The 122,240-nt window shown below is 48.8% G+C and overlaps 2 protein-coding genes and 1 pseudogene across 8 annotated transcripts; 1 reads left to right on the forward strand and 2 right to left on the reverse strand.

The window, feature by feature from the left end:
* Positions 1 to 10,783: 10,783 nt before the first annotated feature.
* LOC307099071 (mitotic spindle assembly checkpoint protein MAD2A-like) lies at positions 10,784 to 11,449 on the reverse strand (annotated as a pseudogene). Its single transcript has one exon. The product of its transcript is annotated as a mitotic spindle assembly checkpoint protein MAD2A-like (transcript).
* A 22,460-nt stretch (positions 11,450 to 33,909) lies between these two features.
* P4HA2 (prolyl 4-hydroxylase subunit alpha 2) lies at positions 33,910 to 67,616 on the reverse strand. 3 transcript variants are annotated; one of them, XM_079771571.1, is made up of 16 exons: positions 67,494 to 67,616; positions 66,856 to 66,989; positions 58,445 to 58,544; positions 57,704 to 57,800; positions 56,702 to 56,853; positions 53,953 to 54,090; positions 49,779 to 50,018; positions 48,164 to 48,357; positions 47,219 to 47,395; positions 43,694 to 43,764; positions 43,374 to 43,473; positions 39,716 to 39,769; positions 39,059 to 39,124; positions 37,003 to 37,071; positions 36,498 to 36,594; positions 33,910 to 34,373 (listed from the first exon to the last, which is right to left on the reverse strand). In XM_079771571.1, the coding sequence occupies exons 3-16, from the start codon at positions 58,524 to 58,526 to the stop codon at positions 34,303 to 34,305; spliced, it is 1,608 nt and encodes a 535-aa protein (XP_079627697.1). In that variant the 5' UTR covers positions 58,527 to 58,544; positions 66,856 to 66,989; positions 67,494 to 67,616; the 3' UTR covers positions 33,910 to 34,302. The 3 variants fall into 3 exon arrangements, with proteins under 3 accessions (XP_079627697.1, XP_079627696.1, XP_079627698.1); XM_079771570.1 differs by having other exon boundaries at positions 58,445 to 58,568; positions 67,494 to 67,615; XM_079771572.1 differs by lacking the exon at positions 39,059 to 39,124 and adding an exon at positions 39,174 to 39,233 and having other exon boundaries at positions 58,445 to 58,568; positions 67,494 to 67,615.
* A 28,150-nt stretch (positions 67,617 to 95,766) lies between these two features.
* Positions 95,767 to 110,254, forward strand: PDLIM4 (PDZ and LIM domain 4). Of its 4 annotated transcripts, none has more exons than XM_079770991.1 (7): positions 95,769 to 95,953; positions 100,491 to 100,642; positions 104,566 to 104,647; positions 108,886 to 109,067; positions 109,279 to 109,445; positions 109,688 to 109,805; positions 109,933 to 110,254. In XM_079770991.1, exons 1-7 carry the CDS (start codon positions 95,861 to 95,863, stop codon positions 110,135 to 110,137), a joined length of 999 nt encoding a protein of 332 aa, XP_079627117.1. In that variant the 5' UTR covers positions 95,769 to 95,860; the 3' UTR covers positions 110,138 to 110,254. The 4 variants fall into 4 exon arrangements, with proteins under 4 accessions (XP_079627120.1, XP_079627117.1, XP_079627119.1 ...); XM_079770993.1 differs by lacking the exon at positions 95,769 to 95,953 and adding an exon at positions 95,979 to 97,184; XM_079770992.1 differs by lacking the exon at positions 95,769 to 95,953 and adding an exon at positions 100,134 to 100,405.
* Positions 110,255 to 122,240: the final 11,986 nt, after the last annotated feature.

A 122,240-nucleotide genomic window follows, 5' to 3' on the forward strand; every position in this document is an offset into this window, starting at 1 on the left:
AGTCAGAAACAAGACAACAATAACTGTTAATTGTGCTATTATTCAATACTGTAATGAAGTCCCAATAGCTATGGGGATTAAAAAAAGATAAAGTTGTAATTTGTAAATCGATGATGATGATGATGATTGTTATTATTGCTTGCTTTATGAGATGCTTTACCTATCTTAACTCATTCAAGTAAAGTACATGGCAGAGCCAGAATTTATACCCAAGTGGTCTGACTTCAGAATCTGTGTTCTTAATTAGTCACAGGACTATATTACCTCTTGATGATATGAGACTCTCTACACAAAAAAACAAGAGATGAATAATGTAACCAGAAACAAGTCAACAAACAAAATCAGCAGCTTTCCCAAATACCACAAAAGTCATTTCTCCTCCAGTTAGTCAATAAATTATATCCCAATTCAATAAAAATTCCTATAGAACTTCTCATGAATCCTCAGAAATTAATTCTAAAATTCATATGGAAGAATATTAAAGATTTTTTTGAAAAAGTTATGGTGGAAGATTTTCCCTATGTAATATCAAAATCCTAATATATAAAAACCCAGGGGGAAGAACAGAACTGCTTGAGACTAAGATCCTAGCCTTGCCAGCACCCAGTCTGGTCTCAGTAGCGAACCAGGACCCTACAGCCACTTGGGTAAAAGACCTGCGACCACAGCTGCAGAGCCAGAGACACCAAGACTCCAGGCACCCCAGCCGCAGATTTCTGTGAGTCACAAAGCCAATCCCCCTCCCCGCCTGCCCTGCAGCAGTGGCATAGGAACTGCCAGACCCAGGCCGCACAATCAGGCTTTCTGCCCACACACAGCAGCAGCAGCTCTACCTGAATTTGAGCCTTGGTGTGCGGACACAGGAAGTTTGTTTCCCGCGACCAGGCTCCACACCCAGGCAGGGAGGCTGTGCTAAATTTGAGCCTAGTTGCGTGACCTTGGGGAGATTGTTTTCCGTGACCAGATCCCGTGCCCACGCAGGGAGACAGCGCTGAAGTTGAGCCTGGGGACGCGAACCCGGGGAGTTTGTTTCCCATGACCAGACCCTGCACCTAAGCAGGGAGACTGCGCTGAATCTGAACCTGAACATGTGAACTCGGGGAGCTTGTTTCCCACGACCAGACTCCGTGCCCACACAGGGGGCAGCACTGAATTCGAGCCTGGATACATGGACATGGGGAGTTTGTTTCCTGCAGTGCACACTGTGTGACCAGACCACACACCCACACTGGGCGGCAGTGCCACCTGACTTTGATTCAGGGCAAGCACACACAGAAGGCTGTTTTCCGCAGAGCAGGAGTGGACCTCCTGCCGACACAGTGCGACTGTGCAACCCGGTCTCCCAAGCAGATCGGGGAACCTGAATCTCTACGCAAGAGGCAGCAATGAGCACCAGTGACTAGACTCTGTTTCTCATTGCATGCGCCTGGGATCCCTGATTCCCAGTACATTCACACTAAGAGCCAGCGACTTCAATTCTTGGTGCATGCACAAACAGGGACCCTGATTCTGGGCGCGAGGCTGCACCAAGCAACAGAGACTCTGATACTCAATTCTCGGCGCGGACACAGGGAGCCTTTGACTCCTGACACGCACTAGGGGACTTTGATTTTTGGCACATGCCAGCAGGTTCTCTGTTTCAGCGTGGCACAGGCAGGGTTCCTGATTCTAGGTGCGCACACAAGGCCACACTAAGTGCCTGTGACTCTGACCCGGGGCAAGCATGGCTCCCACCAACCCACAGCAGCTGCACATCTTGGTGTCAGAGTTCTTCAGTGACACTTTGGGGGTACAAAACTCCCACTGCACACAGCCCAGGCCCCTGCAACTCGACATTTGAAGCTTCTGGTGATAGTCAGAATGGGGAGACAATGAAACAATCCCCAGAGGAAAGAAAAGGAGGAACTGCCAAGAAAGGAAATTAGTGAAACGGAAGCATGCAACATGACAGAAAAAGAATTCAGAGGGGGAATCAGGTGGAGGGGAGCTATGGGGGGGGGGGGGGGGAGAGGAACACCTGTAATAATCTGAACAATAAAGATTTATTATAAAATAAAATAAAAATAAATAAATAAATCCTAATGCCAAAAAAAAAAAAATTCAGAGTAATGGTCATACAGTTCATACTCCAGATGGACGAGAAAATTAACAACCTATGCAAAAATCAGAAAGAAATGAAAAATGATATAGCTACAATCAAAAACACTATGGAAGGCTTCAACAGTAGACTAGAAGAAGCAGAGGACTGAATTAGTGAGTTAGAAGATAAAGTACAGAAACAAGCCCAATCTGAACAGCAACTGGAGAAAAAAATTAAAAAGCAGGAGGAGAGCCTAAGGGAGCTTTGGGACAATGCAAAACAAAGTAACATACGTATAATAGGGCTGCCAGAAGGACAAGAAGAGCAGCAAGGATTAGAAAATTTATTTGAAGAAATAATGACAGAAAACTTCCCTGATATGGGGAAGAAAAAAGTTACACAAGTACAGAGAGTCCCAAGCAAGATGAATCCCAAAAGACCCACACCAAGACACGTCATAATTACAATGGCAAATATTAACGACAAAGAGTTACCTACAAAGGATCCCCCATCAGATTATCAAATGATTTCTCAACAGAAGCACATCAAGCTAGAAGGGAATGTAAGGAGATATACAAAGTGATGCAAAGCAAGGTACTGAATCCAAGAATACTCTATCCAGCAAGACTATCAATCAAAATTGATGGGGAAATCAGGAGCTTTGCAGACAAAAAAAGGATAAGGGAGTTTATCACTACCAAACCAGCAATGCAAGAAATGCTAAAGGGAATGCTGTAAAAAGAAGAAATAAAAAGGTAAGAAGGAACACAGGCTCAAAAAATAGAAATGGCTACAAACAAGTACCTTTCAATAATAAATGTAAATGTAAATGGACTAAATGCTCCAATCAAGACACCGAGTGGCTGAATGGATAAAAAAAAACAATATGACTCATATATATGCTGTCTACAAGAGACCCACCTCAGAACAAGGGACTCACACAGACTGAAAGTGAAGGGATGAAAAAATATCTTTCAGGCAAATGGAAATGAAAAAATAGCTGGGGTAGCAATACTTATATCTGATAAAATAGACCTCAAAGTGAAGGCCATAACAAGAGATAAGGAAGGCCACTTCATAATACTAAAGGGATCGATACAAGAGGATATAACCCTGGTAAACATATATGCACCCAATGCAGGAGCACCCAAATACATAAAAAACTCCTGGAAGATATCAAGGGAGAGATCGACAACAATACAATCATAGTAGGAGACTTTAATACACCACTGACATCACTGGATAAATCCTCTAGACAAAAAATCAGCAAAGACACAGCAATCCTAAATGACTCACTAGATCAGATAGACTTAATTGACATATTCAGAACATTTCACCCCAAAGTCGAAATACATTCTTCTCAAGTGCACATGGTACATTTTCAAAAATAGGCCACATATTGGGTTACAAGCAAAGTCTCCCCAAATTCAAGAAGACTGAAATCATTCCAAGCATATTCTCAGACCACAATGGCATAATATTAGAAATAAACTACAATAAAAACAATCCAAAACACTCAAACACTTGGAAGCTGAATAGCATGCTATTAAATATTGATTGGGTTACCAATGAGATAAAGCAATAAATTAAAAACATCCTGGAAACTAATGACAATAAAAACACAACAATCCAAAATCTATGGGACACAATGAAAGCAGTCCTAAGAGGGAAGTTTATAGCTCTACAGGCCTACCTCAAAAAACAAGTAAAAATAGTAGTAAATCATCTAACTCTACAACTCAAAGAATTAGAAAGAGAGCAACAAGAAAAGCCCAGAGTGAGCAGAAGGAAGGAGATAATAAAGATCAAAACAGAAATAAATGACTTAGAGACAAAAAAAATGATACAAAAGATCAATGAAACTAAGAGATGGTTCTTTGAAAGGATAAACAAGATTGATGAACCTCTAGCCAGGCTCACCAAGAAGCAAAGAGAGAGGACCCAAATAAACAAAATCAGAAATGATAGAGGCAAAATAACAACAGATCCCACAGAAATACAAAGGATTGTTAAAATAATACTATGAACAACTCTATTCCAACAAACTAGACAACCTGGAGGAAATGGACATATTCCTAGAAAAATATAACCTTCCAAAACTCAATCAGGAAGATTCTAAAAATCTCAATAGGCCAATAACTATGGAAGAAATTGAAGCAGTCATCAAAAAGCTTCCAACAAACAAAAGCCCAGGGCCAGACAGCTTCACAGGGGAGTTATACCAAACATTCAAGAAAAAACTAAAACCTATCCTCCTCAGACTATTCCAAAAAATTCAAAATGAAGGAACACTTTCAAGCTCATTCTATGAAGCCAGCATCACCCTAATACCAAAACCAGATAAAGACAACACAATGAAAGAGAATTATAGGCCAATATCCCTCATGAACATAGATGCCAAAATCCTCAACAAAATTCTAGCAAATCGGATCCAACAGTACATCAGAAAGATCATACACCATGACCAAGCAGGATTTATCCCGGGGATGCAAGGATGGTGCAATATCCGCAAATCAATAAACGTTATAAATAACATAAACAAATTAATGGATAAAAATCACATAGTCATATCAATTGATGCAGAAAAAGCATTTGACAAAATCCAACACCCTTTCTTGATAAAAACTCTCAGCAAGGTGGGAATAGAAGGATCATACCTCAACATAATAAAAGCCATATATGACAAACCCACAGCCAGCATCACACTCAATGGACAAAAACTAAAACCATTTCCCCTAAGAACAGGAACAAGACAGGGATGCCCACTCTCACCACTCCTGTTCGACATAGTACTGGAAGTACTAGCCATTGCTATCAGACAAGAAGAAGAAATAAAAGGCATCCAAATTGGAAAAGAAGTAAAACTGTCCTTATTTGCAGATGACATGATACTGTATATAGAAAACCCTAAAGACTCCATCAAAAAACTATTAGACTTAATAAATGAATTCAGCAATGTAGTAGGATACAAAATTAATGCCAAGAAATCTATGGCATTTCTATATACCAATAGTGAACTTACAGAAAGAGAGACTAAAAAAGCAATTCCAATTTACCATAACACCAAAAAAATTAAGATACCTAGGAATAAACTTAACTAAGGAGGTAAATGACCTATATGCAAAAAAACTACAGGACACTGAAAAAAGAGATAGAGGAAGACATAAACAGATGGAAGAACATACTGTGTTCATGGATTGATAGAATCAACATCATTAAAATGTCCATACTACCCAAAGCAATGTATAGATTCAATGCACTCCCCATTAAAATACCAACGGCATATTTCATAGACCTAGAACAAACTCTGCAAAAATTCATCTAGAATTAAAAAATGACCCTGAGTAGCTGCAGCAATCCTGAAAAAAGAAGAACAAAGTAGGTGGGATCTCAACACCAGATATCAAGCTCTATTACAAAGCCACTGTTCTCAAAACTGCCTGGCACAAGAACAGACATATAGATCAATGGAATAGAATACAAAACCCAGAAATTAACCCAAATCACTATGCCCAATTAGTATTTGACAAAAAAGGCATAAACATACAATGGAGTCAAGACAGTCTCTTCAATAAATGGTGTTGGGAAAATTGGACAGATACATGCAAAAAAATGAAACCAGACCACCAACTTACACCATACACAAAAATAAACTCAAAATGGTTAAAGGACTTAAACATAAGAGGGAAACCATAAAAATACCAGAGGAATCCACAGGCAGCAAAATCTCAGACATATGGTGAAGGAATTTCTTCACTGATACTGCTCATTGGGCAATGGAAATTAAAGAGAAAATAAACAAATGGGACTACATCAAAATAAAAAGCTTTTGCACAACAAAGGAAACCATCAACAAAACAAGAAAGCCCACTACATGGGAGAACATATTTGCCAATGTTATCACCGATAAGGGTTTAATCTTCAACATTTACAAGGAACTCATACAACTTAACAAAAGGAAGATAAACAACCCAATCAAAAAATGGGCAATGGACCTAAATAGAAACTTTTTGAAAGAAGACAGAAGGAAGGCCAAGAAACATATGAAAACATGCTCAAAGTCACTAATTATCTGAGAGATGCAAATCAAAACGACAATGCGGTACCATCTCACACCTGTCAGAATAGCTATCATCAACAAATCAACAAACAACAAGTGTTAGTGAGGATGCAGAGAAAAAGGAACCCTCATGCACTGCTGGTGGGAATGCAGACTGGTGCAGCCACTGTGGAGAACAGTATGGAGTTTCCCCAAAAACCTAAAAATGGAACTCCCATTTGACCCAGTGATCCCACTTCTAGGAATATATCCCAAGAAGCTGGAAACACCCATCAGAAAGGATATATGCACCCCTATGTTCATAGCAGCACAATTTACCATAGCTAAGATTTGGAAACAGCCTAAGTGCCCATCAGCAGATGAGTGGATTAAAAAACTGTGGTACATCTAAACAGTGGAATACTATGCTGTGGTAAAAAAGAAGGAATTCCTACCATTTGCAACAGCATGGATAGAACTGGAGAGCATTATGCTAAGTGAAATAAGTCAGTCAGAGAAAGATAAATATCACATGATCTCACTCATTTATGGGAAATAATGAACAACATAAACTGATGAACAAAAACAGATCCAGAGACAGGGAAGCATCGATCAGACTGTCAAACCTCAGAGGGAAGTTAGGGGAGGGTGGGGGGAAGGGGGAGAGATCAACCAAAGGACTTGTATGCATGGACACAGACAACAGGGGGGTGAGGGCATGAGTCGGGAGGGAGAGGTTGGGAAGGTAATGGGGGGATGAGGACACATATGTAATACCTTAACCAATAAAAAATTAAAATTCAAAAAAAATTTAAAAACAAACAAACAACAAAAAAACACACACCCAGGGTCCATAAGGACCGAAGGCTCGACCGACTGGAAGTCAGTCCTACAGTCAGTGCTGGGTTGCTGTGATGATGCAGCACTGACTGCCGCCACTGCGGGTGCAGCGACCCAGCACTAACTGCCAAGGGGGCTGCGGATCAGGCCAGAGAGAGGCCTGGACAGAGAAGCAGAATCTGATCCATAGCCTTTGTGGCAGCTGTTGATCAGCCTTTGACTCTCTCTTTCTCTCCGGGCCTCTGCTGGGGCTGCTGATCAGCCCAGCCTCTCTGATCAGGCCCAGAGATAGGCCCAGAGATGCTGACTTGCATAGAAACTGGCCAATCAGAACTAAATCTGGGTGAACTGTGAGGAGCCAATGGCTGCCTAGGAGGTGGAGCTTTTGACACTGACTGGCATAGAAACCAACCAATCAGAACCTAATCAGGGTGAACTGTGAAGGCAGAACCTAAGATGGGGGCTGAGGAGGGATTTTAAGGCAACAGCTGTTTAGTGTAAGGTGTAAGAAAGCGGTTCAATTTTTTTAATGACCAGTTTGGCAGTATAGTGCATATGGCTGGCTATCAGTCCAAATATAGGGATTATATATTTTTGTCTGCCAAGATCATCTCCTCCTGCTGAAAAAGGCTCCCCCCCGCCCGCTCCCATTTAAGCAATCCTATCCTATATAATCTATCTATACTAATAAAAAGATAATATGCTAATTAGACCGGGTCGACCAGCCATCTTCCGGATGTCCGATTTCCTTCCAGACAAAGCCATGGTGGTGGGGGCCGAGGCGGAGAGGGCAGTTGGGGGCAAGATCAGGCTGACAGGGGAGGGCCATTGGGGGTGAGATCAGGCCTGCAGGGGAGAGCAGTTGGGGGCGAGATCAGGCCGGCAGGGGAGGGAAGTTAGGAGCGATCAGGCAGACAGAGGCAGTTAGAGGCCATCAGGCAGGCAGACAGGTGAGCGGTTAGGAGCCAGCAATCCCAGATTGCGAGAGGGATGTCCAACTGCCGGTTTAGGCCCAGTCCCTGTGGATTGGGCCTAAACCGGCAGTCAGAGATCCCCCAAGGGGTCCCTGATTGGAGAGGGTGAAGGCTGGGCTGAGGAAACCCCCCCCCCCGTGCACTAATTTCGTGCACTGGGTCACTAGTATGTTATAAAACAGACCCTGGCCAGAGTGGCTCAATTGGTTGAGCATCATCCATGCACCAAAAGGTCACTGGTTTGATTCCAGGTTGAGGCACATACCCAAGTTGCAGGTTCAATTCCCAGTTAGGATGTGTATAGGAGGCAGCCTTTTGATGTTTCTCTCTCACATAGATGTTTCAATCTTTCTCTTCCTTCCCCTCTCTTTAAAAATCAATAAAAACTTGTTTTAAATGTTATAAAACAGCAGGAATTAAAACAGTATGGTACTAGTACATAAATAAACAATAAATCAATAAGCCAGACAAAGAATCCTAAAACAGACTTGTATACTTATGAGATTTATGGAGTGAAATAAAGGGACAGGTGAAAATGCTGACTTGGACTCTCTTGAAGTTTTCTTTTATTTTATTTACTCCTGAGGTAGTTAATAATTAGGATACAAAGGATATTTGTGAGATGAGGACATGTGGGGATTGTGGCTTCCTATTTCTTGCTTTTTCACAAAGGCAACCCCCAAGTTCAATGGACTTGGCAGTCTGCATAGAGTGAGATGTCCACCAGGTCAGAAGAGCCCAGAGAGCACTCACTGCCTTTTACAGTCTCACCCATGTCAGCACCAGAAATAGCTTACACGACCAATAAAACAATAATTCTGCTCTCAGTAAGCTGTATCACACATGCCTAATATGTATATTCTAGGTGTTGAAATTTCATGTTGCCAGTATTTTGGGAAACCTATCCTTACCTAGCTGTAGATTCTTGGAATTTTCTGTTCATGTTTATTCTGGGTCTTTTAGTGAGTAGGATGAGCCGACCACAAGTGGTGTTTCATATCAGTATGAAACAGATGAATCTTTTAGCAAACATTATTGAGACAACTGTCATTAAATTGGTTAGAAATACTTTTTCGTTTTTTTTTTGTTTTGTTTCGTGTGGGGGTTTGTTGTTGTTGTTGTTAAATGTCACTCAAGGATATTTTTTTCATTGATTTTTAAAGAGAGTGAAGGGAGGGAGGAAAGGGAGGAGAGAGAGAGAGAGAAAGGAACATCAATGTGATAGAGACACATCTATCGGTTGTCTCCTGCATGCCCCCCAACCTGCCAGCGATGTAACCTGCAACTCAGGCACACACCCTTGACCGGGAATCGAACCTATAACCCTTCTGTTCATGGGCTAATGCTCTAAACACTGAGAAACACTGGCTACTTTTACTTTAAGTAAAATAAAACTCAACTCAACAATACAAAAACGTACTGGCTTATATACAAGAAATGTAGGTTGGATTTTATAACATGATCGATCCCCAGATCAGTGATGTCAACAAAAACCTGATTTCTGTTGCTCTCTCTTCTTTGCCTTCCACTGTACTAGTTCATCCTAAGACTAGGTTCCTTTGTGGGAGTGAGATGATTTGTCAGTGGCAACTGGAACAACAGTTAAAAAAAAACACCAAAAAACCAAAACACCACAAAACACCAAAAAACTCTTTCTCAGAAGCTCCCAATAAGCATTACTTCATGCATCATTGGCCCTAAACCTTAAGGGTCATTTACCCATCTGAACCATTCAAGCCTTGTAGCCAGAGGATTGGATGTATTGATTGTCTTAAGCCAAGCAGGATCCACTTTAAGAGGTGAGGGTAAGAGCAATCCCATACAAACCACACAACTGGAAAATTCAGAATACTGTTAGCAAGAGAAGAGCAAAAAACAAGAACTGGGGAGGTAATCAACAAAGCTTCCACACAGTTAACACTTAAGAGGAAAAATAGAGCTAATCCCTCCTTATACCATTCACAAAAATAAATTCAGATATATTAAAGTCCTAAATATAAAGAGTAAATATAGTAGAAAATATAGAGTAATATGTTTCTGAACTTGGGGGAGACTGGAAGTCTTTTTATTTTTATTTTTTTCCACATTAACACAAAAGTTTATTTTTAGGAGTTCTACATCACTGGAATTTAAACAGTAGACATAGTAATAGCTTTGTAAATGCAAATTATATACATTAAAATAAAATAATTAGAGGGATTTCTTTTTATTATGGAAACTATACAAATGAAATAAATGGCAAAAGGACCATAGAAATATTTTGTGATTGTGGATATCAATTACTTTAGGACCTAAACAAAGGTTCTGAATATTCAGACTTCTTTTGCTGTGTTTCATATTTACCTATATTTTGAGTCAAGCTACTTGACTAGAAGGTCTGATTTAGGCCCTAGCCGGTTTGGCTCAGTGGATACATCGTCGGCCTGCGGACTGAAGGGTCCCAGGTTCGATTCTGGCTAAGGGCATATGCCTGGGTTTATGCCTGGGTTGCGGGCTTGATCCCCAGTAGGGGCGTGCAAAAAGCAGCTGATCAATGATTCTCATCACTGATATTTCTATCTCTCTATCCCTCTCCCTTCCTCTCTAAAATCAATAAAAATATATTTTAAAAAAATTTATGAAAAAAGAAAAAAGGTCTGATTTAGGAAGCTTTATAGCAAAAAATTTTCCATCTACAGATACCACCTTTAAAGGAATTGACGTTACAGTGCTGATGTAATCTGCTGCTTCCCTTTTGAACAGTGTGTAAAAAATTATGTCAACCCTATGGAAAGTTAAACAGGTACCAAAAAACGGAACAATTATGTACAATTCAGTAAAGTATGATGTTAAGTTTTCCGCATCTAAAAATTAATCATGGAATAAAACATGAACTATAGTTGACTTGGTTTCAGGAAACACGTTTGAGAGTTTCATTATTGTTCTGGTCTCATATCCAGTCATGGACAGGCATTTGTAGGCCACCATGCTGTTTACTTTGTGGATTGTAGTAGAGAAGGAATGCAGACGGACTTGCTCACAATTGTTAATGAACTGTGGTTCTGACTCTTCCCACTTTTCAGGTACAACCAAATCTTTGTCTATATAGATCAGCAGATCAAGTGAACAAGAAACTTCCAACAGGGGCAGAAATTTCACGGTTGCTGTGATCTCTTTGATCACTGAGCGAATTTCATCTTGGATAGTTTTTTGAGACGTTTCTCTGAGTGTACGCTCATCTTTGGCAGTCTTGTCACACTCAGTATCAAATTGTCATCTCTCAAGGACCTCATTACTTTCAATACTGGAGATGACTACCACCAGTTTCTGAACTAAACACTTGTATAACCAGTCTTTTAGTTGTTCCACCATATTATTTAGCTATTTCATGAGCTCAGGATCAGTAATTACAAGCAAGGTAAGAACATATTTCTGCACTCGAGTAAAGATTTCAGACCAATAAATGCCACAGTGATATAAAATGCTGTTGATGCCAACTGAGAAAATGCTCTGCTCCCAGGAGAGTTGCCTTGCCATGGCCAGGCTACGTGCCCACCGCCACGCGACAGCAACTCCCCACCACCATCTGGAAGTCTTTTTAAATAAGATACAAAAATTAAGTCATTTTAAAAATTGATCATTTAAAAAAATGATCATTTCATTCCATCAAAATAAAATTATTTGGTACAATAAAAGGTATTATAAAAGACACTGGGAGAAAACATTTATAACAAGCCAACAATTAATATCCAGAGCATAAAGATTATAAAAAAATTAACAAGTAAACCTTAACAACTTAAAGAAAAGGACATGAATAGGTAATGAACAAAAGAAAAAATAAAAATGCCCAATAGCTATATAAAAAGATATTTAGCATCACTAAGGAACTTGAGAAATGCAACTGTCAGAAATTCTGTATATAACATTTGATAATATCAAGACAGTGGTTTCAACAGGCTATTAGTGGATGTGTAATAATGTCAGTGGCTGTTAGTGGGTCCAACTTCTCTCTACAGTTCAAGATGACAGATTCAAATGTAAATGCATATACTTATGAGTCTGTAATTTCTTATACCTACCTAAGAAAGATCCTTGATCCTATGGTTAATGAAGTATATGCAATAATATTCATTGCAGCCTATTTGCAATAATGAAATTTGGGAGATGACATGTTCATCAACCGGAGATGAATAAATAAACTGAGGTGTATTCATGCTAGAGAATATTGTGTAGCAATTTCAAAATGCACATGGTTCTTTTGAACCAATATGGAGAGATCTGTTTATAACTGCAGAGTGATTAGTATATCTTTATGAAAAAGAAAAACTGAAAAGCACAAAATAATCCTACCTATTTTCTATAGATAGGTTCAATAAGAAAAAGCTCTGGAAAGATACATACCTAGTTGAGAACTGTGACTACTCGTGGGAACTAGGAGAGAGGATTGGGATCAGGCAAGGCAGTCAAAGGGCACTTTACTTAGCTTTATGATTTACGATATTAAGACTAAATAAGTTTCTTTTCTCTTTTTTCTTTCTTTCTTTCTTTCTTTTTTTTTTTTTACAGGAAGAGCATATTCTTGTAAGATGCTACGAGAATGTAAGATGTTACAAGAAGAGAATGTATTCATGCATCATTTGGGCAATTAAAAAAATAAATTATACACCCTGGCTGAAGTGAATAGAGCGTTGGCCCACACACAAAGGGTCGCGGGTTCAATTCCAGGTCAAGGGCATGTACCTGGGTTGTAGGTTCGAATCCCAGCTGCTATAGTTCACTCTCTCTGAAAATGAATGGAAAATATATCCTCGGGTGAGGATTAACAAAAAATAAAAAATTTAATGAAATCATTAGGAGTTGGCTAAGCAAAGGCTAAAGTTTGGAGCCTGCTCCTTCTGCAGGGGATCCTCTGGACCACAGATGACTTGACTCCACATGTCTCTGCTCACCTGCCATGTCTCTGCCTAGGTCTTGCTGCCATTCTCATGGACCTCTCTGGCCCCTGATGGTAGGTGCATGGGCCATTTCTCCTAAAGCATAGCTGAATGACTACAAGTAGGAGACAGAGGGCAGGCAGAAGGTACTGGATAGTCAAGGGGTCAGATGAGCACCCCATTGGAGATCCAGAAGCCAATGCACCTAGTGGCCAGTAAAAGAAAAAAAAGGGGGGGTCAGATGATAAGGGCTCCTCTGTGAAAGAAGTTGAAAGACAGAAAGGAAGGAAGACCATACATGAAAGGTCCAGTCCTGGAAGGCATGTACCTGCATTCAGATAGTTTGTGTGCTTCTCTCATGCTCTTACTTTGCTTCTCAGCATCACCTCTAACCCCTAGGCTCTTTGCCCTGACTTTGAGAGATTGTCCTCCACAACAAAACTTGAGACTGGGACAGCAGCTAGAAGAGGCACAGGGTGAGGGTCAGAAAAAGGAGTGAGTAGAAGTCAAAACAAAATAGAAGCTGGAAAAGAACTATGGGTAGAGGGAGAGGTCTACATCAGAGCAGTGGTTCTATCCACACCCATGGGTATTAGAGGCAGATGAAACTATTATCTACTTCTTTCTCCAACATGGAGCAAAATGTCTTTTACCCCCAAGTAAAATTAGGAGTAATAATCCTAATTCCCACTTCAGTTAACCAAGTAAGAGATGAAAGAGCCTGCCCACCAGATTTCCACTGGAGGGGCACAAAAGGAGCTCAAGGTAGAGAGGAGGGCCCTCCCAAGGCATGTCCAAAGGCGTAGGCCGAGATGGTTAGAGGTACCACATCTGCAGGAAGTGAAATCCTGGGGGTGGGGTGAAAAAACCCTCTGATTTTCATAGATCTACTCCTAGGTTACCCAAAAAGTTCAGACCAAAGTATCATCCTCAACTCCCTCCACCCACTCTATAATGACTTCAGAATTTTGGGAACTGAAGTGCTCCATCCCAGAAAAAAGGACTTCCTTTGAGGTTAAGGTGTGAAATGACAAAGACTATATATAGTATCTAAGAAGGCCTTCTCAACTCTGAGACTTCCTGCCTCTACCTCCAGAGACTGAGGAGGTGAGCATTTCATCAGGCTCTTAAAAGGGATAAGAAAAGCTTCTGTTGTATCCTTTCAGAGCTAAGTGATCTGCCATTAAATGAAAGACATTCAGAAATGGGTTTATATTCTTATTTATGACAGGCCCAAAAGGGCCACAATTTGAAAGAAGGGGACTTCTTTACATAATAATGTGTTGTGTTGTACATGTTTGTCTAATCTAATACTTACCAGATGGACACAACTTAAATAAGAAAGAGGTATATCTACTTTACAAATGGCAATGAAGAACTTAAACTTGCACTGGAATACCTACATACATACACCTGGATAGTCCTGCTGGAATTTGGCAGTATTATTCTACACTTGATCTTAGCCAAAAGGCCAAGAAGCGATGGCAGTATTATTCTATACAAATATTTTCAGTACAATTTTCTGTGATGATGAGAATGTTATATATCTGCACTGTCCAATATAGAAGCCACTAGCCATGTGTGGTTATTGAGTACTTGAAATATTAAGACAATTACAGTTTTTTCATTTTAACTCATATTTAAGTCATATTTAATTAAATAGCTATGTATGGTTACTGGCTATTGCATTGGCCAGCTTAGTTCTAGGTTGAATCTCTCCTATTTGTTTGGATCAAAGTTTGCCAAAGAGTAGAAAAATATGCATAATGGAAAGGTTGGTAGCAGAAAACATTACCAAACACATGAAAAAGAAAGTCCTCATGACAGATAAAGCTAGGAGCAAGCATCATGGCATAAAACACCTTTGATATCTCAAATCTTCTCAAGCATCTGCTGCACACACAAAAACTTTGTACAAGTGATGTTTTCAGAAAAGTCCAAGCAAAGGAGGTGTATTAGTAAAATGGAGTGATACGCCAGAAAACACGGTAGTCCAATATATCTAATACGCCAGAAAATACGGTATTCAAGAACAGGTATTGCAAACTCATAATAGTGGAACAGTGTAATGCTGATGATATCCGGGTGAAACCTTCATCTCCATTCCTATTAATGAGAAGCCCCACTTTGGCAAGTGGGCAAAAGAAGCACCAGGTTGGACACAGTGTTGGGATTGGACTTCCCTGCCTTCCACAGATAGGAGAAGGTGAGCACTTCATAAATGAAATCATAGGGTTATTTTTTAATGATATTCCAAAATGAAGACATTCATAAATATTTCTGGGCTGAATAACAGCTTACAAAATAACTAAGACAACCAGGAAGAAAGGTAATTTAAGAAAAAACTGGCAAAACCATTATCATAATGAATACATTTAACATACTTCTTTCCATCTTTAACAGATCAAACAAATAAGACTATAGAGAACTTGACTATTATCAATAATTAATAAACTTGGTTTAATAGAGATATGAAACACTATGTCCTATAAATACCGAATATACATTCTGGTCAAAAAGTCATAAAAACAACCTCAACAAAATTGAGTGGAAATTTAATTGTCCATGTTCTTTGACCATAATACTATAATCTATACTAATAAAAGGGTAATATGCTAATTAGACCGGGAGACCTTCCAGACGTCTTTCCAGACAAAGCCACAAAATTCGTGTGGGGGGGGGGTTGTCCCTCAACCTGGCCTGCACCCTCTCCAATCTGGGACCCCTTGAAGGATGTCCAACTACCGGTTTAGGCCCAATCTCTGTCGGACATCCCTCTCGCAATCTGGGACCACTGGCTCCTAACCGTTCACCTGCCTGCCTGCCTGATCACCCTTAACCATTCTGACTGCCGGCCTGATCACCCCTAATTGCTCCCCCTGCCAGCCTGATCATCCCAAACTGCCCCCCCTACTGGCCTGCTCACCCCCAACTGCCCCCCCCCAGCTGGCCTGCTCACTCCCAACTGCCCCTCGAGCCGGCCTGCTGGCCCCATAAAGATCAAGAGGTTAAATAAAAATTTCAATTACCTTAAAATTTTTAAGAAAGTCACTACCTAAATAATTCTAGGTCAAAGAGGAAATCAAAACTGTAAATAAATAAAAGGAAACATCAATTGTCATGCTGCATATTAAACACATATGGATGGATTACAACAAAATTTCTTAAAACACAAAGAAAAACTAATTCCAGGATGTAGAAATCTGGGAAGAGTATTAATCGTATTTTGCAACAACAATAATAATTGCCAGACAAACTACAAAATTGTATCTTTTCCTCCCATCAGAGATCTGAGGGCAGGCAATCAAAAAGTATGAAATCTAAGGAAAGACAGGTGTCACCTCAGGTAACTGGGGAGGCTGAGCCACTGGGCCCTATAGGACACCTAGCACACACCACCACTCTATCAACTCAGGGAAGCAGCCAAAATGCGGAGACAAAGAAACAGGTCACAAATGAAAGAAATGGAGGAAAGCAAACTATACGATATAGAGTTCAAAACCACGGTTATAAGGTTTTTCAAGAATTTTCTAGAAACCACTGATAAATATAGTGAGACCCTCGAGGATATGAAAAAGGACCAACTAGAAATTAAGCATACACTGACTGAAATAAAGAATAATATACAGAGATCCAACAGCAGACTAGAGGATCGCAAGAATCAAGTCAAAGATTTGAAATACAAAGAAGCAAAAAACACCCAACTGGAAAAGCAAAAAGAAAAAAGAATCCAAAAACATGAAGATAGTGTAAGGAGCCTCTGGGACAACTTCAAGCGTACCAACATCCGAATTATGAGGGTGCCAGAAGAAGAGAGAGAGCAAGATATTGAAAACCTATTTGAAGAAATAATGACAGAAAACTTCCCCCACCTGGTGAAAGAAATAGACTTACAAGTCCAAGAAGCACAGAGAACCCCAAACAAAAGGAATCCAAAGAGGATCACACCAAGACACATTATAATTAAAATGCCAAGAGCAAAAGACAAAGAGAGAATATTAAAAGCAGCAAGAGAAAAACAGTTAGTTACCTACAAGGGAGTATCCATATGATTGACAGCTGATTTCTCAACAGAAACTATGCAGGCCAGATGGGAGTGGCAAGAAATATTCAAAGTGATGAATAGCATAACCTACAACCAAGATTACTCTACCCAGCAAAGCTATCATTCAGAATTGAAGGTTAGATAAAGAGCTTCACAGATAAGAAAAAGCTGAAGGAGTTCATCACCGCCAAATCAGTATTATATGAAACTAGCGTTCCCGTTGCAGGAAAAATCCTGCAATAGGGTTTCCTGCTGCACTCTACCCCGCCCTGCCTGCTCTCCTCCCTTGTCCCCCGCCCCGCCTTCTCTGCCAGCCCCCCTGCTTTTCTCCCTTCTCCGCCAGCCCGCCCGCTCTCCTTCCTTCGCCCCCGGCCCCGCCTCTGCTCCTCCCTTCTCCCCCGGCCCCGCCTCTGCTCCTCCCTTCTCCCCCGCCCTGCCTTCTCCGCCAGCCCGCCTGCTCTCCTTCCTTCTCCCCTGGCCCCACCTCCGCTCCTCCCTTCTCCCCCGGCCCCGCCTGTTCTCCTTCCTTCTCCCCCAGCCCCGTCTCCGCTCCTCCCTTCTCCTCCCCCCCGGCTTGCTTGCTTCTCCGCAGCTTTGCTCCCTTCTGCAGCTCTTGGCTTCTTTCTACACTGTCTTGATATGCAAATTAGCCGCCATCTTTGTTGGGGTAATTTGCATACTCATCCTGATTGGTTGGTGGGCGTGGTTTGGCTGATGGGCGTGGCTTTGGTGTAGCGAAGGTGTGGTCAATTTGCATATTTGTCTATTATTAGGTAGGATGCTGAAAGGTACCGTACTTTCCGGCATATAAGATAACTGGGCGTATAAGGTTTTCCTGGGTTAAAAAGTCGTTTTATACGCTGGAAAATACAGTATATTGGACTATATTGATGGGCTTAGATGTAATGGATTAGATATATTGGACTACCGTATTTTCTGGCATATAAGATGACTTTTACGACGCCCAGTCGTCTTATACGCCGGAAAATACGGTATTTTTTAAGAAGAGGAAGAAGAAGAAAAAGGTAAAGATAAAAATTATGAACATCAAATACATATCTATCAACAAGTGAATCTAAAAATCAAGTGAATAAAAAATCTGATGAACAGAATAAACTGGTGAATATAATAAAATCAGGGGCATAGAAAGGGAGTGGACTGACAATCCTCGGGGGGAAAGGGGTGTGGGGGGTGCGGGAAGAGACTGGACAAAAATCATACACTTATGGATGAGGACAGTGGGTGGGGGAGGTAAGGGCATGGGGTGGGGTGGGAATCGGGTGGAGGGGAGCTATGGGGGGAAAAAAGAGGGACAACTGTAATAATCTTATCAATAAAGATTTATTTTAAAAAAAGAAATCAGTAAGAAAAAATAAAATAAAATTATGGTTTCAAATGCCAACATTCCTGCCATATCAGGGTCTAATTTTGATGTTTGCTATGTCTATTTAAATTGTGTTTTTTCCTTTTAGTATGACTGTTAAAAGGAGGACATAATGTATTGAGTAAAGGAACTCTGATGAGTAGGCATTTAGTAATATAGTAGGAAGGTGTGGAGAGAGTGGAAGCATTTTATAGTCCTGCTAGAGGCCCGGTGCATGAAAGTTGTGAACTGTGGGGGGTGGAGGGGTGTCCTCAGCCTGGCCTGCACCCTCTCTAATTCAGGACACCTTGGGGGATGTTCAACTGCTAGTTTAGGCCCAATCCCTAAATTGGCAGTCGGACATCCCTCTCGCAATCTGGGACCGCTGGCTCCTAACCACTCACCTGCCTGCCTGCCTGACTGCCAGCCTGCCTTCCCCTAACTGCTCCCCTGCAGGCCTGATTGCCCCTAACTGCTCTCCCCTGCCAGCCTGATCGCCCCTAACCTCCTCTGCCTCAGCCCCCGCCAACATGGCTTTGTCCAAAGGACACCCGGAAGATGTCTGGTCTAATTAGCATATTACCCTTTTATTAGTATAGATGACTGATCTCAACTCTTTTGGTGAACACGTGCCCCCAGACTGTCAACTTCACCAATTTCTCAGTTTTTCCCTGAGTGGGAGAGGTTGGCTAGAGGGGGCTGGAGTTGGGTATTTCCCTTTCCCCAGATTGGTTAGGTTTTAATAATATCTCAGCATGCTATGCTCTGATAAAATAGTTTCTTCTAAGGGCAGGACTTATTAAGGATAGAATGCTCTGGCCTAATTCAAAACTGTTTCTTTTTCTCTACACCTGCTGAATCCATGAGAAGATTTTTCTGTGATCCTCACTGTGGAAATTGGTAGAGTTCCTGAAAGTAAAACTCATAAAAGTGTAGAAGCCTTCTGATGACTGGGATCCCTTGGAGTTTTAATCTCTCAAACTTATCCACACCGAGTCTTCAACAATTTGATAATCGCAGTTCAAGTGTTTTTAATATTTTATCCCAGTACTCATTTCCACAGAGGTGGGTTTCTGCTCCAGTAAGTAGTGATTCTATCTACCTGTCTCTCCAATTTATGGTAAAGAGTTTTGCCCTGTGACCTCATTTCTCTGATGGATCTAAAAAAGAATTGATTTTTCAGTTAGTTCAGTTATTTTTTATTCATTGTTAGGATGGAATGACAACTCCTAAGCTCCTTATATGCTGGACTGGAAACCAAAAGTCTGAAATATATTTTCAGATAAATAAAAGCTGATCATTCGCCACAAACAGATCTGCCCTATAAAAACTGTGATTCCCCGTCAGGGCACATTCCTGGGTTGCGGGCTTGATCCCCAGTGGGGAGCGTGCAGGAGGCAGCCAACCAATGAATCTCTCATCACTGATTTTCTCTCTCTCTCTCTCGCTCTCTCTCTCTCTCTCTCTCTCTCTCTTTCCCCCTTCTTCTCTGAAATCAATACAAACATATTTTTAAAAATAAAATAAAACATAAATCAAAAGAAAGCTAGAGTGGCTATATTAATATTAGACAAATAGAATTCAGGACAAGAAATATTACCAGGTATAAGAGGGACATTACATGATAATAAAGGGGCAAATTAACCAAGAATACATTACAATTCTAATAATGTATGCACCTAACAAAAGTTTCAAAACACATGAAGCCAAAACTGATATAGCCAAGTAGAAACAGAAAGATCCATAATTATAGTTAGACTTCAACACTCAATAATTGATAGAACAAATAGAAAATAAGGATATAGAAAATCTAAATAATACTATCAACTAACTTTACCTGGTTAACATTTATGTATTTATAGTACATTCACCCCAACAACAGCAAAACACACATTATTTGAAAGTCTACATGAAACATTCAACAGGTATACCATATTCTTTGCCATAAACCAATCATCAAGAACACTTAGGACCAAAATCATAAGAACTATGTTCTCTGACCACAAAAGAATAAAATTAGAATTAAAAACAAACAAAAGAATGATATCTGGAAACCCCCAAAACATTTGGTAATTAAAGCAACATAGTCCTAAATAACTCCTGCGTCAACATGGAAGTCATAAAGGAAATGAGAAAGTATTTTTAATTGAATTTCAATGAAAACACAATATACCAAAAGTTATGTGATGACCTTGACCAACTCATCAAGGTTTACATCAATAAGTCATGTTGATGTCATGTGCCTCTAAAACGATTCAACAAGAAGTGCACATTCTTCTCTAAAACCCTTAACTTTAGTCTCATCATAAGAAAACATCAGACAAACCTAAGTTGGTGGCCCATAAAATATATGACCGGTACTCTTAAAATTGTTAAAGCTATTGAAAACAAGGAAAGAATATATGAAAAGACATGATGACTAAAGATATTGTATATCTTGGATTAGATCCTGGTACAGAAAAAGGACATTAGTAGAAAAGTTGCTGAAATCTGAATAAAGTCTGGATCTTAAGGTAATAATACACCAATGTTAATTTCTTAGTTAAAAAAAATATATAGCATGGTTGTGTAAGTTGTTAGCAGTGGGAGAAGGTGGGTGAGGCATGGCAGCTCTACCTAATACATACAAACAAGCACAGGGAGGCTGCCAAAATGAGGATACATAGAAACAGGCCCCAAATGAAAGAACAGAACAAAACTCCAGAAAAAGAACTAAATAAAATGGAGACAAGCAATCGACTAAATGAAGAGGTCAAAGCAATGGTTATAAGGATGCTCAGTGAACTTAAGGAGAACATCAACAGCATAAAAAAGACCAGACAGTAATGAAGGTTACAATAACTGAAATGAAGAATTGTTTATAGTGAATCAAGAGTAGAGTTATATGAGAATCAAATCAGCAATCTATACACACACACACACACACACACACACATATATACACACACACATACACACACACACACACACACACACACACACACACACACACACACAAAAGCCTAATATGCTAAGTGCCTGACCGAGTGGTCGACTGACCAGTCGCTATGATGTGCACTGACCACCAGGGGGCAGATGCTCTGAGCGGTAGGTTAGCTTGCTGCTGGGGTCTGGCCAATTGGGACTGGGTGAGACGGGGCCGGACACACCCTGGAGCCCTCCCGTGGTCCCTCCCCGGCCACCAACCCCGATCAGCTCCAATCAGCCCTAATGGGGACTGGGCAAGACAGCCTTGATCAGCCCCAATCGCTGGCCAGGCGGAGGGACCTCACCTGTGTACAAATTTGTGCACCAGGCCTCTAGTTTGAATATAAGGAAGCAAAAAGCACCCAATCAGAATAGCAAAAAGAAAGAAGAACCCAAGAAAAGGAGGACAGCACAAGGAGCCTCTGGGACAACTTCAAGTGTACCAACATTCGCAACATGATGGAGTGCTGGAAGAAGAGAGCGCAAAGAAACTGAAAAAACTATTTGAAAAAATAATGAAGTAAAACTTTCCTAACCTGATGAAGGAAGTAAACATACAAGTCCTGGAAGTGCAGAGTCTCAAACAAAATGAACCCAGAGATCCCCACACCAAATCACATCATAATTAAAATGCAAAAGGCTAAAGACAAAGAAAGAATCTTAAAAGCAGCAAGAGAAAAGCAGTTAATTACTGTGAGGGAGCTCCCTTAACACTGTCAGCTGATTTCTCAACAAAAACTTTGGAAGCCAGAAGGGATTGGCAAAAAATATTCAAAGTGGTGAAAAGCAAGGACACAACCAAGATTACCCAGCAAAGCTATCATTTAGAATCAAAGGACAGATCAAGAGCTTCCCAGACAAGAAAAAGCTAAAGAAATTCATCATCACTTGAACCAGAATTAAAGAAATGTTAAAGGGTCTTCTTTAAGAAGGAAAAAAAAAAAAGATTAAAAATGTGAACAATAAAATAGTAATAAATACATATCTATCAACAACTAAATTTTAAAAACAAAATAAACAAACAAGCAAAATAGAAACAGACTCATAAACACAGAGCATTTTGGCGGTTGCCTGATAGGGAGTAGGGGGGAAGTGGGGATGGGTAAAAAAGATGAAGGGTTTAAGAAGTACAAGTTGGTTGTTAACAGAATAGTCATGGGGATGTGAAGTACAGCATGGGGAATATAGTCAATAATAATTTAATAACTATGTATGGAGTCAGATGGATGTGGGATATATTGGGATGATCACTTAGTAAATTATGTAATGTCTAATCACTGGGGTGTACACCTGAAACTGATATAATATGTATGTCAACTGTAATTGAAAAATAAAAATTATTTTAAAATGAAAATAAATAAATAATAAATAAATGGAGCATACAGAATGTGCCCTTTTGAATCTGGCGTGTTTTGCATAGCCTAATGAATTTGATATTTATCCATGTTGTATCAGGAGTTTGTTCCTTTTAATTAATGAATTGCTAATACTTCATTGTAAGGATGTACTATCATTTATGTATTCATTCACTAGTTTTAGGACATATACATTGTTTCCAGTTTTTAATGATTATGAATAAAGCCACTATAAATATTTGCATGCAGGTTTTTATCTGAACATAATTTTCATCTCTTAGGAAAATACCAATAAGCAGGATTACTGGGTCATATAACTGTGTTGTATATTTATTTTTTAAACTGCCCAAACTTTTCAAAATGACCTTACATTCCTGCAAGCATCATATGAAAATTCTCGTTCCCCTACATCTTTGCCAGCACTTGTTATCATTTCATTTTTTATTTAAGCCATTATAGGTGTATACTGGTATCTCCTGGTTTTAATTTCCATTTTTTCTTGGTGATTAAAGTGCTTATTTGCCTTCTGTATGTTTTCTTTGATGACATGTCTATTCAATTATTCTACCCATTTAAGAATTACATTGTTTATTTTATTATTATTGAGTTTATAAAATTCTCCACATATTCTGGATACAGGTTTTTATCATATACTAGGGGCCCAGTGCACGAAATTCGTGCATGGGTAGGTTCCCGAGCGGCTGTTTGCTGCTGGCTGGGGCCTCCCTTCCCCAGGCTGCCTGCTGTCACCGCTGGCTGGGGCCTCCCTTCCCGTGGTTGGCCGGCCGGCCCCATCCCCTGGTTGAACTCCCAGTCAAAGGGACAATTTGCATATTAGGCTTTTATTATATAGGATGTGTTTTACATGTATCTTCTCCCAGTATATACCCATTTTATTAGGGATAATGATTTCTGTGTTATATCTAAGAAATCTTTGCTTAAAGGTCACAAAGATTTTCTCCTATATTTCCCTACAGAAATTTTATAATTTTAGATTTTACATTTATGTCTATGATAAAATTTGAGCTAATTTTTCATATAGTGACGGAAAGGACTGAGGCTCATTTTTTCCTCATGGATAACCTGTTTTTCAAGCACCACTTAATAAACACATTTTTTTCCCCATTGAAATGCCTTTGAAACATTGAAATAAATTGACTATAGGATATATAGGTCTATTTCTGATGTCCAACTTTGTTCTGTTTTGTCAAATTTGTTTCAGCTATCTTCGTTTTTTTAGTTTTCCATATTAAGCTTATTGATTTCTACAAACAAAATTGTGATGAGATGTTTTTATTGTGGTAAAATATACATAACATTTATTCTTTTAACCATTTTAAAAGTGTACACTTCAGTGGCATTCAGTAAACTCATAATGTTGTGCAGCCACCACCATGATCTAGTTCCATCCAGAACATTTCCATCAACTCAAAAGGAAACCCTGTTCTCATTAAGCAGTCACCACTCATTTCCCCTTCCTCCCAGCCCCTGGCAACCACTGGTCCTCTTTCTGTCTCTATGGATTTGCCTCTTCTGGGTAATTCATATAAATGGAATCATACAATGTGTAGTCTTTGTGTCTGGCTTTTTTTTTTTCCCTTAGCATAATATTTCAAACTCATTCATGTTGAAGCATGATGATTTGTGTTTCCTTGTAATTCCCTATGAATTTTAGGATCAGCTGTTTATGAAATAAAAGGCCATTGGACATTTTGATTGATACTGCACTGAATTTGTGGATCTTCGGGGGGGGGGGGGGGGGAGAGTATTGCAATTTTAACAATATCTTCCAATCCATATACATGGGAAGTCTTTCAAATTTAAGTCTTCAGTTTCTTACATTGATCTTCAGTATATAAGCCTTGTACTTCCTTGATTACATTTTTTCCTTTTGATGCTATTTTAAATGGAATTATCTTTTTAATTTCTTTTGTTTTCAGCTATTCATTGCTAGTGTATACAAGTACAACTACTTTTTGTGTGTGCTTAGATTTTCGTTGCAACTGTATTGAATCTATAGGTCAACTGAGGGAGAACTGCTGAGCCTTACAATCCTGAGGGGACGGAGAACACGGATCCTTCACGTGGACCAGGAAAGGCCTGGAAGGACCACGTGGCTTTTGGTCACCATGAAGGGCCTGAGGGCAGAGACTGGGACTCACCTGAAGCAGAGGCAGCAGCAAGCAGAGGTCTCCGAGGAGGGGGCGAGTGCGGTGGAGCGGAGGGTGCTCTCCTCCGCCGGCTGCGCACCACCGGTCAGGGCAGGGGGGAGCATGCGCGGTCCAGAGCTGGTGAGGATTGGACACGCCCACGCCGCACGTGCTCAGCGTGCGTCGGGAGCCACGTGACTGCCCACGTGGGCGGCTGCCTCGCAGCGAGAGGCCGGCAGCTTTGTCTAGTACGTAGGTTCATGTTTAGCGTTTTTGGATAATACATGGGATGCCAGTTAAATTTGCAGCGGGGTAAGCAGTGAAAAAAGTTTTAGTACTATCGCAAGCCGAAGTATTTGCTGTTTATGTGAAATTGAAGTGTAACTGGTTGTCTTGTATTTTTATTTGCTAAATCTGGCAACTTTAATGTTAGGGTTTAGATGCCAAGTTTGAAAATTTAAGAGCAGTGTTGTGCCAAGCCCACATCACAGCCTGAGGCAAAAGGAAACGTGCCCTTTATATACATATTTTTGTGTATTTTTAAATAGTTAATGTTCCCCAAATAGTAAATGTTTGAAATATTTTAAAATTGAAAAGTTGGTATATTAAAATTCATATTATTTTTTAAGTATATATGTATTTTTTATTTCATAGAGGAAGGGAGAGAGAGAGAGAGAAACATCCATGATGCGAGAGAATTACTGATTGGCTGCCTCCTCCACACCCCCTACTGGGGATGGATGGAGTCGGAAACTTGGGCATGTGCCCTGACAGGGAATCGAACCATGACCTCCTGGCTCATAGGTCAGTACTCAACCAGTGAGCCACGTTGGCTGGGCAAAATTCATATTATTTTTAAGTTTAAACATTATAACAAAAAATAAAACTATAAATTTTATTTTCCTGGCTTTCTTGGAAGCAAACTCATCAAGTTTTTCAAAATTTACTTCTCTTGATCAAGTGAGATCTTAAACAGTTTTTAATTAACTTCAGTTTACTGAAACTTCTTTTGTAGGATGCTACTGTGGCTGGTATTGTTTTTAAAAAGTTCCCTAGACCACTTCTGTTACCAAACTGAAAGGGTTTGCTGCTTGGTGTGTTCTATTTAATAAGTTGTGCCCACACACAGTGTGTGGTTCAATTGTTCAGTGTGAACCTATGAACCAGGAGGTCATGGTTGCATTCCAGTCAGGGCACATACCTCGGTTGCAGGCTCCATCCCCAGTAGGGGGGCGTGCAGGAGGCAGCCAATAAAAAATTCTCTCTCATTGATGTTTCTATCCCTCCCTCCCTCTCCCTTCCTCTCTCTGAAATCAATTTAGAAAAACATATTAAAAAGAACAAGTTGTGATTGTCATTAGGTAGTTTCATTTACTTTGAGCAAGTAAAGCAGACTGGATTCACATCCAAAGCTCTGTCTCCTTAAAGGAAGGCTTAGCCATTGCTTACAGACATTATTTGTTTAGTTACATGTTGATTTCTTCTTTGCATTGGCTAAATTTATCAGTTGTGGTTAGAGTCAGGGTCAAGTTCATCTAGCCAGAATAGGATTTAGTAAGAATCACCCAGACCTGGAGACCCTTGTACTATCTAACACTTCCAAATTTGAGTAAGATTGAACTAAGAAAAATTTGTGAATCAGTTTTAGAGGATCCAAACTCAATTCTGATTTTATACAATGAATTATATATAATTATATGCTGCTTAAAACTACGTCAAATGGAACATAACACCGGATTTTAAGTCATCAGACTTTTGAAAAGGCTGCTTTTTGTAATCATATGTATTACTAGAAAGTAACTTCTTCAGCTAAAAATTCAAAATAGCCCAGCTGGTGTGGCTCAGGGGTTGAGCGTTGACTTATGAACCAGGCGGTCACAGTTCCCCATTAGGGCACATTCCCAGGTTGAGGGCTTGATCCCCAGGGTGGGGTGTGCATGCATTTTAAACTGGGATAGCAGGGAAAGCAAATTTCTATTTATGCTTCAAGATCCAGATCTAATGTTGTCTACTATAGTGCAAAATTCCAGACCCTCTCTTATTCAAGCACTAGTTCCTCAATTATTAGACCTCTCACATTTCACACATCTATTTATGAATTTCTTTCATCTGAATTATTCAAAGGTAAAGGTAATATTTTATAATCATTGCATCCACATCTGATCCTTAATAACTATTGAATTTATGAAAATATAAATTACTTTTTTTAGAGCAAAGGCTTTGAGAAACTGCCAGATCCAGGTTTGATTCCTAGGTCTTTCACTAAACAGCAATGGGACCTTATATGACCTCAGGTACATTGCCTAACGTTTCTGACATTCAGCTTTTTCATCACCTATTCTAAAGAGTTGTTGTGAATTTGGAACAGACTGTAACATCCCTGGCACACTACCGAAAGCATACTGAAATGCTCAACTCTTTGGTGCCATATTGAACATGCTAATGCTAAGTTGGTTAATAAAGATTACTGAAAACAGTGCCTTATCTCTAAGGTTATTCTGTGCTTGTTTCCAGGAGCACACTGGATATGCAGGCACCAACACATATGCAGGCACCAACACACCATGCTTAATGCAGGAAATATCCAAGATGAATGGTGAACATGTTATACCAGATAACTAAGGAAGATATTAAACACAAAATTTTCTGTATCTATTTTTCACTTGAAAAAAAATTTTAAAACTCAAATGAACAAGACTCCTAGCTAAAATAGAATTGCTTAAGGTAGACCAGTGGTCAGTAAACTGTGGCTCGCGAGCCACATGCAGCTCTTTGGCCCCTTGAGTGTGGCTCTTCCACAAAATACCATGGCCTGGGCGAGTCTATTTTGAAGAAGTGGCGTTAGAAGAAGTTTAAGTTTAAAAAATTTGGCTCTCAAAAGAAATTTCAATCGTTGTACTGTTGATATTTGGCTCTGTTGACTAATGAGTTTGCCGACCACTGAGGTAGACCAATAAAAAACAACCATGAAAGCTCAATAAAATCTCTGAGAAGTCTGTTTGAAGTACTAGTAAAAAGGGCTTGTGCATCAAGCTTCTGGGGAATATGAATCTTGAGTTGATGAGCCAAAAGTCTGTAGCCTCTTTTATTCTTAGATCATTTTCTGAGTCTAGGCATGGGGTAGGAGACTGAGGACCCAGATAAAGGACTCAAGCAATGAGCAACTTCCAAGAGGCAGAGAAACCCTGGCAGTCTCAAGGGGCAGTGAAAGATAAAAATTAGACTGTAGTTGGTTAGAATATTAAATAGGAGAGAGGGTTGAAGAGCTTAGTCAACCACTCAGCCTGTTTACTCACTAAGATATTTTCTGAATTCTGAAGCTGTACAGAATGAAAGGTCAAGAAGCTAAGCAGAAAACCTCTGAATAAAAAAATGAATTTTTGGGGACAGTGTCTAGATCACTGATGGCGAACCTATGACACGCGTGTCAGCACTGACACGCGTAGCCATTTCTGATGACACGCGGCCGCTGAGGCGGCCGCATGCCGAGGATGAAACATTTGCTGCTCCTGAGGATGAAACATTTGCGAAATCATGTTTTTTCCTCAAAGTGACACACTACCCGAGTTATGCTCAGTTTTTTGGCGAAGTTTGACACACCAAGCTCAAAAGGTTGCCCATCACTGGTCTAGATACTCAGGATACAAGGATTAGAGCTGCAGAACTGCTTGGGGGTGGGGTGTGAGGGGAAAGATCCAGTGAACATTTTAGGCTTTCAACTAGAAAACCCCTGGGGGATATTACCTGTAAAGAGGAAAATAAGGGTAAACCAGAGGTAGAGTCTTAAGAAAACTGCAACCCAACCTTAATTAAGTTGGCTCAGGCTTTTGATTTGGATTAAGGTGATCAATCCCTCCTCTATCTAGTAGAGGAAATGGTGAACCCTTTGTTTAGGAGGTTATCACCCTCCTAAGCTAATACAATTTGTCATACACAGTGCCCAGCACTCAATAAAAAATTACCAGGCATATCAACAGAGTGGACCAAATGACCAGAAACTAAGGGAAAAAAGGACAATAGAAGGAGATCTACAGATAATCTAAATCATTGAGTTATTAGACAAGAAGTTTTAAATAACTGATTCATTAGTTCAAGAAAAACATGGAGAAAGCAAGAAATAAATTCCACAGAGAATTAGAACCTATTAAAAATAACGAATGGCCTTGGCTGGTTTGGCTCAGTGGATGGAGCATCAGCCCTTAGACTGAAGGGTTGCGGGTTCAATTCCGGTCAGGGGCACATACCTCTGTTTGTAGCTTAGAGCCGTGGTCGGCAAACTGCGGCTCGCGAGCCACATGTGGCTCTTTGGCCCCTTGAGTGTGGGCTCTTCCACAAAATACCACAGCCTGGGCGAGTCTATTTTGAAGAAGTGGCGTTAGAAGAAGTTTAAGTTTAAAAAATTTGGCTCTCAAAAGAAATTTCAATCGTTGTACTGTTGATATTTGGCTCTGTTGACTAATGAGTTTGCCGACCACTTGCTTAGAGGGACTTGGGAAGCATTATGCTAAGCGAAATAAGCCAGTCAGAGAAAGACAAGTATCACACGATCTCACTCATATGTGGAATCTAATGAACAAAATAGATCCAGAGACATAGAAGCATGAAACAGACTGTCAATCTCAGAGGGAAGGCAGGGGTGGGGAGATGGGGGGGAGATATTAAATGGATAACATACATATACACATATATGCATAACCCATGGACACAGATGATAGTGTGGTGAAGGTAGGGAGAGGGAGGTGGAGGGAGTCAATGGAGAAAAAAAGGGGACATCTGTAATACTTTCAACAATAAAGATAAATTTAAAATAAAAATAAAAAAACAAACCACCTAGCACACCAATAATTTTTCTATTATTTCTCATCTCTAAGCTCATCCTTCTATACTCTGCTGTTATATTGGAATTGTGATTCCATAAACTATATTTCCTAGATTTCCTTACCAGCTGACTTCCTTATAGGTACTGCAAATGGAAAGCACTAGATGAAAATTAGATGGCAGTAGGTAGGTAGCAATTGCCTTAAACCCATTGATTTAAAAAAAAAAAAAAGATGTTTTTATTGATTTTTAGAGAGAGAAGACAAAGGGAGAGGGATAGAAACATTGATGAGAGAGAAACATCATGAATCAGCTGCCTCCTGCATGCCCCCTACTGGGGATTGATCCCATAACCCAGGCATGTGCCCTGACTTGGAATCTAACCAGTGACCTCTTGGTTCGTGGGTCAAAGCTCAACCACTGAGCCACACCAGCCAGGCAAAAAACCAGTGATTTTTATACATGAGACAGTTTATATATTAAGCCACTGAGACTTAGGGGTTACTTTAGTCCTTTAGCATAAGCCAATCCTATCCTAATAAAATATGCAAAAATAATTTTGTAAGTAGACCCCTGTACTTCATACAATATACAAAAATAAAACTCAGGTGAATTAAATTAATAAATGAAAAAGACAACATTATAATGCTTTTAGAAAAGAATACCGGAAATATTTTTATGATCTTAGGGTATGAGAGAATTTCTTAAACAAGACATAAAAAGCATAAATCAAAAAGGGAAAACTTGATAATTTAACATAAAAATTAACTATTCGTCAAAAGAGAACTAAGAATGAAAAGACAAACTGGAAAAAATATATAATTTGCAAAACATATAACCAACAAAGAGCTTGTGTCCATAATATATGAAAAATTCCTATGAATCACTAAGAAAAAGACGTGAATAGACACTTAAAGAAACCTAAAGACTAATAAACATACAAAAAAGGTGTTCAATGTCATTAACAATCATGTTAAAATTAATACTATGCAAGTAACAAGCTGACTAAAATTCGAAAGTATGACAATACCAGATATTGGAGAAAGTTGGGATAACAAGAACTCTCATTTATTCCTGGTGAGAATGTACATAACCACTCTGGAATACATTATATGGTATTGAAGACTCATCTACTAAGATTCAGCATTTCCACTTCTAGATATACATACTATAGAAATATGTGTTTATGTACAGCAGGAATCATGCATAAAACTGCAAATGGCAGTATTATTCATAATGTATAAAGACTGAAACCAACTCAAATGTCTGTTCAACAGACACTGGCAATATTATGGTATCACCCTAGAATATACATTAACAAAACCGAGTAAACTATACAAATTAAAACAGAGAGTAAGTGTTGGCAGAGTAAGTGGATGCTGTGCGGACATGCTCCCAGGAACAAACTGGAATTACAACTAAAATACAGAAAAACTTCCTGAATAATCAATGGAAAACTCACAGGAGAGAACTCTAATACCCGAGGACCAAAAGTGGAGACTGCATAGAGACTGGTAGGAGGGGCGGAGGCACGAAAGGGCTGGCTGGACACACACAGACAGCAACTGAAGTCCCGGAGAGATATCTCAGCTATAGAGGGTTGCCACTGAGAATTCTGGGATCTAATCCCCAAGCTGGGCCCCCCAGCAGAGAGCACCAAAACTAAGAAGGGTACCCACATAACATCTGGCTGTGAAAAGCAGCAGGGTGCTGTCTGCCAGGGAGTAACAGCTGAAAATTCAGGCACCCTCTTAAAGGGCCAACACACAAAATTCCCTGTGCTCCAGCAGAGGGAGGGTGAAGTGGACTGGAACTGTGAGAGCAGAAGCCAGGACTGGGGACTCAGAGGGTAGAGCTCAGAAGGCAGACAACCCAAGTTTCCTGGGATGAGTCATTCCCTCACGCAGCAGAGGACCTCTTTCCCACATAGACATTTGCCTTGCCTGGGGGGAAGACAGTTGACACACCCTATTGGAAAACATCTTGCCCTGAGTCCACTTAAGAGATTAAAAATAACAATTAGCCTCCAAGCAGAAGCAACTGCCCCACCCTGTTGAAAAAAATCTCTCCCCACACCTAAGGACAATTACCTGGGGGGCAATTCAAGTCGAAATCCTATCAGTCTGAAGGCAGAGGCTTTGAGTCTTTGCCTGATCTAATTAGAAACAGCCTTTAACACTGTCCTGCACTAGAGATTGAGAGGTGTAGAGCATCTACCTAATATATAGTCACAAACCTAAACAGACAGTGAAAATGAGGAGACAAAGAAACAATCCCCAAATGAAAGAACTAGAGAATTCTCCAGAAGAAAAGATAAATGAAACAGAGATAAGAAATTTATCTGAAACAGAGTTCAGAGTCATGATGGTAAAGATGCTCAACAGCATGAAAAAAGATATAGTAGCTATGAAAAAAGATTCAAATTAAAACAGACTATAACAACATGGATGAATCTTAAAATCAACCATTGAATGAAGAAAGCCAAACACCAAAATATCCTATCTAATAAAAGAGTAATATGCAAACTGACTGTACCTCCGCTACACCCACAAGCCACACCCACCAGCCAATCAGGAGCAAGTATGCAAATTAACTCAACCAAGATGGCTGCCACCACAGAGCAAGCAGGAGGCTTGGGTTTCCCCGGCAATGGAGGAAGCCAAGCTTCCCACACACCGTGGCCGGCCCTGGACTCCACTCAAGGCTACAAAGTTTCAATTATAGACGATAAATAAATCCCAACAAAAATGGCAGCATCCACGGAGCTGGAGAGAGCAGGAGGCTTGAGTTGCCCCTGGCGATGGAGGAAGCCAAGTTTCCTGGCCTGCCTTGGCCTCCGCTCAAGGCTACAAAGTTTCAATTATAGAAGATAGATAAATCCCAGATACCAGGGCCTCCGCTTGGGTCACCAGGGGGCATGGCCGGCCTGCAAACCACCAAAGGCCCCTCGCCCAGGCCACCCCAAACCCCAAGGGAATCCCCACCCTGATCCGGGACACCCTTCAGGGCAAACCAGCCGGCCCCCACCCATGCACCAGGCCTCTATCCTATCTAATAAAAGAGTAATATGCAGATTGACCGTCACTCCAACACAAGATGGCTTCCCCCATGTGGACACAAGATGGCCACCATAAGATGGCCTGCAAGGGAGGGAAGTTGGGAGGGACCAGGTCTGCAAGGGAGGGAAGTTGTGGGCGATCAGGCCAGCAGGGGAGGGCAGTTGGGAGGGACCAGGCCTGCAAGGGAGGGCAGTTGGGGGTGATCAAGCCTGCAGAGGAGGGCAGTTAGGGGTGACCAGGCCAGCAGAGGAGGGAAGTTGGGGGCGACTGGGCCTGCAGGGAAGGGCAGTTGGGAGGGACCAGGCCTGCAGAGGAGGGCAGTTAGGGGTGACCAGACCTGCAGGGGAGGGCAGTTAGGGGTGACCAGGCCTGCAGGGGAGGGCAGTTAGGGGTGACCAGGCCTGCAGGGGAGGGCAGTTAGGGGCGACCAGGCTGGCAGGGGAGCAGTTAGGCATCAATCAGGCTGGCAGGGGAGTGGTTAGGGGGTGATCAGACTGGCAAGCAGAAGTGGTTAGGGCCAATCAGGAAGGCAGGCAGGCAAGCGGTTGGGAGCCAGCAGTCCCAGTAGGATCGGGCCTAAACGGGCAGTCAGACATCCCTCGAGGGGTCCCAGATTGGAGAGGGTGCAGGCTGGGCTGAGGGACATGAGGGACACCCCCCGCCCCGTGCACGAATTTCATGCACTGGGCCTCTAGTATATAAATATATAAATACACACACACACACACACACACACACACACACACACACACACTGATTCTGTTTTTAAAAAGTTCAAAGTCCAGGAAAAGAAAATTACTGTTTAGAGAAGCAGACACAGATAGTAAAACTACAAAGAAAAGCCAAGAAATGACTCCCACAAATCATTAGAATATGGTTACCACCAAGGTACGTGACCCAGAAGGGGCTCACAGGGGGATCCTGAGGTGTGGGTTTGAAAATTATCTGGGTGGTGGTGGCATGGGTGCTTGTGTTTACTACCTTCATATTTTTAAACTGTACATCTGTGAGTCATGAACAATTTTGTGAATATATCTCAAAATTTAAAAATAAACAGCATCAGTTATGGACATACATGACCTCTATGCTCTCTGGGAGACCAAGAGAGATGATTTCCCTCAGTTTCCAGAAAGGACACTGAAGCTTGGAGGAGATGTAAGTGTTGACACCAGATCTAGTACTCAAGGTCAGGGTTTTGCCACTAAAGTACTTATTACCCAGATTCTGCTTCCACAGAGGAGAGGCATAGGAAATAGTGAACTTGATAAAAGCTCCCATGTCTTAAAAAATACTCCAAATAAGGCTCTTTAAGGCTTCTGGCAGGGACATTTTATTTTTTTTGGTTAAAGCCACATTAAAAAATGCATAAAAACAAACATGTAAACAAGGTATCAGAACTTTGGTTCACTGAAACATCTCACACCTAAAGCATCTGAGGTACAAAGGCACCTTGCGAGGCGCCAGGCAGCCTGATTCTGCTGCAGCCGCTCTGACCCGAGATGGAACAGGCTGACCAGAAAGGCTGGGGACCGAGGTCACCCAGGACCTTCCCCTATCCTCTTGGTCTGCTCCAGACAAACATTCACTTCTCCAAAGACCCGCCTGACAGGGGCTGGAACATACAAAGGTGTTTGTCACGTTGAACTTGAAGACAAAAGGCTGTGGGACCAGGAAGAGGACGGGCAGAAAAGGATGTCTGTCAGTCAACTTCTGTTGATCCACATGGCCTCAAGAACTCCTGTCCTCGTTCATGGAACCACTTATTGGAAACTGTGAACAGATAAAAACTATGTTACAATCCTGTTGGTTAGAGCAGCCCCCCAAATTAATGACTCCTTCAGGATGAATCCTACACTGATGAATCCTACAGTGGACCTGCAATTCAGATGTATGACATGGTCTCAGGTCTCAAGTTACTCAGGAGCTAGTGAGGAAGATATATGTATAAACAGATCATTGTACAAAAGTCTGTCAGTGACAGAAGTTACATGTAAGGTTGCCACAGAAACAGAGCCAAAGGGCATCTAACCATATGAGGGAAGAAGAGACCACAGAGCTGGGCATGAAGCTGAACAGGAGTTACCCAGGGAAGAAATGGACAGACCATGATGGTTCCTATATCAAGAGGGTCCAGGAAGTGAGAACAGGCTGAGAAAGACATCAAGGCATGAATCACCCTGGTGTGTGATAAGGACCCCAGCCAAGCTGATATTATTGGAAATTGGTGGGTAGGAACTGAGAGGTAGGAGAAGAGGGAGAGGAAGCCTGTCAAGATGATGGAGGGCCTGGGCGTCAATTTCAGGAGCTGTGTGCCAGCAGATCCCATATGGGTGCTGTGGGTACCCAAGTGGTCAGCTAAAGCTGTGTCTCAAATTCGCATGAACCATGATTTCATTCCTCAACACAGTCTCTTTCACAATGAATACAACAAAAATTTATTCCAGTGCACTACAGAATTCGTAGAGCATTTTAAATATGTTAACGTAAGGTAATACAGGTACTTCGTTTAAAAGAATCAAATTGTTGCTCAGTTATGGCATGTAAATATTGTGGCTCAGTGGTTGAGCATTGACCTATGAACCAGGAGGTCATGGTTCGATCCCTAGTCAGGACACATGCCCAGGTTGCAAACTCAATTCCCAGTAGGGGGCGTGCAGGAGGCAACCAATCCATGATTCTCTCTCATCATTGATGTTTTCTCTTTCTCTCCCTCTGAAATCAGTAAAAATATATTTTTTAAAAAATCAAATTGTCTACAAAGCTTATAATTATAAACAGCAATCTTCTTCCTACCCCTTCCCACTACCAATCGCCCCTTCCATTAAACATTCAACTTCTTCATTTGTCTTCTGATATTTATCCTCATTTTTCTAAATAACATGGTTATAGTGCTATTTCTTGACTTTCGATTTTAGAATTCTTTTATATTACCTCTAAAACACATACTTATTACTTCCTATATACTTAATATAATTAAATCACAGGTTTTAGTTACATTAATATTGAGTATTTACATTGTTATGGCATGTAAATATTGCTCACACATGAGCCACCTTATAGATTATACTTATATTTCCTTTCTTGTACAACTTTTTTTTCCCCCCTGGTCAGCAACTGCCTTGATTTTCATTTTCATTTGCTCAATTTTCTGTGAACCTATCACTATTTATCTCCAAAACTCCCCAGGAGGGCTATAAACTCATCTCTTTCTGATCACTTCCTGTTACACGCTGGTTCAAGCCTCTCCAGGCTCACCACAGCTGCTTGCTCAAGCTCCAGCCTCTGCAGTTTGGTCCCAGCCTCCAGCCTCATCTCTTGGTCCCTGTGCCATAGGCCTCCCCTTATCCAAGTGACAAAGGAAGCCAGTTCCCACACCTGTGGTGCTGATTTTAGCCTGTGCCTTGCTCCGCATGCCTTGCTTGCCTGGGACACCCCTTCCCCTCTTTGATTCCAGTTGTCCCCTGAGAGCCCCCTCTCAACCCTTGCCAGAGTCCATCGCTCTGGGGAGCCATCCTGGACCTCTGATGCTTGTCTAGCTATTCTTTCTCAGGGCCCCCTCGGCTCTCTTGGCATCTCTGAGAGTGGCTTCAGATAGTTGTCTTGGCACATGCCCAGCTGAATGGTTGGGTGGGACTATCAGTTAGCAGGATAAAAAAAAAAATTTTTTTTAAAACATTAAAATTGCTCCTGCTTCTGCCCAAGACATGCCTTGTATTGTAAGTTCCACTAATATACTCTTGATATAATGGGCGGGGCGGGGGGGGAGACTCTAAAAGGAGGACAGCATGGCTTTGTGAAAATCGGGTAGGAGTTGTCTCCCAGCTCAGAGGCTAAGGACGACCACTAAAGCCCGCCGAGGCCACCAAGGCCAGCACCACTCCTGAAGCCACTCACCCCACTTGCAGCCCACAAGCACGGGGCAAGCAGCGTGTCTCGTTCGGTAGTCACCTTCCCCACTCCGCAAGAGGTTGTACCAGAATACTGCTGTGCCCTGGGAAAAAGAAACAGCCTATCAGACAACATCCTTAGAGACTGGGCTGGAGAACCTGACTCTGAGCACCCCACAGCCCCCCCCCCCCCCCGAGCAGAAACACCCTCTCTTTCCCGTGCACAGGGGGACAGGGCTCTGGGCCTCCAATGAGAGAGAAAAGTTCCCCAGAAAGCACCTACCCTTCATGGAGGATGGGGGGAGGGGGAAGTGGATGCCTGCAAACCTACCTGCCCCTAAGGGACCTCCCTCCCTATCCCTTCTCCCCAGATGGAAGCTGAGGCCACAAGATCAGAGTTTAGGCAAGAAGGGGCTAAGGCCCCTCCCAGTGGGAGTCAAGCAGGCCAAGGAACGGGACTGGGGAACATAAAGCCCGGCTTCAACATCAGAGCCATAAGAACCAGAACTTACCTTCTTAGGCCAAATGGCAGCCCCCAGATCAGGAAAGACGGTGGCACCACCAGCTTCTACATCGCTCATCTGGGAATACAAGGCATAGAGCTTGGCCCTTCTACCCAAGGATTTCAGAGCAACGGAGCCACAAAGGACATGACAAGGTGTGCAGATCAGCCTCCTCTAGACACGAGCAACACGCCTTGGAGGCTCTGCTCCACGGCCAGCCCTTCAGCTCAGAAAAGCTTTTCCCTCAACCCTGCTTCCTCTGTATGGTTCATCAGGACAGTCCCAATGCCATGGGCACGCAAGAGCGGTAGGGGAGGCTCACAGCCCAGCTGTCCTCAGAGGGTAACAATCTAAATCTCAGAAAATGCCTGCCTGACCTCCACCCCTTGCATCCCCATTAGGCCTGGGCCTTGCCTAAGCCACTATACCCACGAGCTCCCCTGACCAGGAGCTCCCTGATGCTTCCAACACCATCTGTGGCCCGCACTGTGGCCTCTGGCTCTAAAACTTGCTCTAGTTACGACACGCACCTTCCCCGGGCCACTGGGTGGGAAGGTAGGGCACTGTCTCTCCAGAGGCCCTGCTTTCTCCCATGGTGAGACCTCAAACGAACCAGAACACAAATTTCATGGAAGGGAGGCTACACTCATGCCCACAAAGTGTGCCTCGACTCACGCCCAAAGCCCCACTTCTTTCTCGTCTGGCTCTCTCACTTCAAGTTTTTGCCTGTAATGTAATAGCATTTGCAGCTAATAAATATTTCCACAGGACACATACCAGACAGACTGAAGGGCACTCGACAGACAGGGGAAATGAATAACATGAAAACCCCTGATGGTAACAGCCCCGGGGATCAAATCCAGACTCTTTTCTAGAACCCGGAGGCCCTGTCAGTCTCACCAGCCTCTCCCTCTAGCCACTGTCAATTCATGCCTCCAAGCCACCAGCCTTTTTCTATTTTTCCAACGTCCCACGCTCCTTCCCTCTTCCAGGTCTCCACACACTCTCTCCTCTGCCAGAAACCAAGTTCTACCAACTATTTTCCACTCAACCTTCAAGTCTCAATATTGACATGTTACTTCCCAAGGGAGGCCTTCTCTGAGCACCAACCCTGAGCTACTGTCTTCAAAGCACTTGTCACCATGGCAATGAAACAATTACCTCTCCTCTGTTTAAAGTCAGCCTTGTATTATTAGACCGTCAGCCTTACAAGAGAGACCACTCTTGTCCTGCTCACCAGCGTGTTCATGGCAGTCCCCAGCACATAAAAGCCACACAATAAAAACTTAAATGAGAAACCAGAGGGAAATATGGACACAGGCATCTGCCTCTGAATTTCTTGACAGCTTCTATGCCTCTTTAAGGCCAGCCCTCTCAGCAGAGGGGCAGGAAACTGTTGCTCATGTGAGGAAAACCCAATGGCCTGAGGCTCGAGTGCAAGCAGCCTGTGGGAGACAGGACACCAAGTTTGGGGAAACAAAGGCAGCTTTCATCTAAGCACTTCACAGCGACTTCCTCACTCTGCTGCCAAGGGGAGAACTTTTGGGGGCACCCACCCCAAAATTCCAGACTAGCACTGGGCCCCTCAAAAAGGAGCCAGGGCCCTAGCCAGTTTGGCTCAGTGGATAGAGCGCTGACCTACAGATCAAAGGGTCCTGGGTTCGATTCCGGGTCAAGGGCACATGTACCTTGGTTGCAGGCTCCTCCCTGGCCCGGGCCCTGGTTGGAGCTCATGCAGGAGGCAACCAATCAATGTGTTTCTCTCACATCTATGTTTCTCTCTGTCTTTCCCTCTCTCTTCCACTCTCTCTAAAAATCAATGGAAAAATATACTCAGGTGAGGATTAACAAACAAACAACAACAAAAAAGAAGCCAGGGATGTGAAGGTCCTAGGGGTCAGGGGAGTGCCCATAGATGGAAACAAAGGCCAACTCTGTACTCCAGCCAAGAAGGGCCGAGCCACTGAGCAACGCTGGTGGTATCAGCCCTGACAGGAGTGGATATTAAGAGCTTTTTGGACCCAGACTCCTCTTAAGGCTCACACACCACACACATCATACTCACGTAGTTTAAGAATGTGGCCACACGGTTCCCCGTCCCTAAATGCTTGAAAACATCGTGCTCATCGTTCTATAAAATTAAGTGAGAGTAAACAGGCGGGCCTGGACCCGATACTTACATAGTTAAGAAACGTCGCTAACCTATTCCCCTCTGTTTTGAGGCCGCTGTCAAAAGGTCGCTGCAACAAACAACAACTTTCACCCAAGTTTGCAACTGACTTCACCCCACCCCTATCCCCCCCACTGGGGCCAAAAGGGTCGGGGGAAGGTAATAAGTGTGCGTTCCACCCATCAGCCTGGACCATGGGCCAAGGCTGCCGGTAAACCCTGGGAGGGCACGGGGTGGGGGGCAGGATCAGCTTTCACAGAGACCTAGTGAGGTCCTCGGCCGGACAGTCAGGGCAGAGAATGACAGGGATGGGCGGGAAGAACACCCCCCACATCCCAGGGGAAGCAGCCAGGGCTTCTGCAGGCCCCAGATTCCAGACTTGGACTTCTCCAGTAACAAAGAATTGGCCCTGGTGAGGCGGGGGGGGGGGGGGGGGGGGGGGGGGGGGGCAGGGGGAGACTGATGGGGAGGCTGAAGTGCTTCTACAAGCTCCAGCCTTCTCAAACCAGCTGGAACAGGTCCCTCTGAAAGCACCGGTGATTTGGGCCTTACCCTAGAGAAGTCAAAGTGTGGCTCGTACTGTCCTCCCATTCCGTAATTAGCAACCTGGTGGGAAATAACAACGTTGGACCTCATCAGCAACGTGAACATCCCAAAGCAGCCCATGTCCCCAGGGGTACTATCTTCCCAGGTAACAACTAGAACCACCTGAACCCCCAAAACCAGAACCCACAAGACCAGCCTCTCTAAGGTAGAAGGTAACTATGCCCGGCCAGCACGGGCAGAGCAAAGGCTGCAAACATGTCTACCGCTAGGGGGAGAGTAAGGCTGCAGCACCAATGTGGTTTCCCAAACAGAACATGGGCCCCCTGCTTGTGGCCACTGTGGAGAAGCTCCTGCCCTGCAGGGACACGCAGATGGCAGCAGAGGGAGCCCTTGAGACAGGCCCGGGCCCAAGCCCTGTTTGGGAGATAATGAAAAGGTAATTCAGAGGAAAGCCAACAACAAACTCAAGATTGGGATTTCCTTTTTTTTAACACTAGTTTGGGAGCTTCTCAGTGCCTGGCACTGCTCCTGCCACATCGGTCACCATGCCCATGGAGGGACGAATTCCTCCATCGGGCAGCTGTCCACGGCATGGAGTACTTTGCCTCCAAGTGAAGCAGCAGGACATGGGCGGCCGGCTGCAGGTGGCCAGAGCTGCTGCCGGACCTCGGTGGCCCCTGCAGGAGCTTGGGCCTGGAACAGAACCTGAGCCACCTCGCTGCAGCAACCACCAGGTGTCATTACTGGGATTGGAAACAGTAAATGCCTTTGTGAATAGTTTATCAGCACAATGTAAGTCCTACATCACAACAGTTATTTTAGCTTCAGGAGATATGCTCATGAAAGCTGATCAATCAAGTGGCACCACCAAAGTCCATCTGGGAACACTTGGCTACTGTGTCTTACCGAAACCCGAAAACCCTGTGGGCTCAGTTATTGGTCCTCAGAAAATTGGTACTTTTAGTGTATTCTTCTCGGCGATTTCAACCGTCAGGTGAAAAATGCTGCACAGTTAGGAGGGCCTTAGACCTGGGGGGGGGGGGGCTGGGAGGGTGGACTTTACAAGAGAGAATCCTCCTTTTGGAGCATAAACAATATCTGCCCAATGGAATGAGGTGCAGAATTTGGGCAGCATAATTTTCGGTCTCCACAAAAATAAAAACTTTGATATGAAGAATCAGGGGATGAAAAAATGCTGTCATCCACTGCTTCAGCCTTCAAGCTCCCCATACCCTAAACACCTAGCAATCCTGTTGTTGGTGCAGGAGGCTGAGTCAACAGGTGGCCCGAAGGCTAGAGGTGCCTCTAAGGAGGGAAATGCTAGAGCAGTTGACGAAGTGACAGTACAAATGCTTTTTCTGTGGATCCACCCTCGTCGAGAACTTAAGAGAAAATTTAAAACATGACTGTGATCACCGTGCCACTGCATGCGGGAAATTCCATCACGCTTGTCGCTGGAGCTGTGGGGCAGGACTGTATTTCCCAGCACTTGCACTTGTTGGGTGAAGTGCTTACGTGTTCGCATCCCAGGGAGTGAGAGAAGCCTCATTGCTTTGGCTGGCTTATCTTTTAACAGTTGGGGAACCACATGTGATCATGGTGCTGCAGCTATTGTACCTACACTATCTAATACTGTTCCCAAAGAAAGCAAGTGTCATGGAAACTTCTGGATGTGCAGCAATCAGATTCACGGTCTGGGCAAACTCCGGTCACCAGACTCATACCTTTAATAACAAGCAACTGCACATCAAAACTGATTCCTGTGAGGAGGTAGTCTTTTGAACCTTTAGAGAGTTAGTCATTTGAAAGATGAGGGTTTTTATGATGCAGAGATCAGAGTGAAGACGAAAAAAAAAAAAAAGTTAGAGCCCAGCAGGCATGGCTCAGTGGTTGAACATCAACTTATGAACCAGGAGGTCACGGTTCAATTCCCGGTCAGGGCACATGCCTGGGTTGCAGGCTCAATTCTCAGTGTGGGGTGTACAAGAGGCAGCCGATCAAGGATTCTCTCTCATCACTGATGTTTCTGTCTCTCTCTCCCTCTCCCTTCCTTTCTGAAATCAATTTTTTTTTTAAGTTAGAAATCCCTTTTTTGGTGAGGCTGAGACACTGAGTTAGAAGTGTCTTCAATCTCAGAGAATTCTAGCAGTGTAGCCTCTCTTCCTCCTTCTGGCCCTCATCCAATTCACAACAAACCTCAATAGCAAACACTCAACTATGGCTGAAAAAATGTCGACAAGTAGCAGGGGAACCAGCTCCTTTCCAGAAGCCTGCAGCATTCCACAGGGACCCTGCTGTGCATTTATCACACTGCAAGTGGTCCCCGTGGAATAAGCACTTAGCGACAGATGCTGAAGCCCGGGTTCCTGTCCCCCAGACCATGTAGGATCAAAGCTTGCAACACTGCTGGCTGGCAAAGGAAATGCCAAGACAGCACTAAAAAACAAAGCAAACAAACATGGCGCCTGGCCCTGGCTGGGCGGCTCAGTTGGTGGTGTCGCCCTGTACACCAAAAGGCTGACCGTTCCATTCCTGGTCAGAGCACATGTCCAGGCTGTGGGTTCAGTCCCCAGTCAGAATGTTTACGGGAGGCAACTGATGGATGTTTCTCTTTCACATTGATCTCTCTCCCCTCTCCTTTCCTCTCTCTCTAAAATCAATAAAAATATATATATTTTTTAAAACTGTGGTTGATTTCATACATATCCATGAAGATGACCTTCAAATTTGTTTTTCTAATTGCCGAGAGAGAGAGAGAGAGAGAGAGAGAGAGAGAGAGAGAGAGAGAAAGAGAAAGAGAGAGAGAGAGAGAGGGAATGAATTTGCTTGGGTGTGTCCAGGCACAAGTTCAGAGAATCTTTTCCAAGTAATCTTCAGTTAAATATTCTAATAAGCTCTCTGACTGATCAGACCCAAATGCCAAGCCTACAGGTGAAGAGTGAAATCCTTAAACATGTAGAAACTCTGGCCAAACAGATCCAGGAGATTCGAAAAAAATGCCAGTGAAATTTCTCTGACAATGTCTCAGGCCATCACTATACACAGAACCCACAAGTTCCGATGTTCAGAAGATGGCCAGTGCTGACTTGAACTCAATAGACTGAGGTTTCATTATTAGGAGCTTCACCCAAAACTTTCCAGCAAAGTGCTGCCATGTGTCTTCACAATCACCTCTGCAATGGGCAGGGGGCCAGGGCTCCACAGCGGGCACTTAGAGAAAGGCACTCCACCTTCACCAGCCAGCTGGTCCAGGCCGCTCACTTCTATCAATATACCACAGAGCACTTTACCTCCAAGAACCTTTGACCGGGACTCAGCCCCATGCCCTCTGAAGGTATTTATAGCTCTCTTAGAGGTGTCCCTGGAACAACTCAGGGTTTCAGCTTCTGTATTTAAGAAGACATGAATGGGCCTGCCAGACCCACCACTGACCTCTAGTTCCTAGTCACATAGAAGACAATCAATATTTGCTGAATGTTAACTGTTGAATGCCGCAGGCATGCTTAATTCTGGCTTCCCAATGTGACGTCACTCCATATTCACAGCATTATGCAGTCATGCAGTTTATTGGACAGGCCTCCCTCAGCCTGGCCCTGGGCACCTTGGGAGCCCATGTATCCAGGAATACCCCTGCCCAATCCCAGGTCCCAGGGACCAGCCATACCTGCAACAATTCTGCAGTCTTTACTGTTAGCCCTGTGATGTGCTGCATTCGACGGTTCACTCGAGCCACAACGGGATCATCGTCCTCCTCCAGCCAGGAGCTAAGGCAAAAGACGGCGAGAAAGAGAGGAAGGGAAGCCAGGCTTGGATGAGGTCCTGCACTCTCTACCCAGAGGCAGCGTGGGTGAGGGCTCTAAGCGGGGGAGGTAGGACAGGTAGGACAAGCCAAGCCACCCTCCCTCAAGGAATCCCTGGGTAGGGCCTGGGAGGCCCTGGAGTGGGGGCTTGAACAGTCACCCTGCCCCCATCACCTTTGCTGACCTTTTGGAAACCCTGTAGCTGGCAACAGTGAGGACGCCTGTCTTGGGATCACGAACAGTGGCTCGTGCAAGCTGGAAGGCAGAAAGAGAGGACAGACTTATCCTTCTTTGCCTTGAGTGTTTTCCTCGAGAGACTGGGACCAGATCTGCCCGTCAGGCCAGTGAGGGAAGAAGCTCTGCAGGCAATGGCTCTCGCCGAGGCCCCATGATCCTGCAAGCCAGGCCAGTGACGTCGTCTGGAGCGCCCACATTTCTGCTCTGCTGTCAGACCCTGGCCACTGACCGGCTCCGTCCCCACCCACCCTTGTTTTCACTCAGGTTGGTGCTGTCTGCAGCGTTATGCCTATGGAGTCGGCTTGTCCATCCATCCATCTTCCCAGACAGCCCCCTTTCTCACCAGGCCCACGTACCACCCCTGCCTGAGCACAGCCTGTGTGTGGCTGCTCCTGCCACTCAAATTGTGGCAGCGTCCTTGCGTCTCAACCGGCTCCTCTCAACCTGGTCAAGCCCACAGTCCTGCTGAACCTCAGTGGCCTCCTCTGCCAAGAAACCGACCTAAACAGCCTCCTGCTGCCCCCGCTCCCACTGGCTCCCGCTGCTGCAGAAGCACATAAGGAGGCACGGATCCCACTCCCTTAGGTAAAGTCTCAAAGGGTCAGATGATAGAATTGGGACATAAGTGAACGGCTGCCTGGAAGCCAGCCACCTCACATACACACATGTACACTTCACATGCACGCACAGCCCTCACCTACCTCATCTCTCCCCAGTCTCCATAGGCAGGTGCAGCGATACACTCCCAGGAAGAACCTGCTGCCCACAGCCAGCCCCCAGTGCTTCAGCTGTAGACTGTCCTAATGAACTCACATGGGTGGGACCACAGACCCAGACATCCCACCCCAACTTCCCCTTAATCTCAATAAACACCTCATGAGTGCCTACTCCATGCTTGGCACTATGCTGGGTCACTAACACGTGGCCCCTGCCCTCAGACAACTCAGTCAAGTGAGGAAGGCAGAAAACTAGCTGGGTAATTGCAGCACGGCATGGGAAGAGCTGGGAGGGGGCATGCTTAATGTCAGTGGGAGCCCAGTCTGCAGGGTCAAGAACGGTGTCCTGCAGGAGGGGATCATGTAGCTGAGACTTGAAGGGTAAGCAGGAGTTAGCCAAGTGGGGGAGCATTACAGGAAGAGGGGAGGAACAGCAATGCAGAGGGCCAGGGATGAAAATGGGTGTGGCACTATGTCTGTGGGTTATAAGTTAGACATAAGAGAATAGGCTAAAGAGGCAAGTATGTGTGGAGGAGTGGGGGTCGGGGGGGGGGCTGGGTCTAGATGTGACCTTGTGGCAAATAACCAACAGGGACAGCTTTCATACAGGGTAGGGACACTCACAGCCTGAGTGTAAGAAGCATCCCTGTGCAAAGTTGAGTAAGGAGGAACCAGAGTGGGAACAAGGAGGCCAGTGGGGAAGTCAAGGCAGAAGTGAGGGCAAGAGATGCTGGTAGTCTGGGCAGGGGCAGCAGAAGGGATGGAGAGGAGCAGATGGGCCAGAGTGGTCAGGAGGTGCGATCAACCAACTGGACGCTCTGCTGCCCTAGCGTGTTCTGGTAGACAGCCAGTGCACCCGGCGGGGGGGGGGGGGGGGGGGGGCTTCCCTGAGCGCCTGCCTACGGCTCCTCCCTGATGACAACTGTGGGGGCAGCCAGACCCCATCCAAGCATCGGAGCCTCACTGCTGGCCTGACACCCACTGGAGACCTGACAGCTGTGCTCTGCTCCCCAGGACAGACAGGGCTATTTTGAAAACAGACTGGGGACTCCCAGGCAGCTGCCAAGCATTCCCCACAGGCCAAGTGAAGCTCGTCGGCCCCACTTCAAAGCCGACATAGCATCTGTCCCTCACAGGCTCCGGAAAAGGAGCGGTCAGCATGTGTGGCTCTTCACATGGCTTCTGTTCAAAGACAAGTTTTCTCAACATCCCCTCGACGGCCCCCGCCTGCCACACACGTGCATGCGTGCACCCCCTGTTCCACACACACACACACACACACACACACACACACACACACACACAGAAGTGTTTCACTGCCTGGGTCTAAGGAACATGTGAGGAATTTCTCAGGAGATTCTGACACAGCAGTGCCGCTCTCACCCGGCAACTTCCTTGGAGGGCTTTGGAGCTGATGCGGAGAGTGCAAAGGGAGGTTGAGGTGGGAGGTCCTGGTCCCCCTTCTCCACACATACTGGCTAGAACCTCCCTCGGCCACATCAATGATACAACTGACGGTAGAACCCCAAGTCAAGGTCACTCCAGGATGAGGTCCAGGGCGCAGGGCAGGAACCTAGGCTTCCTCTTGGCCACTACAATTCTATTAGGAGCAGAGCAATAGCGGGTCCAGCTAAGTCCTCCCTGCTCATCACCAGTGACAGGGGAGCGGTGGGGATATGGCAGCAAGCAGTTCTCCTTGAAAGATGTCACATGGAAGCAAATCTTTTATGAACTAGAAATAGAAAAGTAACTTTATCATATGATGACACATATACAAAACTAATAGCCAAGTGCATACTTTGCAGTGAAATACCAGAAGAATTCCCAGTTAATTACAAGACAAGGATGCCTCTTATTTCAATGCTCCACAAGTTCTGGGCAGCTCACTAAGGCATTAAAAACAAAAGAACTATAAATATTAAGAAGACAACATTTTTCTAAGTTGCAGGTGATACGACTATCTGAACAACCCAAGGGAATCAGCTGAAGACCAAAAGAGGAATGAGGAGTAAGTTCAGTGACAAGCTGTGACCTGCACAAGTCTCGGTTTCCGCGTGGGGAAGAGGAACATAAGGACACAGCCTGCTTAACAGATCTAAGCACTGAGGACAGGGCCTCTCACACACAAGAACTTGATTAATATTAGCTATTACTATGAAATATACTTTACAATCAACAGTTTAGCATATCATCGCAAACTAATATAACAATGCAACCAGTAAAAATAAAACAATGAAGAAACAAAGTGAAGTTACAGTAACAAGAAAACTACCTAGGAGTAGACGTAAGAAGAAATATGCAGGGCTTGATGAAGACAACGGTAAGAGATATGAATCAATGAGGACACCCAGAAGGCTCTTGGATGAGAAGAATCAATATTGTAACAATGATCACTCTTCTCCTGTGCAGTCCTGATCAGGAGCTCCACAGGACGCAGCCGGGCAGCACCTCCTAAAATCTCACCCACACACACCAGCTCCAATAGGTAAGCGGACACTCCTCACCGTGCGCCTGCCCTGACCCCTGTGTGCGCTTCTATCCTAGCAGCTGTGCTCTGCTCAGCTGACCTGGCTGTCCACATCGGTTCCTCAGTCTCCTTCCCCACTGGACCCACAAGGTCACACTGAGTCTGCAGCACCTCAGCACCCCCACAGCGGACTCATGCTGGACACCGGCCAAGGCCAGCTGGGTAAGCGACAAACTGCCCCATGGTGCCAGGAATGAGTGACCCAAGAAGGACCTGCAGAGACACCTACTTTGGGTTTTGCGATGTCCTTGATCCTCTGGATTTCCTCGTCAGACATGACGTCGTAGTACCTGACGATGTGCGGGCTGTCCCACTCGTCCTCCTCTTTGAAGGGGGCGATGAGCAGCTGTGGCGTCCTGTTGCCATCGTGGTACCTACAGAAAAGCCTCTTCTGCCTCTTGGGTGTCTGGGGAGCACAGAGCAACAGCCCCGAGCTGAGTGAGTCCTAAAGCCTGCCCCAGGCTGGCTGGCTGCAGACACCGGTCTCACGCCCTGTGTCCAGCAGCGGCTCCCTCCCACCCCACCACAGAAGAAAGCAAAACCCCTCAGCTTGATGGGCATAAAATGATACCCCAAACATCAGGCAATGTTTCTTCTTTCCCAAGTTCTGTGGCACAGGGTGACCCCTGACCTTTTTCACGGAGGTGTGAGTCGGTGTAAAGGGCTGGGGCATGGGGAGCCTTTCCAGGAGGAAGGGCCAGCGGGAGCGAGGCACTCAGGCCTGGAAAGGGCCCAGACTGCCCACACCTGAGCCTCCCTAAGGAAGCACCGGGATCCCAGGGCTCTCAAGGCCAGTGATACCCGACACCAAATTCTAGCAACTGCCGAGTTCCAGCAACTGTCCCGTCTCTACTACAGAGACCAGGACTTCCCTTGGGGCCTGAGCAACGTCCACATTCAGGGTTGTCTTCCCAACAGGAACTGGGCATGTTGGGGTGGGGAGGGAAGCTCAGTAATAACTTAGAGGATTGAAAATCTGCCTGAGATCTGAGGGGAGAAAGTCTCCTGTCCTGTATCTCCAAGAACGCCCACACGTCACCCTCAGCAGATACTACAAAGAACTAGGGAAGATGCTGAAAAAGAACCCACAGAGAAACTTCCTCCCTAAATCTGCCTGTCCAGAGCCAAAGCCCGGGCCCACAGCCCGGGCCCCTGACCCAGCCACGTGTCTCACCAGTTTGACGCCCTCCCCACGACAGAGGCTCTCGTAGACGTCCCTCTCGGGCAGGTAGTCCGCAGGCCTTTCGTAGGTGCTGTCCTGGGGCGCTTGTCCAGCTTCTGTCTGATTTGATGCCATTTTTCCTCTTTCTTCCTCCAGCAACTGTTCAAAGTAACGCAGATTCCCTCCAGCTCGGTCATGGCTCGGGTCTAGAAAAGGCAAAGCACAAGAAGGAAAAGGAAACCACAAACATCTGTTAGGTCATTTAGAGAAACGATTCTATAAGCAGCGTCTCTCCCAGCAGCTCCCTCGCAGGCAGCATCCTGCCTTCCACAGCACCTCACCAGGGTTCGCGAGTCAGAGCGGAAAATCCAGCAGATGTCCTCTCTGCTCTGGTCAGTGACGAGAAGGAAGCAACAAAGGGGGCACACTTGGCTGGCCATCGAGGGGGCTGTCCTCTCAGGCCTCCCCGGAGGTCCCAAGCACACAGGTCCAGAGTCCCGCCTCCACTCCCGCCTTGGCTGTGTGCCAGTGACACCTGTCCCCTAGAGTGCATCCACCCCTGGTGACCACATCACATGCTGGCACAGCTAGAAGGCAGGCTGAAATACTGGCAAGAAGAATAGCTCCGTGACACTGCCATAGCTTCAGCGTGTGGGCCTCACAACATGAGGAGCACGCGTGGCAGGGTTACTGTGCCCCCCCTCAGACGAGGAAACTCAAGCCCAAAGGTCTCCTGACTCCCTGTCCAGGGCTCTTACTAACATGACAGAATCTACAAAGCTCTCTTCCCACATCAGTCTTGCTGGACACTCCTATGCTAGTTGACATCAGACTCGTGAAAAGCATCAGCATAAGAAAGTCTTTGCTGGTCTGTGAAATTCCAGACTATGATGTTCCCACATGTTACTAAAAGGATGCTTTATTTATTTAGTTAGTTAAGTTAGTTAGTCCTCACCCCAGGATATTTTTTCCATTGATGTTTAGAGTGAAGGGAGAGAGAGAGGGGAAGAAGAGGAGAGGGGTGGAGGGAGGGGGAGAAAGAGAGAGAAAAACTATGTGAGAGAGACACATCGACTGGTTGCTTCTCGCACACGCCCCAACTGAAGCCGGGGATCGAACCTGAAACCCAGGTACCAGGAATTGGACCTGTGACCCTTTGGTCTGTGGGCTAACCCTCTAACCACTAAGCCACACCAGCCAGGGCAAAAACAGTGCTTTTGATCTCCTTCAGTCCCATAGCACAAGACACCTAAAACACTAATGCCATGCCAAGTCCACCAGGTAGGCCTCAGGCCTCTAACTATAGGGTCAGGTCATTGTCACTGCAGCAACCCTGGAGTACAGCTTACTCTCAAACTACAATGAAACCTCCATCATGCATAAGAGCAGGTGCACATAATAGCAGCACCGGATTCCTAAAATGAAGGAGGATTCCCTAAACAGAACTGAGTTGGTTAAGGAGCTAGCTGGTAGCTGGGCTGGGTCCAAAAGCAGTGAGGCATTAGTCGCTGCCAGTGGACAAGTCAGACTGGCTCAACCGTAGGAGAATGGCCAGGTAGTGGCCAGTAGAGTTACCAGTTCTGCCAGCTGCCCACCCCAATCTGACCTTCCCCTAGAACCTTCTTACCAAGGGTGAGCAGGCGGCGGGTGAGCTCCAGGGCGCGGCGCAGGTCGCCCAACTGGAAGACAGCGTAGCTCAGGTAGTCCAGCACCTGGGCCTTGGTGGTGACGGCCTCCTCCCCAGCATCCAGCTGCTTCAGCACCTGCTCCATCCACAGCACCGTGTGGTAATAGTCCCCTTCGTTGTAGGCTGAGCGGCCCATCCCAAAGCAGTCATCTGCACTCATCACTGCCTGGTACTTGGTTCCTGCAGCAGGACAGGCAAACAGTCAGGCACCAAAAAGCCTCTGTGTTAGGGACAGAGATTGCCACGTCGAGGAAGCCCAGGCCGCTGGCCGGGGGCATCATCCCAGCAGAGCCTTACCAGGGCTTCAGACCACACACCTCAAAGGGCCATTGCTACAGTGAGCACAGCCAGGCTGGCCCTACCTTGGGCTGGGGTTCACAGCCAATCGCCTAGCCTCAGACTCCCCTTCTCCCTAGTGGGAAGGGGCCTTTGCTACAGAGGAGCCCAGGAAACCCACCAAGAAGTAGTTTTCAGGAGAGCATGAATGTCCCGTGAGCCACACAGAAGGTATCTGCTGGGCAGCTGGACGTGTGAGTCTGGAGAGTAAAAAAAATTAGTTGAATATAAAAAATAGAACGTGGGGGGCATCTAAAGCCATGGATGAGGATAACTGCTTCCAGGAGGAGTCTGAGGAAAGAGCAGGGAAGGTAGCTGAGACCAGAGCCCCAGGGTGCACCTATACGGGAAGGACAGAGGAAGAATAAGCCCGGGAGGGACCTAAGAGGTAAAAGAAAAAGAAGGAGCAGGAGCCATGAGACAGGCACCAAGGGAGGCCAAGAGCCAAGGCTGCAGTGCCAGCTTTGGCCGTTAGGTGGCAGGAAACTTGCTGAGCATCATTTCAGCAGGTCCTGTGACCACAGGTCCTCCACTGTGGGCTGAGCCCTGGGAAGTGACCATGAAAATAGTTTAAAATCAAGATGTGGTGTGTTAGCCATGGGGAGATGCAGGCTTTAAGGCGGGGGCAAGGTGGGAGGGTCTGTGAGTGTGTTCCTCAGAGAACAATGAAAGCAGGTCCTATGGAGAGCAAGGAGCTGTGACCTCGCCCCCTCCCTGACCTGGAAAACAAGGAGCTTCCCTACAACCCTGCTAACAGTAACTGGGACACGGCTGACATGGAAGAGCCGCCTCTCAGTGGGCTCTTTCTGCCTGATGTCCAAGATGGGGCTCTGCACGGAATGAGACCCCTGCTGCACAGGGTTGGCTGCTTCAGAGACCAGAGCCTGCTCGCCCTGGTGGCTCAGGAACAATGTGGAATAGGAAGCTGGGGACAGTAAATACAAGATGGAGCCAGTAGGCAGGCCAGAGCCTCTGTGTTAGGGCAGGGGGTTCCTTGAGCCCCTGTCCATGCTCCACGGACCTCCACAGAGCTCCTCTGGCTCTGTAGGCCCAGAAACCCGCATTGATGGAGGCAGTATAACACAGCTGAGAGGGCTGGGGCTCTGGGTCAGGGACAGGGTGGGTTTCACTATGGCACCCACCTGCTGTGTGACTGTGGACAAGTTACTTAGCCTCTCTGAGTCTTAGTCCTCTTACCTCTAAATAGAGATAATAACATCGATTTTAGAGGATTTGTGCCAAGAATTCAAAGAAATTATGTATGAAGATATCTCCTATGATCCCTAGGATTATAATTATCTATAGCATTTATCAACATGTCTCACAGATGCCAAGAATGTAACAAATGATTCACAGATACTCAGCATCTTCCCCAGAAGCCAACTCAAATATCTACCCCCTGCAAAGTGTTCCCTAGAGAGTGCTCCCTGGAGTGCCAGCTGAGCTGTCTGAGTGCTGAGGGCAATCAGACATGGAGCCCTGCTGATGTGGGTAAAAGGTGTTCCTGCAGAGGGCATGGGGTGAACAAAGGAGCTGAGTGGTGAGGAAGCTTAGTACAGTCAATGGGCAGGGAGGCCAGAGAGATAAGGCCCTGCAGGACCTCAAACACCACACGTAGGAGGAACTTAGGTTTAGCCCTGAATTGACCATGCGTAGGAGTGAGCTGGAGATACACAAGTCACAATGGTACTTCAACAATACAATTGAGAAAGAAGTGATCAGAGGCTGGAGTCAGGGCCTCCAAGTACAGAAGACATTAGGTGGAACCTACAGGCCTTAGGATTCTGGCTTTGGCAGCCAATGGATGGAGGTGCTTTTTTTTGTTTGTTTGTTTTTGATGGGAGAAAACTGGCTTTTTTTTTTTAATCTTTATTGTTGAAAGTATTACATATGTTCCCTTTTTTCCCCCATCGACCCCATCCAGCCCACCCCCACACCCCACCCCAGGCCCTCACCATCCCACTGTCTGCATCCATGGGTTATGCATATATGAATACAAGATCTTTGGTTGATTATCTCCCACCCTCCCACCCTCCCCCACCTTCCCTCCGAGATTCCACACTCTCTTCCATGCTTCCATATCTCTGGACCCACTCCATTCATCAGTTTATTTTGTTGATTAGATTCCACATATGAGTGAGATCATGTGATACTTGTCTTTCTCTGACTGACTTATTTCACTTAGCATGATACTCTCCAGGTCTGGATGGAGGTGCTTTTTGCTGAATAAAGGGTGAGGGAGAGGGGTAGACAGCTGTAAGAAGGATGAGGACTTTAGTTTGGGACATGTGAATTTTGAGGAGCCCAATGGAACATCCAAGTAGAGATGTCCCATAGGCATTTGTCTACACTGGCTGGAAGCTCAGGAGACAAGCCTTGACAAGGAACCCAGATCTGGATGTCATCCATGTACAGGTGATACCTCAAATGATGGAAACGGCTGGGCTCACTTGGAGAAGGTATGTAGGGAGGACACGAGGTAGGGCTGGAATTCTAGGGAATAACTCCCTCTCACTCCTCTAGGACGAAGATGGGTCTGTTAACTGAAGGTAAAAGACCAATGCCTGGGTGGTTCCCACTTCTCATTGCTCTGAGCTGCCTTCTCTCTGGTCTCGTGGCCTGGGTGTCTAAGGAGAAGCCTACACCCCAAAGTGCTGGTTCACAGACTCCTCAGTACTAGGGCTCTAGGCCTTGACCACCCAACAACAGAGAGCCTCCTTCTCCCACAAACCATGATTCCTGTGCTCGTACCTCCTCCAGGGTCCCCCTGGGTGAGGTGGCATCCAAGGTTTAATGGAGTCTAACTGAATCCTGAGTTTATTGGCCTCTAATGGCCCCCCCAAACCCAATATATCTTCTATATCTTCTTATAAATACATGGGAGCAATCAGTGGGAAAGGGGCCTTGGGGGTGGGGGTGGGGGGGTGAGAGAGACAGAGAGAGAGAGAGAGAGAAACAAAAAACAAAACAGACTATGACCACAGAGGCCAAAAGAGAGAGGGCAGAGATCAGTGTCCCAGAATTCAAAGGAAGGAAGAATATCAGGAAGAAAGAGGCAACCGGTGTTTCACATGCCGCAGAAAAGTTAAAGAACATTATGCCTGAAAGCTGTCCTCTGGTTTTACAGGCTGACTGGCCACTGGTGACCTTACAGCTACAGGATTGGCAGACAGGAGGGGGGAGGGGAAGGCCAAACTGTGCATTCAGGAGGGCATGGGAATCAAGGAAGTGGAGAGAAACGAGATGTCTGTTCAGCAGCTTCACTAGGAGGGAAAAGAACTAGATCAGCAGTAGACACTCAGAAGGGCCTTGGATCCTGAGGGAAGGTTTGTAAGATGAGCTAGAACAGAGCTGTGTGTGAGCTCAGGGGTAGGTAGGGCCCAGAGCGGTACACACAGAATGAAAGGGACAGAACTGCAACTGAGGGCACATGGACACAGGGTGGGAGTCAAGAGATCAGTCTTGGGCAAGAAGAAATCAAAGGGAGCGGGCAGAAGTGGGTCTGGGCCACAGCCTCAGCTTTCTCTGAGGTACAGAAGGAGAGGAACTGGCCAATACAGGGAGGGAGGCCGTGGGCCAGGGCTCTGGGGAGACGGCTTCCATGGGAAGGGGAGACTGGCACCAACTGGAAACCCAAGAGAGGCTCACCCCCAGAGGTGACGGTCCACCTGGGGGGGGGGGGGGAGACCACAAGCAGGCAGTGGCTCCAACCCTGCCCAGACACCGTAGCAGAATCACAGGCTGGACTGGACAGGCAAAGCCCCGAGTGGCGCGTTACCTGGGAGTTCCCCTTTGGAAATCGTGTCTGGGTCCAGCTTGTACGTGTCCTGAAGCCTCATCAGGGCCTTGGCGGCTCCCGTTTCGTCCTCGTCAGTGGGGAAGAACTGCCGCTGTACTGAGAGGTTGGCAATAAAACCTGCCAAGGGAGAGAGTGAGAACAAGACGTTACCCTTGATCCAGGTTCAGAACTCCACCTGGGACCAGAAAGGTACTCACTGGAGGGTCTCTGCAATTTCTCTGCTCCTCCATCAAAGGCTATTTCCCTTCCACCAGGAAGCCCTCCCAATGGCTCCAGTCCATGGAGACCTCTCCTTTCTTGCTCCTCACTGTAGTGCTGTTCATTTGGGACTGAACAGAAAGATGGCCTCATACATTGGTTGACAGGGGGAGTCTTGGCTCCAAAGCACTCAGTCAGACCAGTGGACACGGAGAGATGGAGGCCAGAGAGGGCAACTAAGAGGGGAATCGGGGAGGCCTTGCTGGCCACTCAGGGGAAAATGAATCACATGGAAAACCTGGATCCAGGAATATTGGGCTGACCAGGTACACACAGACTTCTAGCCTTGGTCTCAAGTTGAGGAGCCCAAGAGATAGAGGTAGTCTACTCAGGGAGCCCAACTGACCACTCATTACTGACCTCTGGCTCTTATCATCCAGAAAGATGATGATGACAGTCCTAGAGGCATGGTACTATCTGCACCCCCGGGATTAGGGACCAGGTATCATGTAGCCAGGCCAGGCCGGTGAGGCTGCACCAGCCCAGCATGGTTCCGAGACCACACTGGGCCTTGCTATGCTCTCTAGGGTACTCCCCCACGCCCAGACCTGCTGTGACCACAGGGCAGGAGCTCCCCAACTGCAGTGCTCAAGACCACAGCCTGGAGGCTGGGAGAGCCCCTGACCTCAGAAGTACCCCAAGGAGGCTGTTCTGGGGCTGCAAGCCCTCGCTGTAAAGCAAGATCTGCACCTCTTGCAACCTCAGGACTCCAGCAGGAGGAAGACCCTTCGTGCAGGGTTGCAATTCTGCCTGTGACCTGAGAGCTGGGAGGGGAACTCCAAAGCCATTTCTTCCCAGCCTCTTCCCCAAAGCAGCAGCAGCCATAGCCACCTACTCTCACAGCCTCGGCTCAAACATCCACTCCTACCTAGCCTTGCCTGGGGACCCAGGGACCAGGAAGCTGCAATGCTGTCTTCCTCGTGACTGCACGGTCAGGGACGCTAGTTTATAATCTAGTGAAAGGAAAAAATACACCCCCCCCCCAAAAAAAAGCCACACTGGCAACATGCCCCCTCATTTCAGGGGCAAGAACTCTGAAAGGTAGAGGTGAAAAGAACCTATTGCTCTACGGGCCTATCTTGTCTCCTCCAGGTAATTTATAAGATTTTCCAATGAAAACAGATGTTGATGGTGGGGGTGGGGCATGAAAACAAGAATGGAGAGTGGGAGGTCATCCAAGCAGACAGGAGGTCATCCGAGCAGGTGGTCATCTAAGCAGGCTTAATCTTCCACAGTGCAGAAGGAACAGTCAGTTCTGAGCTACAGGCCCAGGCTGGGAGGCAGGGGTCTGGGAAAGGCAGCCACAGCTTCTGGAAGCAGTGAGCTCACTGGGCACGGCTCCAGCCCGGCTGAGCTCACCAATCTCTCCCCAGAGGCCACCCTGCCTCCAGCCAAGCCCAACCCAGTCTGGCCACATGGACTGAAATGCCTCAGCCAGAGACACAAGTAGACTGAAGTTAATCAGCATTCCCAACGCAGGGAGAAGAGGCAGAGTCCTGGAGGCCGAGTCCAGGGCTGGGAGGCAGGAGGGCCCACCCCACCATCCCCTGTTGAGAAGAAAATGTTAAAGCATAGAAAGTGCTAGCACAGTGAAAGCACAAAGCACAGTTAAAGCTTTAAAGAAGTTCATGGACCTGCAAATACCACTTCTGGAATGAATCCTAAGAAAATGACCAAAGATGTATGTGCAAGACAGCTGATGATCTGGAAACAGTGCCACGTCCACTGACTTGACCAGTTTACACAACATCAGTATGACACATTACTGCCCAGCCATGAAAATGATGTTTCAGAAGAACATTTAATGGACACATAGAGAAGCTGCAAAATTCAGGAAAACAGTATAATCTTATGTCACAAATCTATCAAAAGATATGTTTCATATCTAAAAATATAAATGAAGGGGGGGGGTGTTAAAAAACAAAATAAAAGATACGAATGGGAGTGAATTTAGATGAGGCTTGAGCTGGCCCCAGCACCCAGCCACCTGACTCACTTCTGTTAGATCATTTGTTCCCTCAGAGCAAGTGAGCTTGCATCCCTGGCATATACTAGTATGTATGGCTCCTTTCTTTATTTTTTTTCCAAGTATATGCATGTGTAAAAACACTGGAATTTGAGTGCTTATCACTAGGCAATTGGATTAAGAAATATAATTTCCTAATGTGATTGTATATTTTCCAACTTTTTTATAAAAATGTATTACTAAAGTATAATTAGAAAAAAAAAGAGAAGTGGAAACACTAGGAAAAGGCAAGAACTGATTACTAGTACATATTAAAAAACAAAGACACCCAATCGCCAGGTCCTGCAGAGATGAAGAGCGTCGTGAGGTGACAAGGTACATGTTCACACACTGCACATGCCCACCCACACCCAGTCCCAGGACACGTTCAGACACACACTCCCCAGGTGCGAGCGAGCACACGAACATGCCTGCTCACCCAAGCACCTGCTCCCTGCCCCTCACCTGCAGCGGAGTCCTGCAGAACAAGGTCCTCCAGCGTGGACCACTCTGTGTTCAGCCTCTTTACCAGTTTGTAGGCATTCACAGGGTGGGCCAGGTAGCCCTCGGGGTCAGCAGCCGACTTGCTGGTCAGGGCTTCCATTTTGCTGGCCCAGCTGTGGAACCAGAGGAAAAGGAAGGTTAACACACCCACCCACCCACACATCTTGACCTGTGGTAATTTTCCTGGTGAGATTTAGGATGCTTTTCATTGAGAGGCAATAAAAAATGAATACAGCCCAGCCAGTGTGGCTCAGTGGTTGAGCATTGACCTATGAACCAGGAGGTCACAGTTTGATTCCCAGTCAGAGCACATGCCTGGGTTGCAGGCTCAATCCCCAGTAGGGGGCGTGTAGGAGACAGTCGATCAATGTTTCTCTCTCTCTCTCTCTCTCTCTCTCTCTCTCTCTCTCCCCCCCCCCTTTCCTCTCTGAAATCAATAAAAAAAATATGTATATATTTTTAAACGAAGCCCTAGCTGATTTGACTCAGTGGACAGAGCGTCAACCTGCGGACTGAAGGGTCCCAGGTTCAATTCCAGTCAAGGGCATGTACCTAGGTTATCAGTTGCAGGCTCCATCCCTGGCCCCAGTTGGGACATGTGAGGGAGGCAACCAATCAATGTGTCTCTCTCACATCGATGTTTCTCCCTCTGTCTCTCCCTCTCCCTTCCACTGTCTCTAAAAATCAATGGAAAAACATCCTCCAGTGAGGATTAACAACAACAACAAAAATGAATATATAACTCCCCATAATCCTTCCAGCCCCTTAATCTAGATAAAATCTGGGGACCCCAATGTATACAAAGAGACTCTTAAATAGAAAGGAAAAAGCAGAGTCCTCCGCCCACTAGAGCCACCCTGGAGGACTGGCATGAAGTAGCCGCCTGGCTTCCTCTCATGGGCACCCCCTGAGGGGCAGGAGGGCTGACTCAGGGTCGTTGTGGGGACCTGGGACATTGGACACCTCTTAATCTTGGAGAGCTTGGCTTCCTCCACAAGGATGTACTCCTTCAGAGACTGGACCAGGTCCTTCTCTGCGTAAATCAGGTCTGTCATGTGCCCTGCAAGGGAGAGGAGAAAGGGCCGGTGAGAAATGGCTGAGAGATGCCCAGTCCCCTTCCTTGGGGCATAGAACATCCTCACAGAGGCAAGTCCCTGGGCCACGAGCAGGTCAGCTCTCATGGGGACTTGGAGTTAAAGGGGACCTAGGCACTCACACGGTCCTGGCCCCCAGCTTCAGGAAGAGAGGTGAGGCCCTAGGGGATGTGAGGTAAATGCACTGGGGGTGCCTTAGGGAAGAAACCCCAAATCTCATTCTTTCACCATCACATAGATGGGTCATGTCACCGGAGCATGGACATCCTGGAGGCTTCATCACATGGACACAAGCTCTGAGTCTTTAGGCCAGAAGGAGAAGAGCTGGATCCACCAGCCTCAGAATGCTCTCTGCTCAGAACCATTCTCTGGTCTGGGAGGGAGACAGGAAGGCCAGGCAGCCCGGGAGGAGCCCATGCTTCCCAGGGAGGGGTCCCGGCTGACACAGCTGGCTCCCGGACAACCAGGTCATCAGGGCCTCAGAGAGGAACTGGCAACTCTGCGAGTCCCACTCTCCCTAGAACTGGTCAAAACCAGTGGGTGAGGCCATCTCACCCTGGCACTTGAGCTAAATATTGCTCAGGTAGGTGGTAGTCCTGTGGGCACATACCGATAGAGGTGAAGAATTCAGCCTGCACACAGCCCAGGACACCAAACCAGGCCACCAGCAACACGGACACCTGGAGTTCCATGGTCACAAAGGGTAGTGTCTGCAAGGTATTCAGTGACAGGCACTGGATCAACAGTAAAAAACAAAGAAACAAACAAACAAAAAAATTAGGTGAGGAGACACATACACATGTGCACTGCACACATACACATTCAAACATGCAAAAACCCTGACCTAGCACACAGAAGCTAAGGATACTCAGGACCATCAGGGATACACCAGGGTCACGTGCCCTTGGGAGAGACTCTGCCCTCTTGGCTCCTGGCAGCCATCGGCAATATGGGAAAGCTAAACCGCATGGGGCACGGTCACCGCTGGTTCTCACAATCTGTAAGTCTGAGATTCTGGCCCACACCTCCTTGTTTCACAGACGGCTTATCTATTTCTGTCTTTCCTTCCAACTCGTGTACCAAGACAGTGCCAGGTGCTGGGGACCCAACTATAACACGCAGCCCCTGCCCATAGAAGACTGACATCAGAGGAGAGACGATGACAGAAAAAGACACTGACAGAGTATTACTCCGGGACCCACACCCAAAATGAAGTGTACAGCTGATCGTTGGCCAGAAGAGGAATAAACACTGACCCCTGCCGGTCTGTACCTGGCCACAGCGAGAGCAGTCTGGGACCAGGCACTCTTGGCAGATGCTGTCCTCACTGACAAGGCACCATTCACAAATATTTACGAAAGACTCACATATGCCAGGCACTGAACTAGGCACACCAGATACAAAAGCACATCAGCCACAGAGGACCAAAACCCCAGGCTGTGCTGGGCTGTGCGCTGATTTGGGCAGGAGGCCAGCTGCTACCTCCTCATCAGCCTGGAAGAGCCAGACCAGCTCTGAAGGCAGCAGGCACAACCTGGGGCCAGCCCCACTGGCAGTGGACCTAAGTACACCCAGAAGCTTCGGACGCCCGCCGTTTTGAGCTCAGCCACGCAGCCCAGGCATGACGGAGGACCAGCACCCGTCTGAGCATTCATCATGTAAATACCAACTGCCAGTCCCTCCTCTTCCTGCTCTATTTCGGCCAAGCCCCACAGGAAATTTACTTAAAGCAAACTAGGAAAATAAAGAAGATACAAATGTTCCCTCCCTGCCCTGCCCAGTTTGCTCAGTGGTTAGATCGTCTACACATTCCTCACCACCTTTTCAGAAGAAATTTTGGTCTAGGGCACGTACCTGGGTTGCAGGCTTTATCCCCAGCACCGTTGGGGCACATGCAGGAGGCAACCAATCGATGTGTCTCTCTCACATCGATGTTTCTCTCTCTGTCTCTTCCCCCCCCCTCTTCCACTCTCTCTAAAAATCAATGGAAAAAACATCCTCGGTGAGGATTAACAAAAAAAAAAAAAAATGCTTCCCCCCAAAATGTAAGCCTCATCGAACATCTCTAAGTCTGAGCTAACTAATATTAGTTTATCACACCCACTATTCCTCACCTCACCTTTTCAGAAGAAATTCCAATCCACTACAGTTCCAGGCTAGGCTCCAAGAAGCTCAACCACAACCCCCACCCCCCACCCCCAAACGGGTTATTGTATCAGAAAGAGGAGAGAAGAAGTAAATGACGTCATTTGTTCATGTCCCTGCCCAATGTCTACAGAGCCAGCAACACGCCCATCAGTGCCCTACGTGTTGGGGGCCCAGAGATACACGGGACAAGAGCTTTCAGCCCAGAATCTGCAGTCGGGTAGGGAGTATTATGCTAAGGGGTACATCGTGTGAGGGCAGCAGAGGAAAGCAAATCACAGAGAGACGGGGAGCGGGACTGGCTAGCTCTAAGGTGGGGTCCGGGTCCTCCTTGTTGCAGCCACAGGTCTGCACCCAGGCTTGCCATACTGCATCTCCGCCCCAGGATTCCAGAAGGCCTTTCTTGTTGCTTACACAAGTCCTTTCCACAGGCGTGGTGCCTGTGCCTTATCTCTCAAGAGGCTTGACTAGCTCAGGAGAGCACGTTCTGTAAGTTTGTAGGAGACCAGACCAGACACGGTTGGAAGTGGGGGACCCCAGCGCTTCTCCCCTGTGTGTTGACAGCTGCACAAGTTCAAGGGAGGGAGAAGCTTCTCCATTCCCTTCACACCGCCCTGGTGACACTGCCCATGGCCCATGCCTTACAGCACATAGGAAGAAGCACCCAGGTTCCTTCGTTATGTAAATACCAACTGTCATTTCTCTGGAATGTGTTGCCTGGCTTAGACTGAGCCCATCCACAAATCCCAGCCTGGAGGCAGAGCTCCAAAGAATATCAGATAGGGTTCTGGGAAATGGCTTCCCAAGAGCCTGCAAAGTCCTGCTCTGATGGAGGAGGGGGACACCGACTCTGCTGGCCCAGGGAGCGAGACACCCCCAAGGAGCCCCCGAACCGCTACAATCAACACTGCCACCGCAGGCATGGGTGCCCTGGAGCCCCACCATTTCTCCTGGTCTTAGGCCCCTGGACACTAAAGGCTTTGTACAAAAAGGGTCAGGCTGGGAGGCAGCAACATCCAAAACAGGCTGTGTCCCACAGTGTGGGCAAGACCAACCACCCACATGCCAGCCCATCCCACTCATACTTGTACTCAGAGCTCACTTGGGACAGAGTAGGTGGGAGTTTGTGTGCCTGCCCTGTGCCCCCACCAAGTGTCCAGGGCTGCTGGAAGCCCTCCCAGGTGCCCTCAGAAATCCATGTTGGCCTGGAAATGGGCAACGTGAAACCTCTTTTTATGAAAAACAAAGTGGCGCTGAGCCAGAACAGAAAACCAACACTGAGTTTTATTTGAGCTGCATCCCGAGTTTAGAACCATGTCTGGCCCGTATCAGGTACTCAACAAATAATACTTCACCGCAGATTTGTTCAAGTTAGGAAACTACCACAACAGAAGACTGTGCATTTCTTCCCTACAATGGATTGTTGTGGATTGCATAAAAATGGATACCATATGCATATTAGCATGGAGTGAAGATCAAAGCATACTGTTAAGTGAGAAAAGCAGGCTCCCAAACATATGTACTCTATGATTTCATTTTACAAGGAAAAATGTGTGTGTGTGCTTGCACACATATATATGTAAATTTATAAATATACGCATACATATGCAAGAAGAAAGTCATAAACCTAGTTGTATCTTGGAGAAATACCTTTATCTTCCTCTTTATGCTTATTTGTATTACCTAAAATTTCTACAAGGAGCTCTAGGGAAATTTGAAACGTATTTTCTAATATGCTTAAAATGAAAAGAAAACGAAGCAGGCCCTCTCCGATGGACTCCAAACTGGCAACCCAAGTTTGGACCCCCACAGGGAGGTACTCCAAGTCCTGCCAACACCTCGGTGACAGTGACCCACCCACCAGATGACTGGCACTGCTTGTAAGCACACGGCAATTCCAAGACATACAATCAGAGTCCCCAACAAGCCTTCTCTTTGGAAAGGACATTTACAACCTGGCCAAATGGCCGTGGAAAGATGTTTCCAGCTGCAAACCAGCAGCGAGCGTCCTTAGCTTCTCCCCTTACCTCATCAGGCAGAAACCTCTGCCAAGCTCCCAGCTGCAGCCCAAATGCAACAGCTTGCCTTCTAACAATATATTTAACAGCCTAGAGACAGAACATGGGTTTGCTGAGAACAGGTCTTGCTTGGCACTGAACAAGAGGCTGCCTGTAAAGGAGCCAAACCTGCCTGAACAGGGCTCCCCCCAGTGGCTCTGCCTCCCAACTCCGGGATGGAAAAGTCAAGAGGACAGGCGTGCTCAACCTAGACTTGTGCAGAGGTTCCAGCAGGCCCCGCCAGGCCCACGAGCTGTTGTCACTGGCACCCCAGGGAAGGATGGGAGGCACCCTACTCTCCTTACCTAATGTCATGCCTCAGTCATCACCTGGTCTGAGCCATCCCCAATTCCCTCCTGCTGCCACGCTGGCCCCCGCCTGCACTGCTTTCTCATCTCATCTGGCCTCCCACCCACCTCTGCTCTACAAAGCAGCCAGCATGATTTACCGCAGCCCCTCCTTTGGTCTCAGTCTCCCCAAGAGCCCTCCAAAGGCTCTCCAATGCCCTCAGGATAAAGTCTAAACGCCTCAGCTGTAAGAGCCTTTTGAACTCTGCGTGACTTGGCCCCACTGCCTTCTCCAGCCCCATCTCATGGCTCCAGGTTTCATACCTTCAACTACTACCTCACAAGAAAAATACTGTCCTTCACGGAGAACCTAATGAAGCCTAGGTGTTCATCTCTATCTATCTTTACACTCTCTCTCTCCCATCCATGAACATGTAGGTGCGTACTTCCCACTTGGAAATCATCAACACCACAGTCTCCTGCGTCAGTAAACAGGCAATGAAGCAGCAGAGAAGGCTGTAAAAGTCGACCTGCAAGAGCCCAGTTGGTTATTCAGTCACTATCTTGGCAGAGACTTGGCAGTCTAGGTGAGGCTAACTCCCAAGAAGGAACTCCACACGAGGACACAATCCACATGCCACTGTATTGGATGCACCTGACGTACTGTCTCAAACTCTCGTGGCCTCACCTAGCTCCTGGGCCCTGACTCGCCTCTGACCAAGTGGAGGAGACTGTCAGGCTCCAAATCTCTGGCTCTTCCCACTACTTTGGGACTCCAATGACAGGCCACATCCACCTTCCCAGTGGCTGCTGGAGGGCCCTGGTAGTGCACCCCAGGAGCAGAGGGAGTTAACTCTTCATGAGACAGCTCTGACCAGTGAAGGGCAGAAGACGGAGGAGGTCAGCAGATGAATTTCCTCTCCAGGCCTCCACTGAGAAACTGTCCTGCCACATGGACTTTCTGTAGAGCTCGCCCAGAGATGGCCCACGTGGCTGAACAACTGGTGCCGCTCTGTGCAGACCGGGCAGCTTGCTGAAGCACCATCCTGAGTTTGCTTCCCATCCTTTGCTGCCTCAGTTGCCTTTCCCTCACTCTGGCTGCCCTGCAAGTGCACCTTCCAATGAAGCATTCAGACTTAAGCTCTGCCTCGGGCTGGTTTATGGGAACTAGGCTAAGATAACCACTATATTTATTTCCAAAAACCTTTCATCTCTACCTTCTAATCCTCACCCAAATCTTATAAACAAGATTATCATCTCCATTTCAGCTATCTATGTATATAAAAGCCCAGCAACCCTTATGGCAGAATGACCAGTCACTATGATGTGCACTGACCACCAGGGGGCAGACACTCGGTGCAGGAGCTGCCTCCTAGTGGTCAGTGCACTTCCACAGCAGGAGCGCCACTCAGCCAGAAGCCGGCCTCTCCCGCCTCCACGGCAGTGCTAAGGAGTGGTGAGCCAAGTAGTAAGGAGCGAGCAGGCAGGTGGTAAGGAGCGAGCAGGTGGGCAGTAAGGAGCAAGCAGGCAGGTGATTAGGAGTGAGGGGTCCCAGATTGTGAGAGGGCACAGGCAGGGCTGAGGGACCTTCCCTCCCCCATCCCACCCCCGTGCACGAATTTCGTGCATCGGGCCTCTAGTAGATAGATAACTGAGCCTAAGCATTTCCTGCACATCTGGCATGCTACAGGAAATCACTGGCAGAGCTGAGACTCAAACCCAAAACATACTTTCCACTAGATACTGCTGCCATTCAATCCTCCTCAGTAACATCTGTTGGCTTACAGCACAAGGGCCTCTCAAAAAGGGGAGCCACACTTAACCCTAGTACAGCAGGCCTGCTCTGGTCAAGAACTTTATTGTGACCCACAAAGCAACTTCATGACATCTGTGGTAGACAGTAACATGGTCCCAAAAGACAGGAACATGGTGCCCTGAGTGCAGGTGATAGACACCCCTGCCCTGGACACCCATCACGAATGACCTCACAAATGACCAGCCAGCCCAGCTCAGGGCAAGGCAGTATAGTCCAGTAGGCAGGCACACCCACCCTGGGGCCAGACAGCCCGAGTTAAATCTCAGCTCCACCATGACTTCCTGGCTTTGTGACCATAATGTTATGGGTCTCTCAGCCTCAGGTTTCCTACCTATATAATGGTGATAATGTTAGGACCTACATTTCATAGGGCTGTTGTGAGGATTGAATGAGATGACAGAGGTCAGTGGGAAGCCCAGAAGCACCAGGCACAATTTATTCCAGTCATCAGCATCCAGGGTACTGCAGGAACATCAGTAGACCTGAATCAGCCAGCTGTCCAGCTGATCCCTGGAGAGGAAGAAGGTCCAGTCTAGGGATCAGTGAAGATGAAAACAAGGCAAAAATTGGGCAATCTCCAGGTCCCAGGAATACTAAAAGAGAGGAAACATTCGTTCGGGAAAGAGGGGAGTTAGGGGTAATGCAGCACACTAGCCAACAGGGAATAACCCTGGAACTGGTCAATTACTGGCTCTATTTCTCACCAAGGAAGGGAAGTTCTCTGGCAAAAGGTAGGGCACTGGGCCAATACTCTAGGAGCTCATGTATTTCTATACCTCTGACCCGCTCACTCCCAAGTTCCTACAAGTACAAGGCCTAAGGATCTTGGTCACACCCTGGCCCTCAGGAGCAGTGGCTGGTCTGTGATCAGGCTCAGACGGATCCTACCTGAGCCGGAGTAGTCACTACCCAAACACTTAATCCTCTGTGTTGCAGTGATACCACTTAAAAACTCTCTTCCACAGCTCCAAGAAGTCTAGGCTATATTTTTCATTTCCCTCTGCTCTAAGAATAAAAACTATATCCCTCATCCCACGTCCCCAGCACAAACCCGAGGCCACAGGAGCCACCAGCCAGCCCTCTCAGCTCTAGGACACGCTGGTGTCCCAGCCTGCAGCACTGCAAAAGTCCAAATTGCTAGATTTGAGCAACTTTCTGGATCCAGCTGCACGTGCCTGCATCACCGCATTTCCTGCCAACCTCCATCTGCATAAAATTAAACTCTTGACAGATCCCAGGATCCAGGGACACACCCACCAGCCCAATGCACACTATCAGCCAACGTGGCCACAAATGGGCCTCAGACCCTCCCGATAATGTAGGAGGGCAGAGTCAAAAAGTGAGGCTCTCTCAGGAAATGAGTAGATCCCAGACTCCCTCACCCCACTCATTCCTCAGGGCTGCACCCTCGCAGCCTCTCCGTCTGATAAGCACTCTCTTCTGGGCTCCTCCCCTGGCACATGGCCAGCTGCCAGCGTGAAGCAACAATCTCAGAGAGATTATGAGCTACCCACGGGCAAGAATAGTGCTGCCACCTCCTCCTCCACCACCCTCTTTCCGGCCCCAGGCATGTTCTAAGCAGAAGCCAGGCACACAGGATGTACTCAAGGAACAAACAGAGATCAGCTATGGCCAGGCTAAACCAGCAAAGTAAATACTCTCCTGGGCATCCCATGTCAGAGCCGGCAGCAGGGTAGAAGGGCCTATCAGAAGCCACAGACTAGTCATCACTATGTCTGCCTGCTGAGACCTACGGTGGCCCAGTATGACAGCATCTCTGGGATGAGGCCCCCAGCCAACTCACTCCATCCTTGCTACGTGGCTTCCTTGGCAGGGCCACATAGTGGACACGCTTGGCCGTCTGAGAATAAGGAGGCACTACAAGAAAAGGATTCACAGCCCAACGATCTGGTGAGTAGAAGAGGGGAAAAAAAGAAGCTGAGCCCTGAGGCCCAGGACCACACTGAGAGCACTGCACCCTGGACACTTCAGGAGTAGTTTAAGCACAAGCCAGAGGAAATCTCGGTTCATTTCATAGAGAACTAAACTATGGGAATCTATTGCCCCAGATGTGACACGGGCTGAGAAGAAGCAACAGCTTGCAAAAACATTCTGTACGTGCTGAGGTGAACAGGGGATCTCTGCAAACTCTGAGACACTTGAGAATGCCCTAAGCTACCAAGTGACATTCCCCATCCCTCGTTCTGGGGGCCAGGATCTCCTGCAGAAGGACTGAGGCTGCCAGGCTTCCCATGGTTTCCATCGAGAAACACAAGGGCACACAAGGTGTCACTCTCCAGCAGAAGACACAGATCCCAGCCTTGGAAGGGACTCTGCTGTTCTGTAGCATCTTAAAGATGTCCGATTGGGATGCAGAGGCCAGGGGCCCACCCCTGTTGCCCTGGTCCACTCTCCTGTTGCAAGGGCTCACTGAGCACCCTCCAAGGCTCAGTGCGAGGCACTGTCCCCTCACTTGAAGCTCTTGTGGACGGGGTCCATGGGCAGCTACCCCCAAGTGTCTCTTCCCCCATCACCTTGCTGGGGGCTGCTCCCTCACACAGGCTGTTCCTCTGTCCAGGTTATCCTATGGTATATTCAGCCTTCATCTGACCATTCCCTTTAATAAGTTACCTCCTCCAGGAAGCCCTCTGACCTGAAGCATCCTGTTCTCTACCAGCTACCCGGAGCCGGCGCTCCCTCCCAGCACAGCACTCACCGCACCGCTCTGGGCCTGGGCTTCGCCGCCTTCCAGTCCAGCTGGTCTGCGCCCTGGGCTAGCGGCTCCTTAGTTTCTGACACGGAAGGGTCCGTTTGTTGAGTTAGGTAGGCAGGTATCACAGGTTTCCGCAGCTGTTGAGGAAAAACATTCGAAAGGGATGTCTGGAGGGGGGAGAAAACGCACACAACTTTCTCCTACGACAGCCCGTCTTGTAACGAGCACCAAGCCGGAGGGTCCGGGCACAGACCCCAGCCTTTGCCCTTCGCCGGGAGGAAGACGGCCCTCACTCCCAGGGAGCGGCCCCTCGGGGACCAACTTCGGGCAGCCTCGGCCAGGCCGCCCCTTCCCGGGAGCCTGACAGCGCAGGGCCCGCCCCGCCGGCCGCCGAGGGGACAGCAGGAAGGGCGCGCTGACCTCCCCACCCCGAGCCCGGGAGGAGGCGCGGGCGGCGGACAGGAACCCAGACGGGTGTAGACGCAGGGCGGAGGGCGCGGGGCTGCGCTGGGAACGCGCTGCGGCCACGGGACCCCCGGCCCCGCGGGGGCAGGACGCACGGCCCCGCGACCCCGGCCTGCGCCCCAGCCCCGCGGCGGGGGGCGTGCGGCGGGCCCGGGCCGGGCAGGCGCTGCGCTCACCTGGACACGCGCCGCTCCCGGCGTTTCTAGAACCTCCCGCGGCGGCGCCCGGCCCGCTCGGCGCCTCCTCCCGGCGGCTCCGCCTCCCGGCCGCCGGCCCGGCTCCGCCCGCTTGAGCCGCTGCCACGTCCCCACCTCCCGCCCCGAGCCCGCCCGGCCCCTGGCTCCGCGCCCGGAGGCTCTCGGCCGAGGGTCGCCGCCGCCAGCGCCCCCCGCGCAGCCCGGCCGCCGGACCGCGCGGAGCCGGGAGCCGGGAGCCGGGAGCCGGGAGCCGGCCTCGGGCAGCGGGAGCCGCTGCGCGTCCTTCATGCCGCCTGCCGCCCGCCGCACGTACTCCGCGCCCGCACCCCTCTGGCGACTCCCACCTGGGGGTTCCGCCTCCCGCCTCCCCAGCCCCGGGGCGGCTGCAGGGGGCCCACGACCCATCCCGGCCCCGTGCTGTGGGGGGCGTCCCTGGATGCCCGCTCACTCCCCTGGCCTCAGTGTGCCCGTTGTCTTGGAGGTCCTGCAGGGGACACAGCTCTCCTACGGCCCCTGCCCAGCCTCACCACCGGCAGGTGTGCGGGAGGGGTGGGGTGAGGTGGGAATGTCACCTGAGGCCCGAGCGGGGTATCAGGGGGAGGGACAGACCAGGGGAGAAGGCCCCGAAGAAGACTAGGGACCTGGTGCCCACCCCCAGGGCCAGGCTCCCAAAGGGATTCAGACTGCCCCCCTCTCCTGGGTTAGACACTCCTCCTGATTTATGTGTAGGTGATGGGTTAATGGGGAAGAGGGAGGGTAGGTGTGGGTGCCCTGGGGCCAACCCTCGGTTTGCCCAAACCCTTCCATACTACACAGGCCAAAAGCAGGGGATGCCTCCTTCAGCCCGTCCCGTCGGGGAGGGAATGAAGGCAGGGATGCAGCAAACCTCAGCCTGAGCTGGAGGAGGCCCTGGTTCCCACGCCTGCTCTATAAACCTTCCCGGTCATGAATGAGGGAAAACTCATCTGAGAATCTCATCAGGGAGCTCGCCCAGAGTGGGAGGGGCGCAGCCTTTGCCCAGGCGCCCTGGGGATGTTCCCTGTGACACACTGTCCAAGCTGGCAGCCCAGGTCTGGGGAAGGCACGGGCACACACACAAGTATACACAACGCACATAAAATACAGAACGAGCCGCTGTTCTGGCCCGAGTCAGCCGCTTGCCAGAGCTCAGCTCAGCCAAACAGAAACCTTCCTGCATCTGCTGCATCCTGTCAGGCCACCCTCTCTCTGCCCAGATCCTCCCATCCTCTCCTTCTCAGGAGTTTGCCCTGAGGACCTTGCTCCCCCTCTCAACTGGATCCTTCCCTTGACCTATAAATATGTTCAAGCCTGTACTATGGGGGGGGGGGGGGGAAACAACAACCCCTCATTCAAACCCACCGACTGCTACAGTGTCTCTCTCCTCAATCACAGCAAATTTCTCTGAAAGAGCCCTTTGTCTCCTCATCCTCACCTCTCTCCCACCCCTCAGCCCCCTCGCCACACCAAACCAGGTCTCAGAACATTCTCTGTAACCTACAAGTCCCTCAATTCAATAACGACTCTTAAGTCCACATCTGTCAAAGCCCCCAGTGGTGTCTGACCACTGCCTCCCTGGAACACTCATGGCCCCTGGTTCCCACCATCCTCTCTGGCCACCTCTGCCCAGGCTTCTTACCCCCCCCCCCCCCCAGCACATCCTCCTCTCCACCTCTCCCCATTAGTCAATAAAGGAGGGGGCTCCTCAACGCTCAGGCCTACAGGGCTCTCTCTTCCTCTTCTCTGTCTATAATTTCTTCCTATACACAGGTGACACAAATGTCTCTCTACCCTTGCCCGGACTCCTGAGCTCCAGACTCATATAACTGACTGCAGGGTCTGTATCTCCACTTGAGTGTCCCCAGGCACCTCAATGGCAAAATGTCCAACACTGGGTTCATGCTCTCCCCCCTGCCCCTCCACACCTCTCATATTCCCTGCTTCACTGATGGAGCCACACCTCTCCCATCGGTTACCTAACCAGAAGCCTGAGAGTCATGCCTTCTGCCTCACCCCCAGACCCTATCCTCCCATACCCCACATCCATTCAGTCCTACCACCTAAATTATGTCTCTCTAATCCATCCATTGCTGCCCATCCTCTCTCACTTGGATGATTGTAACAGTGTCTTAGCTGGCCGCCCTCCTCCATTATTGTTTCCTCCCACCTCCCCTCCACACTGCTGCAACAGTGGTGTCCTCAAAGTGCAGACTTGAACCCGTTGTTCTCAGCTTAGTAAATTGCACCGCCCTTTCGAACAGCCCTAAAAGTGGTTTGGCCCTTGCCCACTTCTCTAGCTACACGGTCCTTCCTCCAGTCCCTGTAATGGCCATTCTTCCCCACCCACTCCCAGGCCTTGGCTATACTGTTCTTTCTGTCTAGAAACTTTTCCCTCCTTCCCTACTGAATCCTTCTGATCCCCTCAGAGAGATTTTCCTCACTTCCCTGACCAGATCAGAACCTCCTAGAACAGCTGCTTATGCCCTGTGTGCTTTGTAAGACTTGCCACAGTTTATGTAGTTGAATGATTGATTAATATTTACCCCACCACCACCACCACCACCACTGGCCTGGGAGCTGCAGGAGTACATAGTTATATGTGGTTTTGTCCATCATCATATCCCCAGCCCCTACCACAAATAAATATTTGCTGCCTACATGGAGGGATGGGTGTCTCCTTAATGCCTCGTTCCACACAACAGTTGTCAAAGGTCTGACTAAGGCCTCCACAGGGCCTCAGAGTCCTGGACTCCATTCATTCCTCAGTGTCCGAACCCCCTCTTCTCTTATAAAGATACTTTTCATTGTATTTAGGGCCCATGGGGTAATGAGAATAATCTCATCACATGATCCTTCACTTAATTATATCTGCTAAGTCCCTTTTCCAAATAAGGTCACATTCACAGAGACTAGGTATTAGACTGGTTTCCTTAATTAGACTAGGGGGCATATCTTTTTAGGGGCCATCATTCAACGCACTACACTTGACATTCCCTCATGCCCCATACAGGCTACTGGAGCCCTGTAAATCCATGACTCTTGGTTATGAATCTCCAGCCCAGGCCCATTGCAGACCCACATAGCCTTTCTCTGTGGCCACTCAACAGGCAACCCCATTATCTCCCCATATCCTACTCCACACCACCCAGAATGTTCTGCTCCAGCATTTCCCTTACCTCGGGAAATGAAATCAACATCTTGCAGTCATTTCCATCTTCTTCCCCACCACATTCCCATATTGTAGCTCTTCCCTGGAAGATCTCAATCCATTCACTGCTTTCCATTCCTGCAGTCACAGCCCAAATTCAGGACACCACCATCTCTCACCTGGGTCATCCACGCTGGCCCACAGCTCTGACTTAACTCCCTCTATCCTTTCTACGCTCCACAGACAGAGTGCTATATTAACAGTGTGCTTCTGATCATGTCATTTCCATATATAGAACCCCTCACAGGTGTCCCTGCCCCCAGGATGACACAGATCTCACCAAGGCTATCTATCCCCTTTATCCAGCCCTGATGGCCTCTCTGATCATGTGCAACCTCCAACCCGATGCTCCGGCACCCTGGGCATTTCAAAGTTCCTTGGCCTTCTATGTCATGCTTCCTGCCTGGAACACTTTTCTCCCAAAAGCTTGTTTCCTCTGAAAGCCTTCTGTGGGCCCAGCCTGAGCCAGGTTCCCACACAGACCCCATAGCTCCTCGGGGATGACTTCCATGCACGCCACCTGGCATCATCCATGTCTACTTCCTTCACCACTTTCCCTTCCCGGGGAGGGGAGCTGCCTCTGTCCTGTTCAGCACTGTGTCTCCAGCTCTAGCAAAGGGCCTGGTACCCAGGACCTCAACAGGGAGTGGGAAACAAAAATACATGAAGGAAGGAAAGAGGGAAGGAAGGAGGGAAGGAAGGAGGAAGGGAGGGAAGGAAGGAAGAGATGAATGAATGCATGAACACCCCTTACTACTGTGGCCTCCAGCGGCCCTCACTAAACACACCAGTTGTGTGCCACTGAATGAATACACAGCCACCTTGAACAGCCATGTTACACTCCTTTTTCCCAAATCCATTGTGTAAACAAAGCCACACCTCCCTTCTGGTAATCACTCTACTCTGTTCATTCATACATTCATTCCACAAACATTTGCTGGGGACAGTTGAGGCCCTGGTGGGGCTTCGGGGGCCATGAATATCAAAGAAGCTCTATCTAGTGGGGGAAAACTAGCAGGAGAACAGAGACCCACACAGCAACCTTGTCCAGGGAGGGAAAGGCTTCTGGTAGGAGATGCTACCTGTCTAGTCCCAATCCTAGAGCGCCTCCTCAAGCTCAAGATCAGGTATGGATGGCCACCTTTGACCCTAGCATGGCTATGAGTACAGCAAATGAAGCCCTACTTTCATGCTGTCCCTAAGTGACATCACTGGCCAATGGCTCCTCAAAACAGGCTAGACTTGTCTCCCTATCACCTCCATCCCAAGGGAATGTCTCTTCAGAACAGATGGCAAAAAAATACCTGCACTGGGTGGAATGTACTGAATGAATGGAAGGGCAGGTGGGTGCAGGCCTTCCCTTTAAACAGAGGTCTCCTCAGCCTGCCCGACTCCTGCCTTCTCCATTCACCCGTGATCCCTCCCTGGGGAAGGGGAGAGGGACAGACTCCACTGCTTGGCACTGAGGCCTGCCTGACTGCTGATAACTCTTGTAGGCCCTGGCGACCACCACAGCAGCTGGAGGCCTGGTCCCTCCATGGAATTCCCCAGAGCAGAGTCCCCAGGATTAACCAATGCCACACAGAGAGAATTGTGTATGTTGACACCATCTATACCCATCAACACATTCAGCACACAGCCATTCACTGGACTAAGGGACCAACCCTCCTCTCCCAAGTTCCTCCCATTAGGAATTGAAGAAAAGGTAGGTGTGTCCCAGTTGACCCAGAGCTTTGACTCCAGGCGGATGGCAGAGGGCTGGAGGTGCAGCTTGAGTGGAGCCACCTAGTGGTGGCCCTACTGCTTCAGAATTAGAGCCTGGCACTGGACCCGGGGAAGGAAAAGCGAATCTGGTAACATCCCCAGGAGCCTGTGGGGCCGCGCGCGCGCGCGCGCGCACACACACACACACACACACACACACACACACACACACACACATTTGGTGCGTGCAAAAGGGGAGCCGGCCCCACAGAATGGCTACAAGTCCCCTCCCAGCTGCCTCCACCATGGGCCCCTGCAGCTAAGTCAGCTGAGCCAGCACAAGCTGGGCTGTCATTACAGGGTGGAGAGAGGCAGTCCAGGGCCTTCCCGAGCTGTAATTACCCATCAGGTCCAGGGCAGGCCCTCATGGTCGACACAGCGGGCTTAGACTTTGGCTTGCCTCCTCACCCTGCCCTCCTGCCTTCTGTGGGCAAGAAACTTCTAGACTAGTGCACATGCCCAGAAGGACAGAAGATAGTTAGGTATGGCGCTTACAAATCTTGATATTTTGATGCACAGAGTGTAAAGCATACTTTTAAAATTATTATTACTACAATACATAAGCCCTCTGCACCCCCTGCCCATCCCTCCTTCCCCATCCTTGAACCCAAATTGAGGCTGGGTGGGGATTAGAAATGGGTGAGGATGAGGTGAGAGTTGGGGATAGCTATTGGACATCTGACTTAGCTACTGTTTAAAAGGTTGGAAGTTCAGTGGTTTGGCTATTTTGGGGGGGCCTTATCAAAATGTCAGGAAGCCAGTAGAAGTAGAGGAGAGGGGAGAAATGAGAGGTGAGGTTGCAGAGGTCTCAGGGGCAGGTCATCTGAGACCTCATGGGCCACAAAAAGGGGTTTAAGTATGATGGTGAGGGTAGCAAGCAGCACTCCAGAGTTAAGGTCAGAGCCCTAGACGGTTTGGCTCAGTGGATAGAGCATCGGTCTGTGGATTGAAGGGTCCCAGGTTCGATTCCAGTCAAGGGCATGTGCCCGGGTTGCAGACTCGATCCCCAGTTGGGGGCATGCACGAGGCAGCTGATCAATGATTCTCTCTCATCATTGATGTTTCTCTCCCTTCCTCTCTGAAATCATATATATATATATATATATATATATATATATATATATATATATTAAGCCATAGCTGGTTTGGCTCAGTGAATAGAGTGTCGGCCTACAGACGGAAGGGTCCCAGGTTCGATTGTGGTCAAGGGCAGGTACATAGGTTGCAGGCTCCACCCCAGCCCAGGCCCTGGTCAGGGCGTGTGCAGGAGGCAACCAATCGATGTGTTTCTCTCACATCCACATTTCTCTCATCTTTCCCTCTCCCCTCCACTCTCTCTAAAAATCAATGGAAAAAATATCCTCCAGTGAGAATTAAAATAACAATAACAGAGTAAAGGTCAGGGAGGAGCAGGGTCTGATTTGGGATTTAGGAAGAGCACCCAGTCTCCTACTGCAGGGGTCGGGGGAGGAGGGGGGGGCAGAGCCTGGAGGTGAGTGGGAGGGGGCTGCTGCAGAGTCTAGATGAAAACTGGTGCCCTGGCCAGCATTTCTCAGTGGTTAGAACGTCAGCCCGCACACTGAATGGTCCGATTCCTGGTCAAGGGCATGTACCTGGGTTGCAGGTTCAATCCCTGAACCCAGGCAGGGGTGGGGTGGGAGGTAACCAATTGATGTGTCTCTTTCATATTGATGTTTTTCTCTCTTCCCCTCCCCGCTTCCTCTCTCCCATCCACTCGCTCTAAAAATCAATGGGAAAAATATTCTCAGGTGAGGGTTAATTAAAAAAAAGAAAGAAAGAAAGCTGATGGTGACCTGAACTGGGGAATGATAATGCATATTGAGAGAAGCGAGTAGATTTAAGAATTAATAAAGAGGAAGGGCTATGTCCATTCACTCATTCACTCATTCATTCATTCAATAAATACTCTGCTCCCCATTCTGAGCTCCCTCTTCAAGATGAGGCCCTCCTCCTCACCCAAAATGGGGTCTTTGCCCCTTTGGATCCCTCAGCTCTGTCGCCCCTGAGCAGGCCCTGCTGAAGGCAATGAGTGGCAGCCCCCACAATGCAAGTTGGCCACCCCCAGAGAACACACCAGCACACTTCAAGGTTCCAGACTGACATGGAATCCTAATCACAACGTCTGGTTTCCTTAACTGTCAGACTCCTTCCACTACAAGGTAGCCACCTATGTAATGATGGTCTTGGCATTAACACCACCCTTCTTCTCCCTGCGCCTCACTTCCCACATTAGCTGCCCGATGCACTTCCTCTTGCTATAGTGATACATGTTTGTAAGTCCCCTTATATCCTTTTTGGAGTGAGACGGCTGTCAGTCAATCTGTCCGTGAGTGGCCCTAGCCCAATCAAGTTGTGTAAATTCTTTAGGGCACAAACTTTGGGCTCCATGCCTTTCACAGACGTTGAAGATTTGCGTATTCATTACAACAACTTGCCAGTAGATGAAAATAAAATGAATTAGAAAGGGGGTATCCGTTGCTTATTTGTCCAAAATCACTACCTCCACATCATCACAGGAGCCTGTCACCTGGGCGGCTGAGGCCTGTGTGTACCTGCTTCAAGGGCCCCAACCCCTCCTGTGGGCTCTCTCCTGCCTTCAACTAGCCTGCCTGTGTCAGCTCTGGCTGTGGCTCTGACTCCCCCAGTCCCGTGAGTAGACACCATCATTCCAGCTTGCTGGTGAGCCCTGTCTTCTGTCCCTGTGGGACACTGCCCAGGATCTGACCCACCCCGGGAGGCCAGGGCCCTCATTCCCCTAGAGGCCCTGACTACCTCACACCACCTCAGACATATTCCAACAAACCCACATCCTATCTAAGTGCATCTTGTAGTTACCCAGTAAGAACATGGCTAGTTTCCATGGTATAATGTTACATCTGCTAGCATTTAGTATTTCTATTTTCTTTTTTGTAGTTTTCTAAATGTTTTCCTGTTTCCATGTTTTGCATGAACCTGTGAGAAGCTTACTGATCACTGTGCCTCTATGCCTGAAAGACAAAAGAACTTGACAAGCCTTTATTGGGAGAGGCCTTACACACTTGACACACAGGCACACTCACACACACACACACACACACACACACACGTGCTCGCGGGCACACACATGCACTCAGGGATGTGTGTGCATGCATGATCTTGTGGGACTTGGCTTCTCACATGAGTAGGAGGAGGTTCTGTGCTCTATATTCTGGTTCTGCCCTTAACCATGACTTTTAATCAGAAATTCTGATGTTGCTTTGAACCAGAATCTGACCTTATCCCTGACCCTGAACCAGCCAGTTGAAGTTTGATATCAGGAAAGTGTCCATCTCCATCATCTGCAGGAATTAGGGCCTCAGGAAAGCAGGGGTGGCTTGGACAGGGCTTCTCCCCACCTGAAGAGTGAATGACCCAGATGGCTAAGGTGGAGAGGTGGCTTTCCCACAGTGGCTGGGCCATCAGACCCTACTGTACATCAGGAACCTTCAGGGCAAGCAGTGCCCTCTCACTCCAGCAGTCACCCAACAGCTCTAGGCCAGGCCTCATCAATACTTGGGATTTTCTCTACACTTCATCCCGGTTCCCCAGCAGTTATGTTTCCCACAGGAAAGACTGAGAACACTTTGGGGAATTCTGCTGCTGCTCTGGTCCTGCTAAGCTGCATCTGCAAAAATAATATGGCCAGCAGAGGGCGCAGAGAGCCCATTGTGGAACACCCTGTTAGAGAACCAGTCCCAGTCTTGCTGAAAGAGCCTCTCAGGATCCTGTGCCCTACCCCTCTCACTTGCTAAGGGTTAGCTGGGACCTTTGCCTAGAATTCTTAAGCATGAGCAACTGAGGCAGATAGGGATGTTTACCAGGCGCTAGGGAATGACTCAATGCTGGGACCTGTAGTGGTGGAAAAGACAGGGAGGATGTTGGGAGGGTCCCAAACCCATTACTCAGCCATGGGTGACAGGGCCCTTCATAGCCAGGTAGGTTGGTTTGCAGCCTTACTAGCAAAGGGCTAGAATGCAGTGAAGTTAGGTAAGGAGATGGAGAAGGCCATTGACAGGACCCAGGATACCTAGAATATCCTGGCTCCTGTTGAGATGAACCCCTTAGAGAGAGATCAGAGGAGCAGGAACAAGCAGTCCTCATCTGGGTTTCTCTGCTGCTCTGAGCTGCTTCTGTGATTGGGCAGCTAAGGTGTGGAGCACTCTCCTTGTGCCAGGTGTGACCTAACACTTGACAGACATCATCTGTGCTGGATGGCTTCTGCTTGTCCCTTCAGATCCCCCACCTTTCTCCTCATTCCACTCTGTGCCCCTGGCTGCCGACCCGTGTGGATGACATCAACTGGATCTCCTGCCCTGTGACTTCTGATTGGGTTTAACCAATTGGCAGTATCAAGAAAAGATCAGCTGGAGGGAGGAAGTGGGCTTTGGGGAAGTTGCCCGAAGCCTACTGGGGAACCTGGCTCACCGACTTGTCTAGCCTTGGGACTATCTTTGAGCCCCCCCCCCCCCCCCAGCCATGCTGAGGGGCAGCCAGGCCATCTGCCCTTCCACACTGGATCACTCAGCTTCCACGCTGGGTCACTCAGCTCAAGGCCTCTGAAGCCCTCTACACTCTACACCCTCACTTGCTCATGTTCAGTCAGTCCATAAGCATTTGCTGACACCCCCTCTTTGCTCAGGCCTAGGTACCCAGGACACAGACAAAGAGATGAGTCAGACAAAAATTCTTCCCCCACGGAGCTTATGGGATATTTTGGAGGGTGGGAGAAGAGAGGGGAGCAGGGACGCAGATAAGGAAACTTGACAGTAAATCCTAGGGGCTGAGGGAGAGTGCAGAAGAGGCTTCTCATTGCTGAGTGGACGGTGAATGGTTCTCCCCCAGAAATCAGCCAGGGGTACTCTTGGGGGTCTGAGAGACGGAAGGAGCAAAGCCTGGGAGAGGGAATGGCCAATTCACTTGGAGGTCTGTGGTAGCCCACTTTTCTACTGGGTTTTCTGCATTTTTCTTACCAATTTGTAGATTATATATATTCTGGCTATAAATCTTTTGTTGGATTTCCTCTCAGTCTGTGACTTGACTTTTCATTTCTTCACTAGTGTCTTTTAATGAACAAAAGTTATAAAATTTTATAAATCCAATATATCAATCTTTTGTTTTTTGGTTAGTGTTTTCTATGTCCCATTTAAGAAAGCTTTGCCTATCCAAAGGTCATAAAAATATTTCTCCATGGTCTCTTAAGAAACTTTATTGTTTTAGCTTTCATAGTTAGGTCTATGATCCAGCTCACATTAATTTTTGTGCATAATGTAATGAGGAATCAAGGTTCAAATGTATATCCACTTGATCCAGAACTACTTCTTGAAAAGACCATCCTTACCCACTGAAATGTAGTAGTGCCTTTCTTTTAAATCAAGAGACTGGATATATATTTGTTCTGCAATTTTCTCTATTAACTTTGTATTTAGGCATTCTTTTTTAATTGCTTAGAAGTTTTCCCTTAATATGTAAACTTAACTTACTAGAGTCAAGATATTAAATTAGAACTTTCATAATTGCCTGAACAATGCAAGACATTTAGAACAGATGAGCTCCATTTAATCCCTTCCACCTTTGTGCTATTGTCATTGTATATTTTAAATTCTGCATATATTGTAAACTCTACAGTGTATTATTGTGAAATAATACATTGTCATTCTATGCAGTTAATAATTATTTATTTTACTCACATATTTACCCTTTCTGATGTTATGAATTTCTTCCTATAATTTCATGTTTTTATTTGGGATTATTTTCCTTTAGCACCTTTTATAGTGAAGTTCTACTGGTGACAAATTCAGCCTTGGTTTGTCAGAAATGTCTTTATTTTTGCCTTCATTTGGAAGAATATTTTTGTTGAGTAAAGAATTCTATGTTGGTAGTTTTCTTCTATCTATAACTTAAAGATGTCATTCTATTGCCCACAAATTCCATCATTTCTTTTGAAAAGGGAGTTGACAGTCTTATAATGGCTACATTAAAGATAACATGCCTGTTAATCCCCCCTCTGACTACTTTTAAGAGTTTTTATTTGTTTTTTCAGAAATTTGACTATGAAATGTCTACATGTAGTTCTCTTTTTATTTATCTTACTTGAGAGTGTGTGTGTTTTTGTTGTTTGTTTTTTAGCTTTTTGAAAGTGGATTGATATCTTTTATTGTTTTTGGAAAATTCTTTGCTATAACCTCTTCCAACGTTGCCCTGTTTTGTTTCCTTTTTGTATCATCTCTTTCTGGGATGCCAATTATACAAACATTAGGCTGTTTGACAGTGTCTCACATGTCTCTTCTTCGCTCCTCTTTTTGTTCTTTTCTTTTATTTCATCTGTGTATTTTAGTTAAGTTTATAGTTAACTTATTCCATCTTCTGCTATATCTATTCTGCTATTAAACATATATTATGAGTTCTTAGTTTCATACAATGTATTTTTTTTTCAGTTCTATATGTCAATTTTATTTTTTTATATATTATAACTTTATTTTTAAGTTCTCCAGCTTTACTTTACTCAGCTATTTAGTCCTATCCCTCCATTTTCTGAAATATCTTAATTATAATTCTTTGAAGTCCCTCATTTCTGAAATATCAGTAGGTCTATTTTCATTATTTGTCTTTTATCTTGATTTTCAGCCATTTGGTCCTAGTTTTTTAAAATATGTGTGTTTTTATATTTTTTCAACAGTTTATTTTTTTTATTTTTATTGTTGAAAGTATTACATATGTCCCCCTTTTTCCCCCTCAATGACCCCTTCTAGCCCACCCCTGCACCCGGCCCCTGGCCTTCACCACACTATTGTCTGTGTCCAGGGGTTATGCATATATGCATACAAATTCTTTGGTTGATTACCTCCCACTCACCCACCCATCCCCCACCTTCCCTCTGAGATTCTGCAATTTGTTCCATGCTTGTATGTCTCTAGATCTATTTTGTTCATCAGTTTATTTTGTTCATTAGAATCCACATATGAATGAAATCATGTGATACTTGTCTTTCTCTGACTGGCTTATTTCATTTAGCATAATACTCTCCAGGTCCCTTTATGCTGTCTCAAAGGGTAAAAGAGCCCTAGCTGGTTTGGCTTAGTGGTTGGAGCATTGGCCTGCAGCTGAAGGGTCCCAGGTTTGATTCCAGTCAAGGGCACATATCCAGGTTGTGAGCTCAATCCCCAGTAGGGGGTGTGCAGAAGGCAGCTAATCAATGATTCTCTCTCATTATTAATGTTTCTATCTCTCTCTCCCTCCCTTCCTCTCTGAAATCAATAAAATAATAATTATTTTTTTAAAAAAGGTAAAAGATTGGGCTGTTCCAGATAAATATGTTTTTTATTAATTTTTAGAGAGAGACAAGAAGAGAGAGGGAGAGGGGGAGATAGAAACATCCATGAGAGAGAACCATTGATCGACTGCCTCCTGCATGCCCCCTACTGGGGATTGAGCCTGCAACAGAGGATGTGCCCTGACTGGAAATGGAATTGGTGACCTCTTGGTACATAGGACAATGCTCAACCAACTGAGCCACCTGAGTCACATCGGCAAGGGCTGGTCCTGGTTTTTAGCATGTCTCATCTATATATATAAAAGGCTAAGTGACCAACCACACATCTGTCTGACTGTCCAACCGACCAGCCAGTACATATGATGTGTACTGGCAATTTAAAAATAAACGCTGATACATATAAAGCTCTCACTGACGCCAATAGCACGCAACCAATCAGCTGGTACATCGATTCAATGGTTGATGCCGAAAAGGGAAATTTTCCCATCGAATTTCTTAATAATATTACTCCTTCGGGAATGCCATGTCATAAATTAAAATTGAAAGCAAGTGCAATCATCATGCTACTGAGAAATTTTAATAGTAAATGGGGTCTTTGTAATGGTACTAGATTTACTATCAAAAGATTTCGACCTAACACAATAGAAGCTGAAGCATTAATAGGATCTGCAGGAGAGGTTGTTCTGATTCTAAGAATTGATTTGTCCCTGTCTGATACTGGCCTCCCATTTAAACTAATTTGAAGACAGTTTCCCGTGATGCCAGCATTTGCGATGACTATTAATAAATCACAAGGACAAACTCTAGACAGAATAGAAATATTCCTACCTGAACTCGTTTTCGGACATGGTCAGTTATATGTTACTTTCTCTCGAGTTTGAAGACTGTCAAGCACTCTGAAAGTGTTTTTACTCTTAATGTGGTTTACAGGGAGATATTAGAATACGTTTAATCAATTTATCAGTCATTGTTTATATCAATGTTGTTTTTATATCATGTTTTTGTTATTTTTATATCATGTCTTAGTTGTTGTTATATCATGTTGTTGTTTATTTATTAATAAATTTATCAATCATTGTTTTTATCAATGTTGTTTTTATATCATGTTGTTACTGTTCATTATTAATCAATTTATATATTATTTTCATATACATTTTACTAATTTTCTTTCATCTTTGACATTTCTATTATAGAGAGTGAATAGCGATATTAAAATATTTTGTATTTTAATTTTATAATACTACATATTATATAGACTATTTTGACATGTAATTTTTTGCAGTAACATAATTACTGCACGAATCTTTCTTCTAGTTAATTTCCTTTCAATGTACACGAATCCGTGCACCGGGCCACTAGTAATTTTATATTGAATAAAACACATTTGGTGAAAATTGGTAAAGCTCTAGGTGATGTTATCTTCACGCAGAAAAAGGAGGATTAAGTGGTCTTCTGGCAGGCAGGATGTGATAGATCCCCTTCCTCCTGTGGAGGCTTGGTTTTATGTTGTATTTTAGCTAGTTTAGCTTGGGCGCGGGGGGCGCGGGGGTGTTTGTCCTAGCATATAACTCATTTCTGAGATGTGGCCCTCTCTCCTAGGGTGTGACTCTTTAGGTCTCAGCTAAAACTCTGCATATTTACCAAGGCCTCTCCACTGTAGCAGGACTTGAATTCCAGTTTGTCTCCCAAGCACTTTGTAGCTGCTAAAATCTCTGCTCAGTTCTTTAGTCTCCAAGTTGCTGTTTACAATTAGGCCAATAAATTCAGAGGAATGTGTATACAGTCATCGGGCTCCTTCTCTGTTGTTTCCTCTTTCTATAATCACCCCTCCTCCCCAAGTTCCAGCCTCTTTGGCATCCCTGAACTTCAAACCCTCTATCCTCAGTCTAGTAAGATGGATGCTTTCTCCTTGGTCCTTATTCCCTCATATAACAATGTGAGGAATGTCCCCAGGAAAATGTCAGGGTAAATGTGGAACTCACTACAGGCTATTCCCTTTCCTTAGGGATCATAATCCTTCAATTCTTACCTTATCAGTTGTTCTCCAATGCTCTCCAATAGTTGTTTTATATATTTTGTCCAATGTTTATAGGTTGTTTTATTTTTGCAGGAGGATTAGTCTGATACAACCTACCATCATAAGCCAGCTAAAGCTCAGATTCTTGGGCATGTGCAGCATCAGGTCCACATCCTGAATTAGGGCTCCTTGTTTTCCTGTCCTTTTTTCTTTCAGACTTTTATTGGATTCCAATCATGACTGAGGAATTGGTCATAAACTTACTTCCCCACCATAAGCAATGGTAAAACTAGACAAAAGATTTATAGCAACTGATTACAGGCATCGGGCATACAATAGCTTTCATCCTTGATGGAAAGGAAATACACAAGGTGAAGTTCACATTCAGTAAAGGTCTTTGTCTAGTGCACTTTCAAAACTATGGCAGAGGGAAGTGAAACCCAAACCAAGCAACGGTCTCACTGGGAGGAAGAAACAGAGATCAGAAACAGAGGATGCTGAGGCGGAGCAGGGTATCAAAGATGAGTGAGCTGCATGGAGAAGGAGCTCTAGGAATCTGCATGGAGATTCTCTGGACATTCCTGGGTTTTCTGGAGGCACAATTATAATATCATTTGCCAATAATGATCATTTTGACTCTTTTTATTACTTATTATACTTATCCTTTTTTTCTCTCTCACTTTATTATCCCAGTAAGGACCTCCAGAGCAATACTGCACAATAGTAGTGAAAGGGACATTGTTTGGATCCCTATGTTAGTGGGAATTTTAGAGTGTTAAATCCAATACTGGCTTTTTGTTAACAGTATGTTTTTTAAAATATTAAGAACATTTTCTTCTCTTCATGGTTTTCCAAATTTTTAATGTGAATGGCTACTGAATTTTGTCAAATGCCTTTTTTTATTTATTGATTTCAGAGAGGACGGGAGAGGGAGAGATAGAAACATCAATGATGATAGAGAATCATTGATCAGCTGCTTCCTGCACACCCCCTACTAAGGATAGAGCCCAAAACCTGGGCATGTGCCCTAACTGAGAATCGAACTGTGACCTCCTGGTTCACAGGTCCATGCTCAACCACTGAGCAGCACCAGCGAGGCTATCAAATGCCTCCTAAGATGATCACAAGTTTCCTTTTTCCCTTTTAATCTATTAATCAATGGATTTTATAATGTTATATCAAGCTTGTAATCCTAGAAAAATCCCCAGGTTGGTAACTATTTTAACATAATGTGGAAGTAAGTTTATTACATTCACAAATTAGATGGGCCTGCCATTTTCTTTGCAGAGGTTGTCTCGGTGTTAGGATAATAAACAGATCTTCACAGGGATGTGGAAGCTCTCCATCCCTCTCGCTCTGGAACGTCACGGTTCTCTGAGGGAGAATGCTTGTGCTCCTCCTCTGGGCCAACAATGCTTCACGTTTTAATGCCCCGGATCGAAGCTCTTTGTAATCAGCTTGTCTTAATCCTAGACACAACTACTTCTCAGGGCCTGCTGGTCCCAGAGTTCTGGGCAGGGCCCTTCCCAATGCATCTCTGGTCCAGACCCACCATTTCCCCTTCCTCTTCCCTGAGATGAGACAATTCTTGTTTAACTCTCAGCACACAAAAGTTCTCATTATACATTCTGTTGGAGCAATCCTGGCTTCTCGTGTGGAAGGGTGTGTCCCCTTCTGATCCTTAGGCAAGTCCACCTTCTCACAAACAGGGTGATCTCATAGGCAGCACACAATCCGATCAGGAATCCTCGCAGCGGGGCTCATCTTACATCTATGCTCTTGCCATTGTGTGTGCGTGTGAGAAATGTGGGTGTGTGGAGTTCAGCCCCGACCACTTGGTCTGCACAGCTATGGTCCTGGCCTTGTAAGGGAAAGTAAGTGAGAAAGAATTTGGAAGATTCTTGGGGGCCAAGAAAATGGCCACCCAGGACATGAGGCTGACTCATGGGTCCTACTCCAGCCCATTTCTCCCCACAGGCCTGGATCTGGCTTTTTCTGCCCTAATCCCGTGGCCCCCTGCACCTGGATTCCCAGACCCAGGGCCAGCTGGCAGCTGCTACACTCTGGTGGCACAGCTCTGTTCCACTCTCCCAGCAACACAGGCGGCCAACTCATACCAGGTGGTCACAGCCGGGATGTTCCAGAGCCAGGTCCGGAGGTGAGGTCAGCCTAAACAGTCCCTGCCAACCTGTGACTCAGCCACGAAAAGGCACCATTGGGCAGTGCTGAGCACCACTGGGCAGGGAACTTCACCAAGACCAATCGGTGACTAAAGGAGCCAGTGCTGCAGGGGAGAGGGTGGCCATAAGAGAGAGAAAGGATGGGGCTGGGAGGACAGGCTGGAGACAGACCTATGCTAACGGGACTCCGGAGGAAGCTTCACTGCCTCCCCCAGTCTCATTGTCCCCACGATCCCTCAGAGGCAGAGGACAGAGGCCTCTTCCATTCCGGTGAGAAATTCATGCAGGGTGGATTCTGTGGAGGTCCGTCCTGAGGAGAGGGGCCAAAAAGCCCGGACTATAAATCTTTGAAGTTATATTCAAATGAGGCTATACATTTTGTATGTATATCACAAACATTGTTCAATACTCAGGCCTATGCATAACCCATAGACAGCTAATAGTGCGGTGAAGGCTTGAGGTGGAGGGCGGATTCAGGCCAGAAGGGGTCAAATATACCCACTCTCCCAGGCAGCATGCAAGGGAGCACCACCACTCTCCCAATCAGACTGCAGGTGAGAACGACCATCTCACCCAGCCAGCACACAAGAGAGGATGACCACCATTCACCCAGTCAGCATGCAAGAGAGGAGGACCACCATTCACCCAGTCAGCATGCAAGAGAGGAGGACCACCATTCACCCAGCCAGCACACAAGAGAGGAGGACCACCATTCACCCAGTCAGCACGCAGGAGAGGAGGACGATCATTCACCCAGACAGCACGCAAGAGAGGAGGACCACCATTCACCCAGCCAACATGCAAGAGAGGAGGACCACCATTCACCCAGCCAGCATGCAAGAGAGGACCACCATTCACCCAGCCAGCATGCAAGAGAGGAGGACCACCATTCACCCAGTCAGCACACAAGAGAGGAGGACGATCATTCACCCAGACAGCACGCAAGAGAGGAGGACCACCATTCACCCAGCCAGCACGCAAGAGAGGAGGACCACCATTCACCCAGCCAACATGCAAGAGAGGAGGACCACCATTCACCCAGCCAGCACACAAGAGAGGAGGACGATCATTCACCCAGCCAACATGCAAGAGGGGAGGACCACCATTCACCCAGCCAACATGCAAGAGGGGAGGACCACCATTCACCCAGCCAACATGCAAGAGAGGAGGACGATCATTCACCCAGCCAACATGCAAGAGAGGAGGACCACCATTCACCCAGCCAGCACACAAGAGAGGAGGACGATCATTCACCCAGACAGCACGCAAGAGAGGAGGACCACCATTCACCCAGCCAGCACGCAAGAGAGGAGGACCACCATTCACCCAGCCAGCACGCAAGAGAGGAGGACCACCATTCACCCAGCCAGCATGCAAGAGAGGAGGACCACCATTCACCCAGCCAGCATGCAAGAGAGGAGGACCACCATTCACCCAGCCAGCATGCAAGAGAGGAGGACCATTCACCCAGCCAACATGCAAGAGGGGAGGACCACCATTCACCCAGCCAACATGCAAGAGGGGAGGACCACCATTCACCCAGCCAACATGCAAGAGGGGAGGACCACCATTCACCCAGCCAGCACGCAAGAGAGGAGGACCACCATTCACCCAGCCAACATGCAAGAGAGGAGGACGATCATTCACCCAGACAGCACACAAGAGAGGAGGACCACCATTCACCCAGCCAACATGCAAGAGAGGAGGACCACCATTCACCCAGCCAATATGCAAGAGAGGAGGACCACCATTCCCCTAGCCAGCATGCAAGAGAGGACGACCACCATTCACCCAGCCAGCATGCAAGAGAGGAGGACCACCATTCACCCAGCGAGCAGGGAAGCATGGGCCACAACTCCCTGATGCAGTCTAGAATTAAGGACTGACACCCTGAGCCCAGCCCTCCAGCGTGACCCTAGGGTCTCTCCCGTCACCCACAGTACCAGCAGCACCAGCAGCTGTGGTGGAGCCCCAGAGGGGACGACCAATGAAAGCTGTCTTCAAGCTGGGCAGCCTGATGAGGGGACCCCAGCTTCTTCCTCTGACCACAGCCAGGGCCGGCAGGGGGTGGCTAGAAGAGTCTTCAGATTTTTCTTAAAATTTCTATGCTGTACGTCAAACACTGACAAGCAGTGAATCAAAAGAACACAAGTGAACCCGATATAAATTTTTGCAATACTGGGCAGTGGACGGCCAAACCCAGTCAGTGTGGAAGGGAGGAATTCCATTCACCCAGCCAGAGGGCAAGAGAGGGCGACAATTCACCCAGGCAGCGTGCAAGGGCCTCAAGATTAATATAGACTCACACTTTTCAAGCCTAATTTAGCATTTCTAGTTATTACAAAGAGAAACTCGCAGTGTGGTGCTAGGTTATCTTTAACCCCCTCAAACTCTTGGTAAACTTCCTTTTTAAACAAAAAGTAAACAAACCTCAGGATCAGAACCTTTGAATGAGAAATGGTATTTGGCTGGAATTTAATGTTATTATGTTAATTCTATTTATTTTATGCTTTCCTTTTCTCATGGACAATTATCACCATTTTCCAGGTGGAATTGGGATATACTATTTTATTTTCAACATTTTGAAGTAAAAAAGATAAGATCTAAAATGTATATGATAAAGGTCATACACAGATTTTGGCAGAAAAGCTTGAAGTTGATGCTTTTAGTTGGGAAACTAGAGCAGGTGATTGGTTCCCAGCCTGTTCCTGAGCCAGCCTTGTGGGTCCACATTTTTTTTTTTAAAGGCTCATATAAAATTAATTTAAAGTAATTTCTAAAAATAAAGATGTCATGTATATATTAGTTTTGTCTATTTTTACAATCTTTTTCTCATCATAAAGATTGTGCATGCTTTATTGTTGTTGGAATGTGACCCTGGAATATATAAAGGCATAAAGGTATATAAAAAGTAAAAAACACAGAGTAACACCATTCAGGGAAAAAATACATTTAATATGTGAGTTGTTTTTTATTATATACTTTATCAAACTTTCCTTTGTATACTTAAATGTTTAATTTACTTAAAATTTATATACATTTTATATTTAGCCCCAGACTATTCCCAGACACTTCTTTACTAAATAAAATTTCATACAACTTCAATCAGTTACAATGAGACTAGAGGCCCAGCACACGAAATTCACACATGGGTACGGTCCCTAGGCCTGGTCTGTGATCAGGGCTATCTTCCCTGGCTGCCTGCAGCCAGCCCTGCCCCCCAACGTCCCCCACCCCTGGTTCCTCGTTTGCCATCAGGCGATCAAAGCCTGACAGCAGGGGGCAGCGGGGAAGGGACCAAGAGGTGGTCAGTGTGCCTCATAGCGACTGGTCAAGCAGTCCTGTTAGGGTCAATTTGCATATTACCCTTTTATTATATAGGATAGAGACCCTGTGCATGGGTGAGGGTCGGCCAGCCTACCCTGATGGGGGCCCCGGATTGGGGTGGGGGTCCCCGCTGGGGGGCAGGGCTGGCTGGGGCGAGGGGCCACAGTTGTTCTTGTCTCTGGTCGTTCTGCTGTTTCGGTCACTGGGCTTTTATTATATAGGATGAGTGAGGCTTTCTTTTGGAAATTGGGCATTTAAACCTCTGTTTTCCTTACTTGCCAAAAAGCACACTTTCCAGCTCTTTGCACACTTACCCTTCTGCTATGGAAGAATAAAAACAGCAGATTGAGCTGTGTACTAATGGTCAGTGAGAGGAAACAGCTTTGGCTCTATTGCCCTACCAAGCCAACAGGTGTAGGGAGATAATTATCTACTTATGAAAATGGTACAGGTGTTGAAAATATTTGTTCCAAAGCAGAACGTCAGCATGGTATAACTATCACTTTAAACACAAACAGGCAAGACGGTTAGAAAACAACAACTACAACACCGATAGCAACAATAACAACCACTCCACACCAAGATAATAAATAACCCACTATTCTACCTTCAGCTGCATGTTCATCTCCCTCCCACCCTAAGGCTTTCTCTATTCAGGGGAATGACTACACCATCACTTAATGTTGATGTTACAAGGTGAGAGAGGTTGGGATTATATGATTTTACTAGAGGTCCAGTGCATGAAATTCGTGCATGGGGGGGGGGTCCCTCAGCCCGGCCTGCACCCTCTCGCAATCTGGGACCCCTCAGGGGATGTCTGACTGCTGGTTTAGGCCCCGTCCCTGTGGGATGGGGCCTAAACCGGCAGTTGGACATCCCTCTTGCAATCTGGGACCATTGGCTCCTAACCGCTTGCCTGCCTGATTGCCCCAACCACTCTGCCTGCCTGCCTGATTGCCCCTAACCTCTCTGCCTACCTGCCTGATATCCCCTAACCACTCTGCCTGCCTGATCACCCCTAAGCACTCTGCCTGCCTGCCTGATTGCCCCTAACTGCTTGCCTGCCTGCCTGATCACCCCTAACCACCTTTGACTCAGCCCCTGCTGCCGCAGCTTTGTCTGGAAGGTCGTCCAGAAGGCCGTTCGGCTGTCTGGTCTAATTAGCATATTATACTTTTATTATTATAGATTAGGGTATTTTGTCAGGAAACATAAGGAAACTAAGGGGATAACCAATGATCTTCAAACAAACTCTTGTCTATTTTTTGCCAGCTCCACTCAACCTGAATACCAACAATTTAAAAGACTATAGTCTCCACAAACACTAGGATTCCATGAAATTGGCCGTATTCTCTGTACCTTAAATAGTGCTTGGTTTTTAAAAGACCCTTTAATATTGTTGAATGAATGAGCCATTATCATAATAGCTACTATTTCTAAGTAACCAATGTGTATTTATTTGGTGCTGTGATTTACTATACCAATTCCAGTAGTTAGTATTATCTGAATTATCTCACTGAGGAAACAGGCTCAGAAATGTTCTGTGTCAAGTTCATACAGTGGTGGGACTAGGATTCAAACTTAGATATGTCTGAGCCAAATGCTTCAGTGCTTTTCTCCTACAAAATGAAAAAGAGTTAATACAACTTCAAAAAGGGCTTCCTATACGAAAAAGGAAAACTCCAATAGTACAGATTCATATCCTTTTATTTAAAATAAATATCTTTATTTTTTACAGTTTACATTCAATATTATTTTGTATTAGTTTCAGGTGTACAGCACAGTGGTCAGACAATCATATACTTCACTAAGTGCTCCCCCCAATATTTCCTGTTCCCACCTGGCACCATACATAGTTATTACAATATTATTCACTATATTACCTATGCTGCACTTTACATCCCCATGACCGTTTTATAACTACCAATCTTAAGTTAATTGGTAGTTATTAACCAGTTCACCTTTTTCATCCAATCCCCCAACCCCTACTCCTTTCTGGAAACCATCAGTGAGTTCTTTGTATCTATAAGTCTGTTTCAGTTTTGTTTGTTCATTTCTTTTGTTCTTTACATTCCACATATAAGAGAAATCATATGCTATTTGTATTTCTCTGGTAGACTTATTTCACTTAGCATTATACCCTCTAGGTCCCTCCATGCTGTCTCAAATGATAAGATTTCATTCTTTTTTATGGCTGAATAGTATGTCATCTTATATATATGTCCACTGCTTTTTTATCCACTCATCTACTGATGGGCACTTGGGCTGCTTCCATATCTTGGCTATTGTAAATAATGCTTTAATGAACATAATGCATATATTCTTTCAAATTAGTGTTTTGGGTTTCTTTGGATATATTTCCAGATGTGGAATCACTGGGTCATAGGCAGTTTTATTTTTAATTTTTTGAGGTAACTACATACTGCTTTCTATAGTGGTAGTACCAATCTGTAGTCTCACCAACAGTACAAGGGTTACCTTTTCTCCACATCCTTGCCAACACTTGTTGTTTGCTGAATTATTGATAATAGCCATTCTGACAGGTGTGAGGTGATATTTTACTATAGTTTTAATTTGCATTTCTCTGATGATTACTGATGGTGAGCATCTTTACAAATATCTATTGTTCATCTGTATGTCCTCTTTGGAGAAGTGACTATTCAGGATCTCTGCTCAATTTTTAATTAGATTGTTTGATGTTTGTTTGCTTGTTTTTGGTGCATATGCCATAATTCTGAAAACACTATTTTCACATTTCCTCCATTTGCATTTTATTGAGAGCCTAGAAATATGGAAATGGCCTAGATTTCTCCAGCCCGCTGAGTGGCCCTGGATGTCAGCTCTGGTGTCAGGAAGAGGAAAAGGCTCCTCAGCCAGGAGACAAGAGTGTCCTTGCCAGGCCGCTGCTGAATGTAGGTATCTCTAGACATGTGGACTGGGGCAGGACTAAGCTGTGCCAGGAGTCATTCCCAAGCTGATAGACAATTAGCAGTGTGTGTCTGAGGGGCCTTGGTAATTGGATTTCTGTGCTGCATTCCATGCTTGTTTCCCCTTCCCTCTGCTTTTGGTAGAGCCTTAACTGCACCTAGAGACTTGTCTCTCTCCCGGGGCCGAGAAGAGCAGGGTTCCGCCCCCTGCCTGACCCAGAGCATGTGATGGTCAGGCCAGGACTGTGAGTGTCCACGGCACCGAATGAGCACATAGTCCAGTTGCTCCCCGGTCCCTTTGCTTCTCTACCTGGAGGAGCGATCTGCAAAACGAGACACCTTCTCTACACAGGGACCAGAGTGGCTGGCTGCTAGAACCCTTCAACTATCAGGGGAAGCTGGAAACCTGAGAACCAATGGGTTGGACTTCTATTTGGGGGCTACAGGAGGCTGAGTGACCTAGAGCAGGCTGCCTACACCAAGCATGTCAAACATGCGGCCCGCGGGTCACACGTGGCCCACAACGAATATTTTTGCAGCCCAGCCAATATAACGGTATGTAAGGAACATTTTAATAAAAATTTCTTAATTTTTACAATATCCTGTTATATATAATTATTAATAACGAACTACAACGTTCACTAATGACTGATTACTATAACCGTGTTGTGTTCATTTCTCTTACGCGCCTTATGCACAGGCGCACCATTTCTCTCCACTAATACTAGCTGCAAATATTTTAGCAGCCGATGGCCATGTCATTAGTCTTCTACTGACTTGTTTGGTGTGCGCTACAGGAAATATTTCGCTTTCAGAGAACAAGAAAAATAGGTTTATTTGCATTACACTTATTAATTTGTGCAGTTATTCAGTGTCTGGTAAGTTAATGTTTAAGAAAAAATATTAATTTTTATTAAAATGTTCTATTATTTTATGTTAACGATGACTCATTTATTTCAGCCCTTTGTATTCATCATGTCTCTATCGAAATAAACCTACATTTCCATGAAAATTGAAGCTTTTGTTTTTTTTGCGGCCCACATAAACTTAAACCTTGTTTATTTGGCCCGTGTTAGCCTTCGAGTCTGACATGCTTGGCCTACCCCCTCTAGCCTGAAAGAGGAGTAGGGGTAAGGATGGGGGTACCACTGAGGTACGGGGGAGATCACAGTGCCAGTGAAAGCTGCCTCTTGAGCCCCCAGTTGCACAGCACTCAATCACTGCCTGTTCTGTCGCTTCCCTGCCTGGACTGGGGTGAGCCTCCTCTGTCTCTCACCTGCCTGCTGCCTACCCCCTTGTGTGAGATGCCACTCCTCCCAACACCCCACCCTCAGGCCTCAGGGCCAGGGCCTCCTGGGGCACAGCTGGGTAAACCAGCCTCCACCCTGCTGTCTGGCAGCCCCTTTGTTGGGTCCCAGAGCAGACAGGTTTTCTCTGTGAAAACAGCGACAAAGCAGGTCTGACAGGGGTGCTGTTGGGGATTGCAGATGACTGAGACATGTCTAGTTCCCGGTGCAAGGGGCATAGTATAAAGTCACCAACACAAGGTCTTACCTGGTTTAGAAGCTTAAATCAACCTCTTAAAAGCTATGTGAGCTTGGGGTGGTCACTCGTCCTCCCGAAGGTGCAGTTTCCTGGTGGGAATTGGTTCTGCGTTTGTGTCGGTCCTGGAATTTGGCTCAGGGCCAGTAACTAGGCTCCATTTGTCACAGTCAGCTTTGTCCCTGTTGGGACCCTCAGAGACTGCCTCCCTTGAGAGCCTCTGGCCTCTCAGTCCCTGGAGGAAGCAGGGCAGCGGCAGTGTGGGGAGTCCCCACCCCAATTCCAAGGCTCGCGCATCAGGTAGACACACAGCAAGCACTCAATAAATGTTTGTTGAGGGATCAAATGGCACAACACTAGAGCCTGGAAACTCCCTTGGTTACAGGCACACCCTCCCTTGTGTGTTCTGTTGCACACGCACAGCTCAAAAGCCAGCTTTGTTGCCTCCTTGACTGACTGTCATCCCAGGATATGTGGGGCAGCAGCCCTCAGCCTGCCTCACAGGCTACACCACCCCAGACCTTCCTTTTGGATGTGGTTTGGTGTCCATGCCCCTGATTGCCTTTCAGAGGCCCTCAAACACTGCCTAGGACCTGCCTTGGCTCCCTATCGCTGTAGGGCCAAGTCCTAGCCCTGTAGAAGGCTGGCACAGCCCTGCCCCCGATCCCTCCCTCCCACAGATTCACAGGTTCTTAGCCTTGACCAGCAGGCCTCTTGGAGAGCAGATCCCTGGGTGGCCAGAGGCCCCGGGACCCGGAGCTGGGTTAGACAGGCCACACAATAATGGAGGCTTCTTAGATTCTTCTTTTGCTGCCCTCTGGGAGCCTGGATTGGACTGGGCAACCCATGAAGAGGGAAGCCCAACAAGGATTCCAATCCCATTGGAATTCAGGCTATTGTCCAGGAGGAAGGAGCTGGACCTTCAAGGAGGCCCCTAGTAGTTGACCCTGAATGGGGCAGACTCCACCCAGAGATTTTTGGCCACTGTGCCAGGGCAGGGCAGGGCAGGTCAGGGTCTGAGTTCTCTGGCCAGCCCCTAGCACCTCACAGGAAGGTATTCTCAAGGGCCGCTCCATCAACTTCACCCCACCCCCCACCGAAGGCTGGGCAGTCCACTGAGTTGGCCTTAACCTCAACCTAAGGTTGTTCCTGTCCGCCCTTCCCTCTCCTTCCCTAGGCTCAGCCTCAAGGCCACCTCCCAAGGGCATCTGCTTCTGCTGGAATTTGCCAGCCCATTGAGGAAAACGCACTGTGGTTTCTTCTGACCTTGGACAGACTTGGCCGGGCACAGAGTACCTGGGCATAGTGCCCTGATACACTTGGGGCTCTCCTGAAGGACAGGGCCACTGGGTGTGGTCTCCAAGGCAGCAAGAGCTAAAGTCTTCCCTGTCCTAGGCCTCCTCATACCCTCCCTGCCTTTCTCTGGGCTGTGGCCAAGGGGTGAGCTGAGATAAGAATTCCCATAGTAGTGATAATATTGTTAGTAGCAAATGTTTTTTAATACCTTCTGTGTGCCAGGCTCTCTGTTGGGTCCTGGGGAAACATTAATAAAATAGACACAGCCCATGCCCCCACGGATCTCTTGATTCCAGCATAGGCCGTGGCATACAGAAAGTACTCAATACATATTTGTTGAGTGGATAAAGAATGCATGAGATGAGCAGGCTGGTTATACCCAGAAATACAGATGCCTGGTGGGATGTGCAGGGAGCAAGTGAAGGCCACGAGGGCACAGGTGAGGCATGACCCAGCTCCCACTATCTCCACCTTGGAGAGGGCTCCCAGGCCCTGTAACTGCCTGTGACTTGGTGCCCCAGCATGATAGAGATTCAGCAACATAGCGATCCCCTAGGAACAAGGCCATTAAGAGTGAAAAGAAAATCCTGAGGGCTTCCTGGAGGACGTATTGGGGATGGGTTGGATGTAGGGCACCTCAGGAGGGAGTTCACAGTGTGGCCCCTAAGAAGGGCTAGTCTCCAGGAATGCAGCCCAGCCTAGGCCTATCAGACGTGGGCCTCTGATGTCCTCTCAAGCACAGATGTCATCAACAACCTACTGTGGGGACCCTGGACCCTGGAACTGCCTCAGAAACCGTACAATGAAATGGGAAAGCTCATGTACCAGACTCTAGAAGGGTCACTCCCACCTCACCCCTATCTGCTACCCTGTGAGACAAGCCTTTGGAGATGGACTAAATGCCCAGATGCTGAGGGAGGAGCCAGGAAACTCATCCTCAGGAGGACCACTCCTGGAAGGGGGTGATATACGCCCTCAAATGGAAGTAAAGAAGAAGACAATGAAAGGATTTGAGGTGGGGTGGGGGGGGGGGTATTCGCAGTCCCTAGGAAGCAATGTCTAAGGAGGAGTTTCAGGTATCCACTATGGGATGCCTTGGGTCGGAACTTCCACAGAGTCTTGAGGTCCCCTCTCCCACCCAGCAAAGCTCTGTGCCATCTACATTCACAGAGCTCTTGGGGTCCAGATGAGGAGCCTCTGACCACCCGCCAAGCTGTGCACCGAGCCCTCAGTCAGTGACAGGGGTGGCTGCCCCACTCTCCAAGCCATTCAGTGAGGTCCAGGTCCTAAGGAGCCTCTGGCCTAAGAGCCTCTGAGAGACCAACTCTCCTGCTGCCCCTTCCACTCGGTCCATGTGGGCGCCGGAAACCTGCTCCGCCTCACAGTATTGAGTGCCTGATGGCTGATGCTCCGTGGGTGTGGACACCCCCCTGCCCACACACTCATACACACCACTGCTACACGCACCACTCAGGCTTCTCTGCAAGCTCGACAGACAGCGGCACCCCATCTCCCAGAGAGGCATCCATGGTCTACCCCAAAGGGCGCCACTTTCCTTAGACTACCCTAGGCTTGTGCCTCTCAAGCAGCAGTTCTCCTTGGGGGTGTTCGTGACCCCCAGGCACACCTCACGCCACTGCCTCTCAGCCTCCTGAGGACAGAGCCCTTACCAGAACTTGGCTAAGCGGGGACACAGGGTTGTCAAGAGTGACTAAATTAGGGACCTCCTCAGAGTCTGGAGAAGCAAACACTGCTGCCCTGATGCAGCCAGGAGAGCCAAATGGCCAAGCCCTGGCACCTGCAAAGGCTCTTCAAGGATGCCCTGGAGTGCATGGTTGAGAGCGGAGAGAGGGCCAGGAAGGGCCCCAAGGGAAGGTAGTCCACTCCCCTGTTTGTGGGACAGCTGCTACCCTAGTCACCCTCGCTGCTCCTTTTCCAGGAATCTTGGGGAAACAAAACTCCTTAAAAGGAGGAGTGGAGAGAACTGTGCAGAAGGCGAAGTGTCCCGGGGAAGCAGTGACACCTGGATGACAAGATAAGACATCTTGCTTCTAGACTCAAGTCAGGGTCACCTCGTCCAGACAGCCTTCCTGGCCTCCAGGAACGAGGTGGGTCCCTTTCTGCTCCCACCCCATACTTGGCAGTGCGGGCTGTCACGCTGAGTCTGTGTCCCTGACCGAGGCCTGTTCAGGCCCAGGGCTCCCCAACCGTGCTCGCTGTTCCGGGGACTCGCGCACCGATGGGTGGGGGCGCAGGTCTGCGGCCAGTACTTGGAGGAGGTTACCGAGCAAGGAGCGGCCCCATCCCCCACCTGCCTACACCGCCCCCGCCCCCCCATCCCTCCCCGGCTGGGCGCCGCCCCGTAGGAGCGACTTCAAAGGGCCTGAGCCGGAGCTTCCGCGGCCGGGCTCGGGTGCGCGGCCCGCCGAGCGCGAGCCGGGGCAGGATCCCGGCCGTCGGAGCCGTCCCAGTGCGGGGATCCCCGAGAACCCGGAGGGGGTGCGAGGCGGCGGGCGGCGTGGGCTGAGGGCGGGTCTTAGAGCCCCCTGAAGTGGGAGGGTCGGGACCGCGGCGGGGCCAATCCGGGAGCGCGGGGAGCGGGGGCGGGGGCCGGGCGGAGCGGGGTCCGGGCCGGGCGGGCCGGGGGCGGGGCGCGGCGTCCAGGCGGCGGCGGCGGCGGCGGCGGCGGCGGCGGCGGCGGCGGCGGCGGCGGCGATCCTCAGTGTCCGCTCGGCTCCGGCTGCGGCTCCCGCCAGCGATGCCCCACTCCGTGACCCTGCGCGGCCCTTCGCCCTGGGGCTTCCGCCTGGTGGGCGGCCGGGACTTCAGCGCGCCCCTCACCATCTCGCGGGTGAGTCCGGTGGGCACGGGGCAGCGGGGAGGTCCTGGACCTGAGACTTGGTCCTCGCCATCCACCCGGGACCCGGATCCCCGACGTTCCTGAGGCTCAAAGGCTAAGGGTTGGCCTGGGTGACCCACAGAATATAGAGGAGGCTTCCAGGCTGGGCAGTGTCGCCCCAACCCCTTTTCCTCCCTTCTGCTGGGCCTGCCTGCCCTATCCCTGGGAGGAACACCCCACGAATTCACACATCAGCCTTCCTGCTGGCCTCATTTTGGGGGCTCACTGCAGGCCGAGGAAGGACCGCAGCCTCGGGCCAGGGGTTTGGACAGATCTACAGAAGCTCAGCAACACGGCTTAGACTTGAACCCAACCTAAAGATGTGGAGCAAAATGATTGAGAGTCCGCTCCCCTTATCAAAGGTCACTGCCAGCAGAGCTAGGGTCCTCCCTGAATCTGAAAAGAGAAAGATCCCCCACACTGGTTTTGGTCACTCTCATCAGTGACCTCGGGTGACCTAAGGGGAAGTAACAGGAGGAATCTTTGGTTTCCAGGAAAAGGAGAGACTTGACTCTAAGCTTGTGAGACCTCTCCCCTCAAGGCCAGGGGCTGGGTTAGCCTCAGCCCAGTTCCTCAAGATTCCAGGACGGCGCTCTGCCCCAGGCTTAGGTCAGAGGAGGGAGGGAAGGGGGCACAACCCCCTGCTGCGCTGCGGCTAATTTGAGGACAGAGAAGCAGAGGAGAGGACTCGGGCCCTATCAGCGGGGGTGCCCCTTCTGGGGGAGATGGGATCCTGACCCATCCTTGGGGCGCCGTAGTTTGAAGGGCCAGAAGACGGGACTCAGACTCAGCCCCTGGGGGTCCCAGCCTAAGGGACAGAAGAGGAGAGAGCCCAGGCCCTGCCCTTGGCGGCCCCCAGTCGGGAGGGAAGGAGCGGAGGGCATCTGAGAGTCATCCCTTGCTCCCCGCACAGCTGCTTTGGCCTCTCAGGGGCCTGTGTCAGGGAAACTGAGAATCACCTCCCCCCACCCTCCTGCCACCTCGCGCCGTGGGGGCTGGACCAAGCTGGCTGGACTTCCAGACACTTCTTCCCAGTTCTTGGGAGCGGGGTGGGCGCCCGGTGGAGTGTGGAATCATGGAATCCCATTTCTGGGGGCCAGGGTGACAGGCAGGCCCAGCTGTCCTGGGAGGCTTCCCACATCTGCCCTCACCCCGCACCACCAGGTCCCTGTGGCTGAGTGAGGTAGGCCGGCTACACATCCGGGAGCCTTTCATCTCCCACTTTCCTGAGGGAGCCCTGCTGGGGGAGGGGGGGGGGCATCTGTCTGTGTCTGCCTGTGTGTGTCATGCTGTGTGTCCACGGAGGTGGGCTGGTGGGGGCGCTAGCCTAGCCGGTGGGCCAGGCATCCTGGGCGTGAGGCTGCTGACAGGCTCAGTGGCGGCGGCTGACGGCCACAGGCGGCAGGGAGCGGAGACATCTGTTGCCCACGCGGCTGGCTGCCTACAAGGAAAGGCCTCCCCACGTCACAGCAGCGGCAGCGGCGGCCTTGTTTGGAGCTGACAGTGATGCAGGCCCCTGGCAGGCAGGCAGGCAGGCAGGCAGGCAGGCAGGCTGGGAGATGGTTTGCCTGGAAGAAACCCCCCTTGTCCTCCAAAGTCACATGGCAGCAGCTCAGGCCTGCGGAGCCAGGATGGCTGAGCCTGGGTTTGGGTGGGATCTGGGGAGATTTATGGGGCTGGGGAGGCACAGGCCACAGCTTGCCCAGCAGATACCTCAAGGGCAGGTTTGCAGCCACTGAGGATACATGGGAGTGTCCTCACCCAGGGGTTCAAGACCCAACCCTCTCATGCTTCCAGGGCCTCTCCTGCCCAGAAGGGGCAGCTACACTCAGACAGGGAGGAGGCTGGCAGCCTGGCCGGGCTGGGGCCTTGTGACCGTAGCTCACCAAGTCTCTAAGAACATTGTCCAGGGCTCCTTCCCCACAAACTACAGGGATTGCTGGCTTGGGTGCATCCACAGTGTTCCAGGCCACACCCTAGAGGGTGTTGGTCCCAGCTCCCCGGCAACTGGTGCTTGGAATGAGCATCACCGTGTGCCCAACGCCCCATGGGAGGTTTTTGCCCTGGTTGTCTCAAATAGTTCATTCTCACAGCAGCCCTTAGAAAAACTCCCTCTGGCTTTACATTACTGATGGGGACACTGAGGCTCAGAGCGGCTAAGGTGATGTGCCCTGAGAAGCAGAGCAGGGACGGGAATCCAGGCCTTTCTGGAGCTGGCTGGGACTGTATGGAAAATATGGCACCTGGTCTCTGGCTCCTAGCCCGCCCCAGCCTCTAGGCTGGGTGGAGTGGAGCAGGGGCTGGGATGCAGTAGCGGCTGCAGGTAAGGGGGCTGGTTCATGTCCCTGCCTCCCAGCTGACTCACTGCTCCCCTCTCCCTCCCTTCTGTCTGTTTGTCCTTCACTCTGCAGCCAGAGGGATCGGCTTGAATTCAGCTCTGTCCTGTGATGTCCCTGCTTAGAACCCTCCATGGTTCCCATCCAGGAGAAATGCCAGATTCTCACCTGGGCCTACAAGGCCCACAGGCCTGGCCCCTGCTCCTTTTCTGACTTCGTCTCTTCTACACTCTCCTCATTAGTGATGCTTCAGCCACAAGCCTGCTTTTACTTTTACTCTCTCTCAAATGAGCCATTATACACACTGATCCTTCTACCTGGGACGATCTCTCTCCCCTCCCTCCGTTTTTGCAGAAAAGCACACAGTAGTTATGAGCATAGGACCTGGAAGCCGTTGACCGGGATTGAAATCCTAACTCCCACTTACCAAGCGAGTGTCCTTTTTTACTTCTCCGGACCTCAGTTATCTCACCCAGCAAATGGGCTCGCCTTCCGGATTAAGGAGACAATGCATGGAAAGTCAGTTGGGAGAGTCACCATTTCCTGGCCTCCCGCCTCTCTGACCAGAACTCTCTGGGCTAGTGGAGCTGGCAGGAGTTTCAGCCACCTCTGCTTTTGAGAACTTCCCCCACCCACAGGGGCCTGAATGCGTCCTTGTGCTGGCTGAGTCATCCTGCAGCCATCCCCCTGAGGAAGAAGACTCCTCTTCAGTGTGGGGCCTGGGGTGAGGCACCCTCCCCCTGAGCCTCTCTTTCTTTGTCTGTAAGCAGGGATGACAATGCCGCTGTCTCACCAGGTGCTTGAGAGGGTGCCAAGAGCTAGTTACCGGTAAAGCACTGAGCCTAGGCCATGTCACAGAGGAGGTGTCCATGAGGAGAGGGGGCCCGAGCAGGGCCTTCAGGAGAGGGTGGGATGGAGGACAGGCCCGTACAAGTACCAAGACCTTCTGAGCGAACATTAATGGTGGCAGGTGGCTGTGTGTGTCATGCTCCAGGACATTCCTTGGGGCAGCCTACTGCAGGGTAGGTCAGCTCGGGCAGTGCCCACACCAGGACTCCAGCCAAGGAGCTGCCAGCACCTCAGCATTGTCCACTCACGACTGAGCGCTAGCTAAGCTGGACCTGGCCAGGTTTCCAGAAGCCCCCACCCCCACCAATAGGAACAGGGTGGCCGGAGCCGCAGCAGAGCACTGCTGGCGGGCCTGGGTGAGAATAAGGGTGCCTAACGTCCATTTCCAAAGGCTGTGCCAGGACTGGGGACGGGTGAAGGGCTCCCTGGGCTGCCCACTCAGGCTTCCTGGTGAGCCTGTCCCCAACCTCAAGTGGCCCTCACCAGGGCACCAGCACTGTAAGCTGTGGTTGCCACTGACCCTCTGGGGTCGGTGACACTGGGGAGGCCTGAGTGAGTGCCTGTCCTGCAGAGGACGCGGGGGTAAAATTGTGACCCAGGAATGCAGGCTGGCACTGGACGTAGATGGCCCTGGACATACCAGGGCGGGTGATGACCCAGACCTAGAGGAGGCACTAACAGTGTTAAGGGAGCAAAGTGGTACAGGGGGTGTACAGGGTACGGTGAGAGCCCAGAGGAGGGGCTCCCAGGAGGGGCTCCCATCCTCTCTGCTGGGACCTGAAGGATGAGGAGGAGTAGGCTGGTCATTAGGACTTGGGATCAAAGGAAAGAATGTTCCAGGTAAAGAGAACAGCATCTGCGCAAGTGTGGAGGTGAGAGACACCTGGTGCCCGTGAGTACCCCCTGGACATTCCGATGATCTAGATAGAGTGTGGGCGGGTGGAGGTGAATGTGGGGTGGGAATGAGAGGAAACAGGAAGGGAGCCAAGGTCACTAAGGGTTTGAATGTCGGTCACGGGGTTGCTATGCGATCTGGCTGGGTGGAGTGATTTGTGAAATGTCCATGCTTTGTGTGTACCTAGGAGCATCCTTTGTGTGTACCCCTGTGTGCCCCTTGCATACCCTTGGGCACATGTGCAGGCTGCAGGAGTGACGTCCCACTTGTCCCAGCCCAGAGGAAGCCCCTCGCATATGCCCTAATACCCCACCAGGCCTCCAGGTGCTGGAATTGGGGTGTTCAGAGCAGAGGCTACACAAGGCCACGTGGTGACGAACGCCCAGCCATCTGACTTGTCCACCCACAGGTCCATGCTGGCAGCAAGGCTGCCCTGGCTGCCCTGTGCCCTGGGGACCTGATCCAGGCCATCAATGGTGAGAGTACGGAGCTCATGACACACCTGGAGGCGCAGAACCGCATCAAGGGCTGCCACGACCACCTCACGCTCTCCGTGAGCAGGTATGCACCGGGAAGGCTGGGCCCGGGTAATTGGGAGGGGGTGACGGGGGGCCAGCACCTGGGTGTGCTGGGCCTCACAGCCTCTCTGCTTCAGCTCCCTGCACCCCGGACCTAAGGAGCAGTGCTTTCACAGGGGCCTGGCAGGCACTGCATCTGGCGATGCCTTAAAAACAGAAGAAGCCCCCTGTAACGCTGGCTGGAAGGGCGCTGGGAACTTAGGGCAGGGGGAGCAGCCCAACATCAGGGCTGAACTGAGACCGTGGGTAGCCTCCGGAGGGGTGACTTCAGTCCTTTCCTCGTCCCTAAGTGACCAGCGTAATGACCAAAGAGGTTACTTGTCCGACACCTCCTTTAATCCTTGAATCAACTTGATAAAGTAAAACCTAATATAGGCCCCACTCTACAGGTGAGACAACTGAAACTCAGAAAGAGTAGAGGGTGCCCGGCGGGCATGGCTCAATGGTTGAGTGTCAACCTATGAGCCAGGAAGCCGCGGTTCTATTCTCGGTCAGGGCACAGGCCTGGGTTGTGGGCTTAATCCCCAGTGTGGGGCGTGCAGGAGGCAGCCAATCAATGGTTCTCTCTCATCACTGATGTTTCTATCTCTTGCTCCCTCTTCCTTCCTCTCCAAAATCAATAAAAATGTATTTTTTTAAAAAGAAAGACTGGCGGGTGCTTAAAGTCCCACAGCCAGGGAGTTGGGAAGTAAAATTTGACCTCTGGTCTCTCTCACTCCCAGAAACTCCATGCCTGCTTGGCTGCTAACCACGCCTACCAGCCCCACAGCTGCTGTGCCCCAGCTCCCCACTGTGGCCCAGGCCTCTGCCCTTGTTACATCCGGATGCCAAGGCCTTTTAATGTTATACAGCCTCATGAGGGGAGGATTGGCAGTCACTAAGCCCCATCTGTGCCCTATAAGATGGTCTAGGATGGAAGATCTACCTGGGGCGTCCCCTGCCATGCTCAGGCCCTGGGTCTTGGCTCAGTTCTGATAACAGTCGGCTGGGTCGTGGCTGACTGAGATCTCCCTGCCCCCTGTCTTGCCTGGATCCAGTGAAGTCAGACATAACTGCTGAGCTCGGCCACCTTCACTGATAACAGGGACTTTCCATGACCCCCTGTGGACATGTGTGGGAGAAGCCTCCCCAAACCACAGTACAGCTAACCGTGTCTTAGCGATGGCAGGAGGAGGGGGTGGTCCATCGGCCTGGAGCCATTAAACATGGTGGGAAGGCTTCTGAAGTAGCCCCCATTTGTGTCTGGCCCAGGTCCAGGTTGGGGTCAGGGCCCCTGGCTATGCTCTCAGTGCTAAGTGGGTCCAGATGTAAGTCCAGGCCTTGTGCACTCCACCTGGCCCGCAGTGCAGAGGCCCTAGCCTGGGAGCTCGGCAGAGCTGGTCCTCATCCAGACTCTGGGATCCTAGGTACCCCAGCCGACCTCTGTGCTCCTGGGTTTCCTTCCCCATAAAGCAGGATCACATTCATCACCCTCTCCCAGACGGAGGTACAGGCTGGCCCGGGGAAACGTCAGCGCTGCTCTGCCCACGAATGGCCTCTGAGGCCACCCCACTTGGCTGGGTTCCTGGGCCCTGACTCACCTCTCGCCTTGACTCTTACGGCTGAAGAAGGGAAGTCCCGGTGGTATTGGGGCTGGGGTAGGGGGTGGAAGGTGGGGGAGGCTCACAGCAGGCCTGAGTCAGGAGGTTCCCAGAGGCAATGATGTCAGGGGCAGGGTGGCGGGATGGGGGCAGGGTGGAGGGCCCCCTTCCTTCCTTCCTTCCCTGGTCATTTGTTCCAAGCCAGGCATGGATGGAGCCCGGAGTCCACTGACCTGTTCCACTCTGGGCGTTTCAGTCCCCAAATGCTGCCTGGCCATGGAGCAGGTGCCAGCACAGTCTCCACTCTCACAATTCCCGTCCCAGCTCTGCACTTGGGAACTGCCGTCTTCCACCAAGTGATTGAACCTCAGAGCCCTTAGCTTCCTCAACTCCAAAATGGGGACGGTCTTGTGATCTGGGGTTTGAGTGATGATGATGTACCGAGTCTGCTCGGTCAGGGTGAAAACCTGGGGTCCAGTCCTCAGGGGCCCTATCCTCAATCATCACACATGCAGATTCTGGGGGATCGATACACAGAGGCCCTGGTAACTCCCTGGGCCACCGTCTCCTCCTGGGCACCTTCTCACCTGTAAGACCCCGGACTCTGCTCTCTATCCTGCCAGGACCTATGCTATGCTTGGGCCCCAAGGGACCCCCCACCATGGGCTCTACCCAGTCCAGCTACCCTACCTGGCCTCTTGTGTACAGAGGGCTTTTATCCTCCACAGACTTCTCTGTAGGATGAAACGTGAAATAAAGGCCCAGCTTCCCTGCTATGCTTATTTTGTCTGGAACTCAAAGCCAGGTGTCTAACAGTTCACTTTCTGGGCATGCTCTGTAGGTCCATGACTTTCCTGGCATCAGCTCCAATCAGGGCCTCTGGTGGGGACTCTGTTGCCCATTATGTGCAGTACAAGATGCTTTTGCACAGCCCACCCTTTGGCTGTCACTTTGCTTAAAGATGGCAGATGGAGTCACCTCCCCAGCCTGAAGGGAAGGTCGGGAGATGCAGGTTGACACATGAAGAAGCCTTTCATTCTGATCTGATTTCTTGAGCCACCCTCAGGGCTCTGGACTTTGGTGCTCTGTGACCTTCAGGCCTCAGACTTGTACTTCTCTTCTGGGCAGAACTTCAGGGAAGTATATGGCAGATAGCCACATGCGATGTCCCCGGTTTATCCCCAGAGTTCTCGGCGGGGGAGGCCACGGTGAGAGCTGTGCGTTGGGGCCGTCACTAGGTAGCCTGTCTGAGAGGCTGGAGCCAGATGCCAGTAGTGGTGGTGGTGTTGCCCTGGGCAGCAGAGGTTGGTGCCACAGACCTCCAGACGGCTGTGGGGGGAGAGGTAGTTTGCAGGAGGCAAAGGAATGGGCAAAAGCAAAGGTGAGGACTGGGGATAGTGCAGAGGCCCCGTTCTTTGACCAGGCAAAGGTGAGGAAGTGCAGAGTGGGTGTGGACTACAGGTCTGCTGAGTGGGGAGAGAGGTAGGACTGAGCTGCTGGCCCAGTTCTAAGACCTCAAGAAACCCCAGGAAGTGGATACGAAGTAGAAACCCCAAGAGGCTTTTGGGGTAGAGTGGAGACGTTATTCCCCTTTGGTCTAACTAGCCTCACTTCATACCCACCAGCCAGTCCAAAGTCCATGCACCCCTGGCCTGCCTTCCCACAGGGCTACTGAGTGGTAGGACTGGGCCCCAGGCCAGTAGCCTCCAGGCCTGTCTGCCCTGCTTGTGTCAGGTTAATGATGTTTTTTTCCCTCCTGAGTGGTGTTTGGCTTTTGGTTTCTATGGTGAAGCAGGAATTTCCTAATGGCCTGTTTCCCATCTGGGCTGGGCAGACATTGGTGATGACTCTGCCGGCATCAGCAGGAGGGAGGCACATCCCTCAGCCTCCATTCCACCTCCCCCAGAGCCCATGGATGCCTGACCCCCAGGCCCAGCCAGAGGCTGCAGACAGAAGAGGGCTGAGTGGATGAGCTCCCAGCTGATTGATGTGTGAGGCCTGGCTCACTCTGCTGTGAGGTGGCCCTCTTTTGGCTGAGCTTATTTATGTAGCTCCCTCTCTAGGAATCAGACCAGAGAGAGATGGAGCAGCTGGTAGGGAAGGGACACACAGCCCCATCCCAGGTGGGTGGCAAATCTAGAGTCATGTCTCCTTGCCACAACAGCCACCACTCTAGTGCAGGGAAAAGCACTGGGGTAATTTCCTTCTCTGTACAGGGTGTCAGGCCTGGTCCTGCGAGGCTCTGGGCCCAGAACCCAGGCCTTCTTGGTCTTAGTTCCCAGGCATAGTAAGCAGATATGTCTGACCATCCTAATTCCTGCCACAGGCCTGAAGGCAGGAGCTGGTCCAGTGCCCCAGAGGATAGCAAGGCTCAGGCACACAGGATCCACATCGATCCCGAGATCCAGGTATGTAAAGACTCAGAGCAAGCCCAGGAAGAGGGGCCAGGCCTGGTCCACAGGCTTAACTGCATTGGATGTCCTCACCAAGGCTCTCGGACCCCCAGGCCAGACTGAAGCAGAAGGCTTCTCTGGGCCATGCCCATGCCCCATCCTGGGCTCCCCAGGTAATGGGCACCTGTTGGGGATTCTGTCTGTACTCCAGGCAGTGCTGGATTCTGGGACTAAGGTGTCTGTGGTGGGGAGGGACTGGGCCAGGCCTTGGCTCAGGGCTACCACCCACCCAGCTGGCTTTCACCCTGGCGCCCAGTGATGCCAGACCAGGAGGAAGCCACCAGGCTGTGAGCTGACCTCAGGCAATGGGGCATTTTTGTATTTCATCCTGGCCTTGAGTAATCACCTCGCCAGAGCCAACCTCAGGCCATAGGGCTGACCTTTGAATGTAAGGTACTTCCTTGCCCTATCCAAGGCTGAAATGTTCTCCTGGCCATCCTGGGATTGCATCTAGCAGACTTCAGGCTGAAGGCCTACCTGCTCAGTCACCTCTTTCATGTATGACAAGAGTCACAGCCATGGTGCTGCCCTCAAGGAGAATGAGGGGGGCCAGTCTGTTCTACAACCTCTTTTTGCCATGGGCTTGAGAGGCACCCAGTTGGCAAGACTACAGTATAAAACACCCCACCCAGCTCAACATCTCTGTGCCACATAGTTTGGGCAAGGTGGAGATTGGACTGGTATGTGATGGAGTGAGAACTGTGGGGCCATAACCTCCTGGGTGCTTGTGTCCACTCTTGCCATGGAGGCTTTGCTGTACTGGAGGAAAGGACCTACTGTGGCCTCTCCCTCACCATCTATCCCAGTCCCCACCTTGCCTTTGCTGGCATCCTGAGGCCACATGCTTATCACATGCCAGGGAGTGCCTGTTCTAGAAGGGGCGAGACACTTAGCAGTCCTGGGATGGCAGAAGCCAGGGGTCTAAGGAGTCCATGTGACTCTGTCAAGAGATCAGAGAGGAAGTGGGAGGGGAGAGGGAGGGGTGAGGGGTGGGGCAGCGTAGCAAAGAGGCTCTTGGTTTCCTCTATCCAGGACTTCCGCTGTTCTTGCAGAGACTCGTGGCCACACCTGTGTCTCAGAAGCTTGCTCTGGCCCCGTGAACCCGAGGCTCATGAACCAGGGAGAGGGGGGACACAGACAAATCAGCCACACTTGGCCAGGCAGAGGAGAGCAGCATTGCACAGGCCCCCAACTCGTGTGTGAGGCTCGGGCCAGAATGGATAGGACCAAGGGGCCTGAGCTTGCTCTGTTCGGTCTCCAGGAGAGGCTCAGGGCCAGTGGACCTGGGGGGCTGAGGGCTGGGCCCAGGCATAGTGAGCAGATATAGCTGACAATCCTAATCACCCCACACCGTCCCTCACTGACCTCTTGTAGGACCAGGCTGCTGAGGCTGGAAGTGAAGGGATTTTCCACAAGCAACAGGGCAGCCCCTCAGCTGCTGCCCGCCTTTTGTACTTAAAAGGTCATGGGCTCCATGGGTGGCGAAAGAAACACCCCCGCCCAGCCCCTGCAGGACTGTATCCTCAGTAACACAGACACAGGGCCCATTGTCCCACACTGTCCCCACCCTCTGCCTACAGGGGAGGAGGGTGGGCCCAGCTGGAGCCCTCAGAGGAGGAGAAAACCACAGTTGGCCCTAAGACCAGCACTAGCTACCCTGGCACGCACCCCCACGAGGGATGCGACAGGGCCAACAGGAGCTTCAGGCCCACCTTCCGTGCAGGGTTATAGGCCACTCTCCTCTCAGGCCTCACGTGGGAACACAGGAGGCACTTGGTACAGCCCAGAGCGGAGGCAGGACGGTGATAAGGAAAGGTTGCCTGGAGAGGGTGGCATTTAAGCTGAGAACCAGGTGATGGGTTAAGGCAAGCGTGGTGGAGCAGGCAGCCCTTGCACACTCAGCCTGTTCTCTCCAGACTAGCAGAGAGCTCGAGCTTGGATTCTGAAAGGTGCCATCTAGACTCGGCACCCACCTCCGTCCAAACTGAGTGCCCCACATTTTGACCACAGTCATGTGGGAGACAGTTTCCCCAATTCTGCTCACTAACCCAACCACGGCTTCAGCCACCAAATCAGCAGCCAGCAGGCACTCCGTGCAAGCACGTGGCACCAGTGCGCCACCACACAGAGAAGAGCAGTCCGGGAACGGGGCTCAGGAATGCCCAGGACATCTATTTATCCAATGGGCGATTGCTGTGCGGCAGGCACTATGCTAAGTGCTTTCGTACGCAACTGTCTCATTTTATCCCCACAAGGAACTTATGCTATAGGGATCACCACATGCTCCATTTCACAGATGAAGAAACAGAGGTTCAAAGGTGAAGTGACTTGCTCGGTGAATGAGTGGTAGAGCTAGGACCGAGGTCACCGTGGGTGCCCTACCCACCGAGTTCAGACCTAGAGCGGCTGCTGCATGGGTGGCTGTGGAGGAGCAGTGGCTCTGATGACCCTGCAATAGACTCACACCCTCTGGGTGGCGGTGAGTGGGAGCCTCCTTCCTCCAGGTCCCTCTGACTTCCCCTTCCTATTGAAGCCTCCTCTGTACCAGGCCAGCCCTGCCCCCAGGGCCCATGGCCCGTCAGGTCCCCATTACAGGCCAGGCCAGCCTTGCCCGCCTGCTTGCCCAGCAGACAAGCATATATGAGAGTGCTCAGGTTTCTCAGGGCTCTTGTTGGGCCCAGTGGGGACAAGGGTTTTCCTGCTGCTCTTGCCTTCTTGATGGGGGCCCATCTGTGCACCTCTCCTTTGTCCGTTGGGGTGGGGGATGTGGTGGTATCACCCCCTTCAGCTGCTGGTCCACCCATTCATTACCCAAGCTCCTGCCCAGCTCAGAGCCTGCAGAAAGCAGGGGTAATCAGGCAGAGCCCTGCAAGCTCAACTGTGCCCCAACGCTGGAGGCAGCCCGAGTCCAAGCCAGACTCATTCCCCCCAGGTTAGGCGTCCTTTCCTCCCCACCTAGTGTCCCCGGCCGCGCTGTAGAGCAGTGGTCGCCAACCGGTGGTCCACAGCCCACTGGTGGCCCGTGAGGTCCCAAAGGTTGGTGACCGCTGCTGTAGAGCAAAGGGGATATTTATATGTCACCTTCCAGGCTGAGGCTCAGACCACCTCCATGGCCTGGACGCCTGGACCCCACCCTACAGTCAGGCTGCTCTGGCCACCAACCTCATTCCAGCCATGGGGGCCGCCATCGACATCCCCAGGGTGACCAGCACTGGCTCTGAGTGTATGTGTGACTAGGTTATGTATGTAGGTGGATTGGCTGGTGTGTGTTGTCTTCATGCACACGTACGTGTCAGAGTGTGTGCGCCTGTGTTCACATTACTGTGGGCATGCTTGCCTGCAGCTGGGGCAGCACAGCCCTGGACTCTGCAGAGACAGAGATCCCCAGACCCCATTCAGACCCACACCCACAGAAACACTCCTCATGGGCTGAGGAGGCATGTTCAGGGCACTGCTCCCCAAAATGTTTCCGCCATGGACATCAGACTGGCCGTGGCGTAGTGGGCTGGGGAGGCTTGAACCCTGGCCCTGCCTCTGCCCCTCATCTGCTGTGCCTACAGAAGGCCACCTTTTCAGCCTGGTAAGCAGGAAACGGGGGCAGAGGTACAAGCCTAGAGGAAGCTGACCTCACAATGGCACATTTAAAGCCCAGCCTTCCACCCCAGAGGTCCTTGGGCACACAGTGATTGGTGACCCTTCCTGGCTATAGGACACACGTTCCTTTTTTGTTTCTAGCCATGGACCCATGCAGTATCCAGGACAGTTCTGGCAAGTAGGAAGGTTTGGCACCAGGACCACCTCAACAAGGAAGCCACACACACACTGGACTTTAAAACGTTTCTTGGGAAGCCCCTACCTTAACACCATCCCTCATGGGCACTGGTGGTCAGAACCACCACAGGACTCAGGAGCCAAGTCTGAGTCTCAGGCCTGCAGGTTTTTGTGCTGACTTTCTACAGGCATTTCTCGTTTCGGGGTGAGGGGATGGGGGGCTGAACCAGGCCTAAGGCTCAGCCCTTCCCCACAGACTCCCTCCCTGGCTGGGCACCATTACCCAGAGATGCCAGAGCAGGGGTAGCCAGCCAGCATCCAAGAAGGCCTGGCATAGCAGAGCGGGTAGCTGTGCTAGGAGTGGCCACAGGCCCTACCCCAGAGGGTCTCCCAGTTGTACCTCAGACCTCTCTCTTTCATAGGATGGCAGCCCGATGACCAGCAGGCGGCCCTCAGCCACAGGGATTGGTCCAGAAGATGGCAGGCCAGACCTGGGATCTCCTTATGGGCAGTCACCTCTCCTCTCTGTCCCTCACAACGGCAGCAGCAGTGAGGCCACCTTGCTGGCCCAGATGAGCACCATGCATGTGTCTCCACCCCACAGGTAGTGCTGGACACGTGGTTTTGGCAGCCACACCTAGATCCCATCTTAAGCCCCGACCCCTCAAATCTCACCAGGTTCCATCTGGACCCTGATACTTGATTCTTGGGTCTCGGCGGCTTGCACCCTGACCAATGAGACTACCAGACCTCTGAGCAGGCAGAGTGAAGGTTGGCGCCGCAACCCTGTCCTTCCGTGCATCTCTTTTGCCCAGCACTGACCCAGGCAGAGGCCTCCCGCGGAGCCGCGACTGCGGAGCCCACCGGGGCTCGGAGGTGTACCGGATGCTGCAGGAGCCTGCCGAGCCCCTCACGCCCGCTGAGCCCAAGCAGTCAGGTTCCTTCCGCTACCTGCAGGGCATGCTGGAGGCTGGCGAGGGCGGTAAGACGCCAGCCCCTTCCTCATTTGCCTTCCCACTCCTGATGTTCTGGGATCGACCCCTCACTGAGCCGCCCCTGGCAAGGCCCTTGCCCCAAGCGCTCCAAACCCCCATCCCCAGTCTGGGTGCCGGGGTTCCCGAAAGCCGGGCTCAAGGGCTCAGCCCTTGAAGAAGTGAAGTTTTTCCCTTTTTTGACCTCCGCCCGTCCGCACCTGGCTCATGCCACCTGCGCTCGGGCTTTCAGGGGAGCGGCAGGGACCTGGCAGCCCCCGGAACCTGAAGCCCACGGCCGGCAAGCTGGGAGCCCCGCTGAGTGGCCTGCAGGGGCTGCCCGAGTGCACACGCTGCGGCCACGGCATCGTGTGAGTATCAGCCCCTGCCTGCCCCGCCCCCCTCGACCCCAGTTCCCCCCTGACACGCCCCACGCCCTGGAGCAGGCAGGCTCCAGAATCTGTCTCCCAATGCTGTCCTCTGCCGGCCTCCCATCAGGGGTACCATCGTCAAGGCGCGGGACAAGCTGTACCACCCCGAGTGCTTCATGTGCAGCGACTGCGGCCTGAACCTCAAGCAGCGGGGTTACTTTTTTCTGGATGAGCGGCTGTACTGCGAGAACCACGCCAAGGCGCGCGTCAAGCCTCCGGAGGGCTATGACGTGGTGGCAGTGTACCCCAATGCCAAGGTGGAGCTCGTCTGAGCTGCTCCTGTAACCCCACCCCCCACCTCTGCTTCTTTCAGTACCCCGTGCGGCCCGTGTAAATATGCGTTTGCCCCTGCCTCTCTAATAAACTCCCTCTGCTGGGCCTCGACCATGTCAGTGCCTCAGCCTCCCTCCCTCCAGTGCAGGCCATGGCTCCCGAGTGCTTAGCTGTTCAGAATCCACGCATGTCCTGGGCACTGGATGCAATGGAGAGCAAGACAGGCACTGTGCTGTCCTAGGAGGCCACAGCCTGGATGGATGGCAGACATGAATCACAAGTTCTATTCAAAGGGAGGCGGATGAGGTCTGGGGTGCTGTAAGGTGATGTCATGCCAAGGGATCTGACCTTCGTGGAGTCAGGGAAGGTGTCAGCTGAGAACTAAGGAGAGAAGAGCTGTACAGTGTGAGGAACTGTGTGTGCCAAGGTGTGGCAGAGGCAAGCACAAACAGGAAAGGCCCCGTCTTGCCACCAGCATGAGCGCGGGCACCCCAGCAGCCATAGGAGGATTGCCCCGCGGGGTGTGTGACTGGGGGAGTGTATCTGTCTCCCTGCATTCTCAGAATTCTCCCTTCTGGTGTTTCTCCCTTTCTCCCCTTTCACCTCTCCCTTCCCCTCTCTCACCACCAGGGGGCGCGCTTAGTGGGGAGGTGGTGAAGAAGGGCGGAGAAGATTTTAGAACACTTGCCTAGGGCCGCACCCTTCAACCTCTCCAAAGTTGAGCGTAAACACCCAATTCAGAGGCCAGTTGTTACAGTGTGTGCACAGCAGCCTCGATCTTTTCACAGCTCGGTAGCATGCATCCTGGTAGAGACTCTCACGTTTAAAAAATATTAATGCTGCCAGAACTGGTGAACTGTGGCTGCTCACACCCAAGGACGCTCCTGGACTCCGGGTCATGTGCAACTCCTCCCTCCTTAGCTTGCTCCGGACTAGAAGCAGCCTTGTTTGTTTAGTCCCGTTTTATTTAGTGAACCCGAATAATATGCGTTTGTGCTATTGTCAATTTTGTACTATTGCAAATCACAAAAGACTTATCAATTCACACTCACCATCAGCACACAACAGTACTCATTTTCTTGCAGTCTTGTCAATACAGGACATTTTTTTTTTTTTTTACCAATCTAAGTAACATGCAATATGTAGTTGCTTTAAGTTGCATTTCTCTGATTACCAGTGATGAGCACTCACTCAAATATATATTGTGTTTGTGGGTGCTGAGCAAACAGCGGGGAGCAGAATGTTCTTCTAGAGTTCTTGGGGGAAATGCTCTAAATCCTTCACTCTTTTTACTGAGGTTTAACTTCTTTTTTGTTTTGTTAATCCTCACTCAAGGATATTTTTTCCATTGATTTTTAGAGAGTGGAAGGGAGGTAGGGGGGTTAGGGGAGAAGAGACGAGAGAGAGAGAGAGAGAGAGAGAGAGAGAGAGAGAGAGAGAGAGAGAGAGAGAGAGAGACATGTGAGAGAGGCACATGTATTAGTTGCCTTCCCCACCAGGACCAGGGATCGAACCTGCAACCCAGGTACCTACCCTTAACCAGGAATCGAACCCCTGAGCCTTTGATGTGCAGGTTGATGACCTGACTACTGAGCTACACTGGCCAGGACTATTTAACTTTTTTTATTATTATTTTTATTTCAGAGGGGAGAGGGAGAGAGAGAGAGAAACATCAATGATGATGAGAATCACTGATCGGCTGTCTCCTGCACGCCCCCTACTGGGGATCGAGCAGCAACCCGGGCATGTGCCCTTGACCAGAATCGAACCTGGGACCCTTCTGTCTGCAGGCTGACCAGCTCTATCCATTGAGTCAAACAGGCTAGGGCTATTTAACTTCTTAATTATAGGTAGGAACTTTACATATTTTTGTAAGAATCTTTGTTACTCCCACTGATCTATTTTCCTATTCTTGTGACAAAATCACATTGGTTTGATTACTATCATTTTAGAGTTTGATATGCCAATCTCTCCTTGTTCTCCGTTTACAAACATTTCCAGGCTATTCTTGCACATTTTCAATAGAGGTTTAGATTCAGTGTTTCAGGCTCTGGGAAAAACAAGCAAACAAACCTCTGAACCGTGACTGGGGTTGCCCTGAATCTAGAGTCTCACTTGCTGAGAACTGCCGTTGCGTCCTCTTCTCCCAATGAATACTGTGATCTGTGCTTACTGTCCCATTTATTCAGGTGCCCAGAACGCCTTCTCCTAAGTGTTTACTTCCGTTTTCTTGTAAATCTTGTGTTCCTGCTTTCATTTGTTCCTAGGACTCCTTCCAACAGCTCCTCCCGCCCCCTTCCCCTCCCTGAGGGAGCGCAGGCCAGGGCACTGGGCAAGTGTCCTTGAGAAGCGGGGTGAGAAGAGGGCCTGGAGGCCTGGGCCCTGGGCCTGCAGATAACCGCGGCCCCACCCCAGCCCTCCCAGCCCTCCCAGCCCTCCCAACCCCGGGCCGCATGGCTCCCCCAGCCTTCAGCGCGCTGCGAGGCCCCCCCTGGAGCGGACCGAGGGCCCGCCCTGGCGCCGAGCGCGCGCGCACGTACCCACGCCCTCCGGCGGCTGCGCCCAAGTCGGGCGGGAGGGGTGTGGGAGCGTCTGCGCGCCTCTCCCCACCCCGCGGTGCCTGCAGACTAGGTTAGGGCCCCACCCGGTCTGAGGCGGGAATGGAGGGGATGACAGGCAGCCCGGGGAGCCAGGGAAGCAATTAGGCACAGGAACCGGTGGAAAAATACAGGCACAGGCCTCCACCTGGCTCTCAGACTCAAACCGCAGAATCTGCCACCCACAGCCCCACTCTCACTCGCCGCGGTACATCCACCAGCCGCCGGCACTCCCCTTAATCCCAGGACGCGCCATCACCCCCTCTCCCCGCAGGGTCTGCCACCCAAATTGAAGGGTCCTTGGCACCAATAGCTGCACCACCATAGGGCTGCAGCAACCGGAGGAGCCCTCGCCTAGGCAGGTGTTTGCGTGAGGGGCAGGGGAGGCAGGAGCTAAGAGGAGTGGCGCCCAGAACTGCGGGCTGATCTGTCCTCTCCCAGGTTCACGACTCTGCCCAGTGTCCCAAACACCCTCTCTGCCCAGGGGCCCTGACCGAGCCCAAAGGTGGTGAACATAAAAATCTTGGGGCAACATCCTGTGGGACAATATCTCTGTGACCCAGGGTCCCCTAACTCAGAGTGCGCCAGCCCACCCGGCCCAGTCCAACTCTCATTATTGTCCCCAAACCTGCTCCTCTCTCAAGTCCTCACCTCCGGAGCCTGCACACTAGACTTGGACATCATCCTCTATACCCTCCACCCACCAACCCATCCTACCCATCATTCTGTCCGGGGTTCTGCCTCTTAAGCATTTCTGGGGCCCATTTCAGGGCAGCTGGAGTATTCTCGCACTCCCTTGCTTCATGGCCCCCTTCATGGCCCCCAGGGCCCTGAGGACAGAGCATCTGATTGATCAATTATAGGCCTAGCATTTGAAAACTCTCTGACTTCATGTTGCTGAACTCTTGATCTCACTTCCTCGGCTGTACCAGACAGTTCCCCATTCTTTGAGCCATCCTGCCTTTTCATGCACCTCAGACCTTCTCTCAAGCTCAAAATGCCTTTATTTTTTCTTCTCCATCCAACAAGCTCCTACTCACTCCTCGAGGCCCGGCTCCACTGTCCCCTTCCCCACAGCAAAGCCTTGGCAGAGTTAGTAGTTTCCATCCACATGCCCTCCACTCCATCCCCTCCCTCCCTATCTGGTGTTTCTGGCACAACCTGTGGCCTAGACCTACCTTTGTTCTGCCCAGACCCCAGGCCAAGCAGTGTACACACACACACACACACACACACACACACACACACACACATCCTGGGCCTCCCTGCCTCCCACCACCTTCTTCCTCGCTTTGCTCTCCTGGTTTCAGTGGGCATACTGCCTACACCCTCAGAGGGAGGTAAGGCCTTGAGGGCAACTATCTGCCACCTACATCCTCAAGTTCAACTCATTCATTCAATTAATTATTTACTAAGAATCTACTATGTTCCAGGCATTGTGCTACCTTCCAGGAAAACATTTTGGACATATAATCTCAAGTCCTCACCTCCGGAGCCTTGAGATTATATAAATACAGATTATAGGCAGTGCCATAGAGGAAATAAGTAGGCCATTACAGTAGACAATAAGTGATCCCTTCTTGTGAGGAATTTAGAAAGACCTCACAGATACAGTGACATTTGCGTGCGACGGTAAGGAGGAAATTGCAGTCCAGGCAGAGGGAGCAGGAAGCACTAAGGCCCTGGGTAGGGCTGGGAGAGGAGGCATGTGATTGTTCATCCTCAGAACAGTGAAGAAATGGCCGGAGGGGTGGGAGCGAGGTGGCTGGGAGTAGTAGATGAGGTCAGAGAGATGTGGGGACAGGAAGGCTGACCATGTTGACCTTGTAAGCCACAGGGAGAACTTTGGATTTTACTCTGAGATGAGAAGCCAGAGGAGTGGTATGACCTGGACTTTTATGTTTTAACCAGGATCCCTGGTGCTGCTGTATGGAGAATTGACTGTAAGGGGCAAAGGTGGATGCAGGGAGGCCAGTTAGTAGGCACGACTGCATTCACCCCTCACTAATCCCTAACTAGCCCACTCCCTCCAGAGCTCCGGCCCCAGTCCAGGCCCCCACACTGTCCGGCCTGGGTGCTGTAAGAGCCTCCTGCCTGGCCTTCCTGTCTCCTGCCTGGCCCCTCAGTCCCATCCCACACAGCAGCAAAGGGAACTTTTAAAAATGCAATTCTGATTATGTCACTCCTATCTATTAAAACTCCTGGCTCCCCATTGCTCTCAGGACAAAGTCTAAACTCCCAGCCCTGTCCACAGGCCCCATGACGTGCAGCCCCTGCTGACCTCGGCTGACAGCTCGGTCTCATGTTCCCACAATTCCAGTCACACTGACCTGCAAGTTCCGCTTTATCAGGCTCTCTTCCAGACTCCTGCAGCCTTCCTTGTCCTCACAAGGAGCTTGAAAACTGAGTCCTTCCTTTTGGTTCTCTGTGTGAAACCTTTATTGCCCCACCTTCCTCCTTGAGAACCAAGGAAAGGGGTGAGGGCAGGAGAATGCTAGAGGCTGCTTCATGGCAGCCCTCCTCCCTTCCTGGCCAAAGACCCAGTCCCTCTAGTGGGCACAATAGCCTGACTCTGGGCTCACAGCCCATGAGCGGCTGGGTTGTGTGTGTGTGTGTGGGGGGGGGGGGGGGGGCGGGGAGGGGAGGTGTTGTGAGCTGCCCACCTGGGAGCGCCCTGCCTGCTCCTCTGCCTCTGGGTCTCCCTGCCTAGCTTATCTGTACTCCAGCTCCATCTGGACTGCTTATTCTTACCCAGGGTAACAGCTTCTTATCCTTGGATCCCATACTCTTCACAACTCTGGCTAATTTCATGATTTACCATTTTCCCACACAACATTCCCCAGCACCCCCAAATGGAGGTGGAAGTGTAAAAAGGGTGGAGGGTGGTACAGGGGTCTCTCTAACAAGCAAGGACTGTCCTCCCATGCCCCCACAACCGCCAGTGGGAAACTGCTAAGGTCTTTTCCGCTGCTAGGGTTCATTAATCTGGAGAAGGAACTGTGGCGTAAATGAGTAAAGAGACTAGACAAGAAATATAAATTTGGGAGGCATGGGGGAGCCAGGGGAGGCTCCACTTTCTAGTGAAGTGGGTTCTCCGAATTTCCGGACCCACGGCTTTTTATTTGCTGGAAAACACATTGGCCCTTTAGCAAAGCAGATATACATATCAAAGGTAAGGTGCAGTAAACAGTAAAGGATCATCAGGTTAGGGGAATTGCCTTCGGCTGTTCCAGCAGCAGGTAACAATATGCAGATTTTCAGCCCTGCTGAAAGAGTCCATTCAACCTTTTGAGGACTTTTCACATTTATTATGACCTGCTGGACTTAGCCTCCGGCAGGAAACGATTTGGGTCCCTACAGAAACCAAATTTCATCCTTGCTCCTGTCTGAGATGAACCATTTGTGGCTGAAGGTAAAGGCTAGAAATCCCAGGAGAGGCAGCCAGGGGCTTTACCTGTTCCCGGGGTGTCCTCAGCCAGGAGGGTTTAGAAACCCAACTGACCAGCCCTGTGAGCAGGTCTGTCTCCCCAGTCAGACCCGGGTAAGCCAAGCCCAGAGGGCAAAGCACCAGTCAGCAGCTTGCTCACCGACAAAGGTTTTCAGGCACATTTTCATGGGAGCCAGAGCACAACCACAGACTCAGAGTAAGAGATACAAGTTGGTTAATAACTGTAACAGGAGCGAATGTGTTCGCTCCTGTTACAGTTCATCTCCATGTCCTTGGTGAACTGATATTACCTTCCTGTAACCCTCACGTCAACCTGAAGGAAATACAATTATTATCCCCATTTCATGGATGACTTCAGACAAGTTGAAACATTTGCCAAGATCACACACCAGTTAGCTGATGTCAATAGCAAGGGCACCCAGGGCAACCTGTCTTCCCTGGAGAGCATTGCCTGCCCTGAATGACCTGGGGACTCTGCCCAGGCCACTCTGAAGGGTGCTAACCTGTCTGCTTGGCAAGGTTCCCAGAACAGCCCAGAGTGCGAGGCTCAGACTCACCAACCCCTCACCCAGGACTGGGTTCCCAGGCCTCTATGGGGAATGGAATGGTGGAAGCTGGGCTGAATCAAGGTGAGCCCTGAAATTTGGGGTCAGAGTGGAGACAAGGCTGGTACCCACAATACACGTTCATAAACTCTGGCCTGCATGAACCCACCCCTATGCCTGCTTGACTTGTTCCTGAGGTCAGGTCATAATCTCTGCTAAATGGCTATCCTGGTTGCTCACCAGCTCCTCAGTGGTTCCTAGAGCTGCTGAGATGATTAGAGAGAGAGGAAGAGATGAGCGAGAGAGGGAAAGAGAGAGAGAGAGAGAACAGGAAATAGCCAGCCTGGAGTGGCCCCCTCCCAGCCCCCAGAGCACTCTCTGATTGCTGGAGCCTGCCCTGGTTGGGGGTAGTCTCTTACCCCTCAGCCCTGTCCTCCTACATTATGCTGTGCCTTCTCAGCCCCTGTTCCTGTCCACTCTCCTGATGGTCCCTGAGCACCAGCCTCCTTCAGGCTCTGGCCCACCTCCTCATTTCCTCTTCGAATGCTCATTCTCTAGAGGGGCTTGGGTTGTTTGGGCCTCTTTCCAAACTGCCCCTGCCCTCCTTTAGCAGTATCATCAAGTTCCCCCGGATTTGGTCTGGAAGGACAGAGATCAGAGGCTACCCTGGCCCAGCCAAGGGGCTGGATCTTGCCCTGCTAGGACTCCACTTGGGTTTGTAAACTTCCCAGTACCTAGAACCACCTCCACAACAGATTCCTGATAATCCCCGCGGATGTCCAGCATTCCTGCTTCCAACCAAAAACCCTGACTGGCTCTGCTCTCTGGAGACCTCAGCCTCCAAGAACTATGCCCAAGGCCTCCAACCCAGACCTCTCACTGACTGGGCATCTCTACCTGGATGTCCCAAATACACCTCACACTCAAAACATGCCATACCCACCTCATCATCTTCTCTCCAACTACTCTTACTCCTATGCTCCCATCTCAGAGAAAAACACACCAACCACTCACCATCCAGTTCCCCAAGTTTGGACCTTCTCTGCCTTCTTCCCCTTCCTCAGCCCACATCTAGTTGGTCAGCATGACCTGTCCTTGCCACCCCCTTAACAGCTCTGGAATCCATCTACTAGATGGATTGGTCACGACCACCATCACCCTCCTGGTCGCTGACAAGTCTCCTCCCTGGTGTCTCTGCTTCCACCCTAGCTTCCTCCTCTGCATTCTCAACTTGGCCACCAGAGGGATCTTTCTAAAAACAGAAATCGCATCAGGTTTTCCTTAGGACTGCCGTTGCCTCAGAATGAAATCTAAAGCCATTTAACAATTAAGGATTTCTAAGGTCAGTGGTGGTTTCACCTCTGCCAACCTTTCCAACCCTCGTCCCTGTGCCTTCCCCCACCACTGCTTTCTGGCTCACATGGGCAAGTCTCAGGGCTGGATCGGTTGGTTCCGGTGCCAGGAGGTGGCCTGGGGACCCACCTGCCCCGCAGTGTTGACTCCAGGCCCTCTTGGCTAGAACAAGCAGAAGCAGGAGTTGAACATATGAATGAGGCTGCCAGGGTCCTGCCTTCCTCCTGCTCCTGGGCAGTACCCAGTGAGGGGCAGCGCAGCCTGGTCCTCCCAGGTCCTATTTGAGTAGGATGACAGGCATATGACTCATGGCTTCCGAGTCTCCGGGCATGCTCTTTACTCCAGCCACTGCTCCTCCGAGGTGTCCCAACCTCAGCTGCCCTGTTTAATTCTCACTTTCTGCTCCCAGACTTCCGGACACTGAAGCATGGGGCACCTACAGACACGTGCAGCACTCACGCATGTGCAGTCTGGAATTGGGGGAGTCAATACCCAACGGGGTACCAGTGAGGAATAGACACCTGCGGATAAATGCTCCTACTTCTGAACCTTTAGACAGACATTTCTGAGACACACGCTCCTGATTTCCCACAGCTGTAAACAACCCTGAGCTGTACCCTCGTAGTTGCTTTTCTCCGCAGTCCTTTATTCATGTTTTCTTAGAGCTATTCCTAAAGAGAAGCTGTTTAGAAGGCACACTTACAAAAAAGGGATTCTAGAATGGGAACATTAACCTTTCCAACAGAACTAAGGACCCCATTACTGTTGGTAAATGGAATGATAATCATCTCTGGCAGGCAGTTACCAAAACTCTTACCCATGCTAGATTATACTGTGATGCAAGTGAAACTAAAACATTGCCTTGTGTCAGTGTTTTTTAATAGGGGTGATTTTACCCCCCAGGGGGCATTTAGCAATGACTGAAAACATTTTTTTTATTTTAAATATGTTTTTTAATTGATTTCAGAGAGTGGAAGGGAGAGGGAGAGAGAGATAGAAACATCAATGATGAGAGAGAATCATTGATCAGCAGCGAACTATAAACTCAAGGCACACCGTGTAAGACAGGAGGCCTCCATCCCCCAATTTCTGCAGCCACAGTGCAGATTGTGCTATAAATCAAGCCCAGGATTCAGTTGATTTAACTGAAAGGGTAGGAGAGCCACCAAAGGTTGCATGCACAGCTTTGATGGATCTCCTATGACAAAGTCATGGCCCTGATAAGAAACACATAGAACTCTGGAACAAAGAATAGGGACATTTGGGGAGATTGTGATAATTCCCCTAAACCTTCAAGGCAGCTGCAGATCTCTCCCCCTTGCCTGGAATCCCTGCCAAGACTCCTCCTGAGGCAAGTGGCTCCAAAGACATCTTATCCCCCGCTAAGATGCTCTCCTATCTCCCCTCATTGCCTCCAGACCAGTACCTCCTAGGGTTAAGTCTTAGCACAGCCTAAGTGCAGAAATACAGTTCCTGACCTACAAGGAAATAACACACATTGAAAAAGTGACAGGTAGGAACAGGGGTAATGTGTGGGTATTTATTAATCTTGGAGCACTCTCTTGTTATTCTAGGTAAAACATTCTAGCAAGGATACACAAAATCATCTTCATATGCTTCTGACATGGCTCTTTGAAATTTGGATACAATCGTGACCTACAGAAATGAGATGGTGATGCCAGAACTTTCTTGACAGAGTATCAAAGGAGTCAGAAGCCTCAAGGGAGTGAGAATGTTAGATTGTATTTATCATCCTAGACCAGAGAACCTATCACCAATTTATATTCCAGAGGCAGGTCCAGAGGACACTCCCTTCACTGAGGCAATACAAAATGCACAGGTAAAGGGTGCTTAGTGTCAGTGGAGATGGTAGGACTCTAGACTAGCAGAGGCTGGATGGTGACACTGAATCAACAGAGGTAGGGTGGATCACAGTGGCAATCAGACTGCTTCAACCCAAGGGGTCAGTAATGATGGCTGATAGACCACAGTGTTCCTAAGAGTGAATAAATGTGCAGATGACTGTGTGTTACTTATATAACAACCTTACCCCACCAAAATCAGGAGCAAGTAAGCAGAAACCTGAGGTCAGCTGTCCCAGGGGAAAATAGTATCTATAATAATAAAAGCATAATATGATAATTAGACAGGATGTCATTCCAGATGACCTTCCAGACAAAGCCATGGCTGCAAGGGAAGCTCGGATCCCAGGTGCCAGAGGGAAGCCAGTGCTGGCAGCCGGGGGAAGGAAGGCCTACTCTTGAACAAATTTCGTGCACCAGGCCTCTAGTTTCTTCATAAACTTCTCAGATCCAGGCCACTCCACAGGCCCTGAGCCTATTGATGGAAAAGGAGGCCAAGTCCCCATAAGGAAGAACCTTCCTATACTACCCAAAGTATCCTATATAATAAAAGCCTAATATGCAAATCAACTGAACGGCAGAATGACCAAATGACTGATCGCTATGATGCACATTGACTACCAGAGGGCAGATGCTCAATGCAGGAGCTGCCCCCAGCCCACAGGCCCCAGGCCAGCCAAGGTGGGTGCCAGTGGGCGGGGGGGGGGGGGGGGGGGGGGGAGGAGGGTGCCCTGCCTGTCACCCTGCAGAGGGAAGAAGAGGGAAGCGACTGGCTGGCGGTGGCAGGGCTGGCGAGCACAGTGCCAGGCCAGCCAAGGTGGGTGCCAGCAGGGCCTCCCTGATTGCCCTGCCAGTCGCCCCACAGATTGGCCCTGATCGCCAGCCAGGCCTAGGGACCCTACCCATGCACGAATTTCGTGCACCGGGCCTCTAGTATATGATAATTATTTCCCCACAAGGTATATGTGGCTATCTTAATCTGCTCAGGCTGCCATAACAAAATATCACAAACTGAGTGGCTTAAACAATAGAAGTTTATTTCTCACAATTTTGGAGGCTTGATAGTCCAAGATCAAGTTGCCAGCTGATTCAGTTCCTGGAGAGAATCTTCTTCTTGGCTTATAGATGGCTACCTTTTTGCAAGTTCCCTGGTGCCTGTTCTTGAAAGGACACTAATCCCATCATGAGGGCCCCACTCTCATGATCTCATCAAAGCCTAATTATTTCCCAAAGGCCCCATCTGCAAATAACTATTACATTGAGGGTTAGGGCTTCAGCATATGAATTTGAGGGGACACAAGTCAGTCCATAACAGTGGCCTTTTACCAGAGTAACTATGTCCTGAGGAAAGGGAAGACCCAGACCTTTCTAGCGCTGTTGGATTCAGGATATGAGCTGGCATTGATGCCAGAGGATGGGAAACACCATCATGTTCTCCCAGTTAGATTGGAGGCTCATGAAAGCCAGGTGGTAGATGAGTTCTTGTGCAAGCTGGTCTAATAGGTCTAAAAATTCACACTGTCGCCCTGGCTGGTATGGCTCAGTTGGTTGGAGCTTCATCCCGTACACCAAAAGGTGGTAGGTTCGATTCCTGGTCAGGGTACATACCCAGGCTACGGGTTCCATCCTCTGTTGGGGTGCATATGGGAGGCAACTGATGGATGTTTCTCACATCAATGATTTTTTCTCTCAAAAAAAAAAAAAAAAAAAAAGAAAAGAAAAAGAAAGATTCACACTGTAGTTCCTGATCCCTAAGTGAGACAGATACACTTAGCAGCTGGCAAGACCCTAACATTACCCCCGTCCCATTAAATAAGAGCCATTATGGTAGGAAGGGCCAAGTGGAAACCTCTAACACCCTCACATTTTTTACCAATTTATTAACTCACAAGTAAAACCACATCCTGGGAGTCCTGGGAGGAATTGTGAAGAATAGCACCAATATCAAGGATTTTTTTCTTCTTAATAATCTTCACTATGGGGGACCAAAAACTGTTTGTTTTGCCCTGGCTGGTATGGTCAGTGGTTGGGGCATCCGCCCATCCACCAAGCGTCTCCAGTTGTTTCCCATCAAGGGCATGTACCTGGGTTGCAGGTTCAATTCCTGCCCAGTCCCCACACCGGTTGGGGTGTGTGCAGGATTCAACCAATAGATGTGAGTCTCTCTCTCTCTCTCTCTCTCTCTCTCTCTCTCTCTCTCTCTCTCCCCCCCCCTCCCTTCCACTCTCTCTAAAAATCAATGGGAAAAATATCCTCGGGTGAGGATTAACAATAACAAAAAGCTGTTTGCTTTTATG

This window comes from Cnephaeus nilssonii, assembly GCF_951640355.1.
Source record: "Cnephaeus nilssonii genome assembly, chromosome: 5".
Taxonomy (NCBI): domain Eukaryota; kingdom Metazoa; phylum Chordata; class Mammalia; order Chiroptera; family Vespertilionidae; genus Cnephaeus; species Cnephaeus nilssonii.

Coding starts and splice junctions, on each gene's coding strand:
- P4HA2 (XM_079771571.1), bottom strand. CDS start 58,526: ATGGAACTCCAGGTGTCCGTGTTGCTGGTGGCCTGGTTTGGTGTCCTG. Junction 43,765..47,218: donor AGGACATCGCAAAACCCAAA/GTAGGTGTCTCT, acceptor TCTGCCTTCCAG/CTTGCACGAGCCACTGTTCG. Junction 39,770..43,373: donor AGACTGCAGAATTGTTGCAG/GTATGGCTGGTC, acceptor ATTTCCCACCAG/GTTGCTAATTACGGAATGGG.
- PDLIM4 (XM_079770991.1), top strand. CDS start 95,861: ATGCCCCACTCCGTGACCCTGCGCGGCCCTTCGCCCTGGGGCTTCCGC. Junction 109,446..109,687: donor GCTGGAGGCTGGCGAGGGCG/GTAAGACGCCAG, acceptor TCGGGCTTTCAG/GGGAGCGGCAGGGACCTGGC. Junction 109,806..109,932: donor CGCTGCGGCCACGGCATCGT/GTGAGTATCAGC, acceptor GCCTCCCATCAG/GGGTACCATCGTCAAGGCGC.